The 107,658-nt window shown below is 36.2% G+C and overlaps 1 protein-coding gene across 3 annotated transcripts; it reads right to left on the bottom strand.

Annotated features, from left to right (window-relative positions):
- Nucleotides 1–464: 464 nt before the first annotated feature.
- Nucleotides 465–106,820, bottom strand: TTC27 (tetratricopeptide repeat domain 27). Of its 3 annotated transcripts, none has more exons than XM_008493966.2 (20): nucleotides 106,590–106,820; nucleotides 103,981–104,158; nucleotides 100,346–100,475; nucleotides 94,130–94,270; nucleotides 91,484–91,586; nucleotides 88,954–89,118; nucleotides 83,621–83,757; nucleotides 82,774–82,886; nucleotides 74,628–74,694; nucleotides 52,865–52,978; nucleotides 33,010–33,105; nucleotides 31,564–31,686; nucleotides 25,431–25,658; nucleotides 18,611–18,709; nucleotides 18,286–18,338; nucleotides 14,330–14,495; nucleotides 8,344–8,541; nucleotides 4,793–4,904; nucleotides 4,047–4,147; nucleotides 465–710 (listed from the first exon to the last, which is right to left on the bottom strand). In XM_008493966.2, exons 1-20 carry the CDS (start codon nucleotides 106,675–106,677, stop codon nucleotides 588–590), a joined length of 2,535 nt encoding a protein of 844 aa, XP_008492188.2. In that variant the 5' UTR covers nucleotides 106,678–106,820; the 3' UTR covers nucleotides 465–587. The 3 variants fall into 3 exon arrangements, with proteins under 3 accessions (XP_008492188.2, XP_030303120.1, XP_030303119.1); XM_030447260.1 differs by having other exon boundaries at nucleotides 476–710; nucleotides 106,554–106,618; XM_030447259.1 differs by lacking the exons at nucleotides 4,047–4,147; nucleotides 4,793–4,904 and having other exon boundaries at nucleotides 476–710.
- Between the last annotated feature and the right edge of the window lie 838 nt (nucleotides 106,821–107,658).

The raw sequence follows: 107,658 nt of genomic DNA, 5'->3' as shown, positions 1-107,658 counted from the left end.
AAAAATGGAAAGTGCTTGACTACCTGGAGAGCCACTCAGGCCCCAGCCCTGCCAGCAGCCCCCTGACTGCCTCAGCGCCCCCGCCATGACAGCTTGTCCTCGCCTCAGCGTCCCAGCACTTAAAAAAGTAACAGCCCATCTGATAGGCCAGCGGCACACAGACACCCCCTCCGATTGGCTGTGCCCAGCTCCCGCCTCTGCGTGTCCCTCCCGCCTCCCGCCATAGCGCCTCTCCTGCGCCCCGCACCAGGCTCAGGTGGGGCTTCCTGACGAGGACGGGCAGTCGGGGGGTGAAGCAGTCAGGCAGAGCTAATCCTCAGTAATCACCTTCGGCATACAAGCAGCTCTGTTCCAGAAAAGCTGGTGCCGAGCAACCAAAACATGCACCTTTGTGAGACAGCTGGAGCAGATAATCTTAAAAAGCAGCCTGAACTCTGAAGAAAGCTGAGCACAAGAACAGCGCTGTATACAACACATGTTTATTGAGAGGGTTGTTGCATTAGAATTGTTCCCATTTCATCAACAAAAGCTGTGGCAGAAGCAGCATGACGTTACTGTCGTTTCTGTCAGGAAATCCAGTCCGAGTGTCAGCACTGGTCTCTCAGCTGGTTGCTCATTTCTTGGAGTTTGGCAATCATGTTGTCCATGGCTGTCACCTCATCAGCTATCTCGCTGTGAACCTCATTATTTGTTACATCTACAAAAAGTTGCTGCATGACAAAAAAACAAAACAAAACAAAACCACAATCGAAAACCAACATTATTTTAAAATATACATACAGTTTCTGTTTCAGCATAGAAATGAAATACAAAAAGCTCATCACCACTATCCAGCATTCCATCTTTCTGATACCTGTTTAATTTCTCTCTTTAAAAAAAAGTCAATTTTGTGGCTCATTAACAGAAGGTGCATATATGTTTTTACACAACTGGATACAAACAGCTATAGACATGGTCAATATATGATACACCTGATACTTTGCCAAAGGGGCTAAATCCTCCTGTGGGTGTTGGGTTTCTGCTCTGACTTGACTGCCTAAGCTGACTCCTGATCCCATCAAAAGTCAAAATAGAAGAGTATCTCACACACTGCACTTATGTGTACAAACCCACCAGCTGATAAATTACTACTTGTGAATTTTAGTGGCCATTTTCCTAGTGTCATTTTATTTTGTCATTTTCTCTGAAACCCCAAATAAACATATTTTAGTGTTTGGTGTCAAGACTTGGGTGGGTGGAGATATCAAACTGTGTGTAATTAAGTTATACAAGAGAAAACAAAACACTACAAAGTAATAAAAATAGTTGGCTCTTTAAGACCTTCAGAAATTAGCAAAAATCCTAAGCAGCTAACATAAGCATTCACAAGCTTCACTTATTTACAAGGAAACCAAGGGAGAAGAATGTTAAAAGACCTGTCTAAAGCCTTGAGATCCACAAGCTTTGACAGGAGCTCTATGCAATGCTGCACCACAACATTGTTATCCCAAGACCAGGACCTCTCGTTTCACTCAAGTAATATGGAGGCTGTGGTAGTGGTAGTGGAGGACCCAAACATATGTTTTTCCTTTATTATGTAAAGGAAGAGTGATTCACACTGTGTTTGACACAAACAAAAAGCCTATATTTAGAGACGAAAACAAACCAAAGTTTCTCTGGAGTACATCTGTGCACCATTATAACACCAAAACATAATGTGAAATAAAGATACGTATATAAACAAAAATGCACTTAAAAGGCCCGAACTAATGTCTCAGAATAGTGTTGTAATAGAACAAAGAAACATTTTACACAGAAATAGGAACATGTCCCTTCTACAAGTACAAAAATATTTCTGACTTTCAGCCCCCAAGCCCCACACTGGAAATGTGACAGAAAGTTTGGTTCTTTCTGTCTAGGTCAGCTACATAAATCAGGATAATATAATTCTTTTATTTCTCCCCCCCAGCCTAGTTAAAGAGTTCAACTAGATACAGCCTGGAGAAGTTTCATGTGCCATTGTTCTTTGGGCCTTGCGCCTCATGTTTCCCACAACACATTTATGCATTTATGATACAGTTTGATGACCTTTCTTATTTTTGGAGATCTAACTTATCAGATCTGAATGATCCATGGAGGGATAAAAGGAGCAGAAGAGAGCCCACTGTGCTATTTGCCTGAGTGTGCAACTGCCCACAAGGCTCTGTACAAAAAGAAGCCCATTAACAACACAATTTCTAGCTGCAGCCTTAAGCAGAGTGTGGGTGCATCATGCATCCAGCACAACACAAGAGCTGGGATGTCCGAGGAAGGCAGGAAAGGCAAGAAGCCTGGGAAGAGACATTGTTTCACCTGTACAAATGCTACTGATTTGTTTCATTTGCATGTCCTGATTCTAAATTTCAGAAATTTATCTTTTAACAGTGACTTTCACTGTTTCTTTATCCCTTCCGAAATTTTAAATACTAAGTCTGTTCTTAGCCCATTTTTTTAACATTCTCTTTGTTGAAAGAGAAAAAAAGCCAAACAAACAAGCAACCCACACTAATATTGACTCAGAAGGCAGCAAAAGGAGGTGCTGCAGTCAAGCTCGGACAGGCATAAACAGAGCTAAACTCTGCATAGGATCTTACAGAAGATGACTGAGTTTTTAAACCACAACACTTTGGAAATTCAATACAACTTCAAATTAAAAATAAGATGACATCTTGGAAACAATACAAAAATGGTGAGGTCACAGTAATAGCTGTTTCTCTAACATGTTGGTTTTTTCAGAAGTGCTATGAAACTCAGAGGCAACATTACCTGCCAATAAGATGTTAATTTCATTAGTGCCTTCAGGAATTAAGAATCCAGTTTACCAGATTCACCTATTCTTAATCTTTCAGATACTTCATGATCTTGCAGTATTTGTATTTATAGCACAGAATCACAGAAAGGCAGGGATTGGAAGGGACCTCAAAAGATCATTGAGCCCAACCTCCCTGCCAGAGCAGGGTCACCTGCAGGAGGTCACATAGGAACACGTCCCAGTGTCCAGGTATCATTTATGTCAAGTAGTTTTGCATCCTCTACAGTCATACCTCATCCTACAAACTTTTTTTTTTTCCCCACAACGTTCTGAGGATTTACATATGCTAGTATTTAAAAGCACAATTGCAGAGCCAGATTGTGTATGCTTACACAGCTTCCCTAGGCTTTTATCCTTAAAATTATAGAAGTTGAAAGAAACTGAGCCAAGTTTTGCACACTGATGACAAATCAACACTTTGTAACACAAACACATGTTATAAAGCTTGTGCTCTGTAATTCACATTTACTAAACCCCATACACAGCCAGGAAGAATACTCCTTTAACACATTAAGTGTATTTTGAACAGAAATGTATTCCAGGTTAGCCCCTCAGTTAAACAATGGCTGTTTCTCATGTTATATAAGATGAAGGGTAAAATCAGGATAATAATAGTGCAAAACCAGACTTGTTTCTTTGGTTTTTGGTGCTTTGCCTCTATAGTCAGGCGCCCAAACATATGATTAAAATACTATATTTTCCAATGAATTAATCTCTGAATTGCTATCCATAAAAACATTAAAAGTTCTGTCTTTTAATAAATAACTTTGGTTTTAAATCACCTTAAGTGATGTGAACTAATCCTGACATGTTTTGGTCATTTCTGCATGTTTACATCCTTTCTCTCTGGGACTGCCCCACTTTCCCCTTGAGTACTCACATAAAGAACAGGTTTTTGAACTGACTGATTTCTTCCAAACATTTGAGACTGTTTGCCCAACATTTTTAATAAAATTCTGCCTTGGTCTAAGGGATACCGTTGACATTTTACATTAGTAGGTATATTTCAGTCAAAGCCTGACAGGAAGAAGGAAATAAGTGTTTACTTAAAATGCAATCCTTTACAGAGTAGAGGTGAATAACCACCTGATGATGCACTGGGATAGGCAAGTATTATTTGATCTTTAAATGACCCAAAACAGAGAAATGGTTTCTGGCAAAAGAACAAAGATTTCTAGCCTTAAAACAAAAATTCCTTCCTTTCTAACATTCCTACCTTTGCTTTGGATGACAAGCCACGTAAATTGAGCCGAGCTGAAGAAAGTATCTGCAGAGCTTCCTGACGATTAAGTTTGGTTTTGCTACATTTTATAGATACTAGAATGCAAACACAGAAGAAAAGGACACAAAACCAAAAAAGCATTACCTCTATAGCAGCAATCTTTAAACAACAATATTTAGTTTAAAATCTTGATACCTTCCATTGGCAATTATTAAATGTAACATCAAAAAAACCCCAAAAAACAAAACAACCAACAACCCAAAAAACAAACAACAAAACAAGCCACAAAGAAGCAGATTGCCAAGTAATTTTCAGATGATAACTCTAAACTGAACAGGTCTACCTATCTTCCATAAACATAAGCATCTCAAAATAGTGAATAGCCTTTACAGGGTCTAAGTTTTGTCCACCTCCTGACTGGTACAGTCAGTCATAATTATGTGATGATTTGAGGACACAGATAAACTATAGATACATTTTCACTTTCATTCTGAACTTGCTGACTATGAAATGATCTGATCTCTTGTTTACCAGTTATATGTTTACTGACTCACCCAGAACAACTTATGACTAATTCCAAGTATTTTTTGTATGCACTATCAGGATAATTCCCTCTGTTAGAGGACTCCCAAAAATAGGAGTAAAGATAATGGGTAAAATATATTATTTTGTTACTAAGTTTACAAAATATTTGCTAAACTCTTCATGAATAATACAAGTTTTTTTCAGATAGAACATACCATGTGCAATCTCTATAGCTCCTTTCACCACTTCCTTAAAAGAAGAAACATTTTTCTCCCAATCACTTGATTGAATTTCACATTTATGTGCCTTAGTGAGACACTGCAGTGACTGCAAGGAGGAAAAAAAATCAAAATGTGAGAAAACAAAATAGGAGACTAATTTAATTTTAAGCATCTGTTAAATAAACACTCAATACAGAATATGAATGTATCTTTCCTATGCTTGGTTTCCTGTGAGTTGAAGTAGTGTCCTCCTCTGCAACAGTAAGCACCAGCTGTAACACAGATGTTCCTCACCAATATTGCATCTCAACTATGAAAGGCATATAAAGTAACATATGTTTAATTTTTATCTCTTAAAAATCTGTCTAGACTGATGGATGTGACCCATGTTTGCCAAGTCATCATAATTAAATGCACATGAAAATGGGAAAAGTACTTACACTTTGAACAGCAGTTTTGTACCAAAAATATACAACTGAATATCTCAAAGCTTTCTTTTTGTATATGTATTCATGACAAATAATATATTTAACAGATGCAGCTACTAACTGCCATAGTGCTTTGGTTCTCAGTGTGAATAGGAAAAATAAATGTAAACAAGGGGTTGCATTAAGAAAAAAAATGAAGAATTTAAGCAGAAGAAACAAATTTTTGCTATTGAGTTTTTTTTATTTCTACAGCATCAAAATTATGAACCAAATACATGCCAGAAGTTACGTGGCTTGAGGGTTTGGTGACAACTCTTCAATTATCTTTTTGAAGAGTTTAAATGTTATATAAAGGAATAAAACACTTTCAGTGCAGCACATGCACATGAGTGCAATCAAGATTTCTGATTGCTGAACAAATACAGATTAAATTTGGGGGTCATTATCCCAGAAATCTTCTACATTCTCTCCCCCACCAGAGTTCCGGTCGCTATGGGACGGGATGACTGAACTGCTCATGCCTTCTGTAAATTGCAGTAAGGGCTTATTAAGTCAAACCAGAGCTAATTAATATTTTCCTTAACAACTCAGGTTTTAACTGGTAGTAGTTCAGGCCAGCAGAGGTAAGAACTTCCAAGAGACGGACCAACAATTTTTAAAGCAGTCTGATTTCAATCTGCACGTGACTGAATCAGAGGCAGTAAATTAGGTTTCTTTGCTGACAGATGTCAAGGAGGGGGAAAGAATTCAAAGTCTTGTGGGCTGTTTGTTTGGACTTTGGGAACCTGGACTTATCCTGGAAGGAAACAGTTATGAGGTGGGAAAAGTTTAAGGAACAGAAGAGTTTAATAGCCTGGGTATGGATCAGCAGGAAACCTGAAGGAAGGCTGGAAAGGTTGGTTGGTGGGAAAGGGGTGGACTGGATTGCTTTCAGTGCAGGAAAGAGTAAAGTACTGAATAAGGTGGAAGGTCAGATACATTAAAGTGTAAGAGCTTTAAAGTAAACATATGCTAAGCTAAAGAAAAAAACCAAATACACCACAACACTTCAATAGTTTTACATTCCTAACTTGTAAACCTGCGTTGAATTCAATTTACAAATCACTGATGTGAAATGTAACTGCAGACTTCAGTAATTCATGGCATCAGATATAGCAGCAGAACAGAAAGGTAAAAAAAAACCCAAAACCAACAGCCAACCCACTCTTTACAATAGCCAGATATACCAGGCTGGTCTTTCAAATGCAACAATAGGAAAGAAAATGGTTAAATATCATTAAATCTGCACTAAGCAAGGTATTGCATTGTGGAATAAAGGTCAAACCCTACATTATTAAGGAGGTACATGATGCTATGATAGAACTGTTGTCATCTGTTTTCCTATGATGCCACAATACAGTAAATAATACCCCTTCAGAATTTATAATAAATTTAATAATAAACATGGGTGGAAAAATCTAACAATAGATCTGAAATTTTCCTAGAGATATTAATATTCACTTAATATCTGACTAACACATGATGGTGTTCATGGCAGTGAAGCCAATGAATCCTGTTGCAGTATTTTTATGGTGTATATGCTTTATAATGTTACCAGGAAGCTACCAGTGACTATCTAGTGTACTGTAAGTCAATTCTTACACTGTGGCTGTAGGCAGTTTTGACCTTTCAAGATCATGATGGCACCTATCTTACTATCATGTCAGGATACTTGGATACACATGTAAGAATACCTGAAGTATTCATAAACATGATTCAATTTTTCAGGGCAAGCTAGACTGTAAACATGCTCCATAACAACTCTGAATAGGAAAGTTAAAAGTTCTGCCTGTACTGCAAATTGAAACCATGTTTTAACTTGCTTAGTGATGTAACCAGATTCTGAAACCATTACATTTATAATATAGTCAGGGCCTCCGTTACTTTGCATGTCTGAGTAAGAATTCGAGGATATATTACAGGATATTGCCATGTCTGTACTTCAGAATTCTAAATAGGCCAATGCCTTTTATTATGCAGCTGTAAAGAAAAATAGGGAATAAAAAAAGGCAGGAATTGGGGGTATAATGGACACAGGCAGAGACTAAACAAGGATTGCAGAGGGCACAGCATAAAGAGGAAGGCAGTGAGCAAGGCTGAAATAATTAGAAGTGTAATCCCACAGGCTACAACTGTAGGCCCAACCATATGTCTTGACATCAAGCCACAAGCAATCCCTCAGACTGACATTTTTGCCCAGGCCAAAGGCATACCCCCTTTAGGAAACACATATGCTGACCTTGTGTATTTTCAACTTCAGTGAAGATCTGATAACTTTTAAGTATTTTTGGAGTGTGCAAGGCTATTTAGATTTTGGAAATTTAATACCAAGTGCAAATCACACTCCAGCATACGACAAAGTAAACACTTCTAGCAGCACAGAGCAGTTATTTTGGAAATGCAATCAACTCCCATTATCTGGAAAGTGATGGGAACAAGACATTGAAGTTAATGTAACAAAACCAGGTATGATTGAAGAGACACCAGTGGCTCAATAGATTAAGAACTCAACAGCATTATATAATTCCATTTTAAGATAAGTAAGGACAAAGCACTTTTACTCTGTGAGCTTGAACTGTCGTGTAGACTATCTTAAATACATTTTTCCTTAGCAACTGGGAAGAATATAGATGGCTTACGATGCCACTGTATCATGCCATTAAGATCCACTTTTTCTCAGAAGCTGCAATATCTTGTCCTCAGAATCAAAGATCTTAATTAAAAAAAACTAAACCACTATTTGATTATAGACATGATATTGCTGCCAAGAAAAGTTTCAGAATACAAATCCAAGACAATGCACATATGCTGTAAAAGATGTTTTGAAATTAAATACTGATAAAAGAGAGGAATTCTTTAAAAAAACACAAAAAATAATGTAAGACATCTTTTTCCTATTAGATAATAAAAATGTGTGCCATAGAAACACGAAGCAGAAAATAAGCTCATAGAAACACTAAAGCAAAACACACCTGGAGCAAGAGCTCTTCTTACTATAGCAGTATAGTTTGTTAGAGATCAGTGGTTTGTACCAGAAGTGTGTACCCATAAAGCAGTACACCTCAACAACCCATTTACCTTTTCAATATCTTCACTGCTGTCATTCTCTCCATTTCCATAAAGTCGGGCATAAAGTCTCCAGATCTCCCTGTCATTTGTCACTCGTGAAGTCACTCTGCCAAAGAGCTCCTGCAATTTCCCCTTCAATCCACTTGCTGCCTCTCCAGCACGGTCTGCCATACCATCCACTACTGCTCTGACCAGAACAGTCAGCACCTTCAAAAAGCAGCAGAACAGAGCTTTTATTTCAACTCAAATCAAAATCAACATATATATTACCAGCAATATTTGGTCTCTATCAGTGATTCAGTAAAGAACAAATACAGTACAATAAGAAGCACAGAATTCACTAAGAAATACGGTACTGGGGGAGTAGTTCAACTAATTTCAACCTCAGCTATAAGGTTGGTGAAGATAAAGAAGCCAAAGAGCTAGGACAGAAATTTGTGCTACTGAGATAGGCAAGGGCAAAAAAGAGTGGTAAAGGAAACGGCAGCAATATGCTAAAGATATTTTCACCTTAAACTACTGTTATAAAATATCAGTAAATGGGCTGAACCAGATTAATTCAGGTAATGGAAGACACTTATTTAGGAGACCTCTATTTAACTACCTGCTGAAGCTGGAAGATGTATAGTGGATGAGATGGAAACTGGAAGGCAGCTGAATAGCACCTTGGGAATCTCTGTGTTTAATGCACTTCTGGTGAACTACTGGTCAAGTCAGTTCAATCAAGCTTTTTACAAGTGTGCATTTTATGGCATTACTTTCTGAGTCCCTGGCTTCAGAATGAGGGATTGGACCTGCAGAAATGCTGAGCACATGCAGCTGCTGGTGAACATAATGGGAGCTGGGCCTTGCATCTGTGAAATGCATCTACATAATACCAAATGTCCCTGAAAAAAACAGGGAGTCTTTGTGTCCCAAACTGGACAATGAAAATAGAGAACAGTTTTACTGTGCCTCAATTTTACTGTTCCTTCTCAGTAAAATGAGAAATAACAAATGTAAATTAAAGCATTGGATCATATGGTGAATAAGAAACTAAAACCCTGAAAAGGGCTTATTATGTAGGAACGTGTTCTGTGTGGTGCCTAACCTGGGAAGGTGTCATTTGTCTCCAGTGGAGCTTTAATGACAATGCCTGTGTGATAGTAATACTTACAATGAAATCACATTAATAGCAATATTGGTAACAAGACAATAATAAAACAAATCTCAAAAAATAAGTATGAAAACCCCCAAACCACACAAATGTACCACTACTATAGGAAAAGTAGGACATGGGTGCATCCTCACAGACTAAGATGCAGTTCACTGGCAGAAAGTAATGCAAAAATTGACAGCATCAAAGCATATTACACTTAAAATAAAAACCATATGCAGTTTAATACTTGTTTTTTTCCAAAACATTTTCTTAAAACAAGTTTTCTTGTACAGACTGACTCAATTAACATGCATACCAGGAATCAATTACTGAGTTTTATCACTGTAGGAAATCATCGACACAAATAAATCAAAATGACTGATGATGTTATGAAATAAATCTCTGTAACAAAAAAGTGGGGAAAAAATAGATCTCCCTGTTACCTTTTCAGAATCAATATGAAATCACAGTAGCAGCTGAACATCAGCTAAACAGCTCCCTTCTCCTCCTTCCTATTTAGCATAGCCCTTATAAAACAGTACAACAAATTGGCTGCTCTTTCTTTTCTTGCTGCTAAAGACTCAGATTTTCACTTGAGATAATAGAAAATATGATAAAATTCTTATAGTCCCAATGTTCTGAAATTCATATTACATTCATGATTTGGAATCTAAGGTTCTAAAACTCATTAAATGAATCATGTCTTCTATAATAATCTGCTAGAAAAACACCAGCACACACCATTCATTGATATTTTTAACTACAGCGTTGTAATAAAAATCTTAAGAGGTGTAAAAAGATATATTAAACTATGTTCTCTTTTGAAAAGGAACTAGAACTGGTCCTGAAGATTCATACATACATATGACTTCTCAATCAGTTTCTTAGTTTAAAAAATTGTCATTCAAAATTCAAAAAGTTAGTTCACATTAATATCCTGTTATCAAGAGTTTTAAAGCCAATTGCATTTTGCTTGCACCTTAAAAAAAAGTTTCTCAGTTCCTAGGATTTAGCAACTGAAAAGTTATCCATATTCCCATAGTGTTCAGACTTTGCTTAAGCTTTTATCATAGTAATCTATCTCCTTTTTTAAATTAATCATGTAAGCTTTAGCACTACAGCAGTTAAAATTAAACTAGTGTGAAGGCCCAGATTAAAGGGTCCATTAATCAGTAATGAATCATTAACACAACTTGGCAGTGCCCAGTCGTTCAACAAAGCTATTTCAAATTGTGAGTGAATTTGCTAATAATCAAAAAGTATTAGCAGTGTAAGAGAGCTTTCCATGCATTTTAGAAGTTTGTCTTAATTGTCACCTTTCAATTTATATCTTTAAGAGAATTTAAACTATCACACATATTAAGCTATTAAAGCAATGCTCTGCTGCCCAGGATCCCACACAAGCAGTACAGGTTTGGTTTTTTTATGTCTCTTCTAATCAACTGGGTTCCCCATGACTGCTGTGCACCATGTGCTCAGTGTGACATCACACCATCTGCATTCCTCCTCTGCTTGGGTGAACAACGTGTTTACTAAAAAGTGAACAAAACCCCCCATGGGGCAAAACCTTAGAAACAAAACCAGTAATTTTTAAATCTTGTGATTGCTATCAGTTAATCTTATTTCACAATTGTGACTGAAACAGTTCCTTTCATATAAAAATTCACTTGACCAAACGATTTTTAGAAGCTTCACTAATATTAATCAAACTTGACAGTGGTCAAGTGAAAAACAACACATCTGCAGTCTATAAGCAGATATTCCCCTATGCCCCTCCCAAATTAAAGCTTTCTTATAAAGACAATTATAATTCATGAACTACTTAAACAGAGCTCTAGAAATGATAAATTTGTAGCTTTGCTCTTCAAAATACCCATTCTTGCAGCCTTTTATTAGAAACAGTCTTGAAATACAAACCACTGATATGAGTATGATTTTTGATGGACAGGGTAACAGAAAACCTTTGTTCTTACATCTTTGTGTAAGAACACAGAATTGCAGAGAGGAACCATTTGTTCATACGTATGAATTCATATTCTTTGACAGCACAAAACAAAGATCTTGTTTATGGAAGTAATGTAGCATACAGGTTTTCTACCCACTAAAAAATGTCATTATTCACCAGACTGCAAGTTTCCAAGTAAAAAAGACTGCTTGCCTCCACAAACATACATGTGGTACAAAGAAATATGATAAGCAGTTGCAGAAATCTTTCAGGCACTTACCACTTCAGACCAGTAATTCAGAGGTTAAATTGATGATTACAACAGGTAAGGCTTTCTTGGCCAATTTTTAGTGACTGATCTAGTAAACGAAGCTGCAGATAACTGAGTGAGCCTTTATTTTTTATTACATAGCATTTACATGTAAGGTCTTCGAGTTCATCAACATTAAAAGGAGCACTGAAATTTAAAGAATTTTAAGAACTAGTAAAGAAGAGAGATAAAACATACTTGTAAAATTTAAGAGGAATCCTAGGAAACGAGGACTTTTGAAAGTGTCCTTTGCTGTAATCTTTTATTGCATTGCTGCTCATTTATAAAGAGCCCTTCCAATTTTCCTTGTTATGTCTGCAGAATCTTTACATACACATCTTCAAGCCTCATGATATCCAGATCTCAGAATTTTTGCCACAAGAGTGGCATAATTAAATAACTAGAATAGCTTAGAAGCAACATTTCCCAAAGCTCTGTACTCAGAAGACTGGCACATAAAGACAGGAATGGCCTAACAGAAATCACAGCCTTACTGTTATTCAAATAAATTTGTGATTTACTAATACCACTTTATAATATGACTTTATACTGTGCCCAAATAAAAAAAAAAAAGTGTAACTACTAAAACCAGGGACATTTCAAATTCCATATTCAGTTGCACACTCCTAACTGATGAATTCAGTCTCACAAGGGTTTGACTGCTGACTGACTGTTTTAACAAAGAACTGGAATCAGTGACTTTTTTTTTCATTGCCAGTGCCATACATATTTATTTTTCCATATTTTTAAATTCCTACTTTCTTTCTCAGCACTGTGTCATCTAGCTTAGTGATGTGTCAATTAAAATCTATGATGACTACAAATACTAAATATAACCTGAGAGATCATACTGTGTTTCATGAAAACAGTGGTGTATGCTTCCAATTATTCATGTTCCTTTAATTTACTGTGTTAAAATACAATTGCACAAGAGGGCTAGAGAGCATTTCAATTTAAAACAGGCCAGTTGGCAAAAGGGAGATGCTCAGAAATTAATGATGACCTTTGTAAGCAATCTAAGCAAAAGCTTTTAGTTTTATCTTTTTTTTAAAAAAATATTGTTTTGCCAAGGAAATACACTTTTCTTCTTTGTAAGAATATATTTTTCTTGGCCAACTAATAAACTCCTTCCAATTAAGAAGACTATTTCAAGTTATGACAAAACCCATAAAGTACTTTATGTTTGAGAAAGCAGAGTTAAAATTAGATTAAAAAATAAAACCAAAACTTCTGCAAAAACATTTAAAATTGATAAATACACGCAGAAAGCTCTATTCCTGGTCTGTTGTCCATCTGACTAAAATAATACAGTAGATCACCCCTAAAAAAGCTATTTAAAATAACAATTGAGGAAAAAAATGTACTTGAAAAAGCCAGTCATCTACAAAGTGTTCCACGAATAACCACAAAGGCCCCACCAGTACCACAGTACTGTAGCTGCCAAACACACAAAACTTTACCACATCTTTTCCATCGACACTTTTTAGTGCAAAGGAGTCTGAGACCTTCTTATGTTCAGCCATATCAAACCCAAAATATTTTTATTCATACACAATGTTATCCCGTGCATGTTGGGCTTTATAGCAGTAAGCACTATGCTCACATAAAATATTTGACTAAAAAGTCATCTGAAACAGTTTTTAACATCCCTTCCCCCCACTAACAAATAAGATGTTTCTACAACTACAATTAATTCTATCTGTTCTCTCTACTTGTCACTGAACTCAAATTCTCAAGATTCAGGAAAGCTACTTTTCATCATTTTATGGGATAAGAAAAGAAACATAACCCTGGGATCAATCAGCAGCAGCACCTGGGTCCTCTTGTATTGGTACTACACACAAACTCCCTAAGAGCTCATCAGATCTTCAACAATATCCATTAATTTTGCAAAGGCTTTTGGAGCTGTTTTGCTTCCCTTCTTAAGGGGTTCTCTGGCTTGCCTTTCAGATTCACCCTGTTATTTTAACTGAGTGTACAGAGCCCTGCTTGGATCAGGACCCGGTTTGAGGCAAGGTAACATCCCAATTGAAGCTGTTAAAATAGGCTCTCTGGATTTTGTCCAGAGCATACATTTACAGAGAAGTTAACTGAACTACAGTGAAAGGTGAGAAAAATACCTCCTTTATTCCTTGCTTCAATTAACAATCAATATTCTGACTGTAATGCATTCAATCTATGAAAACTAATTCACTTTCAAAGTGGCTAATTTGTGGAATTTTCAAACACATGGGAAAAGCTTTACTTTTCTTTAAACTTTATATTATTTATATTATTTCCTACGCTAAAACTTACAAGAACAGAACGGAAAGATGGGATTACACATTGTGTTTTATTTAAGAATAAATCTTAAAACTGCAAGGCTTGTACCCGTCCTTCCACAAACTCTGAGGCAACCTGGACATAGTGGTTTTTGTTTCTGTCCATTTTCGTTATAAATACTCAGTCTTAAAGTGCAGATCTCAAAAAATTAAATGGCTTGCCTGCATAACTTCACTGGTATGTATACTATCATTCCTGATACTGTATCAGCAGGAATCTCTCTATCTCACAAGAAAAATTAATGAAAATATGGAACAACGTAACATGAAAACTTCCCCACCTGTGTGTCCTTGTATTTTTCTCTTAAGTCCATGAGCCGGTGATAAGCTTTAATTGCTTCTGAAAATTCTCCAACATCTGTACTTGTGAGAAGATAGTTCTCCCATATTTGCCAGTGCTCATAGTTGCACTTAAGGGCTTCTTGGAGGGTCCGAAATGCTTTGATTCTAGTCAATAATAAAAAAGAATAGAAAAGAAGATTCTATATTAAAGATTTAATACAGAAGATTATGGCATTAAAAATCGCTTGGCCTTGTAGCAACTAAAAGCTGATGCTTTAAAAAAAACAGGTTTAGAAAACAGTGTAATGTGAAAGTTATTGTTTATAACTTACAATATTCATAACTCATAGAATGGTTTGGGTTGGAAGGAACATTAAAGATGATCTAGTACAAACCTGCATGCATGGAGAGGGACACCTCCTACCAGATCAGGTTGCTCTCTTAATCTCTCTTGCCAACTCTTTTATCAGTTAACTCTACAGTACCCTCTGTACATTCTGAACTAGGGAATTTATGTGTTAGCTCTCATAATTACATTTAGACCAAAATTCATTGTATTTTCTTTTCTGAATTTTCAACTGGAACCATGACAAAATTTACTCATACTACAGTTGTAACATTGAAAATTAAAAATCACTGAGTTCATGTCAGATGCAGAATGATACTGACTCATTTCATCACACAAAGGAAGATTACTTAACAATAACAGGCTTTTGTGATTTATTTTAAACATTTGCATGTGGTAAATGTGCATACTCATTGCACAGAAGCCCAGCAGTTTCAGGCATTTTTTCTTATGTCAGCTGGAGGCTCTGCTGACACTGTTCCCTGATGCTATGCTGCTCAATGCAAACATACCAGAGTGGCCCCAAACACTATTAGGGATAACGTAGCTGCCCTACACTTTAAAGAGGTATGACCTTCTGCACAACATGCAACAAATGGTGCCAGAGAAGGTGCAGAAGGATTAAGAAGTCTTAATAGGATCTGAAGCATGTTAGTAAGGTCTGGGTGCCTACTATTTAAAGCTTTAAAAGTACCACCCAAAGTTTCAGTAAATTTGAAACTTTAAAAAAGGATTTATTAGAGAATCAGATTATATGATTTTTAGGACTTCAGGAGACTTAATCTTACTCTCAGCTGGACAGTAATGGCATGTATAAAAAACAAAAAGTTTAAATGAAAACTTGAAACAGTTTTGAGGCAAGTATAAAACTTATTTGGGGAGGCATGACAATATATGTCTTCTTAATAAAGATCATATGAAGATCACAGTGGATCAGGCCATTAGAAGTCTGGAATGGCTGGGTCGGGCTAAAATGTAAATAACTGCCCATCTAAGCCCAGAGTATCACAAGATTTATCGACTACACACTAAGAGAGCTGACTGAGAGAGAAAAATTATTGAAGGAAAACAGGTCATTTGGCATAACTATGGCAGAGGTGTCCACAAGCATCTTCCCAGGTACAATCCCCTTTTTCTCTCTCTTCTGATATACTGATACACGTGATGCCAAGTAAATGTACTAACACTTGCGTTTGCTCTACTGTTAACAATCTTAGTGAGGAATTTCAGATCTTGATTTTGATAAATTATATTAGAAAACAGAGACCTGCTCCTTCCTCTAGACTTAGCTAAAATGGAAGCTAGGCTCTGCCACACAGTCTGGCAGGCTGGAAGAAACTCTGGCTGACTGATTTACCCCAGTCACTTTGAGAAGCTGTTTCTAAAAGTGCTCTTCAGCATCTACAGGATTAGCCTGTATGATCTCCACGATCCTCTCAGAAAAGTTAATAAACTATCAGGAGGACAGATGCCAATCAGATGGAACTGTGAAATGTAGAGAAGAGGGATGGGATGGAAATTGCATTTCTCAAGTCATCATTCTTGCTATGCTAATAAAGTCCTCTAGGTTCTCAAAACAAATTCCTTGTGTATTTAATACATCATATAAGGATGAAGTATTCTTAACAAGGCAACAGGTAAAGCAATTTGTATTCAAAGAGGAAACAGTACCAGTGCACCATCCTGCCTCAGAAACCAAGAATCTCTCACTCAAAGAACAGAGGTTCAGTCCCAGTTCTGAGAAACATGAGATCTAGGTTTCAAAGGCCTCCTGAGATGCTTCTCTGGTGAACTGAATAATATAGCCTGTTTTCATCACAATTACAATTTTTCAGGAGGAAGTTCAGAATGCACAAGATGTGTGGAGTCTTAAAAAGCAAACAACCCCAAAAAACAACAAACCCCTTCAATTTGTGTTAGCAAGTGGTCTGCATACGTTTTTCAAAAACTTACATATTTTATATTTGTCTGTTGCATGAGAGTCTGCTAAGCTTTACTCAAATGCACAGTCCTTGAGTGGGACTGATTAAAGAGCCTGGTGGGAGTAACACTTGATTTTGCTGAGAGCAAAAGAAAACAAATAAATATCTTATTTTTGTTTTCCTTTTTAAAAATCTTCCCTCTACAATTTTCTTTTGATATCAGGCTTAAAAAATTTCACTACTGCTTGCTCCCCATCCCCAAAAGAAATCATATTGAAGTGCACTACTACAGATATCCTCTGTGTTGAGAGTGGCTTAAAGTAACTCACACACAGTCTTGATCTACAACAGGCTACACAAATCATCAAAAGAAGTTATTATTCCACAGCAAATACAGGCCACAACTAGCTATCAGCATGTAATACTGTGTTCAGATTTACTGTGCAGAAATTCCTCTCCCATGTGACTGTTGGGAAAAAAAGCTCAGAAACATGTACTCTTTTATTGCTTTTGATGCAGTATCAACCAGGTCACAAGTTATGTATATATTTATCATTTTAAATCACAAGGCTAACAAAATTAAATCAATAAAGTGAAACTAATCACTCAGCAGTTTCTCAGCCTCGTAACAGTTGAACAGACAGAAAAATTATTTTAGGGACACTTCTATAAAACAATCATAAGCCAGTACACTGAGCATCTGACACACCCTTATGAACTCCAGGTAAAAGGAGCAATCCATCACATGCAACCTAAGACAATAAATTGGGCATTCTCAAGGCACTGCTGAGGATGAAAAGAACTACTTACAAGTTAAAACAAGCTCTTGTTTCCTATTAGATTTTAGTCTTGAGTTGTTGTTCTAATGTTCATTTTCTCCTCCTTCCTGTTCCCATTAACACATCAAACCACCTCTTGAATTAATTTATGACATTACTTCCAACATTTCCTTCTTATGTTTGTCAATTAACCCTTTTATGTAAATTTACTATTTTTTTCTCTTATAGTTGCCAGATCTGAGACACCAGATTTTGAGTAAAGTTTTGAAAAGTTTATCTTATTCTTTTATTTCTTCTTTGGTGAAAGTTATAATGTGAAAATTCTTCTTAAATATTAAGTTCTTTCAGGTATTCTGTGTCTGCAAGTACCATTTATTACATTGAGTCGAAATACAAAATGCAAAGTGCAACTGATTCAGGTCAGAGCTAATAGTTAATTTGAGGGGAAAGGAAGAAGTGAGCTGCTATGTGTGCAGATCTCCATCTGCTTTTTGTAACATTAAAAAACCCTGCATGTTTTTCCCTTAGGTCTCCTAAGGGAACGAGAATAATACAGTATGAATTGACACAGGTCAATTGACATAGGTCCGAATATACAGTTTGCTCAAAATGGACGTATATTTTAACTTCATACTCAAATTAGTTTGCAGCTTTAATATTAATGTTTTCCACTGGTTGTAATTATTACACCATAAATACCCTTTAGAAGAAAAATGTGCGGAGTGAGAGGTTGCTAATTTTATAAAGGTTATGAAACGATTTCCTGTAAAACTAAATGATCCAGCCAGGGAACTGAAGGGATAAGAACTACAAAATGTCAGGTAAACATATCATAAGAAAAAAACATCAAAGGAAATTATAATTATTTATTATGGAAGCAGTATTTTTAATCCTTTTTAAGTACTTACTTCTGTTTTAATCTGATGTAAGCAGTTGATAAATTGTTCCAGGCCTCAGCATTCTGTAATGATAAGACAAGTCCCCACAAAATTAGTCACAAGCATAGAGGAATTTCTGCTCAAAAAATTTTTATCATTCATACACACATACTTGGATGAAGTTAAGTATATGGATGATGCCTCATGACAAAAATATATCCTTCGCGCATGAGTTAATTTTATTCAAAGAGCTAAGGTTTAAACAAGTTTTTCATTCTTGCTTTGCTTGCTTATAATGAAAACATTCTTATTTCTTTTAGATAAGCCATCTGAATAGCTTGTTGACAGTACATACATCTGGTTCCAGTGTCACACAGCGCTGAAATGCTTTGGCAGCACCTTCGTAGCCTTCTAAAGCAAGGTATGCACAGCCCAAGGAAAACCATACACCTAACTGGAAAGAAAAAATGGATTATTACATTTATATGTAGAAAAGAGCCAATTTTACTTGGATGCTCAAAAACACACCACTCTTATTGATTTTAACTGATTTTCAGGTATCATAAGAGGATCGTATCGGAATAAATCATATTCAGTACACAGAATATAGGAAAACTTCAGGTTCAAAGTTTTCATAAGTATGGATAAATGAAGGTTTTCACTATATAAAGTCTACATAACTGTATGTGAAGTGCTCTTTAACAATGCATGTTAATTCAGAGAAGAAACTCACAGCTATCTAGAAGCATGGATATTTTGCTTTACCTTGGGAGAAATCCAGATTCACTTTATAGTATTACAATTAGTTCAAATGGTAAATATTAGGACAAATATTTCAAGGAAATCACATTTTACAAGAAACATTTCTAATGACTGGACATAAACACTTCAAAATTGTAGCTCTTTCTACTTGTCAGAGTATGTCTTCTTTAGTTTCTAATGCAATGTTTACATGTCGAAATGTACTTCAATAATGCCTTGCACAGAGAACAGAACTTGACCCATTCAACAATCTTGCATTGTAAGTCTATAGTTGTTACAATCAAATCTCTCTCAACCACACAGATTCAACCACAAACCAGAGCTGAGCAACTCCCTCTCCACTTCCCCTCCTCAGGAAGCTGCAGAGAGCCATAAGGTCACCCCTTAGCTTTCTTTGCTGCAAACAAGACAAGTTTAAAGTCCTTAGCTGCTCCATACAGGACTCCCCTTCCAGCCTGTTTACAGCTTTGCTGTCCTCCTCTGAACGTGCCCAAATGCCTCCTCATCCTCCTTAAACTGCACACAAGCACTGAATGTGAAGCTGCATCAATGCTGAAAAGAGCAGGGTAATCACCTCTTTCCATCAGCTGCTTATACTGTGTTTGGTGCACTCCATGATGTGGTTTGCCCTCTTGGATGCCCTGGCAGTGCTGGCTCACATTGAGCTTGCTGTCCAGTGCTGGGATGAATGGGAATGGTTCTGAGTTGTGCCAGAACAGGTTTAGGCCGAACATTAAGAAGCATTTCTTTACCAAGAGGGTGGTCTAACACTGCAACAGGCTTCCTAGAGCAGTGATTGATGCTCCAATCCTGTCAGTGTTTAAGAAGCATTTGGACGATGCACTTATTAACTTGCTTTAGCAACTAGATGATTCTGCAACTAGATGATCCCTGTAGGTACCTTACAACTGAAATAATCTGTTCTATTTTAAATAGTACCAGATACAGGCACAAATTACATCAAATTAAATATGTATTTTCATGGCTCTGCCACAGCAAGTTCTTGATTTGCCACATGGCTAATTCTCAAAGAGCTGCAAGTTAAGTAGTACCACCTTTTTTGAAAAGCTTTGTAATTCAGGAAAGTATCAAATCGCAAGTACATGAACAGAGCATTTTCTGACAACATTATGCCTTTTAAATGTATGAAGTTTAAATTAAACAGAACATTTTATAATGTGCTATAAAATCATTCCAGGCAGTATTGCCTACTGCAAAAAAGGTTGGGAAGACGAAGATGGAAAACCAAGTTAAATTAACTCTAATTTATATTGAACAACAACATATTAATTTCACAATGTCTGGTTAATGTTTATAACCTCGTGTTTTGGGTACCAGTTCTGAAGCAAGAAATTTTAATAACAGGCTCTTTGTAGGAAACTATAATGGCTACTTAAACACAAAAACAATACCTTAAGAAACATTTGCAAATCATTTTATAGAGTTGAGGATAAAGCTGTTGATTCGTATGTAAGGAGCTTCTGCCTCTACAGATTAACTGTAAATTCTGTAGCAGGTGTTTTTGCAGTTCTCTCCAGATCAGACTCATTTTTCTGTTTCTGAGATCCACCATAAAATCAGTAACAAGATAATTACTCCTGACTTATCTGCTATAAACTTCATGGTTAATATGCTCCAAAACTTAGATCCCAGAATACAAATGTATGACATGAATCCCTGTCAGATCTGGCACTGTGGTGAGCAGGCTTTGTGATACTAAGAAAGGAACTGAACAAGCTTGACAATAAAGATACCCTTTGCATTTGGGGGATGTACATGGGATGGCCCATCCTCAAGAGAATATGGATGAATATGTGAAGACAAAATTGCCAATTATATCTGACCTGGGAAAATACAAAAATCTACTCTTCAGCATTGTTAGCCTGTCACTTTCCATAAGCCTTAAACTCATTATTCAAAGAAGAAACTGCACAGGAGAAAAAAAAACCCAGTGTTTTCCAAATCTCAGAGTATAATTAATAGGAAATAAACATTCACTAAATCTCCTTTTTTAAGCCTCTTTTAACCATCAAGTTTACAGACCTCCAGCACTTCCACATGGCAGATATCTCATTAAATCCCCTTTCTCTTCTTTCTAAATCAATAACTTCTGGACATGAAAAGCAGGGAGTAGAGACAGGACCAATCAAGTATGAAATTGAAAGCTAGCTCCGAGTCTACAGATTAGTTTAAATAATGCTTCTGTAAAGGGTGAGAAAAAAACAATTTGTTATGACTCTAACATGTAGCAGCAGCATTCACTTCTGAGCTTGTGCTGCCAGTATCAGATTTGACTAAAACTTCCACCATTGTAATTTTTGAGGTTGATGGTGAACAGCTACAACTCTCATGAACTGGCTTAGCAATGTTTAAGCTAGGCAGCTCCTTTCTCAAGGAAAAAATACAGCATGAGGAGAAAGTAAAATGATTCTTTACTTCTGTGGAGAAAAGCTACATGAGCAGGGATCTTGTAAATACCATAGTGACTGCAAAGAATGATAAATAATTTTCTTCTCTTAATGATATGACATGATATTTTGGCTAGAAGTAACTATGTGTGATGGTTTCAACTGACTGGAAAAAATGTGAGAACTGGACATGGTAGAGAAAATTGGGAAGAAGCTAGTCAGAAGACATTACTTAGCTCGATCTTGATTAGTATGAATAATCAGGCTCAAAATGTTACCCTACAAAAGGTACTCGGCAATATATCTGTACTCACCAGTCCTTCAAGAACAAAGGCAACTAATTTAATATGGAAGATGTTAAATTTAAGAACTACTTAAATGGAAAAGTAATGTAAAAAGCTAAAAGGGGTGGCTAAAAGAATAAGGGTCTGGAGAAAACCTGAACCATTTCAAGACAAGGCATTTCAAGACTTGAAACAACTGCATATTACCATTCAAAAGTCTCTAAAAAGACTGGAAAATTATATCAGTTAGAAACAAAATAAAGTATTAAGAGGGCATATTTTAAAAACAGGTATTCTAGACAAATGATAAAGCTCAAGAAGAACAGGTCTGATAGGTTAAATGAAAAAAACATAGCTGTGTAAAAAAAAAAAAAAACCAAATAAAAGCCAAGGTTCATTGCCTTCATCTACTATAGCAATCAAATGGTATTTCATCATCCCTTAGACATCTGGAAAAGGACCATCATTTTTTTCCACAATACAAGTAGTATAATGACTCTTTAATAATACATTCAGGATACAATTTAGGAATGGACTTTAGCCATTTTTTGTGGACAGAATGATAAGAATTCCCTTTTTATTGGGGAGGGTACAAAATCTGCTGATCTCACTGGCTGACGTAACAACTGCTCTGAGGACAGTGACTGACTGAGAGGTACTGAAATAGAATCTTCATCCAAAGTTCAACACTTTTGTCTAGGGTTGCTGAACTTCCTTTTTTGTAAACAGAAAAAAAAAGTGAACTGGCTAGAGGTTCAAATGTTGCTATTGACTGGAAAAACACATGATAGTGAGTTGCAAATTTTTGTAATTTTAAAAATCTCAGAGAGTGACCACTGGAGGAAGATAATTTAGGCCTAGGACTCTTCGTTAAAACCTGCCAGGTATGACAGGCAAGACTTTAAGAAGTTTAAATGATTGTGAAAGACTTTAAGAAAGTTTAAATAATTACAATATAGCTTAATACTTCAAAAAAAAAAACAAAACACCAAACCCCAATACCAAAAAAACCCCCTAAATGTATCTGAAGAAACTTTTTTGCATTTTTAAAGCAATTTCTACTATTTGCATATGGCACACACATAGAGATTTTATTTTCAGTCTGAAAAAAACTTCAGTGAAATCCTGTTAGGAATACAGCAGTGTTAGTTTAGAAATAATCTATATTCTCTAGAGCAAAACTAGAATTTGGAGTTAGTAATTATAATAAACTTTAAAGAGCTCTAGTTGAGTCAAATCCTCACTGACTAGCTTTTTAATAACTGACATAATTTATTATTGTAATTCAATTTCTTTTGAATGTAACACAGTGACAGAACATACTATAGTGTTAAGTAAGTACAGGGACTTTTATCATAATTTAAAATGAGAGACTAGCTCAGCTGTGGTTTAAGTTACTTTAAGTTACTTTTAGAAGATGAATGAGAAGCTGCATTGCTAAGAAGGCAACTCTCTTTGCAAGACTTTACTTTCCAGATGCAGTTGACAGCAATCTGACTTTTAATGTGTGACTATTTTCCTGTGTTGAAGAGAAATCACTTGTCTTGCTTTACACCCAGGAAAATTAACCTGAGAAGCTATGAACCAAACAGTCTAGCAAAAAAGAGGATTATTCTTTTGCAGACTGTGACATGGTAGAGAATGTTGTGGGCATAAAGAAGGTGCTATGAACACTTCTGGAAAATTTAAATGTGAAACAACTGGATATAGAGAACTATACCCTGTTCAGGACAAGAACTAACAAATTGAACAAGCCATAAGTATTGTTCCACCCACTTTCCCTACTGGAGAACTGACTGCATGAGCTCTTTGATTTCTGGATTGTCTCAGTCCAGCCTTGCAAGATACCCCCAGTGGAAGTGAGAGAAACATGCATCTGACATCCAGTGGACATATAGTAGAACAAGTAATTCTGTGAGCAGTGGTGCTAATGAAGATGAGTCACAGGTATACTTGAACTTTCAATCCTTTGTGGATCCTCCAAAGTCTAGTGTGGTGGTTGGCTCATACTGCAAAGAGACCTGAACCAAATTTGGTGAGCTGGTCAAAGAACAGACCTAGGATTAAAGGAAAGTGGACAGAGAATGCTTTTATCCATTTGATACTTTGAGGAATCACTTGCTGCAGTCTAAAAATCTTTCCCTCTAAAAAGGTTTCTGACAACCACAAATAAAAGGAAAAAAATTTTCTTTGTAATAGGGAGTCTTTGTTTACTGATAAATTATCCATAATTCTGAGAACAAATCATTAATAAACATCTGCCTTGTATTGAAATCCTTTCATCTAGAACCACCTTACTCTGTGGTCTCCATCCACAAGAACAGCAAATAATAGGAAAAGGAAACAATTCATTTCTATCATGACAGAATCATAGGTAGACTTTAGAAGACACTGACATGTCAATCTACGCTACCCATTTGTTCCATCTAATTGTTTGGAACAATTCACATGAGTCTTAAATAAAGATTCCTGAACAACAAGATGAGGAGATGTTTGCTTTCCTATATCGTCTGGCCTATTTTTTCTTGGACTGCCTTATTGGAAGGTTCCTTTCAGAATAGGTCACAAAATTAAAAAAAATCTCAGAAGATGATTTCTCAGTTTTGAGCCCTGTAGGCCATATTCTGGAGTCCCATATTATCTGGGAGTCCTCTCGATTTCTGAGGTAGTTTGTAGTATGTATTTTGTTGGTATTTCCTGAGTGAGTAAGAGACATGAAACACAAGGAAAGCATTTTGCTTCATTTTGTTTTCCATTCTAAAGGTGTTTTTAAGTTATCTGGCATTGACTTGAATAGGAATAGGACCCTATATTCACTAGAAAAAAGTATGAAATTGAAATACAAAAAAAGCTTCAGGATAAATGCTCTGAATGGCTAGAGGTTTTAATTATTTCCTAAAGGAGAAGTCCAGCTGGTTATGTGGAACTCAAAATAGTAGCTTCAACAATATTCTTTGGAGGTTCAGATGGATGAATAGCCTATTTTGCATGTACCTGGAAATGGGAAGAACACAATATATATCCATAAATGACTACAAAGCTACAAATTTTCAAGACCTTTCATAGGGTAGATTTTATATTAGGATGCAATCTACTGGCTGAGAAACTGAAATAAGATTACCAGCACTGCAGAACACCTTGCATGGGATCTATCAAAATAGCCAGCTTCATCAAGAGAATTCTTTTGACTGTGGTTTCAGGTTTGATGCATTACTGTAGTAAAAGCTATTTTCATCACAAGTGTAACACAATGCTTCTCAGTGACTCCACAGCAGGACAGACGAAAACACATGAAAAATAATTCTTTGAAATACAGAAAGAGTTTTTAACTTAAAGCCAGCAGTCAAGGCAAAAGGATTTCAATAAAATCTGCATTCTTGTAGCTGTTCTGCTTTACATTCATTCATGATTTATTTGATGATAATGAATAATTTTCAAAAGCTTGATTTCTTTGAAATAGAAGAGCAGTACAGGCAAAGAGCTATCTGCATTCAAGGATCTGAATGCAAAACCACATCTTCATTTCATTGTGCTACTGGTTTTAGCCAGGCTTCCAAGCACTTGGTGAAAAATTTGCTAAAAATAGTAATATGTTGTTACTTTGTAATATGTTGTAATATGTTGTTACTTTGAAAATTGTGCATAGAATTGCCTTTTAAAGTGTGTCATCATCCAATACTGAGCACATCAACCAAAACAAGTAAGTGTAACATTTCCCAACCTGCATAGGGTTGATCTGCACTGAACGTTCAAAGCACTCTACACATTCCCTGAATTCCCGGTTGCGGAGATGGAGGAGGCCTTTGGAACGCTGGGCACGGGCGCTGCGGTGCCTGGAGAGCTTCCAGGCCTTGTCATAATACTGGTGGTCTTTAAGAACATCACCAAGCAAACAATATAATCCTGGTGTTTCCTTTTTCTCTAGCTCCCGCCTAAGTATTTCTTCTGCCTGTGAAAAAAAAAAAAAAAGAAAAATCAATAAATAATGAGGGAATTTATTTCCAGTTAATCATCTACCTGAATAAATACTGCTTTACCACCACGCAGTCATTAATTGAAGGAGAAGAAGTAGGTAGGGATAGTATGGAAAGAGTATCTTGACCCAACACAGCATCAAAGATAGTCTAGAGAGAATCTGGTTCCAAACTGTTTTTTAAAAATACACTTCCAACATCAACATAACGTGATGACTTCAGATTTTTACGCATCAAGGAAAAAGGTACCCAGGAAAACAAGCAGCTAGCTACTTATTTTATATCTTAGGTGTATATTCTGTCCTAAGAACAAACCACAGTCCTGTCCATCAGATCTGTGGTTTTTATATAACCTAGTAAGTGCCTTTAAAACAACTATAATTTCCTTTTTTCTAATTGCTCTTTTCCGAAAATAGTTATTTCCATTCTATTGTGTCTGAAGACACATTCACTTTCATACTCGTTTTGGGAAATGCTACTCTTCTACATAATATACAGAAGCTCTAAATTTAGATCTATATGTCTGAGATAAAATACACTCAGTATATATATATGTATATATATACACCCCATTATGGAAAAGAAGACATAAGCTGTGTCTCACAGACATCTATTATGGGCTGTAATCAATTTTCAAAAGCTCTTTATCTCAGGGTCACTATCTTGCATTAACAATTAAATTATTGTTTCTTTCTTAAACAAGAGATAGTCTTCTTTCTGTGGCTTTATGAAAAGATAAATATACCGTACAGATCACCATTCTTCAGACCAAACTCTTACTTCAGTCCCCTGCTGCAAAAATATAACATAGATAACTCAGCTTAGTATAACTTTTCTATTAGAAAAGATCTATTTGAACCATCTGAACCAAAAAGATCCAACAAAGTCTGCCACAAAATTGGTCTGACATGGTAACATCATTCTTCTATCATAGCTAGTTTATCCAAAAGGAAACCTGAGTTTATCTCTGCACGTAAATTATTAGTTTTCTTGTCTATGAGAACCATTTTCTTTGCCATGATCCCTAGAGAATCAAACTCTCTTAATCCTCTTCCTTCTACCAGTAAAATTCATTGATCCTGTCTGAAATTCATATTTAGAAAAAATATTTCACTTCATTTTGAAATATCTAATGTGTAGTAATTTTAACACTTCATTCTCAATATAGTTTTTTAAATTATAATCTATGAATTTGAAGTGCACAAATATGAAATAGGGATGTATTTTTAGATTTCTAAAGGGATTCTAAACTAGCAAAAATTGAGTCCCATTTAGAGTGGCTGAATATTAACAACTTAATGGCAAGCGTTTTTAAGTTCCTACAGAGCAGTTCAAAAAGCCAAAGACTATTATTAGAAATTTAGAATTAGCCTATTCAAAGCACTAGAAAACCTTGCCTGAAAAGGAGACTGCACTTGCAGAGGGTTTGAGTAAAGGACAATTTACTTCCCCTTCCCTGCCTCCATTAGTTGCCATGGCAAGATTAAAGGCACACATATTAGTAACAAATCTATTAAATTATTTTTTTCTAGAGCAGAGAGAACTGGGTGCTTTATTACTGCAGTACTCACATTAGATACCAAAAAGGAAGGGTGTTTTCCCCCTTCATATAAAGAAAAAAGACCAAAATGTTGCTGTGTAAACAGCAGCTATGAGGTGAAGAGTGCACTGTGTGCTGCTGCTTTACCTCTTCATCTGCAGGGCACTCCCTAGAGCTCTCATTGCTGTTCTGTGCCAGTACCTGGTACTAACCACTCACTAAGCTAGAAAGCCAACTACTCACTAACTGTAATTCACATTTAAGAGCATAAAAACATCATGTTCTAGTCCAAGCTTATAAGAATTCATTGACAAGATAAATGTTTCATCACAAAGATAAAACAGAGAATTAAATAAGCAGAAATATTTTTTTTCTTCCTTTGATTACCTATCTGATCACCTCTCATGTTACAAGCCATTATATTACTTGTATCTTTAAAGGCCAATACAAAGGATCATAAATACAAACTGAAAAAAAATACTGTATTCTCAGAACATTTGTCGTATGTCTTCTACAAAATCAGGTAATAGTTTAAAACTGGGTTTCACATTTTGCTTAGTTTTTTGTGAAGAAAGATACTCTTTTTCCTAACTTTGTAGTAAACTACTTTCAAAACAGCACATTTAATGTTTGAGAAGAACACTGCTTTTGCAAAATAGAGATCTTGTCTTAGCAAAAATCATTTTTCACACAGCTCAAGCAATGTACATAAAAGAAATAAAACCACTCAATATTTATTCTTACTCATTAAACAGATATTAATTTCATGCTTTACAACAAAAATTATATCTAAATTAAATAAGCTTTTATAAGAATATTATAAACTGCTACCTAACAAGAAAAAATTGAAGCTATGTAGCCTTTGCTGACCGAAACAGATGTAGTTATAACAACACTGCTTTTCACAGAATGGTCTATAGCAGACTGGATGGAATTCTAAAGTGTAAAAGTCAGATAATTTAAACACAAGAAGGATGTAGGCTATTATATTCCTTTCTGGACTACTGTGGATGATACGGAATTAAACAGACAATGTTTAATAGAAGTCCTCAGTCAGCACACAAGGTTCTGTTTTAAATAAAAGGTGATGCACCTTTTTGTTACTCATTACAGGGACTCCTGGAAACCAAGTTCAATATTCATTCTGCATTTGGCTTCTGTCAATCCACATGTTCCCATACTTTTGTTTCTTTAAATACCCTATTAGCCTCTATTAGCCTCACTCTTCACAGGTAAACCAGTCCTATTCTTCAGCAATTAATTCCTTCGCTTTCATTTTTTTCTGCCCACATTATTTGCTAGGCTACCAGAGAAAGCAGCATGAAGAAGCAGAACAGATCAGCATGGAAAGAGGTCACAAGAAAAAAAGGAAAGCTTCGAAGATTTCATTTCATCTTCCCTGTGACTACATGCATGACCTTGGGCAAAACATTTCTTCCTCTTTCTCAGTTTTGTAGCTACATACAGGAGTGCCTATATGCTTTCTATATCTGTTTTACGTAGTGGAAAGCATCAGGTTCTTGAATGAGCTCAAGCACTGATCAATATGGTACTACTTGACTTTGCATCTGGGAAGCGTTTCCTTCTGAGATCTTAGCATAATTGTGTTTTCTCATCAAAGATTTTGAGATACCTGTGCCATTTCATGACAAGAAAAATAGTTCCGTAGAATGTGGATTGCTGGGCATGTTGGTCTAAAACCAGACTGTGTACCACACTGTTTATTCTGAGATGACAGAACAGGGACAGGTCTGAAAAGGGTGTTGCAAGATGGAAATACCAGGCTGATGCTAGAAAGTAAATGTCATGAAATTATGAAAGAGCAGCAGCTACCATGCTCTAGAGTTCCTGCAAGGGATTAAGGCCTCATTTCAGTTGGAAGAACTGAAAATTCACACACATCCTTTCTTTCTAATTTAGCAGGGAAATACTCAAGTTTTTGGTGTATTATCCATTTCCTGTGCAGTTGAAGAGACCTCTTACATCTTAAGCAAAGAAAGTTGCCCACTGTAAATAATATTTAAAAATGCTGGGTCCCCCTTACAGGAAGAGACACTTTTAAACAGTGAATCTCATTACACACATGAAGATCAGTGCCTCCTGTCACTGCGTCTGTTAAAGGAACACAATGAGTAAAAGATTGGAATGGAAAACCACAGCATTTATCGATGTACTTGTTTTCAGATTTTATAATAATTTTTGTTTTGTTTTGTTTTATTCTGTGCCCTGTTTCACTTGCCACTTGGCACTCTGTTACTCTTCTTTTGACTTAATGATATGACACTAATTTCTACTAATTTTGTACACTTTATGAAACAAGTATAGAGCCATGTTTAATAACAGTAGTTACTATGTATGTTACAGTAAGTTCCACTAAAACATTTGCAAAATCTTACTCTGCAAAAATTGAACTACTACATGGACTTGTTATAACTGAGTGGAATTAGGTATTTCCTAATTGCCTAACATGTAGCTTCACATAGCTTTATCTACATGGCCTGTTTTTATGTCAGCACATAATTCAAAAGTAGTAGGTAGGAACATATTACTTTGATGTGCAAGTACTCATCAAACACGTTGATAATGCTGATATGTAGCTGTTTTATTAGATTTTTCAGTATTTATATTCAGGTTTTCTACATAAAAGCATTTCTGGGTGAAAAAATGCAGCTTATTAAATAGTTTGTTGTTTTGGGGGCATTACTCTAAGTTGTTTAATGACATACATCAACCAAACAACATATTACTCAGGTATATTTTTGTGCATTTCTAAAAAAATAATTAACATCTTTAAAAATGCTGTTTATAAATACAAACAGTTCATGCTCTGAAAACTTTCTGATAAGGAGCACAAATAGACAAAAACTTTGGTGCATAGCTAAATGTTTTTAATTTCCTGGCTTTTTTTAAATCTGAGACTGGCTTTTTGTTTTTTCCAGCAGTATTGTGACTTAGTCCTTACATAGCATTTTCTGTTTTTCAAAGCACAGCACGAACCCTCATTCTGAAAGTATTTCTAGCAGTTTCCTGTGTCAGATATCCTGTCCTATTCTCCAAGTGCCATTTTCATAACTCCCTAAGGGCAGTTTGTGAATGTAACTAGGACAGAATGCATTTCCAGGAAATGGAAAATATTGACCTCTATTTCTCCACTGTACTGAAAAGATTGGGATATTAGCATACTATCCCCAAGGCAGGCATAATGTGACACACCATTTGACAGCAAAACTTATCTGTTCGTTTATGATGACCAAAATGTAGGCATTGTTGCCTGGCAGTAAGAAAAAATATGCAAGCATGAGAAATTCTGCATTTTTTCTATTAGTTATTGCTCTTCATTTGGTAAGCTGTGATTAGTTTAAGCATAGTCTTTTTGTTTATGGCATCATAAGGCACCCATACATTCATACATTTAATGCTAGCATACACCAAACAGAGGGAAAGAAGAGGGAAGAAAAGAAAAATATTTTTGTCTGAAAGTGAGTATTTCTGAAAGCTATATAAATTCTGAAAAGACAGCAAGTGAAAACACACACAAGCAGCCACTGCTTCCAGCTATCATTTCCTAAAACTTTCCTATCATTGCTTTAACAATAACAGCAAAATAATCAACAATATGATTGCTGCTACAGCCTGCTACCAGCATTTTTAAACAATTCTGTCACCAATGCATAAAGTTAGGTGATGGCTTTAAATTGTCCTTTTCTGGAGCTGATCACACAAAGCAACAGCACTGTTACAGAAATGATGGAGAAGTTCAGGAAAACATGAATGTAGACTAACCAAAATAAAGGCTTTTAATCTCACACCACTTCTTGTCTCAAACGTTTGATTTGTATTTGAATGCATTTTCAATATATTAACATCAGGTAATTAAATAAACTAAGTACTGATGTAGTTGTTTTTAGAGTGTCTTTAAAAACTACATTTAATAGTTTGAAATCAAGTGAGAAATAAAACATATCCCCTCCAGACAAAGCTCCAAGACTCCATCATGAATGAGTACTGCAGCCTTCTTGAAATACCCACATTACACTTGCTGTGATTTTCCTTTAATATTTTCAAGAATCACTGTCACAATCTTCTTGCTCCTTAAGTTACTTCTTATTTACCAAAATCTGTCATGTCATCATTGCTTTACATATTTTTTATTTTTTTAATCATTCACAAGTTATGACAGACTCATGTCACGTGTCCAGTTTTTCCTAAACAGACTTTCCTCATGATAGCCCTGTACAAGTGAGTGTCATCAGTGAACTGACAGCTCAAGGCAGAAAGTCCTTCACACCTCAGGTCCTATTTCAAGACAGGATTTCATCTGTAAAAAGCCTTTTTCTTACCTTTCCATGCTGTCCTGCTCTTTCATAGCAGATTACTACATCTTCCCACATTTCCAGCTCCTCAAATATCTGTAAGGCAGAGTTGGTGCATCCCAGCTCAAAGAGTAAGCTTGCAAGCTGACGCTGGAAAGAGAAGAAATTCCAAGTAAGTGGAAATTGGTAAGTAAATGATATCTGCATTTTTTAAAGATGTTGGAGGCATTTCAGATTTTTTTTCAGTTTTTGTTGATCCTGACTGGATTCCATGACGTTCTCCACAGATGTCATGGGCCTCATGGACCTTTAGTTGGGTTCAGTATCTGTTACAAATTCATGAAGTTACCATGGGGGTAGAGACTAGCAGTAAAAAAAAGAACTGGCTAAAGCGCTTTGATATAAATATGTAGCAAACTGGCAATCTGTAACAAAGTAATTATTTCTTAGCTCGATACTGATCTCTGGCAAAAAACCCTACATTTGCCAGGGTATGGAACTGTATCTCATTTATGTTTTATTAAATTTCTTCAGAGTCAAATTTGGGAAAATTTGTATAGGCAATGCCTCTAATTACTATGATTACAACACTGCAGTCATTTTCCATAATAAATACCTAATTTAGTATTCCTGTCTTTGGTTTGGAGAATAGGCTTAGAGTGAAAAGTGTCACTCAGACAACTGGAAATAAAAACCACATTTGCTAGTTCTACTGCAAGTGCCTCTTGGAAGGCTGACCAAAATTTGGGAAAGCTAGGACAGATGTGACTGGTTAAAGCAACATGCATTGAGTGAGACACTGAAAAGTAATAAAGCACCACTAAGAGTAAATAACACAAACAATCTGGAAGTATGCGATGTAAATAGTGTTCTTAAGTTTGTTCAACACAGCAGCATCAGATAAAACTTTTAATTTGTGGGTTTCTGTTCTAGAAAGAGTTTATGATCAAGATAAACAGAGTAGCTTTGGAAAAAATGATCCTCTCAGCACAAAAGGGGCATGGCTTGAAAATCAGCTTGAGTTCTGCAGTGTATTCCTGACTCCTAATTGGGCTGCTTTGACCCTGATCCACTTCCTAAAAACAACCCAACCTGGACAATCATTAAAAGATGAGAAAGATGCAAGTAATCATACCATAAGTAAAACAGCAGTATATATTAAAACAGTGGCAAGATTCTTTCTACAGGAGGTAAGTTGGAAGCTAGTAAATTTGGTCCATTTTTTATTGGAGAAAAAAGGACAATTAAGAAGAACTACACTACATGCAATTACTTCTGTGTATGACAGAACAAGACATCTGAAAGCAAAACACTGTATAACTTCATTTCCTTCCAGAAAAAAGTACTGTGTTGTTAGATTACATCTTTATTATAATAGTGTTTCAACCCAAAATTATGACACGCTCTCTTGATTCATGCAGTATCAAAAATATTATGAACAACAGAATTTTAAGTAACAGGATTGCTTCACACCTGAATGGCCCAGCGTGGGGGCACCTGACAACAGTAGAAAATCTTCATGCGTTCAGATACTGATGTATTTGCATCTTCAAATTGGTCTGCAAGTGCCTGTAAATGCAAAGTGTATTCTGGTTTAGAATTTACTGAGACTTCAACAAACAAACCTACCTAAAAAAAAAAATAAATAATAATTCTAAGCAATCAGGATTTTAGGCATTCTTAACGTAACTTATATTAAAGATAACATTAGATTCCAGTAATCTTACACCATAATCTGCATGTTTTTTCATTATCTCAGGTAAGAAAGCGTACTAAGCATTGATATTAAAATACATTAATACAGTTAATAATAAAGAAAAAAGCTTTCAAGATATTAAAATTTCAAAATGCATATAGCAGGAATAATCATCATATTTACAGTCCTAAGGACATACTTGCAGAGTAAAACTGTGTCAAATACTGAAGTGACCTTGTTTAATGCATTTCAATCTCTAACTAGTTTTTCCCTAAGATAGTACTGATGTGGTTTAGGGATAAAGTTTCTTTTTAAAAAGAGAAAGGCAAACATAATATAGTGGACCATGCTGCTGCAAAAAGTCCTAATATAGTGTAAATTATTGTGACTTGGAGTACAATTCAGGCTTTTGTTCGTTTTGGTGGAGCATTGGATTATTAATATGTCTTTGAAAGAGAACTTTAAATTCTGAACAGTAAAAATGAGAGAGCTTCAGCTCTAATCCTTCCTCTGAAAATCCACTGTGAAATTATTTAAATCAAAATTCAGCAGAAAAAACAATAAAATATTAAAGGTAGCTATAAGCCAGAAAGTTGGGTAGAAGCTTTAAGACAATGCAGTCATCATTAGATTAGCAAATTTAAGGCCAGATTCTAAATTAGAGAATATTAAATTATATGCCTTCATATGATTCATCTATAAAAGTCTCACATATAATTCAACCAGATTTTTCTGAGCATGGAAAATTAATGCAGATTCCCAAACAAAAGGAGAAATTGAATAGGATCAATTCTTTCTCTCTCTTTCTATATCCAACTGTTGGCTCCTCAAATTATATGAATAATGCAAATAATAGATGTTTAAAATTAAAATAATCAGCTACGTGATTGAAATTGCTAAGCATCTTGTAACTGCTACTGATAATTGGATTTATTAGGTGGTTTTGTTCTTCTAACAAGAAGGGAATCACAACAGGCAGCACTAATTTAGGCTTTAAATCCACACTTCACCACCTAATTTTAAATACTCGTATTTAAAATATTCAATCTTATTCACATTCTCTTTTATAAAGTTACCTCCATAGTCTTGTTCCTAAAAAATGTTCCCCCAAAAATGACTGAGGTGCATTTGTAGTGAGGAAAGGAAGAGGCTAATAAAATCACATCCTTTACACAATTCTGAGCGATCCAAAGGGAGTCAGATTAAAATAAAACCTTTAAAGCAACATTAATTAATTACAGAGTTTGCTTGACTACAAATTAAGTAACACCTTGTATTTCACAGTTTTAGTTCTGCAGAAATATTCTAATTCTGAAAAACTGTCCAGTTTCTTGGGTGATCATTTTACAAGAGCAGACAATGTAGTAAACTACAGTTTGAAATTTTTAAAATAATCACTCTAAGCCTGAACAGAGACAGATAATCCTAAGTATGTCCTGTAAACTAGTTTGTTGAGAAGAACAGAAGACATAAAATGTTTTAATTTAGTAAGCATGCTTTGTTCCTATTTTAGCTTTGTTTTTTAAAGAAAATTCTCCCTTTTCAAAAAAAGACTGGAATTCTAAGAAAAACTGGTTTTGAAAGCAACAGTATTGGAAGATTTGTGAGCATCTCTTTTGTATACCTCCCAAGCAGAAAAGCCTAATGTAAATCACATGTTGCAGGAGAAAATTTCTATCAGCAAGTACAGTTTTCTGCCCTTGCAATACTGTCCTCTCTTCTAAAAAAACCCAAAAACATAGGTAGAACACATGAATATTGCATATTCCCTAAAGAAGAGTAAATTCCAATGAACTTGTTATTAAAATCCATGGCTTATATACTTTCTTATATGTTGGAAAAGTAATCTCTGGTAGTTCTACCTACTTGTGAAATGTAGAAAATAAACTATTAAAAACTGCTGAAATCTGTGTTTCTGAATCATGCTTGAGGAAATAAAATTTGGGTTGTACAGTGGCAAGAAAATGAGAATCCTAACCTTAATACACAGCTAGTATCTAATCACATAACAATAAATAAATAAAATGAACAAGAGAGCATCTTTTTCATTAATAATCTTCAACCTAACTACTGTGCAAAAAAACCCCCCCCAAAAAACCTATGTAAAAGCAGAATATTTGCAGCACAGCCAAAACACATAAGATTTGAAGATTTGGTGTCTTAGCTTAACATGAGCCTCCAGTTCCTGCACTGGAAATTGTTAAATACAACTACAGCAGAAACCAACTAAAATTCACAGCTCTTAATGACATTTAACTTCTTCCATATGTAGCATTTAAAAAGATCAACCCCACCACTACCACCACATAACACACCCTTTCCACGGGGCTTGAGCTGCCATAGGTAAGTTCTTAAGTTAAAAACCTCACTACAAAGAGATACATTACTCCAGTTTGGAAACAACACGAATGTGGATAGTTTTGATGGATTTTTATATTATAAGTAAGACTATATTTCTCCCACATGAAAGCAGGAAAAGGCAGCTCTAGAAACTACAGTTCATTCTTCCAATCTCATGTTGAAACCTCTAGTAAGAGACTGACATGGTGTACTTATCCCAAACACAGGCTACCTATTGTGATCACTTCAAATTAAGAAGTACATTAGAGCTTTTGTCACTTTATAAATTAATCTCAGTCTAATCAAATACAGCTGGTAGTCACCCATGACATGAGTACATGAAGTCTGTAAAGGATTTTTTCCCCTCTTGGATGTCATCTCCATGCATTCATTCCAGTTGCAAATCCCTGCTTTGCTTCTGTGTTTACCGTATGAATGACATCGCTATGGTCCTGATGAAAAAATATCAGCTCTGCTTTTGAGCCTGCCTGAATTTCAATCTCTTGATCCTCTCATCATTTTTACTGTTCTTTTCTTTTATGGATGACAGTTCGAGCTTTTTCTTTTTAGCCAGACCTTATCTCTGTACTTAATCTTTGGAAATACAATTACACCCTTAGGGTTTCTTGTGAGAGATGTCATATTTTTTGCAACATAATGTTATCTGATTTCTCAAACTACTTATAGTACCACTTCTAAAACTGTTCTTCATCCAACTGGTCTGAAGTTCATCCCTCAAAGTTTTGTTAAAATATAATCTTCAAGTAGCTTTCTGTATCTGAGATAAATAAATGACACATCTTCCCATCCTTCTTTCTATTCTTACACTCTTTATTCTAGATTAAATAGCTATGTAATTTCGCAAAAATGTGCCCCTTACTATCTAAAACTGTAACTATACACAAACAGTTTTCCTTCTATTTCATCTGAAGGATGTCTTGATGCAAGCTTAATTAGGAAAAAAAAATCCCACTAAAACCAAGGAAAAATGCCCCAACCCCCTGTCTTTTGAAGAGCAAGATCCTCATTACTTATCAAAAATTTCTTGAAAACAACATACTTTGTGCAGCAACTATTTCATTCCATCTAGATCTTTTCCCTCAATAACACTGAAGATAGGCCTGTCCATATCCAAACCTAACTCTGCCCTAATCACACATCTGCCTGATAAGTATTGATACATAGACAGCATTTTATCTGTGCTACTGCATCCCACTTCTTCCCAGGTTTTCATATCATTAGTGTGACTGCACCACTTTTACCTGTCTTTCTGATAGGAGCATTTCTAGTTTTAGTGTTCCACCATATATCTTTCAGCTACAGAAAATCTTGTTTCACAGACTGTATCAATAGTCATAGCTTGTTTATCTTGTTTTCCTGCCTTCTCCCCACTGCTAACCAGGCATCCCACTGTTACCAACCACACCCTATTTCAAACATTAGGTTTTACTACTTTCATACCTGATTACCTGCTACGCACTTAATGGTACCACCATCTCTACCCTTGTTAGCATCTTATATTCCCCCTCATACCCTTTGATTTATCCTGGTACACTATTTATGATTTTGTAGGCAGGGAGATTAGGCAAGTTTTTTCTAATCTTCCACTTCTCAGTCTAGAGATTTGTCAGTCGGCCAGAATAAATTTTCCCTAGTTAATGCCTCTGGGATTCCAGTGGTGAACTTCTACCCAAGTCCTTTCTACAGTAATGCTCCCAACAGCCATAAACCACAATGTTTCTTTATCACCTAACCCTGACCAAAATATTGACTGTGTGATTATCTTATCCTGCTTTTGGCCTCCTTCTCCAACAACTCTAAGCTGTCACACTTCTTACAGGCTTCTATCCTTTACAGGAAAGAAAAACAAAACCAAACCCTCCACTCATTTAATTTATCTTCTGCTTCTTTATGCTGCTTATAGTTTATTAAACAAGAAGTGGACATTTTTGTAAGCTTATGCAACAAGCTTTTGTGGACCCTCTAATATCTACAGACTTTCATAAAACTTCCAGAGAGTCATTGTTAAATTTATTCAAATTTGCTTTAAACTTAAGACCTAATACTAAATACTTTGCAGTCTTTAGGTGGCAGTGATACAAAAATATTTGTCTAACAGAAAACCTACATAATTCTCAAACCTTCAAAACTTCAGGTGGCTTTGTATGCTTTAAACTGTCCTCTGCCAAATTACTTTTTCTAACAATAAAGCTTGAAAAACTGTGCACAAGAAAGAACTATAGTCCAGGTTGGCTTGGGATGTATGACAGTAGTTGACACAGTCCTGTTGCACAATAGTGTCCTCAGTAATACAGAATTACTAATAAAAGCTGCATTTCCCATTAAGAAAACATATATTATTGGCATCTGAAATTCAGAAACTCTCTACATGTTAGAAAGCAAACAGCAAATACAGAGAATTACATATACAGAAAAATTGAGTTTTCTGAATTTTCCTTCCTGTGTATTAGTTTAGCTATTCTAAGCTTTCCTACTGTACTATAGGTATTTTAAGTCCTTGTAGATACAGAATTAGATCTTGAGCAACACTTTTGAGGTAAACTTACTTTTAAAAACCCCAAAACATTGCATTTACAATCCAACAGCTCTTTGTCAACCCAGGAGCTCCTGTAACCAAGACCACTGGTATAAACTGAGACATACCCAGACTTCTAAAATTCAATAGTCAAAATACTTAATTTTCCAGTGAAGCAATGCCAGAAACTGTGAAGCAATAAAAACAGTTTTCATATTTATGCAATAAAAATTTCCTTAATGGGAGAGAATAATTTTTGATTGATAAATATTGATATAATATGAAGAAAAATGAAAACAGTTGAGATTAGTCTAAACTCCACAAGGGATATTATGATCAAATAGTGATTATTGTATTCATTGCCTATTTTATCATTGGATAAAAAGACAAGTTCAGTACCTTTGGACTTGTTTTCAACCATTATTCAGAATAGCATTTTGACATGTAAGACAGGACTTTCTTGCTTAGAAGCTACAGTTACTTAAAACAAGTATTAAGCTATCCTTTTAAAAAGTTCACAGATTATATATTTCTATTAAATGATGAAAAACTATGAATAGTCAAGAACTGGAGCAGACAAACACAAAACAAAAGCTATTACGCAAGGATGTATTTCAGCATCAAGAAAGAAATGCTCCCCCCCCCTCATTTATGATTTTCAAAGGGGAATTATGACATTAAATACTTGAGGAAAATTTATTACAGCAATCACTAGTACAATTTATGATTTATGATTCATGGAAACTCAGAAAGACCATTTCTTACTTTGTGCAAAGATGCCAAGACAAAGTACACTACTTATTGGAGAATTTCTATTATTCACATTCTCAGGAGAATGAAAAGGTTCTGTGAGAATGCTGCAGAAGTTCAATGCTTAAAAAGGTAAAAATCTTACCCTCATCTTACAAGATTCATTAGAATCTTGTAGCTTTGAAGACTTTGAATTTTTTGCTAACTTTACAAGCTCACCCTTTCAGTCATTCTTCCAATTAAATTATTGCTTGATAGGACTGACTTCAAATGGTGTGTAGACTTAAACCAATTTTTACTTAAACAAAAGTTTTTATTTAAACAAAGTTTTTCTATGCATTTTATTTCAAATCAGTGTAATCTCTTTTTAAACAGCAGACTAATTCCCCAACTACTGCTTTGCATTTTTTTTCCTCCCACTCTAGGACGGACAGAAGTCTCCTTGATCTGTAAAGAAGAGAGGCCTTCTTGTACTGAATATTCAACAATATCTACCCCACAGTATTTTTCTAGTAGCTTGTTCTGATATATTTTTCAGTTAGAACACTGTCTCTTAAGAGCATAGGTACCTAAGTAGTATTGAGCATGTGATGTTTGTTTTGTGACTTCTCTATCTCCTATTTCCTTCTCCCCATGAACAGCTATAGAAACTCACCATCTGCTATCCCTTAGCAAATAATTACAGTTTTAAAATTACTGGGCTGAGAAGAATGCCAGTGGAGGCTTCTTCAGGACAGCCAACTCTGTGCTATTTGCAAACAGGTTTAACCCTACTGGCACCACCTGACATCAACCTGAGATTCATGCAGCATCATCCATGACAGATTAGGCCTAGAAAAGTTTCTAAAATGTTTCAAGTGTGATGTATTTAAGGCTGTTATTCCCTTTAAAACCATAAGCAAGTGAACAGCTTCTTATACAAAGGCTTTGTCCATTCTTGGAAAAGGAAGAACTTGCTTGTAACTTTTAATCTGACTGATCTTGTGCCAGAAGCCATCTATTCTGTTGTACTGTGATCTTTCCTCCCAGTCCCCATCAGGCATTACAATACACTGATATATAGCATAATTTATGTCAAACATTTTTGTTTTGTAATATGTAACAGGTATATTCTTTGAGAGATGCAGCCATCCCTCAGAAAAGACACAAACAGAAGGGGATAGTCAAGTTGAACCCTTTAGTTTAATGACTTTTATATGCAGTATTTATTTGTTAGTTTAGGTAAGATATTAATAAACATTCATTCCTCTTCATGATCCATTTAATCTCCCATGTATTCCAGCTGGAACACCCTGGTCAAGGAGAATAACCTACTGCAAAACATCCTGTCCCTTTTATCATTGCTGACAGACTTGAGTTTACAACACATCTGCATTTTGCTCAAGAGTAAATCCTATTACAGTATAAACATGAGAAATAAAAAAGACAAGCTGACTATAATCAGCAGAAAAAAACTCATTCAAGCTCTATCATAAAACGTAAGTAAATGTACTATAAATAAGTATTCAAAATAAATGTGTATATAAGGCAAAAAATTAATTGCATCCTAGGAATTAGATGGTCATTTCTGAAGAATGTAAACAAAAAATACTTCAAATAAATCAAATCATTTCAGAGAAAAAGTTCTTAAGACCATGTTATTAACTGCAAGCCTGTAAACATTTTCAGCTTCCTCCCACCTAAGGTAGTGATTGGATGGTATTCTGTTACACAAATAGAAGACTCCAGGAAAAAAAAAAAACCACAAAACAAAATGTCATATATTCAGGTAACTCAGTCCACTTTTTTTACTGGCAGTCATACCAAGCATAATTCTTGGAAAAAAAATATTGTCTAGTCTTATCAAGATACCTGAAACCATAGATAATCAGTTGTTCTAATCACTATCAGTCCTTTCTGCAGTAGTAAAAATAGCCAGCTTGCCTTTTTTTTTTTACATTAGCAAAGTACTGTTTTGCAACTATTATTATTATTCAGTTGCAAATCCCAGTAATGCTTTTAGTTATTTGTTGAAGGGGGGAAGTATGAGGAGAACAGACAGACACGTTTAGTCTCTTGTCCTGAATTTGACCAGAATGTCTCAGATAATGTCTTGGGACACCCACTGTTTTCCATACTTACAAAAAAAAAAAAAATCTTTTTCCTTGACTGATACCCAGTAGTTTCTGTTGAAAAATTACTTGGCAGGCAATACGCATTCTTCCAGTAGCTGAGCCTGACCCAGCAACCATAGCGTATATGATGGTAACTACATTAGAAATATGACACACAGGCAAAGTGTTTAAACTTTAGGTATCCCAAAGAAAGGCAATCACATACAAGAAGTCTGTTTTCAATATATGTATTTTCTTGAAAGATATCCAATCCAGTTCCTCACATGTTCCTGGAAAGCTCTCTATACATCAGGGAGAAAAAAAATCAACCCCTGCTATCTTTCTCTGCAAATGAATTATCTGCTGACCAAAGAGGAAAATAAGCATCTGCAGCAACAATTGGCTTGAAACCAATTCCATTTCCAGTAAAAATGAAAACACCTTAAATGCATAAAATATGCCATGCCTGATTGTATGGCATATTCAAACAGAAGCACATCAAGCTCCCCCCAAAGACTCAGTTCTTCTTTTATCAAAAAAGAAGGAATCCACAAAACTACAGTTCTTTCCACAAGCATATAGCAATATTGGGCACAGTCTGTCTGGTACACAACTAATTAAGAAACCAAACTAAAGCAAAATTTTCATTCAGCTGGGCAGTTGTATGGTCTGTGCTGGTCACTCACATCAAAGAGGTAGAGGGACAGAGAGTGGACAACACCAGCTCTGCAACTTCACAGAACAACTATAACTAAACAGGAACTCGGTACAGAAAATCTTGCCCAACAAAACCACAGGTTGTGGAAACAGAATGACAGTGTAACACATACACCCTTTAATATGTTAATAGCCTTCAATTACTTCACTGAGGACAATCAGCTGGAAGTTCTAACAGTACTGGTCTTGCACTGAGGGCAATTTTCTTGCAGATCTTCAGGAGAAGGTAGCACACTGCTGCCAGAAGAACAGATGCACTTTGCTTTCAGCTATTTCCTTCCACTTGAGATACTCTAACCTTGGCCAGCGGGGAGGAACTGAAGGACAAATAAACTCCTCTACCAGCAGCTGCCACTGCCTGCTTACTGCTAGCATTTTTTTTTCAGGGGGGAAAATAAAGAGAACTCCGCAGTGTGCTGGGCTTCTCTGGCAGTTCATCCAACCCTGAGTCTGCACCTTTAATGGAGACTCAGAGGGAAGGCTGCAGATTTCAGACCAGAGGAACTGTCCAGGCAAGGTACAGCTTAAGGTCTCCTAAAATAGTTTTAAAATTGCACTATAATTTGGCATTTTACAACTTTTAAGTGTCTGAACTTGAAACGTTATTAACTGCATGCATTTTACACAGGGGAAACTGGGAAAAACCAGGAGATGAAGCATTCTGTGACAGAATCATTTACTGCATGTTTCTATTTCTAGGCAACTTCAATATTTGCACAGATCTGCATCTGGAAAAATGGGCAGGTATAGCACAGCAATGTGCATAGAAGCTACAAAAATATTTATGCTATTTAAAATCTAGTTCAGGCACAGTAGGTTGTATCACTTACAAATACATCTCCACATCTGTTAAAACACCCAAGTCTTATCACAAAATCACAGTGCTATAATTTACAATAATCAGACAGATAACAATACTGCAATACTGTGAAGAAACTGGGCAAGAACTGGCTCTCTATAAACCGATCCAAATGATTATTTGACTCAATGGTCCTTAAATCAGTTTGAAAAGTTTAGAACCCAAATATATTCCCTAGTTCCTAACTGGAACAGGAACTAAATGAGTTGAGTTCAACCAGCAAGGAGTTCCCTGGTTAAAAGCTAGACCCATCCCACACTATTGCAAAGTTTGCCTGTGGTACAATAGTTTCCAATCAACTGATTCTTTACATACTAGATTGCCTCTGAACTACCTCTAAACATTGAGAAACCGTGTCCAGCTACTGTATTAAGTAATTTTTTTAATAACCTGACCTTCCCTGTAACTTACTGGAGAGCTAGGCCCCTGGCATGATAGACATTCTTTTGGCAGAAATATCTACACAAAAAATCAGCTCTCACTTCCCACTACAGCATCACAAACTCATTTCCAAGTATGAACATTTTAATTTTTTGAATTAGTTCTTGGTTTTGCAAATGATACAATCATTTAAACTAAAACCCCAAAAATAACATTTCCCTTCATTAATTACATGAGGCAGTACAATCTCGAACTGTTAGTACCGAACAATTGTTGATGGAACAATTCGACCATAAGCCCTGGGCTAAGCACAAGGACAGCTCTGCGTAAAGCATATCTTGTAGCCACAGTAGACAAAACGCTGGGGCTTCTTCAAGGTTAAAAAGTAAACAAGACAGTTAGATTAGGGAGCTTGGCAACGATTGCAACATCCATGAAAAATCCCGAATGTACTAGAAATTCATTAGCTCATTAACTATTGTTTAAGATTTGTAGCCAATCAAGTTTAAACTTGTGTAACAAAATGTAGGTACTACCAATCAGCAATAGGTATACATGGCATTAGCTCTTAGAATAGTGTATAAATATGGCCTTCTGATTCAATAAAGGTTGGACATTTGTTTGCATCAAACTGAGTCTCCGTCTCGCATCTGTTTGCATCAAACACCCACTGCGACAATTACACAATAGTCTATTCTTTCCTATTTAATCTTTTCCACAAGTATTTTTCTTCACCATTTCTAAATTTATCTCACAAAGACTTGTCACCAGTTTAATGACCTTTCTCACAAATCCCTTCAAGCTCACTTCCTGTGAATCCATACTCTCTAGGTCAATTATTACAAATATCCACAGATTATACTTTTGTTGCAGAAACGGATTAGATGAAATCTTATTCCTAAATGGTGTTCAAGAAACGAATTACATCAAGCATACTCCTTGATTATCCCTGGTGATGACTTACATAATAAATGTAAAATGCTTCAAATGTAATGTTCTCAGACTCTACACTGATTTTGCTATACAAACCACTTTTTTGCCCCTACTTTAAAATTCAAGAGTAATTTTTTTCAGTTTTTATTGGATTTCTTACTGAAAATCTCCTTTGAGAGCAAGTGCATTAGCTTTTCCTAAAATGACAGCTTGTATGTTGACCTGAAGAAGGAAAATACTTCTTTTTTTTATCAGAAGAAAAGCCTTACTGACACACTGTTTATTTTTTCTTTCTTGAGTATGTAAGGACAAAGCTAAGGACCACTAATTATGGGATTTACTAAGCAGGCTTTGACCTATTACTTATTTCAACTTTTCCAAATATTAGAGCACCACCGTTTCCATATTCTTTCACTTTAAATACTTTCAAAACTAAACTCAGTCTCTAGTCTCTCATTTGCTTCAATGGTTAAGGCAGCACTAGAAAACCTTCTGATGGAAGAATTTTTCAGAACAATGCTGGATCACTTTCAAAATATTAAAAAGCACATAGACACAAAAAACTTCTATCAGTAACATTTTTCTCATTGTTATTGTACTATTGCCCAGCAATTTGCTTTTGTATATCTTAGCTTCATTTCAATAAATAAGAAAGCCTCATCGACTACATGCACGCTATAAATTAGCCATTCAAGACTGAATTTATCTTCCACACCTTGAGGGACAGTTTGTCATGGCCTTGGAACTTCCTGAACTACAATCATGTGCTTAATGCCTTCTTATCATTATGAAAAACTCATTTATTTGGCAGGCTTTGCAGGGGAAGATTTGGGGTATATTCTCAAGATAAAACTGTGGAAGGAAAAGAGAACTGCTTTGTTTTATGTAATTGATTTAATTTCTTACCTATAACAAAGTGATCACTACTGTACTACAGCTGCAAAACTATCAACATCAGGGAATTTCATACTTGCTCTGCATATATTTTATTCTTCTTTATAACTATTAAAATCTCAAAAGAATGCAGAATTCATTGTCTTAATTTGGCTCTTAAAAAGCTATTTTATGGAGTAAACAGTTTCCATATTGTAAGAGACTAGTGCCCTAATCAACAAAAATATGCATACAATTTAAGTCACGGAAGACAGTACAGATTTGAGCCAGAGAGAACTGATATTTCATGCAATTTGAATTAGTAAACTTCAACATTATTTCAGTCAGCAGATCATCTATTTGCTTTTGAGACTTCTTCTCCTTTAAATAATTAGTTTCCATCAGCAGTGAGAATCAGACTGTCCTTAATTATACAAAGCCTTATTTCTATCTGTTCCTATTTTAAACCAGAAGGATCTAACATGAACATGTTTAAAAGAACTAGATCTTTAGTATAAAAACATCCTGTGTTTTTAAAATTTAAGTATTAGAGAATGATGAATGGCATTTGTCATCTCCTAAATAAGACTTCTAGATTGAAACAGAGGTGTGATGAGCAAATAAAACAAATGTACAGTATTATATAAATTAAATAAAATCATAAGCCTTGTAACCAGAAAGAGACCTATCAAAATGTGTTCTGCATTTACCTGAAATACTGGACTATCAATTAGATTTCATTTTTGCATAAGTTCAGGTGGACTTTTAATATGCAAGAAGGTGTTGATAGTTGCAAAGGGATGTATGCTGGGGCAGAAGTTATTGATTAGGATGCTGGCACTGTTCTTGGCTATTTTTTCTGAAATGAGTCATGTATTAGATTCTTAATGAGAATGTTCTTGTTGTATCAGGCCCTGAAAATGTGTATTTCACTTTGAAAACAATACTAAAAAGAAAAGAATATTAATTTAGGCTATCAGTGTCATTTTACTAAAATAAGCTTAAATTTCTTCGTAATAATGCTTTTGCAGCTGGGTGGGGAAGGAAAGCACAAAAGAGGAAATGACTCCAGCAATCCCAAATGTAATATAAAGGATTTTTATATCAAAATTAGCACAAAAAAGGTCAAGGTCATGAGCAGAAGATAACTGGATGCATGAATGCCTGACATCATATTTCCTTTCCACTTGAAACCAAGAGCCAAGCAGTATACCAGGCAATTCAGAGCCTTTCCTATGCAACTGTCATTTGAAATGTTTTGTTAAACACTACCACCTATCATGTTCTACCATGCCTGGTAAAACAAAGGAAACTTCTAATAGTACAATTGCATCAGAGCAAGATGAGCTTACTGTGTGCAAAAATATAGAGCCCAAACTGCCAGTGCTTAGGATATGGGTTTCAATGTTAAAACCTGTTAATGACTGAAGCCTCAAGACAAATTCACTTACAGAGGACACAAGAGCTTTCAAAAAGAAATAGGCATATTTTTTTAATCTTTATGCCATTTATGTGTATATTTATTTTAGTGCTACTTAAATGAAATACAATTTTATAGTTATTACATTATCATTACGAAGCAAGTTTACCTTCTTCAATGTTTTGTTTCTTGTCAATTATGTTATTAATTTATAATTATGTAGCAAAAGGTATAGCCAGAACTTTCCCCTATAGCCATCAGAAGACTCTAGATTTACAAGGTTTCTTAAGAAGGATGGATTTCAAACCAGACCACTCATTTTCTCTCTCAAAAGAATACTGATATTACCCATCAATTCACCATGACAGTGACACACTTAAAATTAGTCCAAATACAGGCTGGATCAGTTGGTGCTCAGGCAAGAACATGCCCATCTCCATACATGCATCCTGCCCCCTTTTTGGTATGCTTGCAGTTTATTTGCGATGCAGCATCGTAGTCTCTCTCTTACTCTGCAGTCTCAAATGCCAAATATATCCATCTGACCTTAGATTTAATCTGCATCTTTACATCAGTCAGGAGCAGAAGAAGCAGTTGTAGTCCCAAAGAGATCTGCATTGTAGGTTCCCCTTTCCTATCAGATTGCATTTTTGTCACAGCTCAATATATCAGCATACATCTGTCCTAAGCCAGCAGACCTATGTCTCATGCAATCCTGTGTGTGGAGACTCACCCATGGAGGGCAAGTGCCCCTTGTATACATTAAAATCCCTGTTTGTAGGGAGTGGGCTTTGATGCTGCCATCGGTGAACAGCACTTATAACACACTTTGCAAAGGGTGAAAAAACCTACAGAGGAACTGTGTACACTACAAAATAGTAACCCTGCATTAAGTTCCAACCAACCTTTTGCAGTTCCACTGCTTTTACAGTTCCCAAATCAGCTTGCTCTGGGGAAGGCACAACTATAGGCAATGCTGAAATATATATCCAAAGACTTGTGCATCAGCTTTGCTTTCTGGTTTTCTAAAGGGCAAAGTAATGACAAGGATGGAGAAAGAAAAAGAAGAAAAAGCTATTGTTGCTAATTTACAAAGTTTAATTACAATACAAGAATAACAGTCTGAATGGATAAAGGAGAAACTGCTTTTTGGTGCCTGGCATAGGCATTGGACAAGGCAACTTAAGAAAATCTACTAGTACATGGCTATTTGAGAACTTGGTTTGTTAGGTCACCTCAGGATACCTATTTCCAGATTCACAGTGAGATGACATCGACCTGTAAAGATCCATCTATTCAATATAGCAGCAGGTGGGAATAGTGTGTCCTCCATAATTATTTCATTATTTTGACTGTGTAATTTGTTCAGGTTAAGCTTATAATGCGTATGCCTTCCAGGACAGCACTTAGCAGAGAGAGGTGAATGTTACATGACAAATTCTATTGGCATTCCTATGTTTCTTTGCAACTTGCTGTCAGCACTTTGTCTATAAAGAAGTGTAATATTACTGTTCAATAATGGCTGATGCATTCTATTATCTGACATTAAGACTCCTGATACTATCATTAAAATTATCAGGTCACTGAGTGAAGAGAATCTAAAGGGAAAAAGGTAAATGCCTTCAGAGCTAAGATTCAATGATATTAAAATAATATTTTTGGCTTCTTTTGCAAAGTGCATAGACGCTGGAAGTGGAACAGCTCAGGTATAGAACGTAAGTTTCAAATGAGAAAAAAAGGCTTGTACTTTAAAAATAGTAGCTAAGAAATTTTAGCACAGAAAGAATGGTTTCATTCTTCTCCCCACACCAGCTAATAGCACTGATCCAAACTGGCAAACACAACACTGCAGTAGAAAACTTTAAGGCAGAAATAATTACCTGGAAAATTATACTATTTAATATTCTCTTTTTTGCCAGTGGTACAAAACCACTTCAGTTACCCCTGAATAACTCTTGGCAGACTGGGTCTCCAATTTTATTTTTTTCCAACAAAACCCATAATTGTATAGCGGAAGAAAAACAGAGCACCACCACGTTAATTACTTTGAAATGTGCTAATAAGTTCAATGTACCCTTGGAATCACTTGTATCATGTAACATCTTCTGTCAAATCTGTCATCTACTTAAGCAAAATGAAATACAGTCTGGCAATGTGCATCTTGAGACCAAAATCATACCTATCAGCAAGAGGTCACCCTCTCCTGTGATTGCTTTCTGAAACAATAAGCTTTATTTCTAGGGCTCTGGAGTCCTCGCAATCCTGCATAGAATTCATTAAGGCTCTACAAGACACTTGTCTTTCTCCTCTTTTTAACATTTTCTGGGACGTGTTCTAACAATAAATGCAACCCATAACAGTTGAGAACTATAGTGATATCAGTGTAGGATGTCTATAGGATAAAAAAAGCCTGTCTTCTATTTATTGCACTCGTGACATAGGTGAGTTAAATACCTCTCAGTTCACCAGTGGATCTCACAGATCCCAGTAGCTTTCTGTTAAAATTTTCAACTTCATGTGAATCAAATTTATTAGCCATTTATTTTTCTCCTCCTTTCTCTTATCTTCCATTCCATACACAACTAAAAGCAACGATTAAAATCTTATTTAACATACTTCTAAATTGCAAGAAGGAGTAAAAGAATACAGATAGGAACTCCCAGTACAGTGTTTTAATTGTTTAGCTGAACAGACAACTGCAGCCATTCCCTGGCCATACTAAAACTCTATATTGTGCTCCAACCACCATCCCAAAAGTCTTGATAAGAAAGAATTATGACTGAAGATGCAAAACAAGTGGGAAAAATGTGCTAGCCTCAAACCTTTCTAGATCAGCCTAGTGGAAAGAAGACTGCTCCCCTCTCCCTTTTTGAACTGTTCCCCTAAATGTTGAACTTGTCCAGTGTAGAATGACTGCCAAATAAAGCAAAGCACAGGGAGCAAGTTGGCAAGGAGGTGACAGTTTAATTTTGAAATAGAAAGAATAAGTATCTATGTTAAATGACTAACTTTCCTGCCTAATCCTCAATGTGAAAATAACAAAACAGTAAATAAAGTTGCATTTGGGATGTCAGAGATGAAGACACTAGTTCTGTTAGGTCTATACTATCTTTTTCTTTCTAAAGTTGTATATAAACTTTTCAGATTTGCAAGAACTGAGCTAGCATGTTTCTACAATAAGAAAAATTTAAACAAAAAATCATTATTCCTCTTTCTCATAAACCCAGAAAAACAAGAGTTGCTGAAGAGAACGATGCTCTGAAGTATTATTTAAGTGAAAACTACAGGTCAGTTGACACAGAATTCCCCCAACCACATACATCTGTTTATGACTAAGGATATAAAACAGGAGCTCATGTGACCTTTCAATCTTAGACATAATGGTTGGAGCATATTGCTAGTATGCTCCCAGCTCTCCTGAAGTCTTATTAAAAACACCCTTTCAAGACACATTTCTCTCCCTCTAACAGGCAAATTCCTTTGCTGCCAAGAAAAGCAAGCAGAGAGCACTGTATGAAATACTGCATGTGGCGTGTCAGGAGAACCAGCAATTACCTTACAGGCACACTACAACCAGGTGCAGTCAGCAGCAGAAAACACAATCAGAAAAAGCAGGTAACAAGCTGATAAAGGCTGCAAACACAGAGGTAGCCAGTGTAACCACCCAGATCAGGCTGTGGGAAGCAGCTGTAAGGCATTGCAAGGTGAGTGTGAAACAGGCACCGCTGCAGCCGGCACTGAGCATCTCTTCCCCTGCTGGAGTCGTCCCGCAGCACCAATGCTCCCACTTCTACCCCATCATCCTCTGGATGAAGCATGACATTTTAATTCATTTTGCTTCATCCTTACAAGTATTTCTAAATCCACTGAAATGGAAAAGTACACTTATTTTATATATTAAGAAACTAAGTGTGGATGCCATACTTTGTGTGCTCTAAATTGTTTTGGTTTTGTTTTCATTTATTTTTAAACTATCGCTCCCTTTTTTGTTTTTTTCAAAGCTCTTAGACAACTCAAAATTCTTTTTCTCTTCCCCATCCTACTACTTGAGCTCTGGCTGCACTTTCAGCACAAATTTGTGGTTTAACAGCTTATTTCAACCTATTTTTCACTATTAATAGTTTCTGAATTATTTTCTTACAATAGAAGATAGGTGAAGATCCCAAAACTAATGTAGAAATGGTGGGTTTCTGGTTATGTGGAGAGTTATTTATCAAAAACAATCCCTTTTTCTTCCTGTTTTGTCCCTCTCTTTATTTCCACCCTAGCCCTTCTCACCCTCTCTCACCTAGAGCCATATGGAAAAAACCCAAACACCCAACCTTAAAATAATCATACTATATCCAGAGACACATTTTGGTTGGCAGTAGCTTCACCCAGACTTCAATATACATTATACTGGTCATGACTGAATATTCCAGTGAAATGTAAAGTAACTGTTTTAGCTCTCAAATACTGTTTCTTTTTCTTAGAAAAATGGTTGAAAAAAGTACTGGCTTTAGAAATCTTTAACCTGACTTCTGTGGATCCAAACCTAATTTAAGTAAAAACTGAACAGAGACAGTGAACACCATCCAGAAAAAGTTAAGAAAAATAATCATTCCTCCTCAATTCCAGTTAGCTAGTAGCTGAAGTAAATTCTAAAGTATCCAGAATGGTAATTTTAAAACCTTCTCCAAAGACTACATTATCTGTAGTTCAGGTTTTTAGGGTAATCAGTAAAAGGTTTTGAAAATCATAATTTTCCTTTTAATTTTGAAATTTAAAAAAAAATACTTAAAAAATAATTTCATAAAAACAGTTGAACATTAAGTAGGCTTGTATTTAATACTCAGAGCATGGCTGCTAAGTTCAACAAATATACCAAAATTTAACAAATAGCTACAAATATCTCCAAATAATTAAGTTAAAGAAACATAGCCAGGCCCACCAAAAAAAAAAAAGAAAAAAAAAGTGGCTGAAAAATGCTTTCTTTGGCAAAACAACAATGTAGCCTGGCTTCCTCTAGGGCTAAAAAACCAGTCACTGGTGAGGTCTTGCAGGGCTCCATCCTTGGCCCAGTACTGGGATGCAGGACTGAAAGGATTTTTAAGCAAGTTTGCAGATGACACAAAATTGGGAGGAGTGGCTGATCCCCTCAAGGGCAGGCAGGCCCTGCAGATGATATATCAAAAAATGCTGTGTTATGTATGAAAATAATATCACTCATCCTATGAATGATTCCTTCTACACCCTATTCTGATTCCTCCTTAGAACTGTTAGAAATCAGGATATTAAAAAGTTCTTATCTGATGGAATTCCAGAATGACAACCTTAAATGGAAAGTTATTCAAGTTATTTAATTTAGCATACTTTAATCCTGCAACAACTTTTTTCTGAAACTGAGCTTGACACCATACCAAATCAACACAAATATGTCATTATATTCAATCACCTAGAAAACTCATTGAAAAAAAACCCCACAGAAATACTAAGACTACGGACAATATTTAAAACCACAGACTGTGTCTACTGTGAGGTCATTTCCCACAATGTTACAGTTCATGTTGTTCATATCTTTTGCCTTAACTTGTGAACTTGCAATGATAACCCCTTCATGAAGATTTCTGTCACAATATTTTCAAACTCCACAGTATAACAATTGAGAGCCCTCAGGTCTAATCAAGCTACACAAAAATATTTGAGACACTCCAACTGTTTTATGGCTTAAGAGCATCAAGGATCCCGATATCTCTTTCCAAATGCTGTCAGATGCTGCATCTCCCACACTTGGAATCCTGGCTTCCTTGACACTCTCCTACTAACCTTAGAAAATTATACTATAGCAGCTCTATGTTCTCAGCAAAAGAAAGATGTAGGAGAACGTCAAGCTGCACTTTTTCAAAATTCCATGTATCAGTCATGATTTTAAATGAAGCACCAGCTTCTCAGGATTTAATTACACAGCAGCTAAATTTTCTAATTCTAAATTTTATCAATTTCTTGATATTTTAGCCAGCAGCACGGTTGCCTGATGGATGTCTAGAAATGCCTGCTGTTCATATGTGACAAGACTTAACAGCATAAAGATGACAAAAGGCTAGGAAGGAAAAAAATTTTACAGATTAAAAAACCTACAGATATTTTGTTTGAAAATTTTCTTTATATCAATCTATTAGCTGATGCATTTCAGAATTTTAAAATTTCTTTTTTGTATTTGTAATACTGATCTTCTCTTTGCTGGGAGCAAGATTAATTAATTGCTCCCTCAAACTTGCAATAAAATACTAATCACCATTTCTCACATCAAAAAGGTAAATCAAAAGGCCTGCTTTATTCACAAAAGTGTTTTCTTGTTCTTACAATACCAATGACTATTTACAAGTTTCAGTATTTTCTACAGATGATTTGAGTAAAGACTATTAAAAAACATGATGGCAGTAAGTGGCTTTACATTCATGAATTTCTATGTTAAAAAACTCCTTAGATCACAAGTCAAAAAAACAATTTTCATTTCAATGTTCCAAAATATGTCATGTGTTTGAAAGAAAGTGGCCATTTATTACTTGTATCTTTAAGAGTTTATCTCAAGACTGGCAGGCATAAAAGCGTTTATTGTTTATGCATCTAATTTCCAGACATAATTAGAAGATTCTCTCACTGTACAGTTTACAGAAAAGATCTGCAAAACTCCTAACTGCTGCTTTTTGGTATAGAGAACCTGTCTTTGTAACAAGGTCAGAAGTATTACCTGAGTCTGCTTCATTGCCCGTTCCATCCTGCGGGTACTTCCTTTCTCAAGCTTGGTCCGAAGGAGTAAGGCTGATGTCTGAATGGCCCAGAACTTTGGCTGAGAGAGCAAGCACTGCAGAGAAGAACAACATTTTTTGATTATTTCATTTTAAAAGATGCTGAAGACAGTGAAGATTGTAACGGTGTTCTCAAGCATGAATGCTATGTGTGGTTATAGTATTTATTTGATGACTTGGAAGGCTGTGCAGATCACCCTAATCTATTTTTAATATATAGGTAGCCATCAAAACTATCTTCCCCTTCTCAGCTACTGCAGCACTGTGGGTACCTGTACCCATGTGGTGCATGCACCAAACTGCACAAACTGAAATGCCTACTCAGAACAGAAGCAAAACAAAGATTTTGGTACTGAGTAGTCTGGTTCAGCCTTCTCCACACCTGCATACTGGGGAACTGTAGACAGCAGGAGGGATCCTGCTTAAGGCTGAACAAAACCAGTTCTCTCTTGGATCTGCCTCACATGCAAGGTGCTCTGATGCTCACATTCACAGCACCTCTACATTAAACAGGTAGAAATTATTCAGAAGAATATTTATGAAGATTAATAATCAATTTACAATTTATCATGAGTTAAGAATAAAAGAAAGATTTTTTAATCTATAGTAGATGTATAGGGAATACAGAATAACCCAGGTAAAAAGCCTACAGACATAGTAGGTTTTCTCTCGAAATGCCCTGCCCTGATGCCAGAAGTTTGGTGCTAGTCTCCAACCACTGATTTTTAGGAAAGCTCAGTAGGAGATATGTAGCCAATACAACTTTTATACCCCTTAAGAATATACAGACCACCTGAATTCTTTACAGTATGGCTTCAGATACAGTATACCATTTTTCTATTAGATATTCACTTCAGAAATGGAGACAGCAAGAAAACTTCCTTGCTAATTTTATTGACATTATAAACAATACAGTTTCTCTGAGAAAATAAGTTTGTCTATAGATATTTGTAGACTGCAGAAAAAGCCCCAGTGGTTTTATTCTTTCCTCTCAAAGATTTCCCAAAGCATCAAAAAGTATCCTCCCTGGTGGCCAGCCTGAAATGTCTGACAAATTTCTGCCATTTTGCAATCTGTTTTTCTTTTCTCTAGTGTTTTCACAGGAAAGAATGCAGAAAGAAACATGCGAAAACAAATTAAGTTCTAGCAAAACTGCAATGGGAAGAGAGGCAATAGCAAGTGAAAGCATACATGAAAGCAATATGAATGCATGTACAGCCACCAAACACTTCAACATCTGCCGATTCTCCCTCTTGTGACCAACAATTTCTGCACTAATTCTTCCATGCCTTCTACCCAGTATTTCATTAGGAAGCAGCCAAAGGCTGTTATACCCTCTTCTACATGTATTAGTGGAAGTATTAGTGGAATAGAAATTATTATGATCATTAAATTTGTTAACTGGCCCAAAGCCTAGTTCTGAGAGACCATTACATGGGAAGTTCTGTCCATATCCTATTGCTGCTTGGTCTTAAGACAAACCTTCCACTGCAAGATACAAGCAAAACAGTCCTAATACCCTGATTTCCCTATTTATACTTTAGTGGCCATTTCAACTGGCTGCTAAAAAAAAAACCTTAAGGGCCTATGTTAGCACAAACTTGAACAACACTTATTTAGCTTAAAAAATGCCTTTGTGAGAAAGGTTACCATTACCTCCCATTTTCTCCACAATTAGTATTTCATCATAGTATTTCATTTTTTACTTAAAGGGAATTTTTTCTCTGCTAGATACCGGTAGATACTAGTATTTCTTTTTCAAATGACCACAGTGTGTCTCCAAAGAATAATGAAAACTAAAGAATTGGACTATTAATATTCTAGGTATTTTCAGGTCCAATTACAACCCTTGTCCAGCAGCAGATTATTTGTCCCCTCACTCTGCTTCACCTCAGTAAGTGGCACATGCAGGGCACAGCACAAAGCCTCTGTGCCCATGCCACCCAGCTCTGCAAGAGAACCAGCAGCTTGAGAAAGCCTCTCCTCTGCCTCTCTGTACACCTCCTACAGCACTGCCTTCATTTTGAGTGAGGTCTGTACAAAGTCATATGGGGAGGGAGGAGATGTAAAGAGAAAGAGGGTGGAAGAGAGGCAGAGATGAATTATGTTTCACTCCTCTGCAGGAGCAATAAGTCTTACCTTGAATAACAATACTGCTTTTTAAAACCTATAAATAATAATAATTAAAAAAAGGTATACCTGTTGTACAATTACAGAAGAAAAAATTTAAATTCCCTACCAGTTTTATCAGTACAAAAAAGCACTGCATCTGCACAGGACAATGAGAAGCAGGCCTATTTTTTAGTTAAGAAACATCTGTTATTTTATACTTGCACTGAGCTCACTGTGCCAGAAGTCAAATGTTCAACTTTTCATTGCCTTATTTCAGTGCCCGATTGTAATGTTTAAAGCACCAAAGATATAAAATAATACACATATAGAGGGCACAAATGTTTATACTCAAGGGTTGTACAGAATAATTTCAGAACATGTATGCTTAACTATTAAGCAAGGTTTAATTGTCTACAAAAAAATCTCCACATACTCCAGGTAATAAATACTTTCTTGTAAGTTTCAAAACATTATATTTTTACCTGAGGCTAATTGTAAACTCAACTAATGAGATTATAGTTTAAAATGAAACATCTGGATAAAAGAACCCAAAACAAAATCTAAATAAAGATAATGCAAAGTTTGACAATATATCTGAAAGCTTATGACACAGTATCAAAAACAGCTAAGAACATTAAGGAAATTATTCTAAAACAAAAACAATACAGAGAATCTTTACAAGGCATCTTTGTTCTTATTTTAGGGAAACAGCAACAAACGAAAGAAAAAGAAAACCAGGAAAATTACATGGGGCGAGAAAAAGGGAAGAAAAATTTATGCAACATTTTCTGCACTGAATGGAATGTTTTCACATGGGAAAACTCATTTTTCCAATTCTTCCCCACATTTTTTCAAAAAACCAAGAACCCTTTATATCATATTCTCCCATCATATTGAAGTGTACAAGTAAAATTACCAAAATACTACACAAAACAGAGCATTTAATTTAATGAATCATCTTTATATGATGTTAGAATGAAAAAACATGATCCTCAAAGTCTTAATAAAAAGACAGTCCATTATCATACGTTTACAATATCCCCATTACTATGTTAAAAACAAAACTGCAAATAATACCTGAACTGTGAGGTAGGTGCCCAGTAGTAATGACAGCCAGGTCAAGCCCAGCCACATGAGTAATACCAAACCTGGGCTTGCTCTCAGGTACCATTAGTGAATGACTTAGCCTCAGTGTTATTCACAGGTTAATACAAGTGTAATGCTCTCCCAGATCTGCTAGAGAAACAAGAAGAGGAGCAACAAGAAGACAAGTTTTGAGAAATGTCCTTGGAATATCTGCTGCTCTATTAATCAAGCTCAAATGCAGATGACTTTCCAGTAGTAATAGCAACTTCTGTTTGAAATGGGATTTGTAACTTCAAACAGTCACTCTGTTACAACTCTACAGGGTAAACTATATTTGTGACTAAGTGGTCTCCAATGCTGGTGCATTTTTTATGTTGCACTGGAAAGTATAAATATCAAGAGGATAAAAGAATTACTAGATTTCTAGCTACAATTAAGCAGTAGAACCATGGCTTGGCAACAAAACAAGCCAGTCAATATAACTACTTTTTGCTTTTCTGCTTGGTGTATGAACATGTAAAAATTCCCTTTTTGCAGAAACAAAGTACCTTCTCTGTTCACATCAACATACCTAGCAATTCTGCTGTACATGCCCATCCCAAATATTTATAAACAAAACCTAAAAGAACGTATGATTATTTATCATCACCAGCAAACACGAGACGTTTCACAGATGTTAAATGCCTCCTGATAGTGCTTTCACTCTCATCACAACACCAGAAATTAAGAGACCACAAAATCTATGCACATATCATATGATATAAGCATAATCTATACACACAGATACACAAGTAAAATGTATTAGTTTTTTCTAAATCAACAAAAGGCAAGCTACATATTTAACTGGAAAAGAGGTATTTGATGTTTATGCTCATGTAAATATATATGTCAAAGGATTGTTTTTAAGCACAGAATTATGGTTTTCTGGTGAATATAAATATTTTAAGGCAAAAAAGAGGCTTGGAAAAAACCTGAATGAACTATTATCTACTTTCAGCTATTTAAATTAAATGTTTGTATTTCATTATTATCACAATACACATGTTCTGTATTATGAAATTGCCAATAAACTTAAAAATGCATTTAGAATCACAGAACATCGAAGAACAATTGGAATAACAGCTTTTTTTCTTTGATCCACCACTGTTCTCGGTTCAATACTAGCCAAGATTTTTCCTCTTTTTAATTTCCACTACGATATTACACACAGAATCTGTCATTATGCATCACTCCTACTGTTATATATATAAATCTAATGATATATGATTACTGTATGCAAATCTCTATATGTATAGATATCATATCTATATACATCTCTATATGTATGTAATGATTACATACTTTATGTGATCTCTATATGTATAATATAGATTACATATAGAATACATAGATAGCATTAAATTTGAACTCAAACTGTCTATCTGTGATTCCATGTCAAAAATACAAAGACACTATAATTTTGGAGAGGTTACATTTTTTTCATACTAACAGGAGGTATGCCTCTGGTTTTCATAAATTATCAGTTTATTGAACTTCAGTAATCTCAAGTTTAGAAGGAACAAACTCCATTCCTACATGCTTACATTCAGAATATATTTCTATACATATTTTATATGTTTATAAAATATTTTTACTATATATTTTTTTATTTCTTTGACAGTATCACCTTAATGCATGACAACTTGACTTTAAGTTCAAAATTCAAGCATAAACTGACATAAAACCAAAAATTCCTCTTGGTCTGTGAATTGGAAAAGGTGGCAACAGGACATAAAATACCAGATTGAAGCCTATTAACATCGCTGTTTGTACATGGGAAGTTACACCAATGGATTGTGCTGTACAATCTTTGATTTATATAAACATGACTACATGATAGGTCTGAACAAAGAGATAGAATACTGAAGCAAATTATCTCAAACCACCTTCTCATTGCAGCTTCTGTCATCTGTAACCACTGTTACTGCAAACAACATTTCCAAATTATAATTTTGGAATTTATATCACTAATCAGGGTGGTAATTTGAGCACCCATAAATTCCTCACCTTCCTAAGTACTATTGACTAGAAATATTTGATTGCATGTGTCAACAGTTGGGTAAGGCCTACTAATCAGAAAAAACAAATTTTTGGGCATCTGTTCAAGACTCCAAGCCTTCTGATAAATAAACTGTTAATCTCTAGAAACATCAGAATTGCTTCAGGCACAAGAAATTTGCAGATGTGAGGCTATTTATTCTCCAGTCACATCATCTTAGCTATGAACACCTTCGTATTTTCAAAGGTCCAACAATAACAAAAAAATTGTATTAGGATTTCATTTCAGATGTTTCTTGATACAACTTGACCACTTCCAATCCTGTTTGTCTTAATTGTTTCCTAGGAGAGCAACACAAACAAGAAAAACAGCCTTTTCAAACCTTGTGAAAGAAAGGCTTCCATAAACCTCATGATCATAGATATGGTTAGTGCTTAGCAGGTAGAAAGGCAGAGCAGAAAAGCCCAGTTCCTACCATGGACTACCCAACAGACTCAGTAGATTGCTTATTCTTTTTTTTTTTTTTTTTTTAAACAGAGGGAATATACACATTAGTGTATATTCTGCTACATATACATCACTCCCCCTTAAAGACAGAAGAATTGCTCAGACAACAAACAAACATCAAAGACCCTGTTGATATGTTTTAACAACTGTAAATATCTGTGCTGTATATGGCTTGTCCCATCTGATTAATTTCATGCTTTCACTAAACACTGAAATTTATCCCACATTTAAAGTTATTCTAAGGGCAATTTGTACTGAAAAAATAAAAATATTGCCAACTTATCATGCAAATTAAAAGTATATACACATCAACACAAAAGCAATTGTTTCCAGACAGTAATTTTAGCTAGCAACTCACCACATCTTTTTCTACATGGCAATTTATCTTTTAGAAAAAAACTTAACAATATGCAAAATCTTTGGAGTTGCAGACTACTACCAGATCAAAGTCTTAGGGCAAAACTATCAATGCAGGGATAATTTACATTTTCTTTGCAAACACCACAACTTGTATTACTCCCTTAAAATGTATTATATTTCAGGCATTACTCCAAGTCCTGTTAGTGCTTCTCTTTCAGTGTTGCATGGGGAAAATGTGTCATTACTTGGTTAGGTCTTAAATATTTTCTTGCCTAACAGTGTCTGATACAAATTATACATGGCAACTTTAGAGTATTAAGCCAAGTGTTTGCACTGCAACAAGAAAACAAAAAAAGTTATGCAGTGTCTGAGCCTGTCTGAGCATTAGCAGAAGCTCTGTATTCTCCTTTATTAGGTCTTCCACCGATTTTAATGAGTGCTTACATCAAGATGATATTTTTAAGTCCCTCAAATTATCATTATTTAACTGCTACCTTCTTTTAAAATTGATTGTGCCTGATTGTCAGTTAGGTAAACCACAGAGAAAGGCAGAAGCCCTGAAAGTACTGAAGTGACAGAGATTTATTTTCCTGTACTGCCTGAAACTTCAGTATATGCAGAGTGCTGTTTTCCAGTACTGCTTTAATATTCCATATATATTTCAATAGGTTTAGACCACACATTCAGCACAATTTTTCCAAAGTCTAAAGCTATTCACTCAACTGTATGACAAGGGTTTATTTTGGTCTATAAAACTAATCCTGGGACTGTAGAACTAAAATAGCATTTCACTGCAACAGGTGTTAGTTGATCATGAGCAGAACTGGGCTTAAAGCTCTTAGCTGCAGCCATTAGAAATACCTCTCAGTGTTAAAAAGTCAAGAGCAAGGCCAAAACACCATCAGTGATCTGCATCAAGGGACCAGTTTAATTAGAATGGTATTTTTAAAATTCGTTTTGTCTAGTCTTGTCTGGTAGCACTCAAGTTGTAGCATTACATCATTGTAAATACAAAGTAACTTTGGTTGAATTTGACTGCTAAACCAAGAAAACACTGTGATTGTCTTGCATTTTTATATACTTCAATGTGTTTGAGTGAGACTTTCACATATAAAATTTCAGTCTTTGATAACTAAATGCATTTAAAATAAAATATTAATTCTGGTAATTTTAAATTGAAGTATATGTACACACACACACAGAGACAGTTCCTTTCTTCCCCACCTGCAGCTATGAAGAGTCATTACAAGATTCCTTTTTGTCTGTCCCCACTTTAGAAAGCAAAATGCATGCAAAGATGTAAGAAACCTTTTACTTGATCAGTTAATTAGTTAAGACTACACTAGACTGATTTAGAAATGAATGCTAGACTCAATATAGAAGAAAACAGATTGCACTTATCCAAATGCAATTTAAAGTTGTTAAGTATCTCATTTACCATCAGTTTGAAAGTGACTGACTCTATGGTATTTGGAATTTATCACATCTGAAGGCACATTAAATACACTATAAGAGTTACTCAGCAGCTGACTTAATCAATTCAAAACTTAAAAGGGAAGACAAATTTTCTTCTTACAAGACTTACAAAATATTCCACTAGTATAAACAAGAGAGCTAACTTCATTTATCTACTTTGCAAAGAACAGCTTCTGAGCAATAATTTATGCTGTGTCACCTTGCAAATCGTGCTGTCTTTTGTGTATCTAGGACTGCAAGGAATAAAAAATCAGGCAGGAAAGCTTGGTATTCCCCCTTGGTCTTTTTACACAGGCTGCAATGACAGCTAGGTTCTCTTAAAAGACCATTTGAACAAGTATTAACCTGAGGGGCTCTGAGAAAGCCTCTCTCTCTCTCCATTGACTTTATGAAGGAAACTAGCTTCCTAGTTTATGCACACTGGATAGATGCACAACTGAGATGCTTATTGCCAGTGGATCCTCTAGACAGGCTCTCAACTTTATTGCATCTTCCAGTCTCAAATCTCATTTGGTCCCCTTGAGTTTGTCACAGTGTTGCAGACACCTTTGGAATGACTGTTTCATCCAGATGGTGGAAGAGATACCTTCTCAGCCAGAATTTCTTCACAGAACTCAGATTTCAAAGTGAAAAGAACACTAAGGTGTACCTCACACCCTGCTATAGTTTTTAACAAAAGGCAAGCGTCAAGTTGAGAAAGATTTAAGACTTTGCACATATTTAATCAGTTTCAGTATAATAGTAAATGGTCTGGAAGAAAGAGATGTAAAGAACTATGAATCAGTAGTCCCACTACTAAAGTGAACTATATCTCTTTGAAAAAACCAAGCAATCATATTTCTGTGGGTAGGACTATATTAGCCAGCCAAAGAAACTCAAGAGTAATTTGCACTAAAAGAACTATACATTGTCTCTTTTCACTGAAGATACTGGAAAGGAGTATTGAAAACAGAATGAGTGATTTTTTTGCAAAATGAATGCATCTGCAACTTTCAAAACTTCAACTCTGCCAAAACATTGCAAAGACTATAACCTGGTGTTTGCTCAAAGGGACTGTTTTACTGTTCTCATTAGAAATATCAAGACACTTCAGTATGTGTCTTCAGCTGTCTCTTCTACCTTCCCTTAAAAGAAAACATTCTTTGTTGAAAAAAACCCAACGTATCTGCTTCCCAGCAATAAAGTTACATTATTCCACATGCACAGCAGCATCCTTTTCCTTTGTTCAGTCAATACCCAATAGTAAATAGGGAAATGGTCAAGCACTTGTTTGAACAGTGTTCATGTCCCAGTCCCTATCTGTTTGTTTCTTCCTGCTGCAGTCTTTACATTTTCTGAATACAAATGAAGAATTTCCTCATTTTTCTCCCAAGTTGGATGGTTTTTCTTGGAAAAATTTCACTCCATAGGTCTAAGAAACTGCAAACTAAGAAACACACAAATACTGTCTCTATTAACAAAATGATATTAAAGGAGGTGATTTGATGTGGACATAGGTATACTGGAATCTGATCTCTAGTCAGAAGTAACAGAACTGAAATGGCAGCCCACTGCCCCCTACATTATACACTTCACAGAGAGAAAGGTCAAAGAAAACAAAGTGCTAGAGAAACATTCTCTTGCAAGGGAAGCCTATGTTCCACAGAAAAAGCTATGTGAAATGCCTGCAAAGATTTATGCTTACTGAAGAATTCTCAGTGGAAACAATAAAAGACTCAAAGAAAAGTTTTGTATGGATTGAAATATAACAGAAACAAAAAAAAAAAAAAGCAAGCTCATGCATGCTTTTTTCTTGCATGCAAGAAAAATAAACCAAAAAGTAGGGACACATCATAGAAAACTATAAACATGAATCTTTGCTTCTACATAATGCAGTCTGTTATTTAACTTGCATGCATGCTAGTTAATAACTTTCAGAGAGACCCATGGAAGGAATAAAAATCACAATTCAAAGTAATTTTAGACACATTAGAAAAAACAACTCAAATCAGGTTGTACTAGGAAAATATTTTAATGCTTTTTTCCCCTTAGAATTTTCTGGTTTCTAAAAATAACACAAAGATATTATCTGAGTGTCTATTTGTTCAGTTCTACTAGAAATCCAAATTTCAGATCTATTCTGGATGTCTAAAATTTTATTTAAATTTTCTCCCTCATTAACAGGCATTGTTGAGCCAACATTTAGCAATTTTCTATGAGCTTAAAGATCTATGATGCCACTAAGTGGTATACATACTATATCTTCTTGTAAGGGTTAAATCACGAATAATTCTTCATGCTTCATGCTGTTGCTGAAATTTGTTTTTGGGTTGCATTTTAGTTTGGTTTTGCTTTCCATTTTGAAAACCTATTTATATTCAAAATTAAGTTTTCCTTGGAGGTTCTCATATTTTTTAGGAGAAGGAAGAAAGTAGAGAAGAAAAGGAAATGTCATGAAGAAAGAAGAAACTGTTTTATTTAAAGGAATCTGCTTTCAATGACTGGTGAAGGGTAAGCCACATAAGATACAACTCCTCTTTTCACTGAAAATGGAGTCCAGCCATATTACTGACACTCACTCTGTTGTGCCAAACATATCACTTATTCTGTGTTATGCTGAAAGCAATTCCAGCCAGATTTGACTGTAGTAGCATTGTCTTTTTCAGGTCTGTGGTTTGGACTTACTCCCGAAACAGCGTAAGTACAGACTTCCACACCACATCACAGTAATGCATCTATTTCCTAAGGCCCAACCTCAACAGCTATAAATTAGGTTTTTGGAATCAAAACCCTAGACTTTAACTCTTTGGTACCAATGATAAGGATTTCCTGAGATATTAAAAACCAGTGACTTTCTTGGTTTAACTCCTTAGCCTCAGGAATTTCACTGCCTATGCCAAGGTTCTTCTGAATACATCATGTACTCTTTTGATAGCATCCTGAAAAACAGAAAGGCACATTAAAAAAATCGCTTTCTGCACAGGTAATAAAACATTGAATTTGGTTTGAGACTGTCTAGATATAACATTTTAAAGATATATATACTTCTAGGACTATGTGCAGTGGTACACGCTGTTTGAGGACCTGCAATGTGTTCAGCCTCAAGACATCAAAGCAACTGACTGAAAACAGGGTGAAAGATAGAAAATTTTGTCAATGGAGAATATTTCCTAAATTGTTCCATTCAAATGGACCATCTGGGAGAAGAAACATATCCTACCCCCTTCTAGGTATTCCTTTGGAAACGATCACATTAGTCTCTTCAAACCCCTGCCTTGGTTGTACCCTGCTTAACCTCTGACAAGGAGCATTTTCAGAACAGACAATACAATACGTTAACTTATCCTCTGCTTATTGAAATTTATTCCTCAGGGAGGCAGTTATAACTTTTCATCTTTCCATTTGTGGTACTGCTGACTGTGGCTACAGATAAGAACCATGATTTGTTAATACTTTGTCTAGGTTGAGCAATTCTTTCCAAGTCTTTTTTTTAATAACTAGTACTTCTTACTCAGCAAAATCCATGTAACAATACACATTAAGGTTATTTTTTTTTTTCTTTCTGCGTTTATGCTTGTTTGAACTGTTCAGAAGAAACTCAATGTTTAAAGCACTCTGAAACACTGGAAAAATCCCTTTAGGCCTGACAGATCCTGCACCCTTATGCAGAGTGGTAGGATTTGTCTGTTCTGCCTGCTTATTTGCATTAATGAGCTCACCACTATGTTTCTTTCATCACTATGTTTTTTCCATTAACTGGCAGTGATGCTTCCTGTTTATAAGGTCTATCAACAGACTCTGGAACAATCCTGCTTTCTGTACTACTGCTTGCAGCACAGATCTCGGTCAAACAAAACCTTCTATCTTTACTTCTGCAATAACTTCAGGACAAATATCCATGTATAAAAATTATCCTTAAAACACCCTAAGTGAGTATCTTTTGCAGGAACAGAATGTAGGGTAGCAAAAATACTGGTTCTTAGATTTGGTGCACAACCACAAAAATTATACAGCACAATTGGGTCTTAAGAGCTCTCTTCACATCATCAGTAAAAGGAATAAAATTATCTTCCTGAAAAGAACCAATTTAAGTGTTTTCATAATTTCAAAATTGTAAAATTAGCCACTGGTACAACAGTAATACTTAAACAGTTGCATACAGTTTTCTCATTATAAAAATGCCATTTTTAAACCCATTCTATAACAATGTTAACTACTCAAAGTCAGCTATCACATTTTTTTTCTGTAGCAGGAAGCCAAAAAAATTAAGGAAGAAGTATATCCTAAAGCAGGGATTTATAGGAAAGGCTGCCACTGACTTCACTATCAAGCAATGTCAGCACAAAGTACAGAATTTCCATAAAACATCTTCACAACCTTCAGAGTGTAGAACAGCTGTCTGCAGAAGAACAGTGAGGCACAGCAGGGGAAAACCCACATAATGCCAGAAAGGACTCAGAGATTGTGTCATACCTGATTTTCCCCTAGTTTTGAATGCCAGCATCCACCACAGGAATTCTGCCTACAACTTCTCTGTCTACTGTTCAGCATTCTACATATTGTAATATTTGGTGTTCACAACACGTTGAATGCAGGAGGCACACCTCAATTACTGTTTGGTGAGCTAAGTGGATAGGGTCAAAACCTGAGGATGACAATTTCAGTGAGAGTTTTAGGATGGTCTCTGTAATTTCCCAAAAAAGAGTATATTAACAAATCTAGATACGTCTTACAAAATATTACATTTCTGATTTTTTCTAGTTTCTGGATTCACCAGTAGAAGTAATGTATTTAAAGGTACTGAGATACTGTTCCCTTTACACAGAATTGGATCAAGCTGCTAGATGTCACCAGCAGCCTGACTTTAAAACTTTTATACATAAGTTTAGTTTCCAGGATCAAAACAAAGCTGTAGCCACCTTCCTTTCAGAGACTGAAGACACAGTGGTCATGGAGTAAAACTAACATGTTAAAAGGAAAAGTGAGGAAGGAATAAAAATGGAATCAGAAATATGTGAGAAAGAAATGAAATATGTAAGATTAGAGTAAGAGTGAAAGTCAGATAAACAGAAGGCAAGAGCTGACAAAGGAGGGTTTGAGGGGAATACAGCACAAATGAATAAAGAAAAATGGAAGCTGACACAAGCACAAGTGACTAATACTGAAAAACACAAGTGAGAGACTGCTGGGGAGAATGAAACAAAACCCTGTCTTGGTGGACATCCATGAGTAACATTCCCAAATCTGACCAGGTTGTGTAGAGAGAAACTATACACTGAATATATTTATCAGAGACCAAAGGCCATATCTGAGACGTGCTTAGACTTGAATGAAGTTAGAAGTGAGAGCTGTAATTAGTATTCCAACTACAATGTAACACCTAACAGTTGTATTATGCTCACAACAAAAGTTGTTAAAATAACTGAAAACCAGATAGAGAATCATAAAATAAGGATCAACCTTCCAACAGGCTGGAAGGGACCTTTGAAGGTCATCTAAACCAACATTCCTGCAATAAGCAGGGACATCTTCAACTAGATCTGGCCCGTGCAACTAGAGCCCCGTGCAACCTCACCTTTAATGTTTCCAGGGATGAGGGGCACCGACCACCTCTCTGGGCAATCTGTTCCAGTGTTTCACTCTTCATAAAAGATTCCTTCCATATATTTAGTCTTAAGAAGCTAAAAGACAATTCCCTTTGACAAACTGAAGAGGCAAGCTGTTTAGTTATGTACCTCCAAGCTTCACATTTTCCCAGCTCTGTTTGAGATTCAACACACACGTAAATGAGTGTTTGCCTACTAATAGGTAAGGGAAAGATACAGAATATACAGACAAATAAATACACACATTGCAGTTCTCACACAGTAAGCCGTAGGATGAGAAATATGGCCTTATTCCACCAACTAGATGACCTACTTGCTTTCTGGATCTTACTACTAAGTTATTAAACACCTTCAAGCCATGCAAGATGTTCAACACAAAATAAAAACAATTTTCTAAATATATTTCCTTCCTTTATTCTGAAACTGAAAGGGTTTCACTGTCATATATTAAACAAAAAAGCAAAGAAAAACTCAGCCAATGATAAAAACCAAACCAAGTATAATACCAACTTGTGGGAATGCAAAGGCATATGCTATTCCTCTCTGAGTTTTGCAATTTTAAAATCAAGCATTTCATTGAACATTGCATATAAATCTTTCGTAGACTAATTACAGAAATGTGTAAAAGCTATTTTCTCTTTCATCTTTTGTACAGACTTGACAGAAGTCATTGCAGACTGTGTAGGCCTACATTTTCTGACAAATGTACTGAAAAAACAATCTGACACAAGACATAAAATCTCCCAAGAAAAAAGCCCAAGCTCCAATTTAATTAATGCAAGAAATGTTTAAGGATAATACAAACCAGGCAGTAAAATCTTCTCAAATACATCAAAATACACAATTTTATCTAGTGTTAGGAGATCAGAAAAGGCCTCAAATCTCTGCTCCAGATATAAAACCTTTTTAACATCTTAAAAACATTTTTTCAAATTGAAACAAATAGAACATGATGCTTTTAAACATTTTATTGGTAGGTATTTGAATAATCTTCATAACTAACAGCTATACTTGCCATGATTAATGCAGCCAATTCAAACATGTCAAAAATATTTATGCCATACCATGTTATCATGTATGCTCAGCATTTAAATTACAGACAGAAAAAGAAGTCTGAATTTTCTCACATTAATCAGACTCATTTATGACATACATTGCATGAACAGTCCACTAAGTGAGCTGTCAGTACAGAAGCATGGTAAGATGGTTTTATTTATTATCAAGTTCACCTTGTACTTTTCTCAAAGCAGCTAGAATAGAAGAATAGATAGAATCAACTGCACCTGCTTTTCTATTTTTAAAAACACCTAACACAAAACAAAAAACTGTGACATTTTAGTGATGATAAATGAATCAGAGTAATAAAATTTGAATACTTCAGATACCTTGCAAGGGAAGAAAAAAAAAAACATTTCTGCAATGAAGGACTATAGCATTCTCATCAAACCTATCCTAAATTGTGTAATAAGTATAAAAACATTATTCTTTTTCAATATAGACCAAAAAGAATGGGCTGCAGATAATGTTAAACTTCCAGTCCAAAATACAGATATGATACATTAAGAGAAAATGAAACTCAGTTGCTCAGAGACAGTAGCAAGTTGCCCAGCAAACAAGAATTCAACCACTTTCATTTTTTCAGATGCTATGGAACAAGCAAGATTAGAGTAATATTTGAAATGTTAGGAAAAAAGCAACAAATGAAGGGACAATACTAAAACTAGGCAAAGAAGACATTATCTTCTAATGTCCTAAGACATTGGGACAGAAGAACAGCTAAATATACTCCAAGAATAATTTTCCTTATGTACAATAAAAGAACAAAAATATAAGTTTACTTAGAAAAAAGAGAGACTTGGATTTACCCCATGTTTAGTTCATTGCCCTCTCCCCAGTCCAGCAGGCAGAACAGAAAACACTAAAAAGAGTGACTGCTAGTACAGATAACACAAATTGAACTGATTATCAGAATATTGTCAAAAAGGAAATATTAAGTGCTACATAGAGCAGCAAGAATGTATTATAGGGGGTTTAACTCCATCTTGTTGCAATGAGATCTTTCTTGCAGGAGTAAATTACAATAGTTATAACTGGTGAAGCACACAAGAGGGGGAAGGGGAAGCCTGCGACATGTCAAGTGGCTGTCAAGAGAGGTTGCTAGAAAAAAATAAGTGAGCTGCTGATAGATAAAAGGAGGGAGGAGGGGGAGAAAAAAGGCTGCTGTGGGAAAAAATGTTACTAACTGTCAAATTTGCCTGCTTAACTTCTCAAACCTTTAGACATGCAAATAATCTATTAATATTTAAACATGAAAATCATGTTCTCTTAGCACTGCAGTTCTCAGTGAGACCATTAAAATCTATTGCTTGAGTATTTCTGTACAGAATATATGAGAGAACAGACTATTCTACAAAACAAAGGCTATTCCAAATTTCTTTCAGCTCAGAAAGGCACACAACAAATCAGGAATCATCTCCTGTAAGATATGATGCAAGCAGAGTTGCAGATCCCGTGGACTCTAGGAAAAATGTAGACCACAGAGGAGAACAAAGTTGAAAGGGATAAAAGTGTCAATTATGCTGAAATCTGATATTGTGTAAAATAAAACAACTTCAAACAGACTCTTACTTAATCCCAGTTTTGGAATGGAATGCAATCTTCCATCCTGCCTCACAACACATGTACAACACCCAGTTACTTTACCCTAAAACATCTAGATTCACACAATACACAGCAGCAGCAAAATTAACTGACAACAGTAGGTTAACTCCCAATCCACAATAGGTTGTAAATATAAGTACCAGATGCCTTGTGATTAAGCTTCCAAGAAATCTAGTTCAGTCTTTGCACGTGATAGTCCAGCAGGAAGAGGCAGCTTTCTCTTCTGCTACTCACAACCCAAGTTCACAGTAATGTGTGATGGGCCAGAAAGCATCCATGCACTAAATTAGCAGCAAGCATTTAGGTCCTGACATTACTGGAAAATTATTCAGACTTTTTATTTAAAAGTACTTAGAAGTGCTTAGAAAAAAAATAGAAAGAAAATAGAACAGCTTGAAATTAATTTACTTTAAAAAAAAGTCTTAATAGTACTTGCAGGGCTTTGTGGAGAGTCTGTGCAGTGTTATAATCTCGTAACCAACAGAGGCTATTCAAAATGGGCAACTTAGCTTAGAAAAGAAGTGAAAGAGACTTTTTATAAAGCCACAAAAGTTACAGCAGCAGAGACACATGGCACTCTTAATGAGCTTTTCGATACTCTTGCTGGTTATAAAATGAAGAAAACTGCAGCCATTTTCTCAGCAGAGAAAAATGCACTGCTTTCATTTAAGCTATATAAACAGCTTCTCTTTAGAAACCAAATTGGCATCTTAGTTTTATAGAGATTTTGATAGGAAGGCTTAACATTAAAAATATAATATGCTGTGATTTGATTGCTCCCTAGATCCCCATTAATATCACAAATGCCATACAAAAGATGAGAAAAACAAGCAGTCCCATTTCCACCCTCTGCTCCCTCCTCCCAACACCCCCTTCATACAGTGAAAAGCACAAGTATTCATGTGTACATACACACACACACTCAATAAAATGTGCACTTTAATTCTTTGCTGTGGTTTTCAAAGGTACCATACAACATCAGTTTCTACTGCACTCAATAAATGCCCACCTCCAAAACCCAGTATCTGACTACGCATTCTCAAATTCCTCAGTAAAAACAGCCTCTTATGGAACCAGTAGCTCAACACAGTGAAAGAAAAAAGGTGTGAAGCATTCCCAACTGGTCCATCTTTCAAATACACAGTATTCCTTGAATTTTGACAGACTCTCCATGTTCTCCAAGCCCTTGATCAGAACTTGGTATCCTTCATGCTATTATTGGAACAATTTCAGAATGATCAGATATTTTTTGCAGAAGATGGTGAATAATTTTTAAGTTTTGTACTTTGAGCAAAAAAAAAAAAAAAAAAGCTATTACATTTTTTCCCTCATTAAGGGAGATATCATCACCTGTTCAAAGTATCAATAGACAGACAAGCTTCCAGAGCTTCTTTTTCCCAGTTTCCCAGTTTTTACTGCTTAATAATGAAACTAACCATTCTACTCTCTGTAAATGATGGAAGTCTCAAGAGTATAACAAATCAGTGTAACTAACTAGAATTAATTAAAAACATACCTGTTTCCCTAAACTGCTATGTGTGAGAAAAAGAGTATTTCATTCCCCTTAAAATCAATTGCTTAATTTTGTGTCTATTCCTCGGTGCAAGAGCTACATTAATTCTCACGTAAAGATACCAAATGGACAATATGAGCAGGAAAAAAAGAAAAGTAAATTTATCTAATTTCAACTGTAGATTAACAGTTTAGAAGTTGAAATATCATGCTGATAGGTGAGCAGATTTGACTAACACACATCAAAGAACTGAAATCCAAATTATTGTTCCTAGAGGAGCTATGCCAGCCAACAGGATTTCATACACAAGTCCAAAGGTTTTTATACACTTCCACACCTTGCTTCAAAATGTAGCAAACTAGCAGTAATTCCTAGTTAAAAAAGTTAGTACTTTTAGGGCAATGGCAATTATTCCCAAGCAACTTTGTAAACGAATCCTTTTGTATTTGATTGTAGTCACCAAGCGGTGACTGAGTAACTTGTGTTATTTTTATAACGGTAAACTATTTTGTTTAGAAATATATATACCTATCCTACAGATCTAGTAATTTTTAACTTTTATAGGTATACAAAAGGAATCTGGAATGCCTATTTGCCAAATTATACCTAGGATGAAGCAGGACCACATAATCTACTTGAGTTCATTTTGATCATCCTTTCCCTCTCATACTACCTGAGACTTTAATTCTCTCTGCTCAGAAAAAATTGCAGGTCACATGCATTTATTTGGCACCATCCAAAGAAACACAATGTCTTGACAATTCACTGACCTATTAAAAACACTTTACAATTTCTCAAGTTTCCTAAGATACCTTGAAATGCCCTTCTTTCTTCAGGAAACAAACTTCAGCAGATATCAGATGAATGCATGACAACCATCCAACCAGCCTGCAGATATAGGAATCCACATGTAGGCTCACATAGATGTGAGCCTACACACACACAAACACAGCAGTTTAAATGATGCTAAAGAAATTACTAGAGCATTGACATAATGCTCATTTGCCTGTCCCTCTGCCAAAGCTTGGTAAATACCTTAAAATACAAGGGATAAAATTTTCTGTGCTTCTAAATTTATTCACCTAACAGACACCGTAAGAACCAACACTGCATTAACATTCACACAGAATATTCCTGCTGCCAGGGAGCACAGTGATTGATTTTCTTTCCTTGGTTACTCAGAGTGAAGAAGCAGATGGGCTCAGTGGTTTTCTGCAGTGACTCTCCACAATTTTAGGGTCAGGTGCAAAATGCATAAAAATGCCACTATTGAATAGATATTCTATAAGTTAATATTGAATTCCTGTTTTCAGTTTCCAGGAAAGATTTGGGATGACAATATTACAATTCATACTTGTTCTTTTTTGTGTCTTGGGAGCATAGGTTAAGATCAAAGGACAAAATAATAGTAAGACTGAATTACATACCCCACACACAGTTTACTTGGAAGCATTAAACAGAAGTTTAAAAGAACACTATTCCAATATTTAAGTTTATTATTTCCTCTAATTTTTAGGCTAGCAGCTGCTTCTTGAAGTCACTGCTGTCCACTGCATTCTTCAGTACTACAGGGATCTAAATACCTGTTCATTTAGTGCTACAGATTCCTCCTCTTTGCTACTCAAAGCACAAAGTGATATCTTTCAGCTGTGTTTCTCTGGAGATCTATCCTGGCAATGGCTTATCTTGGAAGTGCAAAGCAAGCTGTAGCTGACTTAGAAACTCTATAAAAGGATAAATAATTAACTGAATGAAAACAAATTCCTCACAGTCACAGCAACAACTATTTAAGGAGCTAGTTCCATCCGCTCTTCTGTCATTTCTGATGAATCAGCCACTAGGTGGCAGAAAAACGCAGTTGAATTTTCTCACCATTGTGAAGAATTCACCCAACAGATCTCTCTCATCTCAGGTAACTTGAGACAACACGATCTCTCAAGCAATGTCGAAGACGACAGCAAATCAGATTATCTTTGTTACCTAGTATAAAATATTTTTTTCTCTGCTTTAAAAGCTGAAGAGTGTTTAAGTGTTTGAAAATTCAAGTGTTAAAACAAGTAAACCCCACAATTAGTTTTATTGTTCTGGAAAGTACACCATTATGGGAGTAGGGCCTATCTTGTTAAAGATGTTCTGTTATCACAATACCATTCCATTTAATATTAAAAGTAATAGAGTATGTAGGGAATTTATTTTGAAGTTCAGGTACATAGTGGCCACTTTTCCACCCAAGAATTATTCAAACAATAGTGGGAAGACTGAAATGGGAAGTATGCAGAAAAAGTCCCGGGAGTTTGACTGGAAACAGAGTATGAGAAGCAAAACTCTGACTTTTCACAAAACCCCCTCAATTTAGAAAATACATTATTTTAACAACAAAAGCAGCAGAGGGGGGTTTTTTAACAAAAATTTACACACTTCCTGAAATTCAATGCATTTGCATTAACAAATTCAATTAACATAATTTTTGAAAAAAATGTATACTGTAATAGTTCCATTAGTTAAAAAAAAAGTTTGCAGTACTCAGTTCAGAGTAAGCTCAGCAAGTTCAGAGAAAGTCAATGAAGCTCAGGAAGGGTCTGGAGCACAAGTCTTCTGAGAAGCAGCTGAGGGAAGTGGGGTGCTTCAGTCTGGAGAAAAGGAGTCTGAGAGAAACCTTACTGCTCTCTACAACTACCTGAATGGAGGCTGCAGTGAAGTGGTGGTCAGTTTCCTCTCCCTAGTAAAAAAATAATAGGGTGAGAGGAGACAGCCTGAAGTTGTGCCAGGGCTGGATTAGATTGGATGTTAATAGAAACTTCTTCACTGGAAGAATTTTAAAACACTGCAACAGGCTGCCCAGGAAGGTGGTTGAAACACCATCCCTGGAGGTGTTAAAAGACATGTAGTTGGGGTGCTTTTAGCACCAGATGTAGAATTAGGTTAATCGTTGGACTCAATGATCTTAAAGGCCTTTTGCAACCAGAACAGTTCTATGATTCTACTTTGTACGTACATATTCTTTCTCTAAAGTTTTCCCTTTCTTTTAATGGTCATCACTCTTTAATGTCCTTACTGGGTACTTCAATTACTACAATATGAAGTGAGAGTGGACAATTTTCTCTACATTTCATTTTTTTCAGGCTCTCTATTCCCACTTTAAAAAAATTGTCACCAAAACAAAACTGTAGTTCAAAACAAAATACTTCATAAACTATCAATATATCATGAGAAAGCACTATGATGATTGTAGCAATAATCAGAAAACCTACATAAACCAAACTGTTTTACAATTATTCACTCAGCTCCCTCATGCAGATCTTACAGGTCCTGTATTAGCATATGGACCTAAACAAACATTACTTTAAAACCAATTTAAACTATTTTACATTTATCTATCTAATAAAAAAAAGATTCTTTCCTAAGGATTGAACTTCCTATTACCATCACAAAAAAGCCCCATGAAACTTACCATAGTTGTTAGCCTTAGGATAGTGTCTACAGTATTTTCACATAACTATGAGAAATGAAATTGTAGCTCAGCTCAACTAAAATCAAAGGAATTTTTGCCGAGATCTTCAAATTCTTAACATAAATTTACTTTTTGAGATGGTACTACTATGGCAAAATGGTCTCAGACTACAGGGATTGGATAGGAGAGCAATCAACTTTTACTGCACCAAAGCTGAAGTTAGCATTGTGGAAAATAAGCAAAAATGGCAATATAACCACTGGCCTTTCTTACTCCACCTTCCCCATATAAACTGCTATTGAAAAATACACAAGAGCAAAAGAGACCAAGGAAGAAAGCAATTTGTGGTTTGTCTCAAGCATAAAAATAACACTCAAAAAGTACTGAGTTAGAATGTCTAGGTTTCTTTGAAGTTACAGAATTGTTCTGCAGCAAATCAGCCATTGAACTGGGAAGAAATTATCTAAGCAGAACATCTGATACGTAGATTGAATAAATCTGACTGAATAAAGCTGAAATTTCTTTCAAACTCCAATTAAACGCTGTTCAAAGAAGACACGTTTCAACACTGGTGCCATAGGAACATTTTCCTAGAAAAATGCATTGTTTAACATTACATTATATGTCATAGTTAATAAAAACTAAAGCATATGAAAAATGCTTTATGCATGTTTTTAGGCAAAATTAAATATTAAATGTCCAGCTTATCCTGAAAGAGGATGCCTCAAAACTGGGTTGGATTTCAGCATCACTTTAATTTCTTGAAATAAGAAAAAACTAACGAGAAACTGAGTGCTAAACCAAATTTGGTTAATAAAGAGTTCATGATTAATGTGACTGACAGGTTACTGCTTGGTACTTTACTTAAATATTAAGTGACACCATGTTTACTAAAAAGTCCAGATAAATCACTTACTGAAGTAAAGGCCAGAAGTTCCTCTTCAGTTAATTTGTGTATTGGATTGTTCTTCTGGAAGTCTATACTATAAGAAAAAAATTCAAAATAAACCAATGCTGATTTAATATTCAGAAAACAACTATATAGAACAGATTTTTCAAACATGCAAAAATCCAGAGGACATTCTGGAAAACAGTTACAATGCCAAATGCTGTGCACAGAGGGCCTAGACCTAGGGGGCAGTCACAGAAAAAAAGAATAATTCAAGGGACCAAGATGTTTTACTAGTGCCTTTCCAAGAGCATTTTTTAAATTGAAATGTCTTGCTGAGTTTAAGCTTATGGGAATAATAATTTTACAATCTTAAACAGTTTAAAATCCATTCCCTGTTTTCACAGAGGTCTGCTTTCAGTTAAAATTCCATGACTAATTGAACACAGATTCTGCAAAGTAAAAAAAAGCACTAAAGCTCAAAAAGTGCTGAAGAGTAAGCTCAAACACACCCCCTCTTTCTAGTCACTCAAGAAACAAAATCACAGGGTTGCATCTCACAAACCAGCATTACCAATAGCTTGTGGTACACAAAGAGGGAAAACCAGAATAATACACAGTGATGAGAATTAAAATTAGTTTATCCAGAATCAGACATGTTTACAGAGATGAAATATATATATATATATGGAGTTATATATATATTATAACTCCACACGGGTGGATGGTCTCTTTAGACAACAATTCACCAACATTTACAAATATACCATAAGAGGTACCTCAAAGCGTCACAAAGAGCAACAAGGATATAGTTCAAATGCCTTGCAAAAACAAAAGGTAGCAAGTGGAAATACATCCTAAATCATACCACAGAGTAGGGATCATCAGTAAGCCTGTAAAATGACTACATACGTAAGTTAAAATTCATCACATTATTCCTTAAACTTTGCAGCAGACTTCATGTTATAGGTTAAAACTGCAGTGATAGTAAATTAATTATGTTAGATCACAGACTGAAATATGCTTTCTACTTTACATACCTTATTTTGGAGACAAGACTTTACCCTAATCTGTTTTTTTTTCTTGCTATTTTGTCAACCCTTCTTCATACATATTATATAATTACCATTGAAGAGATGACAGTCAATATCTACATTAAAGCCCTGCCACTAGGTGGAAGAACAGGGCTCACAATAGAGGCTGCCTGCTGAAATCTCAATTATCTTTGAAAGGTCCTGGCAATAAAGAGGTTCCTAAAGACTGACAGAGAGCAAATGTCACTCCTATCTTCTGCAGGAGCAACAAGGAGGACCCAGGTTAGCCTCACCTCATTCCTTGAAAAAGACATGAAGGAAATCCTCCTTGAAACCGTATCCTAACATATGGAGGGAGTGGTCATTACAGATTTATGAAGGGGAAGTCTTGCTTTACTAAATTGATAACTCCCCATGACAGAATTACTAGCTTGGCAGATTTGGGAAGAGCAGTGGACATTGCCTACCTGGACTTCAATATGGCCTTCAGCACTGTTTTCCATAAGATCCTTATAAAGCAGCTGATACGTAGACAGTAATGTGGATTGAAAACTAGCTGAACAGGTAGGCCCAGAGAGTTCTGAGCAGCTGTACAAAGTCTCTTTGGAAGCCAAGAGCTAGTGGTGTAGCCCTGGGATCAATACAGTGTCCAATACCATACAAAATCTTTATTAAGTCTGAGTGATTGGGTAGAATATCCCCTCAGTTTGTTGATGGCACAAGATTAGGAGCAGCTGCTGATGTATGCTGTGCTGCCATCCACAGAGATCACTACAAACTGGAGAAACAGGCTGACAGGAACCTCATGCAAAGAGAAATGCAAAGTCCTGACTGTGCTTGGGCAGGGCGCTGAACAAGATGATCACCACCAGTCCCTTCCAACCTCAGTCAATCTGTGATATGAAGAACAAGAATGTGACAGAACAGTCTGCATGCTGTAGAATTTAGGTAGAATAAATCATGTTTGATTAACCAGATACTGTTTCATGATGAAATTACTAGATTAGTGGACTTTAGCTTGATAGGCACTTAACACTGTCTTCCATAACACTCTCACAGACAAACTGTTGAAATGTGGTCTAGAAAAATGCACAGCATGGTGGATTGAAGATCAGATGAACTGCCAGTCTCAAAAGATTATGATAAGCAACATGAAGTTCAGCTGGAAGCAAAGCAGTAGCAGTGTGTCACAGGGATCAGATTATGTTTAACATCTTAATTAACGACCTTAATGATGGGAAATGATGCAAAGTCCTGCACCTGGGGAGGGAGGAATAGCCCCATGTACCAGTACAGGGTGGCGGCAGATCATCTTGTAATGGGTGTGGCAGAGAAGGTCCTGATGAAAAGCAAGCTGAACATGAGCAATGTGTTGATACAAATGAGCAGAAGTTGAAGGAAGTGCTCTTGTGGCAAAGTCAACCAAACCCTCCTGGGCAGCATTAGCAATAGCACTGCCAGCAGCTCATTGGAGATGATCCTTCCCCTCTAACTCAGCATTGTAAAGACCAAACCGGGAGTGCTGTCACTAGCTCTGGGCTCCTCGGTTGGAGAGATGTGGAAAGACTGAAACAAGCCAAGCAAAGGGCTGCACAAATGGTTAAGACAGTGGAGCATTTGTCATACAAGGAGGGGGTGAGAAACCTGGAATGGTTTAACCTGGAGAAATAAAGGCTCAGGGCGACCTGATTGATGTGTTCAAATATCTGATGGCAGGGAGCAAACAGGACAGAACAAGACTCCTCTCAGCAGTGGCCAATGAAAGGACAAGAAAGAAAAAATGAGCACAAACTGAAATACAGAAAATTCCATTTTAAAAAAGTACCCAAAACCTTCATTAATGCAAGGGTGTGGTGTCTTCATCTCAAAGACAATCTGGACATAGCCATAAAAAACCTGCTCTTGTTGACTGTTTTAAGCTTGGCAGTTGGACCACATGATCTCTGGAGGTCCCTTTCAACCTCAATTTTACTAAACTTTCATTTTAAGATACTGAGTTTACATTTTTCAACCTTATATTTTGATAAAAAAGGAAATGAGAGTCTATTTCTTACCAGAAGCTAGAAATAAGATGACTTTTTACACTGTACTTTAAGAATTATCTCTACATTGTGACTGTTACTGGGTATCATGATGCTGATTTCTCTTGCCATCCTATTCCAAATACCTCCCGTAGAATACAAAAGGATTTTTCTTTTTCTAAGTTTTTTTTTTTACCCTTAATATTAGTTTTAAGAAAAATAATCTAATTTAATTTTTCTTCCTAAAGAATAACAAATGTAGTATTTATGCTCTGTCCAGAACATACTTTAGGCTCTACGGAACAACTAAAAGATGTGTCTCCCTAATGCATTTGCACTGTCTTCATACTTGAGTATACTTAATGAGGTTATACATAAGCTATGACAGTTGAAAGTAGATAGAGAAAACAGTTTGAGAAGTGCAGTAAATTGACATTTATTTACAAAGTTACTGAATACCCCAAATGAATTAAGAATCTGCTTTTCAGTACAGTACATTTCTCTGCCTTCTGGTGCTTCTAGTCTAAAATGATGAAGGTAGAAAAGGTAAACCACACTGATTTTCTTTTGGTAAATTTTAGCAAGGTGTAGCAACAATGTATTTTGAATTTTTTTCTGTACTATATTGGTTTTTACTTTTAAGTTATCTCTTCCCATCACTTGTTTATCTGTAGGCTGTGACAAAAGGCCCGAGTGCCTGATGTATTTTGTTTTTACCTCTAAATAAAAGACATGATAAAGCATTAAGATATAATAGAAGAATTCTAAGAGTAAGCAGCAAAGCATTCAAGACAGGAAAAAATAAAATTGATGCCATGGAAGTACTCCTATCTCTTTATCACAAAAAGAAACAGCTAACTATCTGTGCAGCAGAGTGCCAAGCCTCTTTGCTCATGGCATGAGTCTCTTCCACATTCCACTCCCAATTATATGGAGGAACTGAGTGAAATATAAAAAAAAAAACAGCCAACCAACCAGGCAACCAAAAAAACCCCAAAAGAAAAAGAAAGTTCTCTCCTTCAGCATTGCTAAAATGGTCATTCTTTAGGAAACATCAATATTCATCACACTAGGACAACATCCTAGAAAGAGTAGAAATGAAACATTTGGGATATGAAGGTACGAGTTTGAAACAAACTACTCTGACAATGCAAATGACGTTTGTACTGAGGATTGCAGCAAAATACAGGTAGGCTGAGATAAAGAGCAAAAGCATACTTACACCCCTTTCTGAGATTCAATTTTCTATTTCTACTAGGAGATTAGGATATTCTTTTCACCTCTTCTTTTGGAACTTAGATCTAACCTTAAAAGTGCTTTTCTTGTTGCTTTCTCATAAAAATTCCCACACAATTTCTGGGGGTTAGGGGCAATGATGATGATGATGATACTACAAAACTCCACTGAAGTAAACAAAACTGTCAGTGTGTGTAGTGACTTCTTGCTTTGGTTTTTTTTTAAAGAAAGCTAACACAGAAAATAAGAGCTGCACTCTCAATTTATTAAAAGGATGACATCTAAGTTATATAATAAAGAATCTACAAGCATAGCAGGTTTAAAGCTAATTATTCATAGCAATGTAAGTAAAAAGAGTAAAATGTACATATTTTTAAAAACTATTGAGAGAATCATGTGCACGTGCAAATATCTATGTGTATTGACATAAAATAAGCAGATTGTTCAAACCCGAACTGAAACTAAACAGCTACAGTATATAAGGTTCAAAGTTTCATGAAAAGCATTTTTTCACTCCTTTGATAGTAACAGTCCTGTGGTTAATCAACCAGCTAGTTTTATCCTTTAACAATACAGGCACACAATAAAAATAAAACTGGGGGGGGGGGGGGGGGGGGGGGGGGGGGGGGGGGGGGGGGGGGGGGGGGGGGGGGGGAGAAAGTTGGGTGACAGAGGATGGGTACCACTGATCAGAATTTTTATATGAAAGACTTTCATATTACTGTTGGGAAGAACATGATCAGAAAGCTGAAAAATAAATATTTTTTTGTCGATGACAATTTGTATGTTAATGAGCTATTACAGTAATGCATCTTCACACAGACAAAAAACCCCAATGTTATTGGTCAGCATTTTTTAAAGTTTTAGACAATACTGCTGGGAAATGAGTCTATCACAGATATCACTGAGGTTTTTTTTCCTTCCTTGAGAAAATGTTTCCTGAAAATGGCAAAGTAATAAAGAATTTGTCTGCTTCAGTTACTTCTTTCCTTGTCCAAAGTTGGCAGAAACACTTACAGACTTCTTGAGGTAGTCAACTAAAGTGACTAAACAGTAGTCACTAATAGTAATCTGACTTCAGGTGAAAAATAACAAAGTTTATCTGGGGATGGGGCAGGAAGGAGGGGGAGAGTAAAAACAACACCAAGAAAACTTCAAATATTTTTGAAGCATTAAGTGACATGAGCATAGCTTTTGAAAAGTATGGGTAAACCAAGAGACAATTAAATTTTGACAAAATTGGAACTTATTTTGCAGCCTCCTAAACATACAGTAATTCAAGCAGAAAGGATTAATCCTCTCCTTATTCCAGACAGATTGTTGTCACAGATTTTTGAAGCATGTGGATGCAGTTCTTCTAGATCAAAGCAGTGCTAAAATAGGTCTCTAATTTCCATTTCTGCCATATCCATGTACAATGCTTTGAGACACATAAGTACAGTAATGCAAACATTGAAAGATAAAGAGAAAAATGAAATTGTTTTAATGATTTCCCATACGGAATCAAATCAAATTTAAAACTGTACTTTAAATCAGAACCTAGATTAGAATTGTAGTTTGGTTTAAAGCAATTTTAACAACCGTGTTAGTTCTTGTAAGAGTACCTCCCAAATATTTCATGCTATTCCCCAAATATGTTCTGATTTCAAGGACAGGTTTATACATTTATCCTAGAGAATTTCAGCAGTTGAAATCAGAGTGGAATTTAGGATCTGCTGCTGTAGGATCTATAATAGGCATCTTTTCACAACAATATGAAGAGAAGTCACTAATCACCACATCATCCAACTCAGCAAAATGTTTCCCGTCCACTCTTGAACCTTGTCTTATGGAGCTCAATGAAACAGAAGAGGAAAAGAAAGCAAAGAGAAACAAGGCAGTCTTAAGACATCTAAAACACTAAGCCAGAACCTTAAGAGTAAGAACTACTTTGTAGAACAAAATAAGTATTTTCTAGTAAGTCAGCAAGAGCTGATTGCCTATAATTTACAATTTACAACCAGGATTTTAATCTGATTACTCAGAGGTACACTGGCAGTCTAATGAATAAGGGATCCAGTTTAACTACCTAGCTATATAGTTTGGGACTTAATTAGCTATAATCTTCTTAACAGTGGGATTAACAGCAATCATTCCAAACTATTACTTTTTGGATTATGAGTAAATACTTCTGTTTCAAGAACTGATTTGGAAAGTTAACAAATGTTAACACTGAAACAAGCTATAAAACTGCCAGTGGTCTTCAAGTAGCTGGAGATGTATTAAAAAGCAGAATACAAAAAGGATAAAAAACTTTGGAAGACTAACCATTAATAATGAAATTATTTAAAAATATAATTACAGAGTCCAAGAAATGCTTAAGGAGCAACTAAGCAAAAGAGTAAAAAATCAGCATCAACTCTTCCCTTCCAATAGAAAAAGAACAAAATGACAGCAAAATGACAGTAGAAGAGCCACTGAAGAGAACTTATACAAATTAATTGCATTAGTATTTATTATTAAAGAACACAGTAAAATTCCCACCTTTTCTCTTACCCCTTGGGTAACAGAAAGAATTACATGAGAGAAGAATCTTTCTCAAATTAAAAAGCTGCAAAAGATGTCATACGCCAAGAGGCGGGATACTAAGAAGTCAACAAGACTAAGAAGTCGTTTTAGCAGGTGTGTTAATCTTTTAAATGAAAAATGGACACACCAAACAAAATGATAATTTTGTAAAATTTGGGAAGTACTCATAAAAACCTTTCAAGTTATTACTGTCTTCTATTCTGAGCATTCTGAATAGCAAGACAGGAAGTTCATTTCCCAGTGGAATCACACAGCTGGATGTACAGCAATATATTTTGCAGCAAAGAGTTTAAACAGCCATAAACTGACCATAGTGAGATCACTATGCTGTACTGGATTGTTTAAAAAAAAATAATTATAATTTACATTATATGCCTGTAAAGACGAGCCAGAGTGCCAAAAAGTATTTAACAGAAAAACCTTATCAACTTTAATGCTGTCCAAGATTTTATGTTGAAGGTTTTTTTTTTCCCATAGGACAATGTGTAAGCTCTGGCCTTTCACAGTTAGTTTAACATAACCTTTTCCATCTCAATGGTTTGGAAAAGAGAATGTTCTTCCCTATAAAAAGAGATGAAACCAGTTGTCTACCGCTGCTGCCTTGTGCTAACTGTCTAAAATTCCTTCAGCATCCATGCAAAATACAGATAAATGTAGGGAGTAATTCAATCCATTGTAAAATAAATTCCTGAAGTGAGATGAATCACACTCTGTATTTGCCCTCTCCATTAAATAAAGAACAGACAGACAACTAAGATTAGACTGTCAAATTTCAAGGAGCTGAATGTTTTTGTTTCACCTACCCAAGTTTCCCATGATGCTTCCATTGCCAATAAGCATATAGGGATTTTTTTTTTTTCCTATTTTTTAATAGATTTAAAAGTTCATCTTTCATGATTCTGTTAAAAATCCTTTAGTCGTAATGCTATTTAGTGCTTACACACTTGATTCAAGTATCCTTCTACAGCTCACTGTGTAAGCTGTACATGGTTATCCACTATATTACTATATAATAAAAGTTAGTCTTCCTGATGCTTTCCTTACTGGTGCAAAGTCATTGACTGAGGTACCTCTACTATATGAGACACTATTTACCTGGTATGATCCTTGAGAAATAGGAAAAGGTTAATTAATAAGCAGCCACTGGACACTCTACTAAAATTTCTACAACACAGCAGCCTATATGATGTGGAAGGAAAACAAGTCCTATCAGCTCAGCAATTCATTATTTCATTATTAAAATGGTTCATGCAGGGATTTTTAAAAGTATGATTTATTTAGTATTTTTTTTTAAGTAACCATGACCTAACTTACCATAGCCCAAGGATTACAGCAAGCTCTTCTGCACACAAATCAGGGACCTGGTACTGGTCAGCATCTGCTAATTTTATCTCATTAAGCACCGTATCATCATTTAAATCATAATTCTGTAGGAGGAAAAAGTATTTTAAAATAGATATAAAAAGTTGCAGAGAAATTTGTTCCATCAAATTATGAAAAAAAAAACAGATGTGTGTGAAAAAGGACAATACCAACATCAGAAAATGTCAGAATGGAAACTAATTTACCATGATTATGACAGAATAACTAACTGACCAATCCAGCAGAAGGAAGAATCATCCAGACCACTTTTGCTACAAGTATACCAGTTGTCATGCAGGAGGAAGGGCATTTAGAGAAACTTGAAGATTACCTGAATATTGATTTTCTACTTAAATAAGGGCTGACAGGGATTTTCTTTTTCAAGTTGTTGCCCATATTATTATCAACAATTTCCTCCTCTGTTACATGTATATACAGACAAGCTGACACAGATTAGTGTTAAATGCTTTCCTAACATGCAGTTTTTCATGCTAGCAACCATGTACCCCTGGAAATATATGGATTTCTTTTGAAATAAGCAGCGACTAAGTAAAGCACACCTTCTTCCAGTACAGTTCAATTCCTTAGCTGAGTAGCAACATCTATCTTGCAGTCTTATGCTGTTTTACCCCATGTCCATTAATATTATTCAAACAACTGCCCCACGTCTTCCAAAAGCCTTCAGAAATCTTATATGAATTTCTATTAGATGCCACACACTTTTAGCTTGATGATACCCAAGAAAAGCTCCAGAACATTTTCATTTTAAAAATAAAAGCATTTCTTCTCAAATACATACCATTGTTAGGTTTTCAAGAGGCGTTGGAGCCGGACTTAGTTCACTGTGAGGAAGGAGGAATTCGTCTGTTCTTTGGACATCCAAAATAAGCTGTGCAACATATTTTTCCTGAAATCGCGTTCTCTTCCCCAAAGCACCTAGAGAAAATCAATGTAAGTTTATATTAATGAACACTAGGACCAGTAATCCCATCATATACTAAAAAGTTGCTTACAGAAAAACAACATAAAACACACACTGAGAATTAACCTATGAAATCTGTAAGTGGCTTAATTCTGCTTTGATCTTTTTGCAGTCAACTATGTGTGTTCTCACTGCTACCTGTGACATACAAAGAAATGTGTATTACAAATATACAAGCACAGATATATAGGTCTTGCAAAGCTACTTTCATGTACATTCCCCATTACCCACCAAATTACCTCTCAAATACTCAGTCATCTAGTTCCAACAGTTTCCTACTTATTCCCAAACAATAAACCATAATTATTCCCTTTGTCTGCTAGAAGGTCATGACAACATGAAGACATGAAAACCCTATATCTTACAGACCACAACACTGAATATTTAAAATCTTTATTTGAAGACAAAGGTCCTTCATAGATCCTTTTCCACAAAGGATCACAGACATGACATTACCAGAATATGGCATGTAAAACGATGTAAAAAGTAACATGGGAGAGATTAAAAGAGCAAAGCACTGAAGGCTGTCTACTGAATTTGTCAATGTGTAATACGATGTGAAATTCCTCTCAGCATTGATTCCTCAGTTCTTCGTTGTACCCTCAGAAAATTTTTACTAGCCTTTAAGGTGGCAATTGACATTTACAGCAAATTGAAAAGAAAAATATGTCTGTCCTTCCTCTGGTAGGAACCTGCAAAATCACAGAACAAACAACAGAATCCTAACCAGTGCAAAATGGAGCTAAAAATTACTCTATATAATTTTGATGTTTGCTTACTTAGTATTAATATGATACAATGCTCAGATAATGTGAACTGTCAAAGTCAAATAGGAGCAACAGAAGACTGAATGCTGATCCATTGGCGAATGTCACGCCAATCCACAAGAAGGGCCGGAAGGAAGACCCGGGAAACTACAGGCCTGTCAGCCTGACCTCAGTGCCTGGCAGAGTTATGGAGCAGATCATCCTGGGGGCAATCACACAGCACCTGCAGGATGGACAGGGGATCAGACCCAGCCAGCATGGGTTTAGGAAGGGCAGGTCCTGTCTGACCAACCTGATCTCCTTTTATGATCAGGTGACCCGCCTGGTGGATGAGGGGAAGGCTGTGGATGTGGTCTATCTGGACTTCAGCAAGGCCTTCGACACCGTCTCCCACAGCATCCTCCTGAGAAAGCTGGCTGCCCACAGCTTGGACAAGCGTACTCTGCACTGGGTTAGGAACTGGCTGGAGGGCCGGGCCCAGAGAGTGGTGCTGAATGGGGCTGCTTCCAGTTGGCGGCCGGTCACCAGCGGTGTCCCCCAGGGATCAGTACTGGGCCCAGTCCTGTTCAATATCTTCATTGATGACTTGGATGAGGGGATTGAGTCCATCATCAGCAAGTTTGCCGATGACACCAAGCTGGGGAGAAGTGTTGATCAGCTGGAAGGCAGGAGGGCTCTGCAGAGGGACCTGGACAGACTGGAGAGATGGGCTGACTCCAATGGGATGAGCTTCAACAAGGCCAAGTGCCGGGTCCTCCACTTTGGCCACAACAACCCTATGCAGCGCTACAAGCTGGGGACAGAGTGGTTGGAGAGCAGCCAGGCAGAAAGGGACCTGGGAGTCTGGATTGACAGGAAGCTGAACATGAGCCAGCAGTGTGCCCAGGTGGCCAAGAAGGCCAATGGCATCCTGGCATGTATCAGAAACAGCGTCACCAGCAGGTCCAAGGAGGTGATTCTGCCCCTATACTCAGCCCTGGTAAGGCCACACCTTGAGTACTGTGTTCAGTTCTGGACCCCTCAGTTCAGGAAGGATATTGAGGTCCTTGAACAGGTCCAAAGGAGGGCAACCAGGCTGGTGAAGGGACTCGAACACAGATCCTATGAGGAGAGGCTGAGGGAGCTGGGGCTGTTCAGCCTGAGGAAGAGGAGGCTCAGGGGAGACCTCATTGCTCTCTACAACTACCTGAAAGGAGGATGGAGCCAGGCAGGGGTTGGTCTCTTTTCCCAGGCAACTCTCAAAAAGACAAGAGGGCATGGTCTTAAATTGTGCCGGGGGAAGTTCAGATTGGCTATTAGAAAGAATTTTTTCACAGAAAGGGTGATCAGACATTGGAACGGGCTGCCTGGGGAGGTGGTGGACTCTTCGTCCCTGGAGACATTTAAAAAGCGACTCGATATGGCACTCAGTGCCATGGTCTAGTGACTGTGGCGGTAGCTGATCAAGGGTTGGACTCGATGATCTCTGAGGTCCCTTCCAACCCAGCCTATTCTATGATTCTATGATTCTATGATTTTTCCTTTTGCAGAACCCACTATTATCAACTAAAGCTCTTAATTTCACTAACACTATGAAAATTTTGCAGGGTGTGAAATGAGGTAAAGATGATTGACTGCTCATATCATAAAGGCTGAGGATGAGACAATTGTCAGTAAGAAAAACCTGGTCAGGTACTGACACAGCAGTCAATCCCTTCTATTCCTGGAAGTGAAAAAAGAGCAGTAGGGAAGCCAGAAATGAAACCGATTTCTCCTTTTTTGCCAACTACCCCTTTTAGTGGGAGAGCCCTGTGCTAAGAGTTTATGAAGAAAAAGATTCTAAAAATATCACCTTAAAATCACAAGGCACCCTCCAGAGAAGACAGAAATACACAGAAAGAAATGTTGGGCAACAAGTCATATTAATTTTATGCACTAGCACTCACTCTATTTTAACAATGCTTGAAAATCACTATTTTGTAATTCACTTCCTATTCTGACTTACTGCTTAAACAGCTGAATAAAACACTTGCAAAGTTATGCTGATTACCAATACATTTTCTTGGTACCATTGGGAAAGTGTGATTTGGTTATGTTCCAAGATGCACCCATATGCTGACTATATTTTTTTAAGTGAAGAATCCTTGTTATTACAGGGACAATACATAATAATTTTAATTTGGAAAACATATATCGTGTTTAAGTTGAGGGGGAAATGATCTTGCTTTATACCATCCTCAAAATAGAGGGAATCTATGCAGAGACTTTCTATTTCGTATTGAAAGTTCCAAGGGGTGCACTACTGGTCATGAAAACAATAAGCAGACAAGACACAGTTCTCCGAGTTGAGCATTATTCATCCTCTAGATCTGTTGATTTTATATTAATTTTTTATTACTACCCTTCACTTATATGCAAGATGGACCAGTCTTATACTGGAAATTGTTTTTGTGGAGTTATTGGCAGTTGTGACTCACTGCAAGGGACATAAGGATACTTTAAAATAAATAATGAACACAGAACAAACAAATAGGACTTTAAGAAATACATGAGCCAAAACAAGTATGATTTATTCAGATTTCTAAAATCACTTAGGAAAATATTGGTTCTAAATTCTCTCTTTTAGAACAGCATACATCTCCACGTCATAATAAAATGTTCAACTAATTCAGATTACAACCATTAGAGAATAAAAACATCCTAGAATGCTTTCCTAAAATGGAAATGCCTTCCAAAAGCCTTATAAACATCTTTGCTAAAGGTTGAATTTTTACATTAAAGCAAAGTCTTTTTTGATGATGTAACATTCCTTCCATTTAGCTCAAACATGCATGTCAAATGAATTTGTCTAGAATGCCAACAATTCCCACATGTTCAATTCAGCTGCCTTCAGGTTAAACATCATTCATAAGTATTCTAATAGATTTATGGAGACAAACCACAGAACTTGTAGGAGTTTCACAATATCTGGGACTCAACTCTTAGTAAAGTGATAAAAAATACAAATAATTCCACTTCATCCAGATTCCCCTCAAAAAAGAGGCTTCTTTCTATATTAGATTTAAGGAAATTATTCATTCAAGATCTAAAGATATCCTTTAAAGGGAAAAACAACAACTACCATGTAGCTGCCAATTGAGGCATATCAGTGAATAGCCACCAGCCACTGTGATTTTACTTGTTCTTAGTTAATTAAATTTTTATAGCTCGACTATCACTTATGTTTTTGATTAAAAACACAAAAAACTACCTTATAATATCAAATTTGCAGCACATGCCACACATGGAAAACATCACACATACAGCATATGTTGTGCATCAAAAAAAAGGGCAGACTCAATCAAAATACATGGAATTCTTTCAAACAAACATATGGAGATTACTCCTATGTGACAGATACCAATGAATACAACGTATAAGTTATAGTACTTAGAGTTATGCAAAAACACTGTGCCACAACATTTTCATTGCAGATTTTACAAAATAAACCTTTAAAACCTTTAAAGAATGAGCACTGAGCTCCTCAAAAGTTGTTGGGTTTTGTGGGGGTTTGTTTGTTTTCTGATTTATAGATAAAATTATTAAACTGACTCAGGATATTAACAGGGATAGCTGCAGCTCCTATCTAAATATAAAGGAACAGCAAGCTTTGTGACATACAGTACTGTAAGGTAAGGAGACTGTTTGGTTCCTAAGTACTTTCCACTAATAATATAGAAAAGCTATATAAAGGTTTTTTGCATTTCTACTCAGTCTGTTCAAGAATTCTCACAAAGAAAAGGTGCATTTTATGTCATTTGGATCATATAGCAGGACCACATCTTACACGTGTAATTTGAAATGAAGTTGCTAGAATAGTTTCTTAATGGATAACTATAAACTCTCTGTAGTGATTGAAACCTTGATTTTTCAGTTAATCTGAAATTTTATTTTTCTACTTATTTCCTGTGAGAAAAGCAGTCTTGACAGTAACTTTAAAATGCTATTTACATGTAGCACATGTAGGCTTAAAAGGAGAAAGACTGCATCAAATCATTCTGCAGAATTCTTCATAAGTGTCTCCAAACAAGCAAACAAAAAATATTCATCATGATACTAGCTAGAGTTTCAGGAGTCTCACAAGAGAGAGAACTGCACCTAGAAATTTGATATGAAACATGACAAGGATCATAATACCACAGCTGCTCAGATACCCATACTAGGGATAATATTGTAACTAGACAGCATATTTCCTTTTCCAAGCTATACTAATTCTTAGAAGGCAAATAAGTCTTGCCTGCTAACCTTGTAAAGCTTATTCAAAATACAGGTCTTTTTACTTGGATGTGTAACAAAAATCTCAACAAGCTGTAGGATTGTTTGTCCAACCAGCCATCCCCCACAGACTGTAAAAGAAAAACTTACCTGTCAGATTAATCTGAAGTTTGATTATGTCTTTAGCTGTATTGAAACATTGCTTAGCTTTTTTATACTCATAGTAATACAAAAACATATAGGCACACTCAAGATGAAACTGAACAGCTAGGTGCCAGCTTTCACCATCTGTAAACAAAGTTTCTGCTTCTGTCACTGCAAATTAAGAAAAAGAAAAGCTGTAAGAATGCAGTTCAGGAAAATTATATTAAAAAAAACACATTTAAAATTCAAGGAAAATCTGTTATGATATTCTCTGCACCTCCACACATGTCAAAATCCACAGTTGGTGCAGGAATGATATGCGCTGTCTAAAGCACTTTTTCAAGTTTTGTATGTAAGGACTACTACTAGAAAAAACAGAAGCTTAATACCTGCTTATAGTCCACAGTAAAGCTGAATTGGGACACACTACTTTTGCAGGAAATAAACAACTCTAATTCTCTTGGAGATGCTGAAGAACATGGGGCTCAATATAGAACACTGAGATAATACCCTCCACCTAAGAAGCAGGCTTCAAGTGAGAAAGTTTCACCAGCAGATTGAGCATTGAATGGGGACGTGGGTTTTTTTAAGGTTGGCGGGGTTTTTTGTTTGTTTTGTGTGGTTTTGTTGTGATAGCTTTGTTGTTTTTTGGTGGTTTGTTGTGTTTTTTTTTAATTGCCCATTTGCTGAGTGGAAGATCATGTTCTCAATGTGAACAGGAAAAAATAGCTTTGTAAATGAAACTGAAATCATTAGCAGCAAATACTTCTAGAATAGAATAGAGAAGCACTTGCATTTCTTATATATATTTCTTTATTTTGTCAGGAAATGTTTACACTTCAGTGACATACACTCTACATAAAGAAACAATCTGAGGTTTTAATGTATTTGCTTATATTTATCATGTAACACATTCTCTTTTTCAAAAAGAGAATAATGTCCACAGGACCATGAAACAACTGCTTTTCTAAAAGAAAAGCTTTGGCTATTTGTAAAAAGAACAGAAAAAAATAAAATGAGTAAACAATTTAGCACATCTGCCATCTCTACTTGCTTTATTTCAGGTATCCAAAGCCACTATGTTGGTTTCCCAAAGGACAAAAATCCTATTTACATAAGGAAAAAATAACATGAGGTTTTCCATGAGGTATTATTAGCACAATAACACACTGAGGCTTTTATACAAATGCAAACATAGATCTGGGCAAACTCTCAGTAATATTTTGAGTCAGGAAATCCTGCAGGACTGTTGTCAGTGCAACAAAGACTACAAGATACTGAACGTGCAGGTACAGCGTGTGGAAAGTGCATAAAAATCCAACTTTCTAATTGAATTACTCCAATTCAATTTCTAAGAAAAAGGACAGGTAATAGTCTATAATTCTACACTACTTCCTTATTTCCTATAGCTAACAAGCTTCAGTGATCTGAACTTGATGAATTGCTTGTTCTAAAACCATACATACTACTATAATGAACTGAGGTGTTACAGCAAGAAGGGGTCTAACCACTCCTCATTTCAGTATGGCTTACTTACAGTGCTAATCCCAAACCTGGCTAAGTTCAGGCATTTGAGACTTCAAGGACCTTTGCAGAAAGCTTCACATCATTACTATTACTGACAGAGCTCCACAAAAGCACTGGTGTCCTAAACTTGAGACACCCCTCTGGTGTCCCATACCATTTTTGGCACAGGGCCACATGGATGGGAAACAGCAACAGCTGCCTCAAACCAGCAGGGAATCACTGCAGCTGCTTTCTGTTTAGGTCATGCTGACTTCTCTATTTGAAAGACATTGTTCTTAAGTGTAAAGATAATTTCTCCTGAATTTGAAGGTCTTTTTCTCTAGTAATTATGACAGTTTTCCAGTTAAGTTAATGTAGAAGGAGGGTTTTTTTTCAAGCCCCGATCAAAGTTTTACTTAAATGTTTATGAAGTATTTCTTTTATGGAACATGAAAGTTTGCTCCACAAACTCCTCTATCTCTCCCCGGTACCATCTAGTCAATAAATTTTAATTAATTTTTTTCCTTTTCAATACAAGTATTTAAGCAGGCAAAACTTGTAATACTAATGCACTAAGGCAACACACATTTATAAAGTAACACTCAAGTTTCTATAATTTAATTTGGAAATTAAAAATGTGATTTAGATTTCATTCTTTGCACCTATGGAACTCCAACATATACTACGAAATTTAGTTTTAATGTTGTCTATTTTTTCTACATATAATGCAGACAGGCAACAAAGCAAATTTAGGTGGGGAAACAGAAAAAAGTTTATCTCCCCCTTGAAGACACAAAACAATGAGGCCATTCCCTTTTCAGGCACAAAAGAGCTCAGTTAACTAAGGAATGAAAACTGTACAAAACAGCTTCAAGGTGAGCTTGTGATAAGTTAACAGTGCGAAGCACAGGGGAAGAAAATCTTTGCCTACAATCGTGCATTCCCATTTTCACCTAGAGGCCAGAAAGTAGCAGTTGCCATACAAGCCTATGTCAAATAAAGTGAATAAACCAAGTAATTAGAAACATACCTTGTTTTATACAGGTCTGGGCAAGAGTAAATAGCTCAGGTGACCTCTCCTCTAACAACTGTTGGTGAATATTCACACATCTTAGAGTCCACCAAGATAAAGACTGAAAGAAAATAAAGTTATGTCAAGACAATAACAAGTATAGATCTTTTTTCCAAAAGAATAAAGGTAAGTGGCCTTAAGGAATGGGCTTTGTAACCTATTTGAGTCTAATTTCTAAAAATATAAACTCATCCAAAATATCTGCTTTATATAAAAAGTGAGCACTAATATGGAATAAAGATGAACATTCCAGCCATTCTACAGTGCTCTAAAAGTTTGATGGGCTTTTCTTGTGCTACTTTTTCTATGTTCTCTTTGAACTCTGCAAATCTTCAGGATGATAATTTAGTAAGAAATTCTGTGAAGAGCAGTTCAAAGAAACACTTGTGTGTGCTTATTTTGGAGCAGTCACTTGCTGCCTTGATTTCATACCTCCTAATTCTTGTAACAGAAAACCACAAAAAAAGAAAAGCTCTTCCCTACTTAACTTCTTACGTGTCACATTCATGATTTTAATAGGTAGCCATGATTTTACTCTTCAGTAATATTTCCAGCCTAAACCATTCCTAAATGGTTAACCATTTAGTTACTTTTTGTATGGAAGACATACAGTATTTCTTCTCATCCAGTGCTGGCCTTCTGTGCATTTTTTCCAATGTTTATTTTTCAGGTGGAGATAGAAGAGACCGAGGGAGGTGGAAGAGAACCAGAACAGCTCATAGCACCTCACACTCACAATTGAAAGTAATAACATTCATATGTAGAATTTCAGAAGGGCAAATACCTTACTGAACTAACCAATCCTTCTATAGAAGAGCTGAATCATAGCTCAGGAAATAGCTGTTTTTAGGAAGCTGTGTACACAAAACGTAAGTTCTCCAGCATATTTCATCTAGTTCTAGATGCACCAGGTTTAAAGGCATGGAAATGCATGGAAAAACTTACTGATAATGTCATATTCTATTCTCAAAATCATATGTAAGATTATCACCTGTGAAGGTAGGGTATACCTCTCCATAGGCTCTAATGATTCCTGGCTATATACTGTTATCTGTTATCCTGTTAGCATACCAATTGTTTTCTGTGAAAGAGGTGGTCTTTGGTTGCTTCTAAGAGGCATCTGTCTTCTCTTCTTATACAGGTATGTTTACATAAGACTGACCTAGAAGGATGTACAGTATGCAACCATAAACATATAAACCAGTCATATGTAATTGACTGTAATGTCCCTAGAAAGGAGCCATCAAAAAGAATAACAACATCTACTTCAAAAAGCAATGAAAGATGACTTTTGGCAACAAGCTGAAAAGAGTAAAAGTACACAAACACCAGAGTTCATGAAAAAGGTTAAATTCCAACATTTCATCACTTATTTAGAAATTTGAAGGCAATTTAAATAAGATGTTTCAAATTACTTCAGTTTAGTATTCACTTTCCCACACAACTGAGTATCCATCTTGCCACTCAGTAATGTTACAAACAGAGAGAACAGATTTATAAAGTTTCAGGACAGCCAGCTCAGGTCTGGACAATATTCTGTCACCAGTGTTAGCTTTTGGGAGCCAAGTTAAGAATTGTTGGATGATTTTTGAGCATTTGATCTTATATTTACAGTAGCATTTTTTAATAAAATGGGGCTTCATTAATGCTTTATATAAGATATTTCAGAATACCCTATTTTAAACCTATTTGGACTAAACTTATAGATGCAAAAGTATTAAGAGACTTCCTTACAATTAGGCTGAAATGAGAAAGAATGGTAAGCTTTAATTGCTACACTAACCTGTTGATGAAAGAAGTTTTTATCAGTTATTGCCTCTGAACTAGAAGTAATTCAGCCTCCACTGGATAGAGGAAGGTGCCCATTACATCAATCTGAGGGGAGGAAGGCAGGGAATTCTCTATACCAGGTACATTGTCTGCCTCCCTGACTGACCCAGTTGCTGAAATTCAACAGCACTCATCTGTGAATAGCAGAGAAAATGATGGAACAGCTTGGCTTCCAGAAATGCAGTACAGCCAACATCTCCTACACATTTTAATTCATCACTCATAAAAAGACCCAGCTGAGAATGGATGTTGTCAGCCAAGCATAAAGAGGGACCATGTGGCATTTTGATCTTAAGCCAAATTTTGTTCAACTGGAATGCAATAAAGAGAAGTTGCTGCAGTTAAAAGTTCCCCACTTCCAGAGAGTCCTACTAACAACTAGCCTGCTGCAAAGCTACCGAGAAGGAGAGACAAAAACCATTCAAGAAAAGGTTCACCAGATCTTCTTTAATATACAAGCACAACAGAGAACCGAGGTAGCCTCCACAAGGATGCCTACAGAAGAGGTAGAAGTCAATGACAAAAGAGAGAACTTCCTTGGCATCTAGAACCTACTTTTTCCAGGTGATAAAGACATCTTTCTTCTCTTCTAGGGAAGACAGTGAGAAAATAGCTTTTCAAGAAAACAAAAACCAAAACACTTGTTTAAATGTAATTACTTTGTGTGAACTGTTTCTTGGAGGGAAAAAAATCTGACGTTATGCTAATTCAGTGAGGTATGAAGAACAAGAGAACCAGTTAATAAGCAGCTGACATTAGCCACACATGTCTTACCTGAAGAGATGCAAGTTTGTTTCTAGAATTCACAAGGATTATCCTGGCTATTAGCAACAAAATAGGATGAGAAGTCAAGGTATAGATTGATTCACCATCTAGAACCAGCACCTTCAGAACAGCTGCATGTAGCATTTTTGGCTAAAAGAATGAATAACAATTAAAAGTTACAGGAATACAAATAATGTAATACAGAATTAGAAAAAATAACTCTTCATCTAATTAAGGAAAAAATCTGCTCAAAACATCAAAAAGAAATAAATTGTAATCTCTTGGAGTCTCAGCCTTTTACCAAGTCATGATGAATTTTATCTTGTTTCTTTCTGTCCTGATACACCACATCAACATAATCTTAAAGACACTAATCTCCTCCCATCTGAAATGAGTATGTCCAGTCAATGCTATCCCCCCAACCACGTTGCAGTAATATAAACCTTCCCATGATCTAAAGAGAAAAGCTTCTGGTAAACCCAGGCCATTCAATTTGTAATCACAGAAAAAAATTATTTGTTAATTAACTGAATCCTACAGCACACAAATGCACTAGCTATTCCTCCAATCATGTCAATGTGTGTTCTTTCCCAGAGTGAGCTTTCTATTGGAGTGGCATCAGGGCAGCAATATTAGAGCCATTCTTCCCCTTGCCCAATAAACAAAAACCCTTCCCTGTTTTAGAAGCTTTCCTATATGACATTCCCTACAGTAATTCTTTTACTTTATGGGTTTGAAGTAGCTCTCTATGATGTGGGTCAGTGGTGACTGTCAATTGACAGTCATCTATACTTCTCTCACATGTAATGCAAGGAAAGCATTCATGGAGTTTATGTTCAGGCTCAAGGAGATGTCAGTTCATCAATTTATTCCTGGTTCCCAAATGGCCTGTTCCCTTTGCACTATAAAAATAGTAGGGGTTTTGTTTTCAGTCGGTATGAAAGGAGCAAGAAAAAGGGAAGGGAAGCAACAGAGAAGGTTAAATGACAGCTTGCATTCAAGTCAATTTCCAGAGAAAGATTCTTATTCAGACTATACAATCAGGACAGAAGTTATTTGAATCACATTTCAGCTTTTATAACTAAATGAATAATGCAATCCCCAAGTTATTTGAAACTCTTTTGAATATCTTTACCAACAGGGTACACTGAAGACATCAGTTGTTAAGCCACATTATTCCCCTAATTCAGTTTGTACTAACAGAGTAATTTTCAGGCTCTTTTTCTGTTTTCTTTAGGTTTATTGGTTATTTATCTTGCATTCACACTGAAAATACTCTGACTTTGTAGACAATTACTTGGGACATTAAATCATTTAGTTGAAGTGGAATTCTTGCATGACATCACTGTACTCATTTCAATCTCACCATGGAAAACAAAGTTGACAGTAGTCTGACAAACGACTTGAGACTCCTTATTCAGAAAGGAACAGCCTTACCAACATCTCTACCCTGATTTTGAGAGGGCAAGTCCTCAATCAGTACTTTAAAAAATTAATTTTAAAATATACACACCTAATGGGGCACAGTATAATCTTCAGTTTAATGGAAGGTTTTTTTTTTCCTATTTGCTCCTTTTTTATTTCCTTTATAATCAAAGTAGACTGCACATGGAATTCTCTGTGGTAAAGCTTTGTTACAGAATAATTTTCTAAAACAGCTTTGCTATGCTTTACTAATCTACACTTGTTTAAGCACTGCAGGAACCAATTAATCTCAAATTTATGTTCCAAGACCTTTCACTGGAACTCAGTCAAAGTCCAGGTAATGTAAGATTGCAAGGAATACAACGAAGGAGGGAGAAGGGAGAGATGATGACATGGTACTACCTTGACAACACGCCAGTGAGTCTCAGAGCCAAAGAACTGCTATATTATAACAAATCCATGCTGTTTGCCATGAAGTGAGTTTCATACAGGACAGGAGACATCCTTTTATTTTAGCTGAGAAAGCCTAAACCAGCATTCATTTTTCTGGGTTCTACTTTAAGCTCTCAATATCAGTGCAGAATTCTAACAACAGAATTTACTGCCTTAAGGTCTTTAAGATGAAAGAACAGCTACACTTAAGAAGCCGACATACAAGCTTTTACAACATCAAGGGTTGAAAAGTTAGGAATCAAGTCCAAAAACTCCCTGAGGCATTGTCTGAGAATAAAAATAAATTTTGAGCTTGCCTTCCTGTGCTAAAACACTTGAATATTCAAAGTGTTGAACCTCTCTCATATTGCTCAAAAAATTTCCATATCTCAAAATAGCCCAAATCCAGCACTTGCTAACACAACATTGCTGACTCAGTAAACCTGCACTAGATCACAGAATGATAGAATTGTAATGGTTGGAAAGGACCTCTAAGATCACTGTGTCCAACAGTCAGCTCCCCCAAATCAACTAATAAATCCCCACCCACTAAAGCCTGTCCTGAAGTGCCTCATCTCACCTACATGTTTTTTAAATACCTTCAGGGATGGTGACTCCACCAACACCCCAGGCAGCCTATTCTAGCACCTAACTACTCTTTTAGTAAATAAATTCTACTAATTAGGCTAAATATATCTAAATATATCTGTCACTGTCAAGTTTTTCCATTCTTCACTAGACTTGCCATCAAAACTTGTAATTAATTTATTTAGAAAAAATTTTCTTAAAGCACAGAAACATAAAAGATTACAGTGAAGGCTGAGTCCAGCTTCATGATCCAAAGTAGCAAGAGGCAGCTCATACAGAGCTGAGTTGCAGACTGAAGATGATAAAGGTGAGCTAGCATAAGCAAGTCTTCCCTGAAAGTGCTGCATGTAGAAGTACTCATGAATATTCTTGTTCATACTCTCTTTGAGGGTGACTCTGCTCCATTTTCTAAGTGGCTGCATGAAGAACCTCCCTTCTTTTCAATACTCATAGCAAGGCAATATAGGGCAAGACTGTAGGGTGCTTTAGCAGATTATCTCTGCTTCCAAGATTCTGCCTCCACATTTAGCCTATTATCATCCATCCTTATATTCCCACAATATTCAGAGTCTCAATACTGCTGGTCACTGGTATTCAAATGGCATACCAGTCAGTCTAAAATTCAACTCGTCCTCCTTTCTGACAGTTTATGCAACTGGCAGACAAGCCAAGGGGTCTGGAAAAAGGAATTCCTAACAGGCTGAATTAACAAGACTAAGGAATCACATTGGATTTGAGGCAGTAGTACTACATAGTATACTGGTGTTTTCCATATGAATTATGAGCATACCAGCAGGAATGTGGCAACTTATCAGTCTCTTCCTGCAAGAGATCTAATAAAATGACACAGTAATACAAGTATAAGGAAAAAGAACTATTCAAATGCATTCCAAATGTCATTATTTGGAATCAACCTCAAAGTTACAAAAAGGACAGTAAGAGCTGTTGATATATGTACTTGGGGGATTCCCAACAGTAAATTTACATGTATTGTCAATTAACACATTGAGATCTTCAAGATGAAGCTTCTCACTGTTACCAAATATATCCTTCTTATGAATATGGAATCAGACCACAATTAAAAGCAGCTTCTCCTCACAACATTCTTTCAGTCATCAGTGGTCTTAATTATTATTACAGTTCTGCCTGTTTCCTCTGCTGAAAATGCTACATTTAATTGCATGAGCTCATATCCAAAAACTCTGAAAGATAATGTAGAATAAATATGTTCTCTACATTTTATTCCCTTACATGCAAAGACAGAGTTCTTCAGGACACAAGGAGCCCATTACCATATCCCACTTATTATAAGCCCTTAGCTCACTAAAAATGTTTTAGACCAGCCCCAGCAAGTTCAAAGCTAGAACTATTAATCCATTTTTACTGAAATCTAGTAGTTTTGAAATATTGCTTTAAAATAATCTACTTATTTAAAAACTCTGAGTACTATCAGTCAGATTATTAACTGGTGTTGTAAAGTCCCAAAATGATTATAGAAAACTGAAAGACATCTAATAACTAAAATGCAAGTGGTTTTCTGTATAGAAATTATTGAACTACTTTTATGTGTAGACTCAAAAGAGAAAAGCAAAAGCTAGTTCTGCAGGATGAGAAAAACCCACACCAAAACAAAACAAAACAAAACAACAAATGAAAAGAGTACATGAATAAGTGTAATTTACAGAGACAGCTGGAATCAATTTGGGGGATGGAAAATAATGAATACATACTCATGAATATTGCTCATGGAAGACATCCAAGAGGCCCCTAATAGCAACTTGTCTATTTTATTTGTACTTCACTGAAATTAGTTGTAGTTTCATGCAGTCTTAATGCATTCATAAGAAATTAATGATGCATTCACAAGTTATCTGGGAGCAAAACTGAAACTATGTCTCAGTCTCAGAGGTGAAACTTTCAAAAGATAGAAATGGCAACAGATATATAGCCTGAAAACAAAGTTAAGACTAATTCAATAAAGTGTTCTGAAAATAGGAATAACATTTTGAAAAAATTCCTGAGATAAATGAGACAGTATAAGGCTGAATGTTCTTGATGTTACTTAGAGCAGGCTAAAAGAAACATGAAGACATATTTTTTTAACTTTGACAGGGGAAAGATCATTTTAGTTTGAAAGCCTGAAAAAAAGAGGGTCTATTTATAAAGAGGTTGTATCAGTCTTGATGACGGAATATGTAGATATGGTGTAAATTAAAGCTATATTTTTAAAGCCACTTTTTCTGAATATCTGTGCATGCAAGACAGGAAGGATGGATTAAACATCCATTTATTGAGATCTCCATTTTTACAGAGTCTATATGCTAAGAATCCTTGAAAAAAAAGTAATGGATAAAGATAACTCAAAACATACAAAAGGATTTGAATTAAGATGTTTAATAAATAAGAGAAATGCATATTATGTTTTAGCACATTAATGCTTAGTGGTCTGGGGAAAAAAACCCACTAGTATTGCAGAAACAGCTAATACAGACAGCAGTAATATAAATAAAGGTATACAAGTTCTGCCTGAATGCATAAATAATTAAACCTTTCAGCAATATCAACGTTTAATATAGTACTCATTAGAAATCAAGTATGCTCAAGTCTGCTTTCCTTTATAACCTCTTGCCAATTCAGTTTCTAAACTTTCTTCATAAGCAAACATCTTTATTCACGTCCATAGAAAAGAACATACCAGCAGCTAAACAGAAGACATATATAGCCTTAGGCAACTGGCAATTACCATCTCATTCTTTCATTACAACAGACAATAAATAGGATGGTTAATAGTAATTACGAATTTTGTGTTTTACACATCTGAACTCTGTCAGTGACGCCTGTGTTAAAACTACAGCCTACACACCTACACAAACAGAATATTCGAGTTCTTCAGCAAACAGAACCCATACATTAAAATAATATTTTAATACTATAATCCTAAAGATTATAAACAAGTTATAAGAAAAATAAATTAGCTTGTATTTCTTTTTTATGACTATATATAAAGGCAAATGGAACTAACTTTCCCCTCAGAACGAGCATACTTCAAAATTTCTGCCAACTCTTTTCAGACCCTGGGAAGTTTAGTACGCTTGATTTCTGCTGCTACTTATTCAGACATCAGGAGATGAGATCTGAATTTCTATTGTCAAAAATCAAGAAGAAATATAGGCCAATATATATACCATATCAGCTCTAAAAGATAAGCAAAAGAAAATCTAAACATCTACTTATAAAAAGGAGAGTGATACTGTATCTAAGTCAGTTATTTAGAAGTAAAATGAACCTTGCAAATGAACCTAGGTCAGGACTTCATAAATTCTGGAATACTTGCAAAAATAAACCTCATTAATGCAAGACAGATTCAAAGTTTTTATGCAAAACTTTTCATATACTTAAGACTTCCCCTCATTCTATGGTTTATAGCATTTACATTGTTCATGGTCCATACCTTACTCACAGTGCAATTCCTGTATAGACTAATTGTAGATTACTGAATGCAAATGCCCATCAAGCAAATGCTCCCTTATAATAAGCCTTTCTTCCACAGCCAAAACCAACCACTCCAGCAGGAAGTATCTTAAGCAAAGAAAGAGTCACTAGTTTTAGGACAGTGATTATAAAACGGATAGAGCTGAAGATGTCTGCAATAGCAGCCAGTAGGATGGAAAATCAAGGCAATTCACTCTAGCACTGCACCCCAAAGATGTGCCTTCTCTGACATCTGTTACATGAAACACAGCCACAATAAAAGGACAGCTTATTAAAATCCAAGCATACCTCACAGAATTTCTGTAACAATGCAGGGGGCAAAAAGTCCTCAAGCTTTAACTGAACAGGAGGCCCAGTCCAATTGCTTTGAACAAAGAGCTGCAAACTGCCTACGCCAAGCAGGAATATCAGCCTCTGCCTGCAATATAAATAAAAGCAATTAGCAACATGTTACACTTTTAATTAAGACTACAAGATCTGTTTAATTCTTGTACTATTTTAAAACGCTCAACTTTAAAAAAAAAAAATCACTCTTGTTAGGAAAATACAATGAATGTAGTATTCAAGAATGCACATGGGAAAATAAAAATATGTTTGTTAATAATGGTTGCTATTAACAACAAACATTTTTAAAGCAGAGTTACCATTGGAGGGCTGAAGCATCTTTCCTATGAAGAGAGGCTGAGAGAGTTGGGGTTGTTCAGCCTCAAGATGGATCCAGGAAGACTTTCTAGCAGCCTTCCAGCACCTGAAGGGGCCCACAGGAAAGCTGGGGAGGGACTTTCTACAGGGTCATGTACTGACAGGACAAGTGTCTTTAAAGTGGAGGAGGATAGATTTAGGTTCGATATTAGGAAGAAATTCCTCACTATGAGGGTGGTGAAACACTGGAACAAACAGGTTGCATGTGGAAGCTGTGGTAGAAGTAGTAAATACACAGTCAATAAAACTGTTACTGCTCATTTCCTTGTTCCTTTAGGTTTTCAAATCAAGCATAGTAAACCTTCAGGCTCTTTTTTAAAAAGCTTCTCAAAAATACTCTATATTTAATTGTGTCCTGCATGCTATTTCTTTCTAGCATTTAGAATCAAATGATATTACAGGCAACAGAAGCAACTCTTTCACGTGAAGCTCAAGAAAAAATAAAAAGGCATTCTCCCTCTACATGGTTAACACACACTATTGCTTCATCCTCTACAATTTGTTGATTCAAAATACAGCTATGAAGCTACATTTTCTGTAGAACACAAATGTTCACCATTGAAGTGAGTAGTAATAGCAGGAAAAAGGTTAAAAAATTATATAAGTCTCCTATTCACTAAGTTTAGTGTAAGGAATATTTCCAACAGTTCATTTTTAACCCATAAAGTTTAAGAGTGCCATAATGAAAAAACGTCTTGGGCAGAGGAAGGAGGGAATCAGCTAAAATGATAGAAAAGTTGTAGCAAATTTTAAAATACCGTTAAATATTTTTCTTACAGAACCAACAAGCTGAAAATGGAAAAAGTCACAGGCTATATCCAAATAAATTACAAACTAAATCCAAATTTTGAGCTCTTTTGCCCTCAAGATGCTCAGTTTTACCTCTAGGATAAGAGCTCCTTAAGAGTTCTTTTAAAACTATTACAAGAGTGTACCTTGTACTGTGTTTATACTGTGCTAAAATTTTAATATTCTCCAGTCTTTTGTTTCTCACTGAACTCCAGTCGAGCTTTTAGATCTCCAGCATTATGACTTTGCATTCAGAGGAAAAAAAACATATACTTGAATTTATTCCATCTACTAAAAGTCACAAGAAAACTGGTGTCTTAGTGAATTTTCTGAGATAGAACTTAGAGGTCTGCTGCACTTCCTTTGAATCACTCAGTGAAAAAAGAAAATTACATTTTACCCATAATAAAATATTAGACAAAATCATTTTCACCACAGCTAATGAAAGGTCAGAGTGCAAAATTTGCATTAATCCCTTCTATAAGGCAGTCACAGGGCACAGAGCATGCAGGTAGGAAAAAGAACTACATAGCACATTTTAACCTAGGAAGCAATTGGAGACAAAGACACATGGTACCAATTTAAGTTTTATAAGTAGTGCCAGGCTAAAATAGGAAGCTTTTCTATCAAGAGAAAGTCACAACTTACTCCCTCATAGAGAGAGCAGAAGACATATCCATGACAGGATACTGAATATGATAAAGATTATGATTACCTTTAAAAAGCTACATGACAAACAAAGATTAAGATCAAATTCTGGTCTGTTTCAAGCCATTACTGATCATTCTTCCCTTGCTGCATTATTCAGAATAAACTAATGCAAGATGACAGAATCTAGAAGCATTGAAATATTTCTCTAGACTATATTACCATCTAAACTCCAGCTGATTAACACTGACAGCCCAACAAAGTGAGGAAGAGAAGAGGAAGAGAAGAGGAAGAGAAGAGGAAGAGAAGAGGAAGAGAAGAGGAAGAGAAGAGGAAGAGAAGAGGAAGAGAAGAGGAAGAGAAGAGGAAGAAGAGGAAGAGAAGAGGAAGAGAAGAGGAAGAGAAGAGGAAGAGAAGAGGAAGAGAAGAGGAAGAGAAGAGGAAGAGAAGAGGAAGAGAAGAGGAAGAGAAGAGGAAGAGAAGAGGAAGAGAAGAGGAAGAGAAGAGGAAGAGAAGAGGAAGAGAAGGAAGAGAAGAGGAAGAGAAGAGGAAGAGAAGAGGAAGAGAAGAGGAAGAGAAGAGGAAGAGAAGAGGAAGAGAAGAGGAAGAGAAGAGGAAGAGAAGAGGAAGAGAAGAGGAAGAGAAGAGGAAGAGAAGAGGAAGAGAAGAGAGAAGAGAAGAGAGAAGAGGAGAAGAGAAGAGGAAGAGAAGAGGAAGAGAAGAGGAAGAGAAGAGGAAGAGAAGAGGAAGAGAAGAGGAAGAGAAGAGGAAGAGAAGAGGAAGAGAAGAGGAAGAGAAGAGGAAGAGAAGAGGAAGAGAAGAGGAAGAGAAGAGGAAGAGAAGAGGAAGAGAACCTAGAGACAAAATACACAGGAACAACATGTAACATTCCACGTCATAAAATAGGACCACACTAGAAGAAGATAAACTTTTGGCACATTGTGATCACTAACAAATCTCAGCTCAGCTGAAGTGCCAACTACTTGTTTCTCTCTGGTATTTTAGCAAAAACTCTTGGTTATATGTCATCCTAACACAACACAGGCATTTGTATTCTTCCCAGAATTTTGCTCTTCTTTCAATAAAACTTCTTTCCACTCTCACCTTTTAAAACTAAAAGAAATATATATGTACATGCACACACACTTGTTTCCTGCTTCTAGTATTTCTAGCATAATAGATTTTTCTGTTCGTTATTTAGGTAGCAAACTGTAAAGTCAGCCTCATTAACAGTATGACTTAGCATATGCAGTACAATTACAGAGAATTAATCAGAGGAAGTCTTGTCAAGAAAATAATCAATGAAGAGCATCTATGAGTAATACCTTTTTCATTTTACATTAGGAGCAGAACAACCTTACTATAAATCAGACTTAGAAATAGAGACATTGCTGATGGTAACTTTACATGGTACTTCAAGTAGTCACATGAATGTAATGCAATCTTTCAGAGAAAACTTTTAATAAAATGGTTGATGATACATGACAACATGAATTTATAGTTGTTAGCTTCTTTATATCAGCAGCTTAAGAGGTAGTCACTGTAAATGAAGCTAGTGTTTTCAATAAACCCTCATACCATTATATTACCCATTGAAAGAAACAATGATAATGAAATCCCAAGAGAGTGGGCAGGAACCACCCCAGAAACCTGTTTTCTGTTTTTCTGTCAGACAAGCATTTTGGATGCCCTATGTCACATATTATAAGATCTTTTTAAATGTCTTTTGTAAAAATCAAACATGGCCTCTATTACTCTTCCAGATAATAAACAATAATTTCTACCTTTCCATGTTATCAGCCTCAGCAGAGCAGTCCAGGTATGCTAGAATCTGTTTCTCCAAGTAACTGCCAATATCTTCCTCTGCCAGAGAAGATGCAGTGAAAACATTCTGGATGGCTGAATTTGAAAATACTGCCTCATATTTCCCATCAAAAATCAACTGTAATAATGATCCACTTTCTGAAAAAGAAAAGAAAAAAAGAGAAAAAAAAAAGTATAAGGCCTATTTAAAGCCCAAAACATATACATCACACCTCTTTCAAGAAATCTTCACTTGTTCTGCAAGAAAAGTGCAGTTGTTCTAGTTGTTGAAACTAAAGAACAAACAGGAGTAGCAGGCACAACTTTGTTAAAAATTTTAATTTAAATTGAAATTTTAGTAATGTTACAGTGAAATACGAATTGCAAGATGAATGTAAAACAAAAATGTGCATTGAAATTTCAGGGGAAATACATGGATGGCCTTTCAAACATGTACACTTGAGTTGTTGAAGATGACTTCAATTATGTCGAGAGGTTTCTTCCTCCAAAACATTTTATAATTGTGCTACATTAAAATACTGTAGAGATAAGACAATAATTACATAGACTAGAAATCTTTTTAAGGGGCACACAACAAATAAAAATGGTTCAAATTTTGCAGAGTTCAGTGAGCAAGCTCTCACGTAAAACTGCAAAAACTACCCATTCCTTCCTTTAAATGCTTAGAATATTCACAAAGAATGGAAAATATGATTTTATCTTTATAAAATCTTTATAAAATAATTATTTTTCTATTATAAGTTTGCTATCTTAATGCAAAAGCCTGTCTATGGAGCCAGATTCTCAGAAGTAATTATTGAAGCGGATTTAGACACATGAACATTTCTCCACTGAAGCCTTTCAAGATAAACAAAAGTCACTAAATGTTATGCATTTGAATCTTCAAAATCATCAAGTTCTTGACCCAGGCTACAACTCTGTTCACAGGAAGGATCTTCCCTTCTTTCTTCAGCTATGCTATAGTGCAATCAATCCAGCAGCTGTCAGAACAACTTCATCTTAAAACCTACTCTTGAGAAAAATCAGTATTTTTTAGATTTAAACATGGTTTTATCTATGTAATGGTGCAACTGAGGAAACAGAGTTCCACACAGGATCAGTGCCCCAGTATTAATCTGTGATTCCAGTTGGTGGCTGCAGCTCATGTGCACTCAGTGTTACTATAGCTACACTAATGTTAGTATCCAAGATAGCCAATTGAATGCTAGCACAAGTATAAATCCATACAACTAGCATTTATGCAAGGAAGTGAAACAAATACCAACACCAGACCATCCTTACAAAAAATGATCAGCTGAATGAGGTCGGAGATAATTTGCAGCAGGTGATTTTAAAAACACTTTAAGCTGTAGGTGGTAGGGCACATACAAAAGAATAGTAGTGATTCTGCACTAGTGAAATCATACTCTCACGGAGAACAGAAATAAAAGAAACTATTGGCTGTAAGGACACTAATAAAAAATATTGAGGTTCTCCCTTTCCAGTAACACTGCAATATAACTGTAAGAATATCAAATCTGTTTCTCATTCTGTGTTTAGCTTCTTATAAGACATCATATAAATTCAAGATCAGTCTTCAAATTTATTGATATAGAGGGCTCATGTAAGTGATGGTTAAGAATCATCACAAATCCAACCATTTTCTATCTCTACTGCAAGACACCTTTCTTCAACAACAGTCTGACCCACACTGTATAGCAACACACTGCCTAAAAAAGCCCAACAAATCAGAACTTAAAAAAACCAACCAGGCATAGCACCATGAACAGCTTACACAACTCTCATCTGGCAGATGTCAGTCTCATCATTCCAAAAATTCCTGGACAGTACAATTATTAAAGGTTAAAATAACAGCTAACATTAGGAAACAGAGCTGAGTACCTCTATATAGTTCTTATCCAAAATTCAGTAAGGGGATGGGTAAGGATAAATGAGTCTTCTGAGATGCTAAAACCACTAAATGTTTTAAACAGTGTGGCACTCCACTTGAGCACAACTGTATTTCTAGCCTATCTGAAATGGCAGTGCCTTTTTATGACAAATGTTGCTTTTTAAAAGCTGCTGCGCTCCTCTGCAGGAATCCTGGGCCTGGACCTGAGTTCCCTCGAGAGACCACTATCCATTGGTGAGTTTTGTAACACCGCCAATTTCCAGCAGATATGCAGAATTTCACTCATGGGACAATGGAAGAAGTCCCGGGCTGTTAAAAGTCTCCAGAGAGCCGGCACGAAGCGGGCGGTGGGGCCTCTGCCAGCCCCGGGGCAGCTCCTCCACCTTAAGGCCGTCGGACCGGCAGGTAGCGGCCGAGAAACTCTGAGGGCAGCCCCTCTCCTCAGCCCGGAGAGGCAGCGGCCCCCCGGAGCCCGGGAAGGCGGGAAGGGACGGGGGACACTCATGACGGCCGCCGGAGCGCCCGCGGGTGGAGGGAGCGAACAGCCGCGGCCCCGGGTCAGGCTCAGAATAGGGGAGAGAGTAAACGCCGGTAGTTCGCGATACCCACGGCAGCAACCGCGCACAAGGACCGGACGGATACCTTCCTCCGCCGGCCCGGGCCCTGCTCTGCCCTAACCTGCTGTTGCGACTTCACCCTGCTTCCACTCCAGGGACTCCGCCGCGCTGAGGAAGCCCCTCAGCAGGGAACGCTCCAGGGCCAGCATGGTTCCCCCTGCTCTGCTCCCCACTGCTGTCCGCCTCGCTGAGCCCTCAGCCCCGGCGGTGACAGGAGCTGCCGGCGTCCACCTCAACCCATGTGCGGGAACCGGCAGTACAGAGCCGCCATGACACCCGCGCGGTGCCAGCCGGGAGCGCACAGCCCGCGCAGTCGCAGCAGCACCTCGGCTGCAGAGGGACATCCCCGGGGAGAGGGAGGCGGGAAAGATGCGCTTTGCTCCTCTTCCCGTGCCGCAGCTGTTGCCGGGCCCGGAGCAATAGCTTGTGAGGCGAGAGTGGGTTGTTATGGGCACACGAACACCTGTACGTGGGCTCTGCCTGTGCGTTTCCCTGTGGAGAACCCGCTGTGAGGTGCCCGGGGAGAGCGGCAGGTGCTGGCTGAGGCGAGCGGCCCTCAGGGCCTCGCTGCGAGGCGGGTTCAGCTCCGTGCTGCCGTACCGGCGGGAGCAGCGCGGCCAGCAGCGCTGTGACGCTTCCCCGGCGCTGTCCTTACGAGCGCCGATCTCCTCTTCGCCTGAGTCTGTGTCTGTCTCAGGCGACATTTGCACAGGATCAGGCAGTCAGAACGTGTAAAACCAAATTTCTCAGATGCATCGGTGAGAAAAATGACAGCGTTTTAAAGTTATAGAGTAGATAAAGAGGGAAATCACGAAGTATCACGAGCAAGCAGGCAGGGTTTATTTGGAACAGGCGTGGTCTCGGTACCTGCGTGCCTGGAGGTGGTTTGGATCCGGGCATGCGGCTGATGTAAGAGGGGGTGAGGCCCGAGCTTTGGTTCCTTTCCTGTATTTATTTCAGCAGGTGCCCAGATACCGATAGGAACAGAATTCTGTCCCATTGTTTCTGAGCTCTTCACTTTGATCACGATCGTAACTTTTAATCTCCTCAAAAGATGAGAAGAAAGGCCATGCCTCCCTGGCAATAAATAAACAAATAAAAATGTTTTCTCAGATGTGCTAATGAAACTT

Source organism: Calypte anna, chromosome 3 (assembly GCF_003957555.1).
Source record: "Calypte anna isolate BGI_N300 chromosome 3, bCalAnn1_v1.p, whole genome shotgun sequence".
NCBI classification, from domain to species: Eukaryota; Metazoa; Chordata; class Aves; order Apodiformes; family Trochilidae; genus Calypte; species Calypte anna.
Note: the sequence above shows the minus strand (reverse complement) of the source record. Positions and strands in the feature narration are given on the sequence as shown.

Coding starts and splice junctions, on each gene's coding strand:
- TTC27 (XM_008493966.2), bottom strand. CDS start 106,677: ATGCTGGCCCTGGAGCGTTCCCTGCTGAGGGGCTTCCTCAGCGCGGCG. Junction 25,659..31,563: donor GAGCAGGACAGCATGGAAAG/GTAAGAAAAAGG, acceptor TTTTTTTCACAG/GCAGAAGAAATACTTAGGCG. Junction 8,542..14,329: donor AAAAATACAAGGACACACAG/GTGGGGAAGTTT, acceptor TGCTTTTTGAAG/GTGCTGACTGTTCTGGTCAG.